The 142280-nt window shown below is 33.4% G+C and overlaps 17 protein-coding genes, 1 long non-coding RNA gene, 1 other non-coding gene and 1 pseudogene across 19 annotated transcripts in view; 13 read left to right on the top strand and 7 right to left on the bottom strand.

The window, feature by feature from the left end:
• The window catches only part of LOC11405567 (subtilisin-like protease SBT5.4), a 5733-nt gene extending 3074 nt beyond the window's left edge, over nt 1-2659 (top strand). The window contains exons 6-11 of the mRNA XM_003608776.3: nt 1-477; nt 563-660; nt 758-1021; nt 1324-1438; nt 1545-1758; nt 1947-2659. The exon at nt 1-477 is cut by the window's left edge and continues 58 nt beyond it. Coding sequence (XP_003608824.3) covers nt 1-477; nt 563-660; nt 758-1021; nt 1324-1438; nt 1545-1758; nt 1947-2497 — 1719 coding nt within the window. The 3' untranslated portion in view covers nt 2498-2659. The remainder of the gene's footprint in view (nt 478-562; nt 661-757; nt 1022-1323; nt 1439-1544; nt 1759-1946) is intronic.
• Nucleotides 2660-14128: 11469 nt separating this feature from the next.
• Nucleotides 14129-15984, top strand: LOC120579984 (basic proline-rich protein-like). Its single transcript, XM_039832799.1, has 3 exons — nt 14129-14677; nt 14778-15611; nt 15655-15984. The coding sequence occupies exons 1-3, from the start codon at nt 14129-14131 to the stop codon at nt 15982-15984; spliced, it is 1713 nt and encodes a 570-aa protein (XP_039688733.1).
• A 2724-nt stretch (nt 15985-18708) lies between these two features.
• LOC120580320 (uncharacterized) lies at nt 18709-20507 on the top strand. The gene is made up of 4 exons (XR_005646043.1): nt 18709-19005; nt 19272-19400; nt 19497-19604; nt 20290-20507. It is a non-coding gene; the product is annotated as an uncharacterized lncRNA (long non-coding RNA).
• A 700-nt stretch (nt 20508-21207) lies between these two features.
• On the top strand, nt 21208-22811 carry LOC11412025 (60S ribosomal protein L37a). The gene is made up of 5 exons (XM_003608771.4): nt 21208-21360; nt 21486-21525; nt 22155-22243; nt 22333-22415; nt 22505-22811. The coding sequence occupies exons 1-5, from the start codon at nt 21358-21360 to the stop codon at nt 22566-22568; spliced, it is 279 nt and encodes a 92-aa protein (XP_003608819.1). The 5' UTR covers nt 21208-21357; the 3' UTR covers nt 22569-22811.
• Nucleotides 22812-27273: 4462 nt separating this feature from the next.
• On the bottom strand, nt 27274-28404 carry LOC11407939 (ATP synthase delta chain, chloroplastic). Its single transcript, XM_003608770.4, has one exon. It carries the CDS (start codon nt 28172-28174, stop codon nt 27425-27427), a length of 750 nt encoding a protein of 249 aa, XP_003608818.1. The 5' UTR covers nt 28175-28404; the 3' UTR covers nt 27274-27424.
• A 1734-nt stretch (nt 28405-30138) lies between these two features.
• LOC11409501 (deoxycytidylate deaminase) lies at nt 30139-35140 on the bottom strand. Its single transcript, XM_003608768.4, has 9 exons — nt 34816-35140; nt 34669-34744; nt 33427-33466; nt 33282-33340; nt 33154-33191; nt 32974-33037; nt 32671-32724; nt 30741-30842; nt 30139-30537 (listed from the first exon to the last, which is right to left on the bottom strand). Exons 1-9 carry the CDS (start codon nt 35022-35024, stop codon nt 30481-30483), a joined length of 699 nt encoding a protein of 232 aa, XP_003608816.2. The 5' UTR covers nt 35025-35140; the 3' UTR covers nt 30139-30480.
• Nucleotides 35141-49123: 13983 nt separating this feature from the next.
• Nucleotides 49124-49957, top strand: LOC11415627 (zinc finger protein SHOOT GRAVITROPISM 5). The gene has a single exon (XM_003608765.4). The coding sequence runs from the start codon at nt 49230-49232 to the stop codon at nt 49662-49664; it is 435 nt and encodes a 144-aa protein (XP_003608813.1). The 5' UTR covers nt 49124-49229; the 3' UTR covers nt 49665-49957.
• Nucleotides 49958-53679: 3722 nt separating this feature from the next.
• LOC112421559 (uncharacterized) lies at nt 53680-53796 on the top strand (annotated as a pseudogene).
• Nucleotides 53797-60113: 6317 nt separating this feature from the next.
• LOC25493665 (glucuronoxylan 4-O-methyltransferase 2) lies at nt 60114-60620 on the bottom strand. The gene has a single exon (XM_013602233.2). The coding sequence runs from the start codon at nt 60618-60620 to the stop codon at nt 60114-60116; it is 507 nt and encodes a 168-aa protein (XP_013457687.2).
• Nucleotides 60621-62919: 2299 nt separating this feature from the next.
• Nucleotides 62920-64873, top strand: LOC25493664 (uncharacterized). The gene is made up of 3 exons (XM_013602230.3): nt 62920-63230; nt 63352-63465; nt 63656-64873. The coding sequence occupies exons 1-3, from the start codon at nt 63195-63197 to the stop codon at nt 64565-64567; spliced, it is 1062 nt and encodes a 353-aa protein (XP_013457684.1). The 5' UTR covers nt 62920-63194; the 3' UTR covers nt 64568-64873.
• A 1555-nt stretch (nt 64874-66428) lies between these two features.
• LOC25493663 (E3 ubiquitin-protein ligase At1g12760) lies at nt 66429-73489 on the bottom strand. The gene is made up of 5 exons (XM_013602229.3): nt 72612-73489; nt 71280-71399; nt 70179-70311; nt 67750-67911; nt 66429-67364 (listed from the first exon to the last, which is right to left on the bottom strand). The coding sequence occupies exons 1-5, from the start codon at nt 73136-73138 to the stop codon at nt 67191-67193; spliced, it is 1116 nt and encodes a 371-aa protein (XP_013457683.1). The 5' UTR covers nt 73139-73489; the 3' UTR covers nt 66429-67190.
• Nucleotides 73490-76750: 3261 nt separating this feature from the next.
• LOC25493662 (replication factor C subunit 2) lies at nt 76751-81209 on the top strand. Its single transcript, XM_013602228.3, has 7 exons — nt 76751-77033; nt 77117-77223; nt 77907-78008; nt 78132-78327; nt 80450-80578; nt 80658-80852; nt 80934-81209. Exons 1-7 carry the CDS (start codon nt 76872-76874, stop codon nt 81042-81044), a joined length of 1002 nt encoding a protein of 333 aa, XP_013457682.1. The 5' UTR covers nt 76751-76871; the 3' UTR covers nt 81045-81209.
• A 1530-nt stretch (nt 81210-82739) lies between these two features.
• On the bottom strand, nt 82740-82813 carry TRNAV-AAC (transfer RNA valine (anticodon AAC)). The gene has a single exon. It is a non-coding gene; the product is annotated as a tRNA-Val (tRNA).
• A 656-nt stretch (nt 82814-83469) lies between these two features.
• LOC25493660 (protein IQ-DOMAIN 14) lies at nt 83470-86965 on the bottom strand. Its single transcript, XM_013602227.3, has 4 exons — nt 86462-86965; nt 84846-85040; nt 84496-84573; nt 83470-84387 (listed from the first exon to the last, which is right to left on the bottom strand). The coding sequence occupies exons 1-4, from the start codon at nt 86765-86767 to the stop codon at nt 83683-83685; spliced, it is 1284 nt and encodes a 427-aa protein (XP_013457681.1). The 5' UTR covers nt 86768-86965; the 3' UTR covers nt 83470-83682.
• A 7427-nt stretch (nt 86966-94392) lies between these two features.
• LOC25493659 (phosphatidylinositol glycan anchor biosynthesis class U protein) lies at nt 94393-101192 on the bottom strand. Its single transcript, XM_013602226.3, has 13 exons — nt 100861-101192; nt 100661-100769; nt 100518-100550; nt 99742-99866; nt 99052-99186; nt 97973-98049; nt 97615-97880; nt 96587-96643; nt 96321-96489; nt 95865-95922; nt 95693-95778; nt 95550-95606; nt 94393-94958 (listed from the first exon to the last, which is right to left on the bottom strand). Exons 1-13 carry the CDS (start codon nt 101033-101035, stop codon nt 94863-94865), a joined length of 1443 nt encoding a protein of 480 aa, XP_013457680.1. The 5' UTR covers nt 101036-101192; the 3' UTR covers nt 94393-94862.
• A 5185-nt stretch (nt 101193-106377) lies between these two features.
• On the top strand, nt 106378-110669 carry LOC25493658 (plant UBX domain-containing protein 8). Its single transcript, XM_013602224.3, has 11 exons — nt 106378-106642; nt 107747-107817; nt 107961-108492; nt 108574-108657; nt 108770-108882; nt 108998-109205; nt 109308-109517; nt 109607-109738; nt 109879-110022; nt 110115-110171; nt 110279-110669. The coding sequence occupies exons 1-11, from the start codon at nt 106559-106561 to the stop codon at nt 110384-110386; spliced, it is 1743 nt and encodes a 580-aa protein (XP_013457678.1). The 5' UTR covers nt 106378-106558; the 3' UTR covers nt 110387-110669.
• Nucleotides 110670-114188: 3519 nt separating this feature from the next.
• Nucleotides 114189-117509, top strand: LOC25493657 (scarecrow-like protein 28). The gene is made up of 2 exons (XM_024782458.2): nt 114189-114369; nt 114508-117509. Exon 2 carries the CDS (start codon nt 115120-115122, stop codon nt 117151-117153), a length of 2034 nt encoding a protein of 677 aa, XP_024638226.1. The 5' UTR covers nt 114189-114369; nt 114508-115119; the 3' UTR covers nt 117154-117509.
• A 9878-nt stretch (nt 117510-127387) lies between these two features.
• On the top strand, nt 127388-129625 carry LOC25493656 (F-box protein PP2-A12). The gene is made up of 3 exons (XM_013602222.3): nt 127388-127904; nt 128009-128127; nt 128940-129625. Exons 1-3 carry the CDS (start codon nt 127593-127595, stop codon nt 129367-129369), a joined length of 861 nt encoding a protein of 286 aa, XP_013457676.1. The 5' UTR covers nt 127388-127592; the 3' UTR covers nt 129370-129625.
• Nucleotides 129626-133581: 3956 nt separating this feature from the next.
• On the top strand, nt 133582-137248 carry LOC25493655 (lysophospholipid acyltransferase 1). Its single transcript, XM_013602221.3, has 7 exons — nt 133582-134087; nt 134208-134428; nt 135136-135544; nt 135975-136060; nt 136365-136428; nt 136508-136617; nt 136786-137248. Exons 1-7 carry the CDS (start codon nt 133730-133732, stop codon nt 136924-136926), a joined length of 1389 nt encoding a protein of 462 aa, XP_013457675.1. The 5' UTR covers nt 133582-133729; the 3' UTR covers nt 136927-137248.
• Nucleotides 137249-138794: 1546 nt separating this feature from the next.
• LOC25493654 (BAG family molecular chaperone regulator 1) lies at nt 138795-141011 on the top strand. Its single transcript, XM_013602220.3, has 4 exons — nt 138795-139694; nt 139810-140066; nt 140142-140288; nt 140381-141011. Exons 1-4 carry the CDS (start codon nt 139460-139462, stop codon nt 140582-140584), a joined length of 843 nt encoding a protein of 280 aa, XP_013457674.1. The 5' UTR covers nt 138795-139459; the 3' UTR covers nt 140585-141011.
• The last annotated feature ends 1269 nt before the right edge of the window (nt 141012-142280 follow it).

Genomic DNA, 142280 nt, shown 5'->3' with positions numbered 1-142280 from the left:
AAAGGTCTCCACAGTGTATCATTTAATAGTGCACGTGACATTGATGGTCATGGTACACATACTTTATCAACTGCCGGAGGAAATTTTGTTGCTAATGCAAGTGTATTTGGCTATGGCAATGGAACAGCAAGTGGTGGATCGCCAAAAGCACGAGTTGTAGCCTATAAGGTTTGTTGGGATTCATGTTATGATGCAGATATTTTGGCTGGTTTTGAAGCTGCCATAAGTGATGGTGTCGACGTGCTTTCAGTGTCTTTGGGTGGTGATTTTCCTGTTGAATTTTACGATAGCAGTATTTCCATAGGGTCTTTCCATGCAGTTGCCAATAACATAATTGTTGTGGCTGCTGGAGGAAATTCAGGACCTGCTCCTAGTACTGTATCCAACTTGGAACCATGGGTGTTTACAGTTGCTGCAAGTACAATTGATAGAGAGTTCACTAGTTTTGTTACCCTTGGTGACAACAAAACACTCAAGGTATATTGATTGTCATATTTTATTTTCATTATTATTTCCCTTACTATTACAGTTACCATTTTACTGAATTAGAATATTCTATTAGGGTGCTAGCCTTTCAGAGTTGGAATTGCTGCCTAATAAGTTGTATCCATTGATAACTGGTGCTGATGTCAAATATGATAATGCATCTTCCAAAGACGCGTAAGAATACTATCTTTTTTTACTGAATTTACCCTCTTAAGAAATTTTTATCTAGTGGAAATTTTTTCCTAATTAAAATATACTAAATCATTTGTAGCCTAAATTGCGAGGGTGGAACTCTTGATCCACAAAAGGCTAAGGGGAAAATATTGGTTTGTTTTCAAGTTCCAGATGATTGTCACTTTCTTTGTAGAACTCATAAGGGTGTGGAAGCTGCTCGTGTAGGTGCTGTTGGAATTATTTTGGCTAATTCAGATAAGGATTCAGGGAGTGGAATTCAAGCTGATCCTCACGTGCTTCCATCTTCATATGTTAACTTTATAGATGGCAGTTACATTTTTAATTACATTAACCACACCAAGTAATGATTTTGTTATTTTGTTTCAAGCTTGATGAATTCTACCTAGTTTTGATTTCGGATTTGGATTGTTTGCGGTCAGAGTTCAGTGCAATCATGTAGTCATGATATCAATAGCTATTGGATCAAGATTGGACGGTACATAATTTAGGCTCAGTTTAAAATATGTATCGTCTTATATTGATCCAACCATCCACTAATATCAAGACTGCACGAGATTTCAACAACATTCATTCCAAAACCTTTGATTTCATGTTTTTCATTATTCATAGCATTTTATATTTATTCATTCATGTATTATGTAGGTCTCCTGTGGCTTACATTTCTAAAGTGACAACACAGTTGGCTACAAAGCCAGCTCCTTTTATAGCATCTTTTTCAGCAAGAGGACCAAATCTCGTTGAGCCAACAATCCTCAAGGTTTAGTCTTCTATTTTGAATATGACTATCCTATATTAGTTGATCTTATAATAACTTAATCTTATTGTATTATTGCAATTATGATTTTTGTTTTCCGTTGTTCTAGCCTGACATCACCGCACCAGGAGTCGACATAATTGCTGCTTATAGTGAAAATATATCTCCCTCGGAACAAGAATATGATAAACGCAGAACTCTTTTCAATATTATGTCAGGAACTTCAATGTCATGTCCTCATGTTGCTGGTCTTGTTGGGCTAGTAAAATCTCTTCATCCTAATTGGAGTCCTGCTGCTGTCAAGTCAGCAATCATGACAACAGGTAAAGTAGAATTTCGCACACCGATAAGATCAGTTTGTGCATTTTCTTGCACTTTCTTTACAAGTGTATATGCATTCTATGGCAATGTTATGTTTGACATAACATAATTTTGACTTCACTTCTTTTTAGCTTCAAAGTTCAAAAACGTTGAGTTTAACACAACCTAAATATATTAACGTATTTTGCAGCAACAACAGAAGACAACACTGGGGGACCTATTTTGGATTCATTTAAGGAAAAGGCAACTCCATTTGACTACGGAGCAGGACACATTCAACCTAATCGTGTGGTCGACCCTGGACTTGTATATGACCTAAATATTACTGACTATATGAACTTTTTGTGCGCTCGTGGCTACAATAGTTCCATGCTTAGGTTTTTCTATGGCAAGCCCTACACTTGTCCAAAATCCTTCAATTTGAAAGATTTCAACTATCCAGCAATCACAATTCTGGACTTTAAAGTCGGACAATCTATAAATGTTACTCGTACTCTTACAAACGTGGGGTCTCCAAGCACATATACCGCACAAATCCAAGCTCCCCCGGAATATGTAATTTATGTTGAGCCTAAGACGCTGAGCTTTAATCAAAAGGGCGAAAAGAAGGAGTTCAGAGTTACATTAACCTTCAAGCTGCAAAGTAAGGATAAGTCTGATTATGTCTTTGGAAAGTTAATTTGGACCAATGGAAAGAACTATGTTGTTGGGATACCTATTGCACTTAACAATCCACATTAGTGAGGTATTAGTTTCATAATAATACATTTGCTACCAACTATTAAAAGTGATGTATTTCTTTTTCTTCCCATTGCAATAAAGGTTTTTTTATGGTATTTGCAATGCACGAGTTCTCTCAAGATGGAAGGGAATATGCAATGTTCAGTTTTCGAATGTTTTAAGGTGGATGAAATTAAAAGTAAAAAATGAAATAAACCTGACATTTTGTGATCATAAATACTGAATTGACAATAACACCAGTTCTCGGCTACAATAATTAAGACAAGTTCTATGCAAAATCAAAGAAGTCACTGATCATCCTTTGCTAAGTTTGTTAGTTTTTAATATTTACATATTAAGCACAAGTTTTTGTTTTGTATTCATTTTAAAGGATATCATTAATTAAGATCATTCGTTTATCAAAATATTTTTGTATATTAGTATATTTTACTTTCATGTCAATCTTATGCACAAAGAAACAAGACCTTAATGGCAATCTAGCCTATTGTGTGTATTTAATGACTTACTTAGTTGACTACTAGTGTATTTAAGGTTGTTGACACTCATAGTCTCTAGTAAAAGTATTGCATTTATCCACACACAAAAAGTATTGTGTATACTAGAAACCTAAGCCTTTACCCCATGAAAAGTGTAAAGCTTAAGAAATTTACTCCATTAAATTTGCAACATAATAGTTATGTTCTTTTTTTTTTTGTTGGAAAATGTTAATTTAGAACTTTTACAACCTACATAGTATAATGAATACTCCATTGATATATTGATGGATCAAAACAAATATAGAACTTCGAAAACTTAGGTATTAAATTCTGAAAAATGACTAAATTAATTGACATTGTTTAACTTAATCAACCAAATAGTTATTTTGCAAACTCTATCTAATAAATCATCCAACTCTTACCATTTCAAAGAAAAAAAGGAAAAAAAATCATTTTGTTCTGCTCGGCAAAAATGATAGTGGATAGCTAATAAGTTATCTTATAATGGATGAGTTTACCGTGAGTAGACTTTTTAATTCAAATTCAATTCACCACAAACAACACCAAAATTCAATTTATTCACCAATTCATCCTAAAATCAACCCTAATTTCAAAATCAAACACTGCCGCCCTGCACCAGCCACTCTGTTTCTTTTCTTTTTTCTCTCTTTTATTGACCATTCATAAAACATAAAAAGCTTCTGGGTTTGAAAATTAGGTGTTGGTGATATACCGTTAGATACGATGGACCTCCTTTATCCAACAGTCTTCTTTTTAAAAGGTTTAAATTAATAAAATAGAACCAAATTGATGGCAAAAACAAAGATAAAAAACCAAATTGAAACGCTTAATAGTTAAGGGATCAAATCGAAAAAAAGAATTAAGTTAAAGGACCAAATGATATATTACGCTTCTTTTTTTTTCTGTTACATCCCAAAGGGTGTTTAAGCAATGTCCTCTTACCTATCTACAATGTATAAGCTCTTTTGGGTTGGATTTTTTTTCTTTCAAAAATACGTTCAATCTTAAATACAAATAACACATGTAACAAATAGATAAGAATGAATTTAAATATTAAAAAAAATGTAACAAACACAATATGAATATACCATGTAAGCCTTTTTATGCTAAGAAGATACCCAAACAGCAAGTAAATACCAATGTAATTCACAACAAAAACCCAGGAGAGAAAGCTAACATATCATAAGTATCACTAAAATTGCACCAAGGGTGAAACTAGCAGAAATAACTTGACAGGCTAATTAGTAAATTATGGTCCGAGTACCACTAACTGGCCTGGGTAGCTCTACTTGTTTCCACGAGTTATTACTCTGAAAGAAAGCCATGGTCTGAACGCCCAAAAGCCTAAGACATACTCATACCAGAAAATAAAAAATAAACAGGTCACGCCACCACAATGCATTTTCAATTGCCTTCCTCAACAACACGCTTATCGTCATCCTTTTCTTCATAGTCATCCTCGTCTTTTTCCTGCCAACAAGAAATATTCTAAGTCTATCAGTTCAAAAGTTTTAGCATCATTAATTTAATATGCAAATTATGCACCATTCATTTCGTTTAAAAATGCCTTTCTTGGTACAAATACCAGTCAGTCGGATTACTTGCCCAAGTGTTTTTTATTTGTTATCAAACATCTTAAACATTTGTTCACTTTATTTATTATTTTTGTATCATGAACATGATTCCAATCTATAGCTTAATGTCGTGTCTTCACCGAAATGGAATTCACATAGTGACAGTGTAAACCCAAATGTTCCATATTTTTTATATTAACATTTCCACTATGTACTAGATTGGGATTGAAAATTAAAGCTCAGTTCAGTCTCTTCAGTTCACAATTTGCTGCCAGAAGCATGTGCATGTGCTGAAAAATTATTAAATTCAGCAAGGATCCAGTATGGATAATATCACTGCACCAAACTCCTTTAACTAAAAATTATGAATTCAGCATGGGTCAAGTGGTTATCAGATCCCATACAATTGTTAAAAGCAGTAATCCCAGAACTTTTGTTAATCACCTCTATTTTGTCCAAAAAAAATGGAACTTTAATTACCTCATCATCAGCATCTTTTACATCAGGTTCCTCCTGTACATTAAAGTTAGCTACAGTTAGAAACACAATGGAAGAGAAAGAAAAAAAAAAAAAAAAAAGCCATAAATATGATAGTCGTCCTTGTAATTTGGACCAGTTTTGATTTTTGTCCCTGTAAAAAAAAAAAACTTTGAAAAATATCCCTGTAAAATTTTTTGTTTGAAAAAGGTCCCTGGCCCCACTTCCGATCTGATTTGGCATTGTTTTTACCATGTGGCAGTTGCTGACTGTGCAACTTTTGCCACGTGGCATGCCACATAATTAAAAAAAAAATATTCAAAATTCTGTTTTTAAATTAAAAAAATTTAAAAATCATAAAAAAACTGTTAAAATTAAAAAAAAGTGAAAATTCAATTTTCGAAAATTAATTCTTTTTTTAATTTGAATATTATATATTACATTTTTTTTCGAAAATACTGAAAATTATATTTTCAAAAGTTATAAATTTTGAGATTATATAATTTTTAATTTTAATTTTCAAACATTTATTTCCATATGTGAAAAAAAAAAAAAAGGAATTTCCAATTTTTTTCTTCATATTTAAAAAAATATAGGATTTTTTTATGATTTTTTTTCAGTTTTTTTAATTTTAAAAAATAATTTTTAAATATTTAATGACATGGACTGCCACGTGGCAAAAGTTGCACAGTCAGCAACTGCCACATGGCCAAAACATACCATGTCAGCAAAAAAGTGGGGCCAGGGACCTTTTTCAAACAAAAAATTTTACAGGGATGTTTTTCAATGTTTTTTTTTACAGGGACGAAAATCCAAACTGACCCAAATTACAATGATGCTTTTAAATCCAAACTCACTTTTATTGCTAAGAGGTTTAGGGTGAGTGTGAATCAAAGGATCAAGAGGATAGATGAAAATTATTATCCAAACTTATATACTCTCACTACTTTGTCTTTCCTTAGAACCCATGACCATACTCATAATTACCAATATGAATGGAGAATTATTAGAACTAATTGTTTGATTATTCTACCTAATTCGGACATTACTAATCCGGAGGTGGTGGAAAATTTGCTTTATGTTGGTACTAACCCACAGGTACAAGATGATGGTGATGATGGTGGTGATGAAGAGGAGGTAGGTGCACAACACCATGAACAAAAAGCCGGTGGAAACTATAATGATAAACGGTGGACATGGATGCAAACCAAAGTTCAAATAATATGCATCGAGCAACAAAAACAAGGTGTTGAAATGGTCGGGATAAGAAACGATGTCCTAAGGGGCAATCAAATAAATGAATAACACAATCAAATGTTCCAATACATGATGCAACACCTTCACCTCCAAGGTCCACCTTGTGGATTTCCATAAAATTGTGAGCTCTCCTCTTCCTCTACTCTTCTCTACTTCTCTTCTTCTCTTCTTCTTCTTCTTCTTCTTCTTCTTCTTCTTCTTCTCCTTCTTCTTCTTATTCTTCTTCTTTTTCTTTTTCTTATTTTGAATCATTGAGGACAATGCTTCTCCTAAGTGTGGGGGGAGCCTAATAAAGTGTCTTTAGTCGTAGTGTTTCCAAACTCCCTTGAACTTTATTCTTTTGTTTTGTTTTATTGTAAAAGGCATGGTTAAGTAGCTAATTTTTATTGAAAATATCATGGCACAAAATTTTCATTGTCTCCTCTTATTTGATTGATTCTTGTACATAAAAGCAAACTCTTGTGTTTTAAGTCTTCTTGATATACCCACATCTTGTTTTAAAGTGAATAAAATTCTCCAATAAGAAAAACACAAAGTTGCTTCCCTTGAGTAAATGTATGAATAGGTATTTTAAGGAAACACGTTTTAATCTTAGTGGTGCATTAACCTTTAAAGATTCTCAAAGTGCCAGTAGTATAAGTTAGTATAAGGGAGTTCATAAAAAGCCAAAAAGCCAAATAAATTCCAAAGATCTAATCATTGAATCTAGATTGGGGAAGGAGGTAGGCCCTCCGACTTCCTACGTGAAGATGATTGTTATCTTGAGGAAAAACTTTAAAAAAGCATCATTGAATCTAGATTGGGGAAGGAGGTAGGCCCTCCGACTTCCTACGTGAAGATGATGTTTTAAGGGATACCATTGAATCTAGATTGGGGAAGGGGGTAGGCCCTCCGACCTCCTACGTGAAGATGTTGTTCCTTAAATAAAGAACTTAAAATGTGCAAATGGCAAAGAACAAAGATTCTCAAATACTCCCATCTCTCTTATATGAATTATAGAAGGAATCTTTCTTGGTTGGTTTAGTGCTAGGATTAGACCATGTTTCCTCATAATGCCTATCTTATACAGGAGCAAGAAAAGGGTTAGACTTCACACACACACTCACTTGAAACTTGATCGTTGGGTTGAATAAAAATTACAAGAAATGCTTGAGTTTGTGATTAGTGTACATTTGAGATTTAAGCCCTTGAGGAGACATGTGCTTTAATTGAATTGTCATTTGATATAACTGTTGGTGCTACTATGTTTATGCCTTTTGCTTGAGGACAAGCAAAGATTCAAGTGTGGGGGAGTTTGATGAGTCATTTATATACTATTTTAATATGCTTTTTAGTTTAGTTTTATTTAGATTTTATATAATTTTATATTAGTATTATTTCCTTTTTAGGATAGTTTACTTTAAATTGCAATTTATTATATTTCAGGGAAGAATATTGGATGGATTGAGTCTTGGAGCAAAAGAAAGGGATTTGGAGCAAATTGGACACGAAAATACGAAGATTGGGAAACAAAATATATCTCCCACAAGTCAGAAGCCTGGCACGGCCCGTGCTAGCCTTGGCACGGCCGTGCCACCCTCCAGAAGACCTTTTGCTGCTTTTGCTTGGACTCCAAGCTATTCTATTTTGGCGCACAATCTACCGAGGAATATTCTTGGAATATACTTGCTTAGATTTTAAGTCAATTGTGTACTATAAATAGAGTAGCTAGCCATCACAAATATTCATCTTTTCTTGGAATACAATATGTGACAATTGTCTTTCTAATAAAAGTTCATTTTACTTTATTGTTATTTACTTTTATGCTTTCTCTCTTCTTCCCCTTGTCTACGATGAACATTAGTGAGTAGACTTCTCTTGTCTTGGGATTGTTGGATAAGTCTAAATGACATAATCCTAATCAAGGCAAGCTCTAAGCCTTAATCTTATGTAACCCTAATTTCTTATCTGAATTCACCGTCTTAACATGGATCAACCATTATCAAACTGTGGAAACGAAAGTGGAGGGTTTGATAATTGTTTATCCATTATTCCAAATATCAATTCATAAAACGAAAGTGGAGCTTTGATATTCGAACAAGTGAATTCAGACAAGGATTGCAAAGTCAGCGAAATAGGCTTTGCAATCTTTGAGACATATAGTTTCGATCTTCAAGGGAACTAATAACAATCAAGTCAGCGAAATAGGCTTGGTTGTTAGAGGAACCAAAATCTAATAGTAATCAAGTCAGCGAAATAGGCTTGGTTGCTAGAGGAACATAAGAGAAACTGTCTTGAGAAATTAGGTCTAACATAACATTATAAGCTTATAGTTTTGGTTTGAGAAGGACTTGTTATTTAGATGAAACCAACGATCCCAAGGCTTTTATCTTTTCTTTTATTATTTACTTTCAATCAAAAACCCAAAACTTTCTACCTTATAAAACTTTAGTCTAATCATTATCTAAAGTTAATTGAATTCATAACTCCCTGTCGGAACGATACTCTATTTTACTACTTCGGTAGGACCGTGCACTTGCGGTTTTATCTCATCAATAACTATGACTGCTCGCTTAAGCGAACGGGTAAGTGAACCAGCATGGTCAGTTCTAGAACTCGGTCGCTTAAGCGAACCGTAAGTGACCAGTAAGCGTACATTACTGGTAGCTACTAAAACTTGTTTGCTTAAGCAAACATGCCCAGTTTCAGCAACTTTTGATGTTTGTTCCGGGTCTTAGGGGGCCAATCCGAGTTTTGTAAAATGCTTCTTTCAACTTGTTTAACATCTGTTTGAACCCCTAAACCTACTGGAACATGTTTTACTCATTCAAACTTGGGATTTTCCGTTTTGGTTTGAAACTTGAAATTTTGGGAATTATCGGATTTTGTCTAATTGAACTTTTGTGAACTAAATAGGATTACAAGTTGAGCCTACAATTCCTATAGACTTAGACAAGACTTGTAATGTTGGATAAACGTCTTAATCATGTCAAACTTGAATTTCGGGTGGGAATGTGGAAAATGTGAACTTGAGTTTTCTCATACGAACTTAAGCTATTCTTTGAACTAATGCCTAATAGTTTGTAAGTGGCTTAAGCTCATGACTACATGATTGATTAAGATTAATTTGTGAGTTTTCTAACTTGAATAAGTTATAACTTTGGAAAAATTATCAATGTTGGTCGTTTACGACTTGGTACGGTTTTTGTCGGAAACAATTCTTAAGGGCCAATTACTTTACATTCATTTGTGATTAGTTGTATATGATTGAATGAAGATATTTGAGTAAATGGTAAGTATTGGATTTGATGTTTATCACAAGGTGTTGCATTTTTCATTTTACTTGGATAATGATAAATTGTGCAAGGTTGATGAACTATGTAATATAGTTAAAGTTGATTATTGGATATATGTTGATGAATTATGATATTTGGTGATGACTCTTGATTGAATAATGACATGCTGATTGTGTGGATGTAAATACTTGATAATGCAATTGTTGTTGAAATTGAACAATGTAATTGGAGGTGTACTTTTACATTGTGTTGGTGTATATAAGTTGAGTAGTTGCATTATTCGGTATTTGCTTATGTCTATGGATCATAGTCATATCGAGTCATATGTGAAATGTAAAAGGAGGTGTACTTTTACATGTTGTCGGAGGTGTACTCTTACATATGATGTGCGGTTGGCATCATGGGTAACGGACTAGACGTTGTTGTGCTTGGTACCACATGCATGTAGGTGTCGTATTTAGGCGCATTGCATATTGACATGATTCGTAATTGCTACTTGTGTATGATAATTGTTGAAACTTATGAAGCAATTGTAAATGATAATTGTTGATGATTTGTGACGAGATTGTGAATGATGATTATTGATGATAAGTGTGTTTGATGAATACATATTGTGAGAATTGGAATTATAGCAAGTATGTGTACATGGAACTTATTTACTCGTGATTAATTATGTGATACTTGAATTGAATTATTCATGCTTAATTGTTTATGTGGATTATGATTGATGTAATGCTTACCCCCAGTGGTTTTGACCGACTATCTGTCTGTATGGATGGGTAGACGTTGTGCAGGAGTAGTTGCTTGGTGAGTTGCTCGGCGGTTGCTTGGATAGCGGGAGCTATCTCCGCTGTCGTGTCTTTAGAGTAGTATAGGCTCTAATCTAGGTGTCTATTTATGCTTATGTATTTGATATCATGGCATGTATGTTTTGAAGTATATGATTTATATCCGCTGCGACTGATGAGATTTCTATGCATGCATGTTGATTTTGGATTTTGGTTCGATGACGTAGCGTCTATTTCTTGAATATATTTATTATTCGCGTGTTTTATCGCTTTAATAGAAATAGGGCGTTACATCGAGGGTGGTGTACGAGGCCGGACTGGACGGCTATGCAGGGGGGCCTTCTGAGTTCACGCTTTTACCTCACTTTGGTGGACATGTGGCATGCAGGATATGGGTCGATGCCGATGTAAGTATAATTTAATGTTTATTTTACTTCTTTTACTATTTATACAACTTATTCTAATTATTATTTTACTTATTTAATGTTAGAATTAAAATTTCTGTTAACTTATATTTAATGTTTGTTTTACTTATTATTTATTTAACAGTGTTGTTTGTTGTTTTTAGTTTTTGTATTTCAATTTCGAAGAAAACATAGGATGAAAGGTATCTCGCACGGGAAGAAATTGAGCCTTAAAAACTTGACCATGCCTAAGCCAGGGGAACAAAATGAGTGGTTTTGGTCAGAAGTGAATATGTCCGGTCTTACACCCCTCCTGACTAATGGGTACGAGAACATATCTCACAGGTTCGCTTGTGCGATAACAGAGAGATGGCATGAGGAGACCAACAGCTTCCTTCTACTTGTTGGGGAGATGACCATCACACTAGATGATGTGGCGTGTCTCCTAGGCATCCCATCATTGGGAGGCTCGTTCCTGATAAAGAGTTAACACGTGGTGAGGGGCAAGAGATGATGCAGGCGCACCTACTTTTTACAGCGGAGGCTGCCGCTAAGGAGCTGACAAGATAGGGTGCTGCTCACATCAATTTTGGTGCACTGAAGAGGTGCTACGAGGAGCTCTTCAATAGGTGTAACCAGCTGCTTGTGTCTGACACAAAGGAGGAGCAAGAGGAGCAAGCTCGAGTTAGGCTGGCCTGCATTAAGGCGTTTCTGTTGCTCTTGCTTGGCTGGACCATTTTTTTCGGCAAGAACAACAACAACATTAATTTGCTTTGGCTGCTTGTGCTGCAAGATATGGACGAGTTGGACAGTTGGTCATGGGGTGGGATGGGACTTGCTTTCCTATATGAGCAGCTATCTCTTACCTCCGACTCATCTGTGGCCTCCTGTGGTGGTAACATGACATTGCTTGTGGTAATATTTGTTTTTCTTCTTTTTTTACTTATTGAATCATAAATGTTTAGTTGTTTGTATAATTCTTGTGCTGATATAAATATTTGATTCTTTGTGTTTGCAGGGATTGACTTTGGCGCACTTCTCGAACATCATTATGAGGATTGATGATGATGACTACGACCCTACTGTTTTTCCGCTTGTGATTCAATGGAAACCTCCAGGGGATTTTATAATCCTCGACACTACAGAGCTGCCATCGATTTGTTGGACCATTCACATGTCACCTGGAGGCCGTACGAGAGACGACGACACATCACGCCCTTTCAGGACATATGTTGGTACTCCGGATGGATCATGGGCGGCAGCGACATGAAGGTCCGTCACTTGCCAGAGCGGGTTCTTAGGCAGTACGGGCATGTCCATACTATTCCCAGGGCTCCTACAGACATTGAGCTTATTGCGACAGATGACGTGGCCCAGGCCTTCACGGAGTTTGCTCTACATGTCCTCAGCCATCAGCAGAGGGGTCATCAAATTCCAAATAACCAGCTGTGGGCTCATACTAGGGGGTATATGAGATGGTTCATTAGAGTATCACATCCTATTGTGAACCCCCCTGCGGCCATTCCTGAGCAGCAGTTGTTCCTCCTCGTCGTGTCCCTCCTTACGAGGAGGTTCTTGTTGAGCAGCAGTGGGCCAGACATCCTCCCGACCCATACCAGATCATCAGCAACATCAGGGCCAGAGTGGACGGTGCAATGGGACATCCTGCTGTGTTTCATAATCCAGAGGAGGTTATGCGCTTGATGCAGGGCATACAGTCTGAGTGGAGCATGATGGAGCAGATGCCGGCTCTGTGGAGGAGGAGTAGAAGTCTACGGGATGGACCAGTATGACTTGTGTAGCTTTTTTTTTATGACATTTTGTTGGATTTGGTTGTAAACCTATTACACTTGCGCTTTTTAGCGTTGTTTTTTATGACATTATTCGTTACTTTTTTCCGTTGTTTTATTCTGATATTTTTCGTTGATTGAATGAATGTTTGAATGAATGATAAAAAATGTCTGCTTGAAGGATTGAAACATTAGGGAAAATAGAGGTTTCTGCCTCTTCTGGTTTCATGCACAGAGTGTGCTTGAGTTAACTCACGCATATGCTAATGGTTGCGTGAGTTAACTCACGTAGTGCTTTACACATGTGTTACTTAAGTAGCGCAACGTTAGTTAACTAACACATTAATTTACACTTGCGTTAGTTAGCTAACGCATGGGTATTTTGGGCAAGCCTGCAGGGCGCGAGCGAAAAGTGCAGGGAAAAGAGCAATTTTTTTTTTTTAGATTAGATTAATAAAAATAATGTTTAATCTTTTTGTTATAACTTTTGTAACGCGTGTAAATTATGACTTTCAAAATTATAAGTACAATTATTCGTGACTTTTAAATTGTCACATACCCAAAAAAAGTATGTTTATCTTTTTCAATAACAACACTCGTATAACAAATATAATATAAATTTGTTTAGGGGTATAATTCCAATTATAAAAAATTCGGTCCAAAATCTATATCCCCTTTATATAATATTGTTGGGATATTTCATATTTTAATGAGATTTATTTTTTAATTAAAATTTAAAATAATATTGTTAAAGGATAAAATAGTAAACAAAATGGTTTAAATTAAGGTAAAATAGGTAATAAAAAAGACAGCCCAAACTCATGTATTTTAGGCCTATATATATATATATATATATATATATATATATATATATATATATATATATATAGGCATAGTATAGAATATATTTATCCCTTTTTACTACTTTTTTTTTTTAATTACATCCCTAAATATTTATTTTATTTTAAGTAATTTTTTTTATATTAAATTAACTATGTATGGTTTACTATTAACATATTTTGTTTCGCATAAACAATAGAACACAAATCAATCCATTATTGGTTGCAAAACTGTCCTATCAAGTCGTTTTTCAGTGTGAGTTCAACCCCTCCATATGGTTTATAACTTGCTCTTCAAGGTAGCCACTGTCAAAGGGATTGACTCATTTTGTTAAACCACTCTACCATGGCTATGGTTGCATGCCTCAAGACCAAGATGGTATTTTCCCTTGTAGATTGTAATAGCCGATATATCCCCTTTGACGCATGCTTTTGGCAACTGGTTCAATAATAATAACTAATCTTAAAAAAAAGAAAAAGATGAATAAAACGTTTTGTGTGTGAGTGGTGTGTTGTGTAAAAAGAACGAAGAGAACCTGGTAAAAATAATGAAATGAAATTATCACGAGAACCACCGTTAGAACAAATTACTGACTGTTAATCCAAAGGTCTCCTTTATCGATCCGCGTGAAAGCTATTTCAACCAATAGAAAGGTGGCATGATTTTTAGTATAAATACACCACATTTTGAACAGTGTACTCACGCTTCCCACCAAATCCAAAATTCAAAATGAAGCGCAAGAAAGGTGAAAGCAGCGGTTCTGCTCAACGCCGCCGTGTTGGAGATCAACCTCCACCAGCCGTCGCAGATCAACTCGCTCAGCCTCTACCAGCCGTTGCAGATCAACTCGTTCAGCCTCTACCAGCCGTTGCAGATCAACTCGCTCAGCCTCTACCAGCCGTGGCAGATCAACTCGCTCAGCCTCTACCAGCCGTTGCAGATCAACTCGTTCAGCCTCCACCAGCCGTCGCAGATCAACTCGCTCAGCCTCCACCAGCCGTCGCAGATCAACTCGTTCAGCCTCCACCAGCCGTTGAAGATCAACTCGTTCAGCCTCCACCAGCCGTCGCAGATCAACTCGCTCAGCCTCCACCAGCCGTTGCAGATCAACTCGTTCAGCCTCTACCAGCCGTCGCAGATCAACTCGGTCAGCCTCTACCAGCCGTCGCAGATCAACTCGCTCAGCCTCTACCAGCCGTTGCAGAACAACTCGTTCAGCCTCTACCAGCCGTTGCAGATCAACTCGCCTCCACCAGCCGTCGCAGATCAACTCGCTCAGCCTCGACCAGCCGTCGCAGATCAACTCGCTCAGCCTCTACCAGCCGTCGCAGATCAACTCGGTCAGCCTCTACCAGCCGTCGCAGATTAACTCGCTCAGCCTCCACCAGCCGTGGCAGATCAACTCGCTCAGCCTCCACCAGCCGTCGCAGATCAACTCGCTCAGCCTCCACCAGCCGTGGCAGATCAACTCGGTCAGCCTCTACCAGCCGTCGCAGATCAACTCGCTCAGCCTCTACCAGCCGTTGCAGATCAACTCGTTCAGCCTCGACCAGCCGTTGCAGATCAACTCGCTCAGCCTCCACCAGCCGTGGCAGATCAACTCGCTCAGCCTCCACCAGCCGTCGCAGATCAACTCGCTCAGCCTCGACCAGCCGTCGCAGATCAACTCGCTCAGCCTCCACCAGCCGTCGCAGATCAACTCGGTCAGCCTCCACCAGCCGTTGTAGATCAACTCGCTCAGCCTCTACCAGCCGTTGCAGATCAACTCGCTCAGCCTCCACCAGCCGTGGCAGATCAACTCGCTCAGCCTCCACCAGCCGTCGCAGATCAACTCGTTCAGCCTCTACCAGCCGTTGCAGATCAACTCGCTCAGCCTCTACCAGCCGTGGCAGATCAACTCGCTCAGCCTCTACCAGCCGTGGCAGATCAACTCGTTCAGCCTCTACCAGCCGTTGCAGATCAACTCGTTCAGCCTCCACCAGCCGTCGCAGATCAACTCGCTCAGCCTCCACCAGCCGTCGCAGATCAACTCGTTCAGCCTCCACCAGCCGTCGCAGATCAACTCGCTCAGCCTCTACCAGCCGTTGCAGATCAACTCGCTCAGTCTCCACCAGCCGTTGCAGATCAACTCGTTCAGCCTCTACCAGCCGTCGCAAATCAACTCGGTCAGCCTCTACCAGCCGTCGCAGATCAACTCGCTCAGCCTCTACCAGCCGTTGCAGAACAACTCGTTCAGCCTCTACCAGCCGTTGCAGATCAACTCGCCTCCACCAGCCGTCGCAGATCAACTCGCTCAGCCTCCACCAGCCGTCGCAGATCAACTCGCTCAGCCTCGACCAGCCGTCGCAGATCAACTCGCTCAGCCTCTACCAGCCGTCGCAGATCAACTCGTTCAGCCTCTACCAGCCGTCGCAGATCAACTCGGTCAGCCTCTACCAGCCGTCGCAGATCAACTCGCTCAGCCTCGACCAGCCGTCGCAGATCAACTCGCTCAGCCTCGACCAGCCGTGGCAGATCAACTCGCTCAGCCTCGACCAGCCGTCGCAGATCAACTCGCTCAGCCTCGACCAGCCGTGGCAGATTAACTCGCTCAGCCTCCACCAGCCGTGGCAGATCAACTCGCTCAGCCTCGACCAGCCGTTGCAGATCAACTCGCTCAGCCTCCACCAGCCGTCGCAGATCAACTCGCTCAGCCTCCACCAGCCGTCGCAGATCAACTCGTTCAGCCTCCACCATGACAAACGGAGAAAGGCCCTTGAGTTTCAAGAGGGTGATCATGTATTTATAAGAGTGACTCCGATGACGGGTGTAGGACGTGCTTTGAAATCGAGAAAGTTGACTCCGAAGTTCATTGGTCCGTATCAGATTTCAGAGAGAATCGGAACGGTGGCATATAGAGTTGGCTTGCCACCACATCTATCGAACTTGCATGATGTGTTTCACGTGTCACAACTTCGGAAGTATGTAGCAGATCCTTCACATGTTATTCCGAGAGATGATGTACAGGTTCGGGACAATCTCACAGTTGAGACTTTGCCGTTGAGGATCGATGATCGGAAAGTAAAGGCATTGAGGGGCAAGGAAATACCCTTGGTGAGAGTCGTTTGGGGCGGAGCAACTGGTGAAAGTTTGACTTGGGAGCTGGAAAGTAAGATGAGGGACTCTTATCCTGAGTTGTTTGTTTGAGGTAAGATTTCGAGGACGAAATTCAGTAATTTGGGGAGAGTTGTAACACTCTAATTTTTATTTAATTATTTTTAATTGTGTGGTGTCATTTATGTGATTTTTGGTGATTTATGTAGTGTATATTTATTTATTATATGATTATTTTATTAAATAATTAAAGTAATATAAGAATAGGATTAATTATTATCTTGGGGGTTATGAAATAATTAACATAATTAGTAGGGAGTTAATTGCTAATTAGGGAGTGGGAGGTTACATTTTGGGAGTTGAGAAAAGGAAAGAAAAAGAGAGAAAACAGTTTTACGTGAAAACAGTCTGGTTTTGGGAGAAAAGCTAGTGCAAGGGAGAGAAGCTTAGGAATCATTGCTGCTGTATTTTTTCTGCAATTCTAAGGTAAGGGTGAGGTTTACCGCAATTATATAGATTCTGAATGTTGATTGTGTTCTAACAGGTTTATGTGAGGATTTGGGAGAAATTGGGTTTTTGTTGATTAAGGAGTTTTGGGTGTAGGAATCATAGAATTGATGGTAGAAATGGGTTCTGGGTGCATAAAACCTTTCATTTCATATCTGTAAACTAATTTGGGGAGTGATTTGAGGAAAAATGGGATTTTTGGGAAAAACCTGCATTCTGCCCGTACAGAAGTTCATCGCTCGCCTCGCGAGTAGCCATTACTCGCCATAGCGAGTGAACAACTTCATCGCTCGCCTCGCGAGTGATACAGCTCGCCATGGCGAGTAACCTTGTAAAAATCTGGATTTTGAAAAAGTTGTTATAAGCCGTATTTTGGGTAGTTTCGTGTACCTAGATGATTCTTAAGAGGACTAGAGCAAGTTTTAAGTGTAAAAGATGATTAGGGAGCTTAGAATTGAGGTTTGAGTGAGAAAAATGTCATTTTTTCCCGAGAGCACCATATTTCTGTTCGCCTCGAGTTCGCCTCCAACTCGCCATGGCGAGTACCTGTTTTTCTGAGCTCGCCATAGCGAGTAGATGAGCTCGCGAGGCGAGCTTCCCAGTATTTGGTTGGTTAATTTCTGTTGTTGTTTGGATTGTGTATTTGGTTGAATTATTGCATGGCTTGTATGCTGATATATATTTCCCTGGACGTTTTGGTTGGTTTTGATGAATGGATGCTGACTGAATGAATGTTGTATTTAATTAAATTCCCTTAAAGGTGTAAGTTGGTTGGTGAATCATATATACGTATATGTCTAGGTTGGTTGGTATGTAGATATACTCTATGGGGATTAGTTGCATTAACATAACAGTGGGAGAGCTTCGGCTCTGGAATGCTTAGTCGTTCAAAGTGGTGGAGTACTAGTTACTCAAAGTGGTGTAGTGGTGAGGACTTATGTCCTGTTGAGAATGCTTTAACCATTCGACAGCGGTGTGGGTCACGGCCCTGATTTTTGGTACCACATGCATGGGTGTTTAGAGGAGTCTTAGTGGAGTGGTGATAAGTTGTATATATTGTTGAGAGGTGTATGAATTAATATTGAGATAAGATGCGAAAATGATGTTATATAAACAATAATAATGTTGATGATTTATGATAGGGTGTTAGATTCAATTGATGTATTCTTTATCTATATTTTGTTGTGAATCTCACCCCTTCTGCTTGAAAATGTTGCCCTTCCTATGGGTAACTTGCAGGTGATCCTGAGTAGTTGGTGGTGGCTCAAGTGTCTAGGGCTCTGATACGTGGGATGGGATTTTATTGTTTAAATTCATTCTATGTATCAAATTTTGGTTAATGTTGTTGTAGCCCTATGATTGATGGAATATTTTATGTTGAGGCTTAATGCCAAGATTATTTTGGATAATGGAGTTTAATTTAAAGATTATTCCGCTGCAGTTTAATGAAGGATGTTGTTAAATAGTTTTAATCTATTTAAGAATTTATATTTTGTAGTGTGACATGCCGTTTAACGTGGAACTCTGATTTTATAATTATAATTAAATTGATTTTGGGAAACGGGGTGTTACACGTGGCAGATCAACTCGGTCATTGTTTCCAATTTGTATGAATGAATGAATGAATGACAATTATCTGTTTTAAATCCTTTATTAATGAATTGAAATAACTGTTACAGCGATTGTGATTGGGAATGAATATGGAAATGGATTTTTATGAACCCAATTTATTAACTATTAAATGGATCTGAGTAGTCAATACCATAACCCTATCTAACATTCTGAAATGGATCTGACAGTAAAAGGTACTGATATTGATTGAAATTTCAAAGGGAAAATCACTTTGGCTAACCGAGCATTTATAATTTCAAGAACCTTTCTGATGTATCTTTCCTGATTAAGTTTATATGTGTTGTTGGTATTTATTTCGAAAGAAGACGAGACCAATGAGTTCTACGAGTTGACTGATAAAGATTATTACAAACTCTTGGCTACTAAAAAGGAAGGTAAAATTGATCCTCATCCTTGTATTTGATGAATAAATGACTCTATAGACGATAGTTTAGATATAGTAGTTGTCAAGGGATGTGTCCTTTAAATATCCCCTTCATGGCATTGTTATTTAAATTATATGTATAGATAAAATTTTGAAGACTCGAAATCTAAGGTAATTAGATTTTTCTGACCATTATATATATTGACAATTTTTAAAATAAACAAAATCAGCAAAGGGTAATCTTATCTTATCATTTGATTTGATCTTGTTTTTTAGGCTGTATTTAGAGTTTGTTTTCCTGATAATCACACGTTGGAAGCTACATTTAATCCATCAGAAACTATCCAAAGTTTAGTTGATCTACTCAATAAAGTGATTGCATAACCAGAGAAGCCATTTGATTTTGTAAGCTTGTTATATCCTGTAATTTGAACTTATCTCACAAGTTGATTTTATTGCGCACTGAACTTAAACGAATCACATGCGCCTTTTATTATGCAGATACTATTACGCCCAAGAAGAAGCTAATCAAAGATGTTTCACAGGATTTCTATACTGCTGGATTTTGTCCTGGTGCCATTGTGTACTTCTCGTATGATGTTTCTAAAGGTGAGTTCCTTGTGTGAGAAGGATTATTTTCCAAAACACGTCTCGCTTTGTGAATTTACAGTTTGATTTATTATACATGTTCAGTTGTTCATGTCTATCTAGTGGGAAAATACTTTCTTATTGATGTTCATTCCTTTGTCACAACTTCTATTAGAACTATTGTTCTGTACAATGATAGCTTTAGATATGAAAAGTAAAATCACTTCTATTAAGTACCTAGACTGTGACTGTTCGAAGCAAAGTACCTTAAATAGGTTTTCAGAATTTTATTAAGCACTTCTGACTAGACATGTAACTCAGGATCTTCATACTTCCTTGACAATGCATCTGCCCCCGTTCGAAGCCCCCGACTGTATAGATGATATCAAACTCATACCCTAGCAATTTAACTAACCTATTATGTTGGCTCTGACTGTGTGGTTATTCTCTGTTCTAGCAAGTATCTTAAACTCTTCTTGTTAATGTACACTTGAAATTTCCTTTCAAGTAGACAATGCCTCTATATCTGTCGTTGTTAATTTAACTTTAGGCCTATATATTTTGAGTCAGTCCTGATATCTGTTTTTATTATATTATCGGCAAATGTTAATATATTAGTTATGTGTATTTTCTCTTACACGATGTCTGAACTCTAATTCTTTAAGCTCTTTCATTTATTAACTTGATATTAATGGAATATACATAGGTGATAGCAGCCATGATGGACCTTACCTATTAGAAGGGGTGATGTCCTTGAAGGGTTTGGATGGATGTTGCTCAATGCTAATGATCAAGGTGGTGCCTCTTGAGCTTGCAACACAACGATCACTTGCTTCCGAGAGAGACTGAGACGCATGTGACTTTTTTTTTGGTTTAATTGATCATTTAGTCTCTTAACTTAATTCTTTTTTTCGAATTGATCATTTAATTATTAAACGTTTCAATTTGGTCATTTATCTTTGTTTTCATCATCAATTTAGTCCCATTTTATTTATTTTAAACCACTTAAAAAGAATTTAGTCCCATCAAGAATTATTTCCATACCGTTAACAACAACAAAAAAAGAAGAAGAGTGAGCATAGATTTTATATACTGATTACGAGTGAGCATAGATTTTATATACTGATTGCATGCATCTTCAGGAAACATAATCCATATATTTTTAAATCACACGAAACACATAACCATATAAATCTCAACGAAACAAAAAGGAAAAGTGAAGAACAAATTTTTAGGGCTTAATCATAATTGATTTGAATGTAATGCATCAGAAAAAAAAATCAGAAATTCAGATAAAAAAAAGCTCTATAAGATGGGTTTTCAGAAAATCTTTCACACTAACATCAAACTGTAAGATGGGTTTACTAACTGGGAAAAAAGCTTTGTATCTCTTCCAATTTCACTCTAATCTCTTCCATCATCATAAGTTTATAAGCGGATGAGTTTATAATGAATAGTTTAGATAGGATCAAAATTCCATTTTTTTTAATTAGATGTCCCAAAAAAAAAAGTTGAATAAGAGAAGAAAAAACCATTTTTAGAATAGAGGACCAAGACTTAATTTTTTCTCTCTCTAAAACCGGGTACCCGACCCACCCACCTATAAAATCAAATAGAAAGGAAATTAATCGGATTTGTACCCGACCCACGAAGCTACCCGCCCATTCACCCAACGCGGATCTGTATAAAAAAGGTGAGATATCATAGAGAATTAGGGTTTCTCTGCTTGTTTCATTCCATACCATAGCTCACACCTCCTTCGATCTCTGTAAAAATGGTACTCTTTCTCTCCTTCTTCATCATCCAATCCATTTCTAAACATTTCTTTCTACTTTCAATTTTTTGTTGAATATCAAAAATATTCATTAGTTTTATGTTGAATCTGTACTTTATTTTTTGCAGACTAAGAGAACAAAGAAGGCTGGCATCGTTGGCAAATACGGTATGTCTGTAATCTGACAACTTCTCTGTGTTTTCATTACTGTCATTTGCTTGCTGTTGCTGTTATGTTCTTCTATGTTGTAAATATATGGTTTAGTTTAAGATGGAATTATTAAGATCTAAATAATTAATCGTATGAAAATTTGCCTGAAAGCTTGCTGTTTAAAATACTTAATACTTAATTTGATCCATGTAACCACCCCCACGTGAGATTAACTGTTGTTGTTGTTGTTGATGTTGTATAGTGAACGTTTGGATTGGTTTATGTTTGAGCTTATGCAAATAAATAACCTTTTCTGTAAGGTATTGTATGTAAAAACAGCTTATGAAGTTACTGTTCTCATCAGTGAGAACTTATAAATTAACATAAAAAGCTTATTTATTTGCATAAGCTAAAAAAATAAGCCAATCCAAACAGGCCCTAGGTAGTTACATTCTAGGTGGTTTAATATTTTGGGGGTAAAATTGATGTTCCTGGACTGTTACCCAATTCATGAAATGTATTTGTAGAGCACTATTCCTTTTGTTTTTTTTTACATAAAATATGTAGTGGATTTATTTCTAACTCTTCAAGGAGAAGTTTGTTGATTTCTGATAATTTAATTTGTTTATTTTCTTGTATGATATTAGGTACCCGTTATGGTGCTAGTTTGCGTAAGCAGATTAAAAAGATGGAAGTCAGTCAGCACAGTAAATTTTTCTGTGAATTTTGTGGAAAGGTAAGCCTTATGTAATATTGTATATCATCTGTCAAATATCAAATCATTTTTCAAAATGTTGAGTTCTGATGATCAATTACTTATTGCAGTATGCTGTGAAGAGAAAGGCTGTAGGAATATGGGGATGCAAGGATTGCGGTAAAGTGAAAGCAGGCGGAGCTTACACTTTGAAGTAAATATTCTTGTTCCTTTTCTCAGGGTTTTATTTATTTTTCTTTTCTGAAAGGCAGCCTCATGACGTTGTTCTCATTATTTTGACAGCACTGCAAGTGCTGTGACTGTTCGGAGCACCATCAGGAGGCTGAGGGAACAAACTGAAAGTTAAGCTACAAGCTCTTGATACTAGCTTCTTCTTTAAATTAAGTTTAGCTGATTTTTGCTGAGAACTACATTGATTGTACTCAAGTTAAACTTCTATTTTGAGTTCTATCTGAGATGATTTTAATATTAATAGTTTGCTACTCTTCATGTTAGAGCAAGTACCTTTGTTGTTTCCTTTCATTATCTGCAAACACCTAATAGATTCTTTCGATGCTTGTCAATCTAAAGATTAGTTGCCTAGTGTTTATCTTGTTTTGATGAGCTTGTTTTTATTCGTGATTCTGTTGAGGCCGTGGTACATTATAATATTTTGGCCTTTTGATTATAGAATACGCAAAGGTTTTGAAGGGTTAAAGGTAACACTTAGTACAACGATTTTGAAGGGTTAAAGTTAAGGGTGTGCATGGTTTTAGACCAAACCAAACCATATTTATGGTTTCAGTTTGGTTTCTAAACCCATTTTAATAAAAACCGGTTTTTTTGTAAATACAGTTTGGATCTAGTTTAAGACCAGTTTAAACCGGTTCAAACCCGGTTTTCAGCAGAAAGATGTTTTTTATTTTTTTAACAAGTTTTAAAACCGGTTTTTTCCTAATCTTAACCTGCGTTTCTCCCTCACCCACCATTTCATCTCTGTCACATCTTCCTTCATTGATCTTCCATGTAGGCTCAAAAATCCACTTACCATACCTGCCTTTTCCAAATCGTTCTTAGCATTACTATTGACTGATTTGTGATCTGTGAGAAGAAGATTTGCGATCTGTGAGAAGAGGAAGAAGTGATTTTCTCAATTATTGAACAAGAAAAGCCATTCGCGCATTCTGAGAAGAAGCGATTTTCTGGAAAGAGAATTGTGAAGCAGTTTTGCAGAAGATACGATGCATTCTGATTTGGAATAAACCGGTTGTAAACTAATGGTAAACTGGTTTGTGTTAAATGGACTGGGTTGGTTTTCTTATAAAGTGGGCTGGGCTTTAACAAAAGGGTTTGGATATTGATTTGGTTGTGGTTAACCAAATTATTTGCACACCCCTAGTTAAAGTATCACTGCTTAGTAGAACAATCATGGTTCTGGTTTGCTCTTTTCGCTTATATAACATGTAGCCCTGCACAATCAATTAAGGTCTAACTTGGGTGCATTAGATTAAATTTGACGTTTTTCATTTTGTATAAGGTGTACCAATTTGTTTGTCTTGAGTTAACTTTCTTTCTAACCAAATTTATATCTAGAAAAGTTTAATTGAATGGGGTCTGTTTCATGTTTACTTGATTCATTAGGAATAAGGGTGGGAGTTTTATTCCCAGGTATTTTAAGAAATGTTTTATCCGGCCCTTCTTTGGAATTTTTTTTCTATTCCCATGAATTTTTATATCAAGAATATAATTTAATAAAAACTCAGTTCTATAATTTATTTTCAGGAATTTTTCAAGGAAAATGCTTTCTTTTACGAAAACTATTAAGCACGAAACCAACTAACGCTTGGTTTTAAGCTATTTTTATCCACCGTACTCCTTGAATTCTGTCAAATAACAAATGAATATTTGTTGATTGTTCATTAAAATAGCTCATTCTTGCGTTACATGATTCGTAAGAAATAGTAGTCCTCATTTTTCAATATGGAAGCATATTTCTTTTTACAAGTCATTGACAGAACAACGGTGTAAAATTGATCCATATGCTAATAATTTGAATTTCCAACGTTTATTTTGAGTCGCAAATTTTGGCATGAGAAAAAGGTCACAACAGATTAATCTACTATGAAGGAAAAGTACACATAAGCTACAAATTGAATACTAGTTCATGTACTAGCTTTGTTTTCCTTTGAGGATTTTTTTCGTCAAAGTAAAAATTTAACAAGTTGGAAACACTGTTGGGGTTATAGACAAAAAAAACCGTGTATTTACATTGACTAAGTATAGGGTGTTTGGTTTTAAGTTTAGATACATTAGAAGTGTTTTTCAAGTGCCAGAAATAATTTCAACTCTAAATATGTTTGGAATTTTTTTTTTGGGGAAATCGATTTTGGAGACTAAACAATTCTATTTGAAACTACTATTTGTAACTTTTTTTATTTTTGAATTGATTCTTTTTTTTTTTGTCTAATTTTTTGAATTGATTCTAACATACATACATTTATAATTCAACTCACTTTTACATGAATATATCAAAAAACAAACCACTTTCGTCGGTGGACTTGGTGACTTGAAACAAGATAAAAGTAAACTGAAGCGCCCGTTGGTGGACTTGGTGACTTGAAACCAGATAAAAAGTAAACTCAAGCACCCGTTGGTGGACTTGGTGACTTGAAACAAGATAAAAAGTAAACTCAAGCGCCCGTTGGTGGATTTGGTGACTTGAAACAAGATAAAAAGCTAAAGTCAAGCGCCCGTTGGTGGACTTGGCGACTTGAAACAAGACAACAAGTAAACTCAAGCGTCCGTTGGTGGACTTGGTGACTTGAAACAAGATAAAAGTAAACTAAAGCACCCGTTGGTGGACTTGGTGACTTGAAACAAGTAAAAAGTAAACTCAAGCGCCCGTTGGTGGACTTGGTGACTTGAAACAAGATAAAAAGTAAACTCAAGCGTTCGTTGGTGGACTTGGTGACTTGAAACAAGATAAAAAGCTAAACTCAAGCGCCCGTTGGTGGACTTGGTGACGTGAAACAAGATAAAAAGTAAACTCAAGCCCCCGTTGATGGACTTGGTGTGACTTGAAACAAGATAAAAAGTTAAACCTACAACTCAATTTTAGTTAGAATAAATTTTACAGAGTCAATTTACTCCAAATCAATTCTTGTCTAATCTCAACCAATATACCGCATGAATAGAGACAATATTACGTTTTTCTGCAGCTGAAAGATTATATATCTTTCGAATGTAGAAAATATTTAGTTATGAATACATAGTAAGAAGATTGGAAAGTTAGTAATCACATAGCAATGAGGCTAACAAACTCAAAGGACATGCAGTGTGATGACTCCAGCAGGTAACCTATATCAATCTATACAATGAATGATGTGTAAGGAAGACATGAGATTGTTTGAAAGCACTTAGAGCATCAGACTTTTGCTTCAAAAAATAGATCCATGTAAAGTGTCAACAAAAATAATGTGATAGTTGTAGCTGCAAGAGGAAGTGAAGGGTAAGAGAACCCAAAGATAACAGTGAATGGCTTCAAAGGGCTGATTATAAGACTAAGCGAGGAAGGGGCATGTAATCTATGCGATTTTCCGATGAAACAAAAGGAGCATAAATGTATTTTTGCTCTTACCCCTCAGCTTCAAGATCGATCCCCATTGCAGCTTGGTTTTTTTGGTACATATGCTTGGGAAAACAAAAGAAAGAAAAAAACTTAACCCCGAGTATAAAGAACCCTAAAAAAATCACTTAAAAGAAAAGAATTGAAGTCTTCCGATAGAAAGTCTCAAATCTATCAAAATATTATTGTAGATGTTTTACTTTCATGAAAATCTTATGAGCGCATTTGCCTCTTGTTCGCAAGAATCGCAACTCATTGTCATTGAATGTTAGAACCTTTTTTTGTCGGGCCCTTCTATTGTAATTCATTCATTCTGCCCCTCAGAAAAATTGGTAACACCAAGACATTTATGATTCATCGATTGATATCAAGTGTTTAAACCGTGTTTATTTGAAGTGTACAAAAGTTACTACTATGCTTAAAGTTTATTGTAAGAGAGAAGTATAGGCACAGAGAAATAAGACACTAATGGCAATATGACCTATAGTGTGTATTTGAATTTTGATGACTTACTTTGTTGGCGACTAATGTGTTTAAGCTTGTTGACGCATATAGTTTTAAGTAAAAGTATTGCATTTAACCACACACAAAAAGTTGTGTGTATTCTAGAAACCAAAGCCTTTACCCCATGAAAATTGTAAAGCTTAAGAAATTTACTCCATTTAATTTGCAAAATAATAATTCTGTTCTTTTTTTTTTTTGGAAAATGTTAATTTAGAACTATTACAACCTTGCAACAAAAAAATAAACTTTAGTCATAGCATAATGAATACTCCATTGACATATTGATGGATCAAAACAAATATATAACTTCTACAACATTGATATTAAATGCGAATAGTTTATAAACTAGCTTATAGTAGATAAGTTAGTTAATTGAATTTATAGTATTTAGTGAAGTTAACGATTGAACTAGCATAAAATGCAAAATAACATAAAAAACGATATGTTTAATTAACATTATTTTTAAAAAAAATAAGAGATGACCGGGTAAAATAGAGAGAAAAAGTTGTAAGCTATCAGATTTAAGCAATAAGCTAATTCAATTAACTTATCAAGTAAGTTAGAAGGTAATAACAGTAAGCTATAATCTCATGAGGAAGAAAAAAATGAAACAAGTCTGTTTTTCTCATATAAGCTTATAGACTATAAGCTTAAAATCCAGCATTGGCAAACAGAGCCTTAATCTAACCATTACTAAGGGATAGTTTTCAGTTTATGCAAGAAAAAATAAAGGCAGAGATAACTTCCTAATACTACTAATAAACAAATTAACATTTTCAAATGTTAAATTTCCTCTAATGTCAATTTCGGTGGGCTGCCTCCATACAAAGTTGGCTTTAAACTAGAACCAACAAGTGGACGGTAAAATTGTACGTGTTAGATTAATCGGTCCTTGGGACGAATCTTGAATTTGAAGTACAAAAAAGAAAAGAAAAAACTAAAATTTCCAAAATTTAAAAAGCAGGGGAGCCAATATATTATTGTAAGAAGATTGTGCACAGTTGAGGATTCATTCATACATACATGAATATACTTATAACCCAAAAAAAATTACAATTTGAGTAAACCAAATTGAAACAAAGCCTGAAGAATTCTCACACAGCAAGTTTGATATCACCCAAATCAAGTTGAGAAGCAATTTCCTCAAGTTTCTTCTTAACACTCATATCAATAAACTTAGACCCAGAATTACCATACCTGACAGTAAAACCCGCCACTAAACTCGGGTCAAGATTGGTTTTAATCCTCACATTCTTCGCCCCAGTAAGTTTCTGCACCTGTTTCGCAATCTGCGCCAAATGCTGAGACTCCAATTTCACCACTGAAGTCACCACAACAAGCTCTGTGTCAGTTAAAGTATTGTAATGAAGTTCGAATTCCTTGACGATTTCGAGGATGATGTCGATTCTGTTGGCTTCGATGAGGAGGTTGAGGAAGTTTTGTGTGTGTGGTTGGAAGCTAGAGGAAGTAGCGAATTCAGCAATGAGATTGCGTTTGGTGGAGTCTTCGACAGTTGGGCTGGAGAAATAGTCGAACACCTTGGGGTCGGTGAAGAGTTCTTCGATTTTGTCGATGTCTGCAGTGGTGGCGTCGAGGGTGTTGTTGGATTTGGCTAAATCGGCTAATGCGCTGGCGTAGCTGGCGGCGGCTGGGGAGTTCATTGTGGAGCCGAGTGCGCCGCCGCCGGTGCGGCGGGGTTTGGTTTTGGAGAGTTTGAGTTTTGGGGAGGTGAAGGTGGTGCGGGATAGGATGAGGTTGAGGATGGGTTTTGGGGTGAGGGTTGTTGTGGTTTTGGGGATTGATTTGGAGTAGATTGAAGCTGTGGTGTGTTGTAGAGACGCCATTGTTGGCGTTGGTAGATGAAGAAGAAATTAGTGTGGTGTGGTTAGTGAAATGAAATGAAGAGAGTGTTTTGTTTGCGTTTCTTTGTTTTGTATTTGCTGTGATTGGTGGGAAGAAGAAGGTGTGATACTGATAGCATTGAGTGGAGAGGAACACGATGGCCTCTTATTTGAGGGATAAGATAATGGCAATCTAACGTGTGGACGTATTTGGGAGAGAAGAGGATTTGGTTTTCAAATTTCCTACTTTGTCTTTTTTTCCACAAGATCCTACTTTGTGTTATAAATAAAATAAAATAAACCAATATGAAATAAATGATCCTACTTTGTCTTTTTTTTTTTTTTTTTATATCTATATATTTTTTTTCAAAAAAATATAGATATAAAAAAAAAAAAAAAAATTAAGGTTGTTCCACTCTACACTCAAGTACACTGCGTCATATTTTGAGGTATTGTTCGTTTTTGATCATTGAAGGAGCTCTCAAGATTTTACCTTTTATAAAAGGTGTCTTGTTAGATTGATGAGTGTGGATGTTGTATATATTACTATTGACATCGACTGTCAAACAATGTGAGACTTTAAGGTGTACTAGAACTATTGTGGTGTGGCGTACTTGAGGTTGGAAAGCAATATTGATGAATTCACTAGGGGAGCAGACCCATGAACTCTCTCCCTTAACCTCGACTGAGGGGGCAACTGTTTCGATACACCTTAAAACCTTACATTGTTTGTGAATCGAAGCTAAGGGTAGTTTATATACAGCAATCACACTCCTCAATCCAACGAGATATATTTTATAAATGACAAAATCATGAGGGCTCACTCAACGACCCAAATCAGACAATATCTCAAAATATGTATTTAAAATAATTAAAATTTATATAGCTGATCGAATTTATTTTACTATTAATTATTTATGAGCATGTAACTATGTAAGGTTCTTTAATGCATTGTCATGTCATGCTCTTGGGTGAAACTAATCAATTTTTGGCCGATACTCGTATATTTTAAATATGAAGAAGTGGAGAGTTGAAGTTCAAACTCCAACCCCTATATAATATTGTCATTGTAACTATTAACTGAGTCGTGCTTACCCGACGAGACTTAATGTAATTTTTTTAAAATTAAAATGACGGGCTAATGGATTAATGTGAATAGTTGGGGGGAAAAAAACTTTCTATAACTAGCGATGAATTTCCCATATACGGGTTTTAACTACTCACATAAAATCCGTGCTATTATCTATCAAGAATGAGTCCTAACTCTTACGGAATGACATAAGGAAATTGAAAAGAGATAGATTGAGGATTTAGAGGATCGTTTCTTTTTATTTTTTGAACACTAAATGATAATTCATTCAAAGGACAGTTGTTAACTGGATTGCAATCAGGTTAAATCAAAAGTGTTTGGATATTCTTCATTCACTAAACCAACATCTAGAACCTGTTTGTCACCTTAAAAATCTTCCATACACGATCAATAACAATAAAGAGAAGAGAATTTAGTCTTTTTATCTATCCAGTTATGGGTTAAATTGGTTATTGTTGCATGCACATTTCAATTACAAGTGATCTCAATAAGGTCGAATTTGATCATCGGATTGGAAGATCAATAAAAGCGTGGAGGGGGTTGCAAAAGATGGCACTCCAACAAATACATGTGTCATTTTAACTCTGAAAGCTTGGAAGCTCATTCTACACAAAGAAACTAAACATAGACAGTTATAACAGCATGAGACTCAAACTAAAGTTTAATACCTTGTCTAGCAACTTTTAGGGAGGACGTCGGAGACTGGGAGCCAACAATGGATGGGAGAACAGAGTATGCTTTGAAATGGATGGCAAACGAGAATTGCAATCACATAGAACAGCCTATTTGGGCGGCCATAGGGAAAATCACAATCACATAGGATAGTCCAAAGTATTCTCACAATCACATAGGACCGTTTCTACTCTACCATCATATATCAGAGTAAATTCCTCTTTTCATTATATGAGAATTGCAAGATGTCTATAGTTTTGTCTTGAATATGAATCCTAGAAAAATTAGATATTACAAACTCCTAATACCATACTTGCAGAGATCCAATGCGGAGACCTTAGATGGGGGTTTAATTTAGGTTTATGGTATGATTGCACACAACATAATGAAGGGCCAAAATGTGTCATGACTCTTATCTTTGTTGCTAGTTTTGTTTGAGGAGAAAATTAAATATATTTCAAGTATTCAGAATTGTCACAGCCATCATCTTCCGTTAATTCTGATCCTTAAATATAGTTACAACAAACACTGAATACATGTTTCAAATCTAATGATCCTCATATTTCAGATGAATTTCACTCATCAGTGGTTGGTGTTTCCTGACCTGCATAATCATAACCAAGGAAAATATTTGCATCAAAGTTATATTCAAGAGCTACTACATATTGGGTAGAGACATGAAACACAAATATAAGGAACATGCAAATTGATAAGTTATTAGTATTGAATCAATATCGGAATTTGGTATACCTAAGCCAACTGAATGAAGTGAAATACACAGACAGAAAACTATGGATAGGAGGCTACCTTTACACCAGCCAATGAAAGTAGCTTGTGAGAGGCAGTATATGTAACATCTGAATTTTCTAATTTCTTCTCCACAAAATAAATAACTTCAGAAACTCCTGACTGCAAGAAAGAATTTAAATATATGATGCACTTCTTCTAAAGAATGAATAAATACCAAGTTAAAAAAGCCCCACATGCATATACAAGTGGTGGCAGTGCCAAATATATCCAATTTTTTTATCAACTAGAACAAGATTAAACATGATTATCAGATGATATACGCTCATAAATTATTGCAATTTCTATTAGCCGTCGCTAAAACCACTTAAAAATTAACATCACAAATCACAGTCAAACATTATTTTGTTTCCCTTCCACATAAGAAACCAGCTGAGTGATTTATTGTTTTTTGTCAACAGAGTAAGGAAGTCACGGTATTAGATAAATAATTCTGCCCTATACTTTACCTTGGGTTAGTAAGTTAGTTTGCTTGGTTAGCTTAGTTAGTTGTTTAGCCTAGCCCTCTGATGTATTTTTTGATCTTGGGTTAGTTGGTGTTTTAGCCTAACCCTTTCCTAGTTGTATATATATACTCTATGTTCTCTATTGATGGATTAAGGGATTTCTTTGTAATTCATATCAAGGTTTCCCTCTGTTATATGGTATCAGCCTGCGATATTCTCTTTCTCTTATCTCTTTTCTTCCATGGCAGATCCAGAAGATAGTGACGGTTCCACCATTCCCACTGTTAATCAATCTTCCGAAACAGAATCTTTGTTTTTTTGAATGGCAAATGTTAGTAGCTAGATTGGTTTTTTCACCTTCGTCCGGGTTTGAACTCAGGACCTCGAACTCCTTATCCTTTAGATCAAACCAGTTGAGCGACCCAACCCCAACCCCCACCCCCACTCCCCCCTTCCTAAACAGAATCCTCTGACTCTTGTAAAGATCCCTATTATCTTCGCCCAGGAGATAATCCTGAAGCTACTTGTTACTTCTCCTGATGACCCTTTCCGTGATGCTATCCTCATTTTTCTCACCAGCACAAGAGGTGACATATCCTTTGTTGTCCAGCAGCTCAATCAACATATGTCTAACCCTCTTAATTCTCATCATCATGCTGCAGTCCATATTTTAAGATATCTCAAGAAAAATCCTAGCCTAGGATAACTTTTCCCTGCCTCGTCTCCTTTTCATCTCAAAGCTTTCGGTGATTCCGATAGGGCTACCTGCCCTACTTCTCGAAGATCTGTCACAGGATACTGCATCTTCTTGGGTGACACTCATTTCATGGTGTTCAAAGAAGCAAGCAATTGTATCTCATTGCTCAACAGAAGCTGAATATCGTGCTCTCGCTGCCAGTCTAGGTTACAGTGTCTGACTTATTTACTTAGAGATCTTCAGGTTGCTTCCATTACTCCAGCTTTTCTGTACTGTGACGGCAAATTCACCTGTCATATTGCTGCAAATTCAACCTTTCACGAGCCTATTGAGCATATTGAAATCGGTTGTCACAATGTTCGCGAGAAACTCCAAACAAAACTCTTTCGACTAATGCACATCTCAAGCAAAGATCAATTAGCGGCTACTTTTACAAAACCTCTTGATCCTCAACATTTTCATTCTCTCCTTTCCAAATTCCAAACCAGGAATTATTGACATACACTCTCCACCTTGTGAGGGTATTAGATAAATAAGTTTGTTGTATACTTTACCTTGGGTTAGTTAGTTTGATTGGTTAGCTTAGTTAATTGTTTAGCCTAACCCTATGATTTATTTCTTGATCTTGGGTTAGTTAGTTTACTTAGTCTGTTAGGTTAGTCAGTGCTTTAGCCTATACCCTATGTTCTCTATCAATGATTAAGGGATTTCTTTGTTATTCATGTCAAGGTTTTACTCTGTTATACACATCACTATAGTATGCATCAAATTAAACGAGGCCACCAACCTGGATTATGATCTTGGCGCACTCATTGCAAGGAAACATTGTCACATACAGCCGCTGCATCGATTAAAAAAGAAAATAAGAATATCTTAGTATCAGGTGGTAAAATAAAACTTGATTTAAGAAATATATAAGAAATTTCTTCTAGGTGCTAACTGGTGTAAACAATGGCATGTTATATGTGTGCTAAAACTAATGCCATTGTCCAGGTGTGGAAGTTACAAAAGGAATGTCATAAATAAAGTATAAGGAAAATAATATCCAGAAGCTACGATATGTTAATTAGAGAGGTACAGAGGAACTCACTTGTCCAGCAGCAGAGGCATGGTTTGTGTTAAGAATAGCATTTACTTCAGCATGACAAACATAACTAGAATAGGAAGAACAGAAAAACCATTATCAAAGTCATCCTTATTAATGAAAAGACTTGAGCGAGAACATGATTAAGGTTACAACAAGAGTGAAATATGATTTGAAAACACTCACGGGTACTTGGTCTCCAAAGGATTCCCGGTCCTAGATTTCTGAAACATATAAATAGATTTATCAATCAATGAGAAATTTTAAATGATAGCAAAAGAAAAATAACTCAAACTCCTGCCTTAAACACTTACCTTGGCCCATGGTAGCTTGTCATCAGAACAACCTCTTGGAAATCCATTATAACCAATGCCTGCCACAGAAGGAAAAAAAAACAAGGCATAAAACATGTGTTTCACAAAAATAAATAGATTGGATAAGAGTACAGAATAAACTTACCGAGAATTATATCATCTTGACTCACTAAGCAAGCACCCACCTACATTATCAATAACAACGACACCAATATGCATGACCTTTAAAACCAGCATTGTAATTTATATGCACTATCACTAAAAAAAATTACAAATGCATCCAAACATATTAAATATTTGGTACAATATTTAGGTACTAAGATACTAAAGTATATTTAGAATATGATTTTGATCAGAGATATGTGTATAAATAATTACAAGTGTAGGTGCTATGGAAATTAGGGTCTGTTTGAATTGGCAAAAGCAATTGTGAGGGTGTTTAGAAGAACTTATGACATGTTTATAAGTTGTTTTTGGCTTATTTTCACACGTTCTCCAAAATAGCTTATGAAAACAACTTAGAGCTTATAAAAAAACAATTTAACTTCATTTTATCTTTTGCTGCATAAATATGTTGTGAATAAGAACAAAGATGTGGAGCAAATAACAATGACAACCAACAACAAACAGTTCAAGCAACACTAATCAACTAGCAACTTATGTGTATAGCAAATCCACATTCATAACCAAAGAACAGAGATAAGAGAGTAGAGGAACAAAAACACTAATATAATACTATTATTTCCCAGTTTGCCTTAAATTGACCTTCGTCTGCGGGGAGAATAGCTCTCCAAACCACTACGAGTGAGTCCTTACAGGGAATGTAAAGAGGTTACAAGTAATTAACTTCAACGATAAACCATAATTTCCACCCTTTTCTCAAGTCTATCTTAGTCCACAACAAGATCCTAAGAAAATCAAGAGAGAAAGCTTAAATTCTTCCTCTAATGAGATCTCACTATCCAAGGTGTTTGAAATGTTTTTCTCAAACCCTAGAACCTCACCCAAGAGCTCTCGACACTCAAAACCCTAGCCTTTGTAGGAGTCACACATTGGATAACAAATGGTTTGAACAAGTGTTTATAAATGGGGGCAATCATCACCTCACAAGCCGGTTTTGTGGCGTTGAGTTAGGCTCAAGCACAAGTTCTAAGAGCCTTTTCGTGTTCCCTCTCTCTAAGATTCCATTTTGCGAGTTGTTACAAATGCTATCAAAAAACAACTATTTATAGGTAAAATTACACTGCACAACTCGAGTCAACTTGATTTGAATTATGCATAGCCATGACTCGAATCATGCACTTTCACAAAAAAAATAGTTTATACACTTATGCTATAAGCTTCCAATTGAGCTGTTTATCCAAACAATTTTGCAATAAAATATGACCTGCCTATTAGGGTCTTTGGATCTTTCAGCAGACAAAAACGCAATAGCCATGAAATAATCATCCCAAGACAAGTATCTGCATAAAATCAAATCCGTTAAATAAATACGAGCTACAAAGTAAATAAAAGAAGTTGGAAATGGAATTACCCTTTGCGCTTGGTGGGGTCGAAAGGATCCCCAGAACTTCTAACTCGTGAAGAAGAAGAAGAAGAAGAAGAAGATACGATGCCGTTTTGTGAAGGATTGGTTTTGGATGAGTGAGTTTGAGAGCGGTAGAAGAAATGAAGAGCGATTGCGGAGGCCAAGGCGCCAAACGCAGTTGCGGTGGCCACTAGCGTAACTTCTCGAGAGTTCATGGGGTTTTCAAATCACAATTATGAATGCTTTGGGGTGAAACAGTTTCAATTGTGTTGTGGATTTGTCATGGAAGGTGAATTCAATGGAAATGGTTGAAAGCGGGAATGTGACAGTATTTAGGTCAAGTGCGCGGGAAATTTCCGAGGGATTTTTCATTTACACTTGGATTAAATAATTTAATTTAATAATATGTACATGATACAAGACTTATCTGACTTGTGCATCATAAAATTGGCTTATTTCTATTTATATTTTCTTTAATGGATGTGTTAAAGGGACTCGAGCATTTTTCTTTTGTCTCTGCTATTGTAATGTGATATATTATTGATATTAATATTTTCCTACCTTTAAAAAAAAGATATATTGATATTTTATGTCTGTGAAAAAAATAACTATGTTAGTGCATATGAAATTGACTAGTTGGAGAACTACCAACTTCTCTTTCTCAATAAGGACATCTTTCCACAAAACCTCTTCACCTTGAAGACTTGAGTCTAACGTTGTATCGAATCTCCAATATATGTTTTCCAAATAAAACAACTAAAAAATGCCTAAAGATATATGAAAGAGAATGTCCATGGTAGGCTTAGGCCTATATCTTATCCAACACTAGAAATTACTGAAAAGAAAGCACAAGAAAAATGTAAAAAAAAAAAAATCATTTAGAATTTACTCTTTTGCTTTAGAAAGTTTGATTTAAGAGGCTTTTCGCATTACATTTCACATAGAGGAATAACATTCCTATGGGGTTCAACCAATGTCACATGTCCAACATACAAAATGAAAGGTTGTATGTGATGACAAGTAACAAGGTGCATGGTGTACACATGATGTAGTATATGAGTAACACATGTCATGGTGCATACATTACAAGAGACGCGTGGTGTGTTGCATGCATTGCAAGGACACTTCGTGTTTTGTATGAAAGACAAATGACAAGTGTCTTCATGCATGTAAGACAACTTTGACTTGCTTCTCCTATAAATAGGACCATGAGCAAGCATTCACAACACACCACAGGATAAGAACAACAAAAAGCAAGAGAGAGAGAGAGTCTTGCTCAAGAGAAAACTCATCCTCACAAAGAGTTTTCTTGTGAGAGAAATAGTGAGCCAATTTGTAAGAGTGTTCCTTACAAATTGAGAGATATATTGTAGTGAGATGCACCTAAGGGTGAAGTTGTTGTATTCCCATTATCATTATAGTGGAAGTTTTAAGAGGTCCAAGGGTCCCGTGATTTTTCCTTTCTCACATTGAGAAGGTTTTCCACGCTGAAATTATGTGTCATTACGTTTATATTTTACGTTTTCGCTAGTGTCTATTTTGAGTTCACGGGGGAAGGAAATTATACACGCAACAATCCCTTCATGATAAAAAAAATAAAATAAAAACATATAGGTTTTAAAAAAATATATACAAATAGATATAACATCAACACTTTCAATTGAAAAGTACAACAAACAGATGAAATTTCAAAATTATATCTTCATTCCACTTCCACAATGAATGTCCACCAGTTATATAAAAAAAAAGTCTTAACATAAGCGACTCTTTTGATTTTCATTGTAATGTTAATTACTTTTTAATTGTATTCATTTAGTTTTTTTTTTTGGTACAATTGCATCATTTAGTTATTATCATCCATGTCAATCCCAAGTCAATATTTTTACTTTATATTTATGATGATAGGGACAAAATATATTAATATTTAACCAAAGTAATTTAATAAAAATATAATTTTTTGGGGGGAATAAAAATATAATTTTCTCTCTTTCATTCATACACTGTACACATTTATCAATCTTTTTTGAAATTATGATATATTCATCTACAAACCCGCTATTTCTTGTGCTCCGAGCTAACCATACTGCTTTATTTATTTTTTTTGATTTTTTCAAGTATGAAAATTATAAATTAAAACTATTTAATCATCAATTATAGGGTGCTAAGAAGGACAAATCTCTCTCTCTCTCTCTCAAAAAAGAAGGATTTTGATTCAAGCAGCCATCGAGTTGGGATGGAGCCAATAGGTTTAAGGCAATATTACTTTGGGAAAAGTACTAAAATGTGTTAGGTTGGACATGAAGCATGTGAAAGTTTGGGAGTTTGGATATGCCATGCCTTGCAATCTTTGCAATCTCCCTAACCCCCCATTATGATCAGCTTTAGGAGCATAAATCTCACAAGCACCATTTGAGGGAGTGATGGAGGCCACTTCAGCACAATGATTCATTTATCATGGCCTCCAACTAAGCCTTGTGTAAACATATTGTTCCTTGGGTCCCAATGTCGAGAACCCGAAAGTCCTTTACATTCAAGCAGGATCGTTTAGGTGCCCTTTGCCAGTTGTAGCATAAGAGTGTACCTTTACATATGATGATTTCAACTTTTTACAATGACGAATGGGGGGAAATGGAAATGATCCCATTATACCTGTTCTTTTTGTTTCTTTGCAAGAAACTTTCATTTTCCTTTTGTTGTATTGCTGTGAAATAAATAACTTTGGGTAGAAGTCAATGAAATAACAACAATTTTATTACAAATAAGATAAGATAAGATGAATTATATTTTGACACAAACTTATGTATTAACGATATTATTACACGGTTTTTTGTTTCTTGGTTTCTCTAGAATGTTTGGTTGAAAATTCGCTCTTCAACTTTGATGATCTAGATTCGATACTCTACCATACCAAAAATACAAAAATAATACAATTTAAATGTTTTTCTATTATTTTTTTATCTCTCTTCCAATCAAATTAACATTTAAATTGGATGTTTTTTATATTGTCTCTACACAAAGACTACTTTTTTGTGTTAAAATATTATGGCTCGATGATATTTTAACATTAAAATCCGCTATATAAAATACTAAGATTTAGAAGACTCACTTCTACTGCATCCAAACAAATTATCACCTTTTTACAAATTTTGTTTGTAAACCATTAAAATGGACTAAAAAACTTTTAAATTATTCTCTCATCCAATTATTTAGCCCCCCAGTTAACACTCCTGTTAGTAGTCCCTAAACTATAAAAAAAAAAAATACATCGATTTAGTGTCTAAATCATCATGAAAATAATTAATTAGTCCCTACACATTCAATCTTCTTTGTTAAATTCCTCTTATCTTCCATAATCCACAATCAGAATATTACACGACGACAATTCAACACGAGGTGGAAAAATTAAAGGTCCGCATGAAGGCAAATTCTACGGTACATCTACTAAATTTAGATGTATTGGTATACCAAGTCGTAAAATTAATAATAAATGAGTTGTTTTTTTGAAGAAAAATAATTATTTTCTATCATTGGCAACTATAATAATTAAATTTTATTTATCAAAAGCTTCGATGAAATAAAATTTAATTTTTACGAATTTTTATTACTTGAATATTGATTATTTTTTATAACAAAATGTAAATTTTTTAATATAATCCTTATAAACAATGAAATGATGTTTTTTCTTGTGAAATGATGTTTTCTAAAATATAAATATTGACAAATAGCTTTTTATTTCATAAAAGTGATCGTTAATTTATAAATTTTGTAAAACAAGAGTACCGGTACACTAAAATTTGTAAGGCAAACAACGTTGTTATGCTCATTACTAAACTTGTTGAAGAGATAAAATAGAACTAAGATAGATCTTTTTTATCAGAGGTTGAATCAATCATCAGAAGAAGAATTAGACCAAAAATTAGGATCAATTCCGGAAAAATAAAACTTCCATCGAAAACAAGCAAATGAAAGGCTTTCATAAAAATTCTCGTAGACTCGAGAATGAGATTTTCATTATGTACATGTCAAATCATGAATTAGTAATTGCATCGAATCTCCAAAAGAATACCAAACATTCCTCTTTATTTATTCTTAAGCAAGTCCCCAAAAGTGCTTAGTTGAGCCATCATTTCTATTTTGTCTTTCGTTTCCATAGATATATCGATTAATTCCGATTCTTTTTCTATTGATTCTTTTCCAATTATGTATGGATCCATACATAGGTCTACGTGTGTATATAGATCCTACTCATGGATTAACGAAAATGTGCAAAAGCTCTATTTGCTTCTGCCATTCTACGAGTCTCTTCCTTTTTGTGTATGGCATCGTCACTCCCTTTAGCAGCATCCACTAATTCGGAACTTAATTTGAGAGCCATATTTCGACCTGGACGTTTTCGGTATGCGCCTAATAACCAACGAATGGCAAGTGCTTTTCCTTGTGTGGATCCTATTTCAACGGGAACTTGATGAGTCGATCCGCTTACGCGTCTTGCTTTTAATGCTATACCAGGAGTTACGCCACGTATTGCTTGACGTAAAACAGATAGTGGATTTGTTTATGTCTTTTGTTGAATCCTTTTCGTAGCTCGATAGATAATTTGATAAGCCAATGATTTTTTTCCGTGTTTCATAATACAGTTAACCAACATGTGACATATAAAAGATTTGCATGGAAAAAATATGAAAAATATACTTACAGCTATTAGAGCATTTACGCTAATAATGTGTTATGATACTTTTGATTCGAGATTGGGAGCCTGTTTATTTTGACACAGGTCCTTTTAGGCTTTTTTGGTGGCTCATCCGATAGACGGGATGTTGATTTGTGGTCGAATCTGAACGTTTGTAGCAACAAATCAGTGCTTAATTGAACCCTATTGGTGGTATTGGAAAATTGAGGAGCTGTTGTTAGGGGTTTTGGCATGTTTGATGTCGCTGGGTGTTTTGATTCTCTCTTGGTGTAGCTCTCTTTGATTTGTCCAAATTCACTGCTCTTAAAACTAGTGCTCAAAGGTGTGTTATACGGTTTTGATTCAAAACAAAATTGACCGATTACTTGATTTATAACGTTGTCGATCAAATATTTATCTGTAAAATTAGGCTTGAATTCAAAAATAATAAGAAAAAAATATGTATACGTAATCATGTTTGATGTTATAAACACTTTTGGACCTACTATCTTAATGTTAAATGGTCTATAAACACTTTTTAACGAAGTTGGCTGAAAAGATGGATGACAGTGTAAATATTATATGACTTTTTTTTTTGAACAAGCATAAATACTATATGACTTGAATGACCAATTTATAACAAAAAATAATTTAAATGATCAATTGGTGACAAAAAAAAACTTAAAGGAATAATATATCATAAACATATAACTTAAAGACCACGGGAGGTATTTGATGATTATTATACTATAGTTTTATGGAGAAAGTACAATGGTCTAATGAGCAAATGATTAATGGGCATTCTCTATTTATAACAAAAATTTTACAAGTTGTTGAGATGGCCGAGTTAGTCTAAGGCGCCAGATTAAGGTTCTCGTCCGAAAGGGCGTGAATTCAAATCACACTCTCACTCTCAACAAATATAACTTTCTTATTTTAATGTTTTTCAGTATTTAGCAAAATCTGAAAGCGCTTTCCATATGAATAAAATAATGTTTCGATTTGTACCAAAAAAAATAAAATAATGTTTCGATCAAAAGGCTGTGGCTTTTTTTCCTTTTTTTTTTTTCTTCTAGGGACCAAAGGCTGTGGCTATTTATGGGGTCTTTAATAATTATATTATTTTTGTTACATTTTAATGTATTTATTCTGAATGAATAAAAAATTATTTTTGAGAGGAAAAGAGTAAAAAAAAAAATGTAAAAGATTTTGTTGTTTTATTTGTTTATTTGAGTACAAAAACATTCGTTTTATTTGTTTAAGAGCTGCTAATATAAGATGAGATATGTTTATTTTGCCATAATTAAAGTTTTGGGTTCAAACTTATGCTTCATCGTATGAAGTGTTTGTGTGCAAGAGATATATTTTTTTACCAGGTAGTCTGGTGGAGAAATTCTCTTTTTAAAGTGAACAAGTGAGGTTCTGAGGATCGAATCCCGGCCCCTGTACATACGAATATATTGTCTTTGTCATCTGAGTTAGCTTATGGGTACTCACACGAAAGAGATCTTTTTTTTTTTTTTTAAGAAGTTAAAATGGAATTTGTTTAAAACAGAGAATCCTAGCAAGCACGAGAAATGCTAGGCTAGGAGACTTAAAAAGTAACATAAAAAGGAAAAGTGTCTCGTATATATGTGGAACACCCAAACAAACATCATGCATCAAATACAAACTTCTACAAACAAACCAAAAACACACACCACTGATGACCCTCGAAGCCAATAAAAATTAAACATCAAACCAAGAAGTCATCTCTCAAAACCAAAGTCTAAACGCCTGCACAATAACATAAAAAAATCTTGTACCAAACTGTTGAAAAACCTCTTCAAAATAACCATGAAACCTACCACAAACTCATGTAACCGCACCTTAAACAAGTCACAGTGTCTAACATCCATGTATTGAAAACCTCATCAACAACAAACTCATAGAAGAAAACCCACAAAAAGCATAACCACCACTAGCCACCACAAGCATCACCACCACCACCAAAATTATCTTTAACCACCACAAAAACCACCATTAATCCTCACTAAAAACAAGCACCAGACACCACGAGCATCACCACCAAAAATCAACACCAGCCACCACAAGCATCACCGCCAAAAACCACCACAAAAGACCCAATATCAACACCATAGAAAGCACCACAAACCAACACAACCAAAAATCAACATACGAGCTCTTCAACATCATCACCACAAACAAAACTCACCGTCACATAAAAATTAGACAAAGCTGTATGAATTAACCTCCCCTTACAATATTTTTCAATTGATGGCTAGCGTGGTTCACAATAGAATCGGTACAAACACTTAAAAAACAAACATGGCGTGAACATGTTCTGAAGGTACCACGAAAACATGTAGTATATATGTGTTCAAAAAGCAAATAATTGTGCATAGTATCGGCAACAATTTTGCTACCTCAGGATTCAAATTCTATGAACCAAAAATGTCTTGATTTTCTGGTGGAAATTCTCAATCTCTTGATGGTTCCAAATTGTCCAAAATAAGCTTTCGCCATCTCCATCTCTTAGAAGCCATGTGGAATCAAACCAATATACAAAACATGGGAAGTATTCTCCAATGGTTTGCGACTAGGACCAGCTTCCAACGACAAAAAATCAGCACCATGCTCAAATGGATAGAATTAAATGGCAATGGCTTTATACCACACGAAAGAGATCTGATTACACTAAAACATATTCGCTTTGATTTTCTTGGCAATGGCTTTGTTCTTGTCTACCAATCAATGGATAAAATTAAATGTTTTATGATTTGTATTATTTAGGCTAAATTAAATCATAAGTTATTTAAGTTGTTTAATTGTAACAAATTGATCAAGTTTTTTCATACCAAGTCTTTTAAGTTAATTAATTGTAACAAGTTAATCCTTTATGTTTTTTTCGTATCACTTAGGTCATTTAAGTTATCTAACCGTAACACCTTAGGGGATTGCATATCTTAAAAATGTATGTTATTCGGTGTTTAAATGTTGAAATTAAATAACTTAAAAGGTCATAAATGATACGAAAAATATTTAAGAGACTAACTTATTACAATTAAATAATTTATTGAATGCGTTTTTGTTTCTTGATCGGTAAACTCTTGATATTTCCTATTGATGCATCGTGACTTTATCGGAAGATGTTATATAGTCTATTTGACTTATGATGTCGGGCCTTTTATATTGATGAGTTAGTACTAAGGTTATTTTATGGTTTACTAGATATTTTATTTGTAATATTTATTTTCATATTTCTTTTTGAGGGTTGTCCTATTTCTTTTCGAGGCCATGTCGGGGCTGAAAGTAAACTACCATAAGAGCTTGTTGGTTGGTGTAAATATTGATGAGTCATGGGTGCATGAGACCACCTATGTTCTGACGTATAAAATTGGTTGGTTACTGTTTATTTATCTAGGCCTTCCTATTGAGGGCGACGTCAGCCGTTTTATTTTTTGGGAGGCAGTAATTGACTGTATTAAGGTTAAACTGTCTGTTTGGAAGAGTAGAAGTATATCTTTTGGTGCTCACTTGATTCTCCTTAAATTTGTCTTCCTGTCCGCGCCCTTTCTTTTTTCACAGCTCTCTCATGTATAATATCCTCTCTTGAGTCTATTTTAATTATATTTTTTTTTGGGTGGAAGTGAGGATTGTAGGAAAATTGCTTTGGATGATTGGAATTTTATTTGCATGGGTAAGGAGTCAGGGGTTTGGGGGTGCGGCGACTGAAGGAATTTAATATTGCTCTATTAGGTAAATGTTGTTGGAGGTGTCTGGTGGATAAGGAGGGTCTGTGGTATAAGGCGTTGTCGTCTCGTTATGGCGAGGAGAAGGGGGAAGGATGGATATGCCCGGTGGAGGGAGACTGTGAAAATTCGTGAGGGGATTGGTGTCGAGGGAGGAAGTTGGTTTGAGGAGAGTATTGAGATGAAAATTAGTAATGGTTTAATTTTTTTTTTTGTTCGATTGTTGGGTGAGGGGGGTGGGGGGGGCTCCATTTAGGGAGAGGTTTAGGAGACTTTTTGATTTATTTGTTAATAAGGATATGACAATGGCGGAGATGTATTCTTTGGGTTGGGAGGAAAGAGGGGAAGCCTCGGGGTGGCGTCAGCGGTTGTTGGTGTGGGAGAAAAATTCAGTGGGGGAGTGTAGGACTCTGCTTTCTAATGTTACATTGCAAGCCATTGTTACAGATGTTTGACAGTGGCGTCCTAATGTGGGTGATGGTTATACAGTCTGTGGTGTGTATCAAATGCTCACGAGGCTGGAGATGTATAATACTAATACCGATGCAGCAGCTATCGCAGTTTGGCACAAAAATGTTCCTGTGAAGGTTTCAATTTGTGCATGGCGTCTTCTTCGCAACAGGTGGCCTACAAAGGATAATTTGGTTCGTCGCGGCGTCTTTCCGTTTGATTCTCAATTGTGTGTGACCGAATGTGGTTACAATGAATCAGTAGACCATCTCTTAATTCATTGTCCCACTTTCGGTGAGCTATGACAACATATCAAAAATTGGATTGATGTGTATTCAGTGGATCCCCAACATATAATGAATCATTTTATTTAGTTCGCTTACTCTTTGGGAGGCTTTAAACCCCACCGATCATTCTTGCAATTTATTTTTCTTTGCAGTGTTTGGGTGATATGGAACGAAAGGAATCAGGGGATGTTTTCTAACAATGCTAAAATAATTATGCAGCTTATGGAAAAAAAATCAAAATTACTTCACTACAGTGGCTAAAAGCTAAAAATGAATGATTTCCTTTTGGTTATCATATGTGGTGGCAGCAACCTCTTATCTATTTAGACATTGATTGACTGTCTTTTTTGTATATATTCAAGATACTTTGCTGTATTTTGCTTTGCTCTTCTATGCGCGCCTTGTGCCAAAGAGTAGAGCTCTCCCTTTGTGGTAATGTATCTCATTTTTGTTTGTTAAAAAATATATATTTATTTTCATAACTTACTATTATTTGCATCATCAAAACCATAGCCTTTTTGTCATTCCTCTATTCTGTTATATATATTTTTTAATAGAAAATGCTAGCATACTAATTGTTAATATATTTCTCTTTGTCAAGACTTAAACCATGAACCTCACCTCTTTTAATCCTTAAACCAATCGAACTACCTAACTCTCCTTATCATCTATATTGTTAACATATAGTTTGTTTCGATTCTCCACGAATTCTACCCATCATTATTCCGATGTTAAGTTCCCAAAAATTTGGAAATGTGCTTGCTTTGTTTTTGGTATTTGGTTCTATCGAAAAAAGAAAAACAAGGAGTTTTAGCTCGAAATTAAAATTCGGAGTTTTAACATTTGCAATTGAAATTGTATCTTGAATTTATTATTCAGCTTACTTTTAAATAAATATATTTAAATATTAAAAAATTATATTTAACTCCATTTTATTCATAATGGATGTATAAAATTATTTTATTTGATATTAATTAATTTGTTTTTTTAGAGAAATTTAATATTGATTTGTGTCAAGAGACAGCTAAACACGATGTGGATTTTATTCACACATGATACTAATTATCAGAAGGATAATGTTAATTTATGTTCTAAGGACACATGTTAAGAAACTTAAAAGAAGAAATATTTTATAAAATTTTGTGCATTCAACTCATTAAAAAATTAAAGATTAAATATAATGCATACATTCCAATGAATTATTTTTATATTTGTTTCATTAACTTGTATCTTAAGGGTACAACTTAACATCCTGCTTATCGGAATAACGAAGAAAATGTGTAAAAGGAAGGCCCCCACCCCTAAAGAGGAAGGAAATGATCTCATGAGTGTTAGTCAGTGTGGCACAATCATGGTCAGCCCCTCACTATATTATTAGGCCATTAGCCACTTTCCCACGTGCCAACCTGCCCTTAGCGTGGCCGGAGTTGCCAAATGCTTGTTTAGAAAGTGGTTCTTTTTAATTTTAATCTCTACGTACGGGACATGCATCAAGCCCTACCAAAAAGCTACGATCAAATTATAAAAAATGATAAATGCTTTTAGAGCACTGTGAGATATTTTTTGCATAAAAATTGATATAATTATTATTCAAGACAAAATTACGATAAAATAAAATTTCAAGACAAACTTTTATTTTATGCATTCTTAAACAATATCATTAAATGAAAAATAAAAATAGTATTCTTAAACAACATCATTAAGGCATTTAGAATATAACACTCATTTTCTCTTTCTCTCAAGATATACATCTATATAACAAGACAAAATTACGATATGGTAATTTTTCAAGACTAAATTTTATTTCATGCATTCTTAAACAACATCATTAAGTGAAAAAAAAAATAGTATTCTTAAACAACATCATTAAGGCATTTAGAACATAACTCTCATTTTCTCTTTCTCTCAAGATATATATCTGCATAGAGTGCATACCAAACATTTTTCATTTTTATAAACATATTATTTATCCAATGACTTAACACATAAATTAAAAAAGAAAAAGATATATTAGTATAACATGTTTATAAATATGAAATATGTTTTATTTTTGGGTCGAAATATGAAGTATGTCTTTAATTAAGTAGGCTAATATGCCAAAATGGATCTTAATTTTTAAACATGTCAGATTTGGATTTCTACAAAGATTAGTTTGACGACTCAGCCTACTCCTTCCGTTGTCAATTATAAGCAAATTTTAATTTTTTTTATTCATTCAATTAATGATATAGTATATGACAATGAAAGGAGTATATGCACCATATTTACCGGAATGTGTTACAATTACCTTGGAAAAAATCAAACATATCATTATCTCTATAAGTGCTTATTTTGATATATTTTTTTACCAAAATTATAGCTATGACATATTATTATTTTGGGTCTTGTTCTCTTGTGCCCTAAGAGCACAAGTTAAGAAATCCAAAATCACAAGTTTTCATAAAAAAGAATAAAATTTTGACTTTAAAAAGTTGAATAAAGTTGAATGCACAATTTTTAAGACAATTATTTCTATTTTAAATTCTTTAGCATATACCCTTGGGGTACATGTTAGCATTTACATATTATTTTTTACTTGCTTAGATGGCCGAGTCTCTTGTCACTGCAATCAGTTACATGTTGGTTATTACTCCATGCGTTTCAAAATGAGTGTCAATTTAGTCAATTGCACACAAATTAAGGAATATAATGAAATAATCATTAGACATAACACTTTTACTAAACTACTCATACTTTATAAGAAAAAGACAAATTTAAAGTTGTATTGAAAATTGTGTAAGAGAGAAGTTGAAGTATTTATTGAGGGTAAAGTTGGGAGAAAAAATTAAAGGTGCATTGAAAATATAAAGTTTTTGAAATAATTTTTTTTTTAGGCTTAATTGCACTTTTGGACCCCTATCTTTCCAAAAGTTGCGGTTATGGACCCCTAACTAATTTAAATACAAAACAGCCCCCTATGTTTTGATTCTTTGGTAGTTTTGGACCTCCAAGGCAAAAAAAAAAAAAAATTGACACGTGGCACTTCACTTAGGGTGCCACGTCAGCGTTGATCGAGTCAACAATGGGCTGGGGGTCCAAAACTGCCAAAGAATCAAAACATAGGGGGCTGTTTTGTATTTAAATTAGTTAGGGATCTATAACCGCAACTTTTTGAAAGATAGGGGTCCAAAAGTGCAATTAAGTCTTTTTTTTACTAAAGCGACACTCATTTTAAAACGGATGAAGTAGTTTAATTGATTTATAACTCCTCATTCAAAGTTCATATTAATTACCCTACAAGGCTACAACAAGTCTACAATGTGTTAGAGGCGGAAAATGTTAGATATCAAGAATGATTTTATCAAGAAAGATTCAAGAATGACATGACATAATAATCATTCTTAGATTTGAGTCTCATTTGTTAACCTTTCGTAAAAAAAAAACATAACACTCATCACCCCATAATTTCCGGCCAAATTGAGATTTTATTGGTTAACATTAATTTTAGGACAATTTCTTGATAAAATCTAAGGGTGATTATTCTGCCATGTCATTCTTAAATTTTTTTTGATAAAATCTTTATTGATATATAGCAATTGCTCGTTAGAGGCTTCTATTAAAAAACTCCAAATGATTTTACCAAACTTTATGTTTCGTACTTGGATAAAGATGACAATTATCAAATCTTTCTTCAATCTTTAATGATATTTGATCAATAATACAACTTTTTGAAAGAGAATTCACTTTAAATAGCTGCATGCATGTATATTTTTTTTTTCCCTTTTTTAAAAAATAAATAAATAATTGCGTGTGCATAAAAATAGGATTGTTTGGTGAAATTAATAACAACTAATACATTGGCCTAGAAATATGATTCTTCTTATTACCCTAGCTGTGAAGAATTAATCTGTTACGACCCTTAAACCTGAGATAATTTAACTTTGTTTATAGGTTTTGATTTCTCACTTCTTCACCAAGGCGCACGTGCGACTGTAATAATTATTACACACATCATGTCATCTCTGTAAAAAGAAAAGGAAAAGTCAAAATCCATTAAAATATTCAGTGAAACCAAAAAGATAGTACTACAAACTTTTCAGTATATCAATTTTCAAACACACCACACCAGTTCCTCACATCCCATCCTAATAAAACGCGATCCGTTATTTTCCCTCCTTTTTCCCTTTTCATAACGGAATTCCCACGCTTTAAACTCCTTCTCGCCACCTTTTCAACTAAATTACTCTTTCGCCCTCCTAGTACTAGCCTCATTGAAAGCACTTGCATCCCTCTTTCACATAATTGGAAATAATAAGATGATTTTAAATCTAATTATTAGCACTATCAACTTACTTCCCCTCTTTTCCTATTTATAAGAAACATTTGACTTTTTAGATTCATTGCATAAATGATATATTTGGTCTATATTCTAAACGAGATACATTAATTACACAATGAATCAAAAAAGTTAACTTTTTCTTATAAATAGGATCGGAAGAAGTACAATACTCCTCTAAAAAATTAGAGTAACTATTTTTGTTCCAAAATAAAAATTGCATTTTTTGTTAAAATTTGATAAGTTTAGGTTTTATTTGCAATTAAGAATGTGAAAAAGTCTACATCTTTAAAGTGTCTACACTATTTGCACCAAATTTATTCAATCTCTAGGTGATACTCGCTCCGTCTCATAATAACTGAGTCATTTGCAAAAAAAAAAAAAAAAAAAATGTACTAAAATAACTTAGCCATTTCACCTTTCAATACAATATTAATTACATTTTTTCCTTTATAACTTTAATTAATATTACTTTCATAATTTCCAATTCAACATACTCACTTTATGGAGAATGCACCAATACTTAAGAAGTGCACTTAAGACTATTTTTCTCTCTCATTTATTTATACATTTTTCTTAATACGTGTGAAATGAGCTTTTGGTTCAATTAATCCGAGACGGAGGGAGTGGATTATTTACTTTTGCTAGTATCATTTAAACTCAAAACTAGCATGATTTTTTTAATTTTAAAAATTACAATAAAAAACGACACCATGTTGATAAAATTACGACACATTATTAATCATACAAATTATAAATAAAAAAAAAATATTAGACCAATACGAAGGGTGAAGTAGTAATTTCGTAGATCATGGTGTTTATATATTGGTTCCCGCTACGGGGTGTTGAGTCCATAACTCGTCCTTCAATTCATTTCATTCCTTTCTTACACAATTGAAACAGCTTCCTTCTTCCAATTCTCCTTCTTCTCTTCTCTGTTCTCTCCAATGGAAAATCAACTCAACAAAGAACTCAACCTTCTCCCACCACCTCGTTCCGATTCATCCCTCCTCCGTTTCCGATCATCCTCAAAAACCGATCACAGAGCTCCATCACTTGACCTCCAGCTCTCAATCAGCGTCGGTCCGCCATCCATGCTAATACACGACGGCGTAGAGACGCTGAAATGGGAAGCGGCGGAGCAAATCCGGCTCGCCGCGATGGAAAAGGCGTACGCCGAGAGAGTTAGGGAGTTAACACGGAGGGAGATGGAAATGGCACAGTCGGAGTTCGCACGTGCGCGACAAATGTGGGAACGTGCGAGAGAAGAAGTTGAAAGAGCTGAGAGGATCAAAGAAAGAGCAACGAGACAGGTTGATTCCGCTTGTATGGAGATTACCTGTCATTCTTGTAGGCAGAGATTCAGACCAGCTTCCGTCTAAACTCTAATATTAATCTCTCGAGTCAGATAAGACTGCAATCAGTTCAAAGCTTTGTTCTCCTTTCCCTCTTTTGATTCTCTTAACATATCTTTGTTTAGGAAAAAATAACTCGATCAATATTTTAATTAATTAACAAGTTTTTTTTTTTTTTTTGGTTTGGATTGTGATGTACTGGACCCATATGGTTTGTGTGAAATAATTAGTTAATTAATTAATTGGGTGATTGAGTTAGTTACTTATAAGTGCCGTGTTGTATATGTAAACGTTTCATCTTAATTTGGTTCATTTTGATATTTTGTTTGCGGGTGTGTATTTTCTCTTTCTGGTTAATGTTATATGGATGGATCAAAATATCCAGAATGAAGATGTGGTAGTAGTACCTGATGGATCAACATGATTTGTTGTGAAATTCGAATAAACTTGTTATATTATGTATATCGAAACATGTAATCGAGATACCACTGGACATCTGGAACGTGATCAAGTGGTTAGCCGGATAATGGTAATCTGGTAGCAAGCGGTCTACCAGATAGATTCTAATATCATAAAATTTTACATTATCAATTTTTAAAGCAAAAATTATCTACAACTTATAAACACATATTCATGTTATATCATTATTGATGTCGGAGTACGGTTTTAGCTATGAATTAGGTGATCCCCTTGCCAATGGGACCTTGGTTGTATTGGGATTAAATTTGTTCCTTCATTAAAAACTAATGAGATATATATTGCTTATATTGGGTTGGGTCTAATTAATTAGAATTAGAACTAGAACGTGAGGTTGTGATCATTAACTATAGTAATTTTGTAATGTCAGAAACATGAAACATGGGATGGAAACTGATCAAGAATAATTTAACAGGATGTGGACAGTAAAGATATACGTGGTGAAAAGTTGGGGATTTCGATAACGAAAGAACAAATGAAACAGAACAAAAAACATAGTAATAGCACCAATCACACATATATATATTTAGCTGTATCCGCTTGTATTCAACTTGTTAACTTTTCCTCATTCACAAACCAAAAACCCACTACCCCTGTTTATCTAGGATATGATTTTTTTGACTTAAAAGCATCGATATCAAAACAGTGATCGAACAGTACTAGTGTCTTCGTTTTCAAAGATGTTGCAAGACTAGATTTAGCTTCATATGTCAGCAACTTTTTGTCACTATAAAAGCTTAGATTATGAGAAATAAATTACACCATTAATGTCGGCATAAATTTATAATAAGATTTATATATTTGCATTTATAAACATGTTGCCTTGAATTGAAATAACTGGAACTACAGCTAAAACGGGTGAAGGGTGTGATGATACAATAATACATAAGTCACAATTTGATTCTATTATGAAGTTAAAAAGTATCTAGTGGGCACATATCATAGACTTTGTGAAAAAGTTCATCTTAGAAACGTTAGGAAGGCATGAGGTCGCAATCATGATGACCTAAATAGATTTAGATTCCACACAAATGTGTTACACAATAATTAATTTAATTTAAATCAAGTCTAATGAAATAAATTATTCCAAGATCAACTAGCTAACACATGTGAATATGTGTATTTTTTTCTGTCTAATGACTAGAATTCAACTTTGTGTGGATAAGTGGGGTGTCCGAGATTCAAACCTCAGACTGTGCATATAAAAATGCATGTTATTGACAACTGAGTTATTATTTTCATAGGGACGTGTATTTTTTAATACTAAAGATCTTGATGTTGAGTTAAATGTGTACCGGGTACTCAATTTAACTCTATATATAATCTATTTTATTACACCTTACGAATTGGCTTACTAACTACTAGTGGTACCAACGTACAACTGCACAACTTGCTTCAAAAGAAAGCTATTTCATGTTATCCATTTAATAAACATCAATAGTATGTGCACGTTATTCATATGATATGATGTTAGTTAAATATATATTTTTCAAATGATAAAAAAGAAACATACATTCTAATCAAGAATCTAAAAATATAATATCTATATATTATTGCATAATTATATGGGGACAGCCTGAGAACTATGCATAATAGTATATATTTTGTCAAAAAACTTAAGAACTATATATAGTGATATTTTTTTTAAGAAAACACTGTTAGTGAATATAATTCTCTTTCTCTTATGATAAGTTATATAAATAAGGAGGAGTGTTATTTAAACAATCAATTTGGTTGACAACTTATGCGACAACCATAATTTATAAAGAAAAAGTAAGTATTTACACGGAAACCAAAACAATAGAGAGATAAAGTAAAAATGATGTGAATATGTGAGAGAAAATTATCACAAAATAGATGTTCAAATATCATTTCTCACAAATCAGCATCATTTAACACATCAAAATCAAAGCTTTGTATGTAGCTGACACTACAACTTGAATTATGAATTTCTCATGAAGCTTCAAAATCAGCAGAACATGATAGAGTATTATCAAAGATAACTAAATATGAACCAAAATGAGTACATGTTCTTGTCCACTAGGAAAACTAGTGTTCTTTTAGGGTCTTCCTCTATATGGATAAAAACTTGAATATCAACCACATAAAAACAATAATGTAGTATGAATCTTAACTTAGTTAAAAACATAAAACTATATCACCATCATATGCATGAATAATGATCGATAAAACCGTACTCCGACATATGACCTGCTAAAACGCAGTTAAATTGTCTTTTATATTTTATTTGGTTACAATCATAGAAATGCTAGAACAATCAATCAATTTCCGTTCAGAAAGTTGAAAGCACGATAAAGATGTAGGACATGTATATACTGATCCATCAAACTAGTCATCATGATAAAACCTTAACATTTGTCTTTTCAGTTTGTCCTCATATAATTGTCAAGTGATACTGTTTATATATTGCTGGAATTGTGGAGAATCATACATATATCTATATTATCAAATAATTTATATGATGCTTACATGCATGAACCATCATATATAGATAAAGATACATCCTTTCTAATTATTTCACAGTTGATAACTATGACAAACAAATCTTCATCGGCATTGCAGGGATATGCAGTGCACAACACACAACAGGAGAATCCGCATTGATATGTTAGAATTCTGATTCTTATGGGATCTGGTGCATTAGTAGTAGTATTGATATGATTGACGACGATTTAATAAAATCACAATGCCACAACAACTTTTATAAAAATCGTGACGACTCATCGTGATTTTGATATTTGTTAAATACAATCCATCACAAAAGATACATATTTCAATGAAAATTTAGCTTATCGTTTATAGGTTAAGGTTAGTAATTATTAGTGTATATTCGGAATTACAATAAGATTTACCGAAACAAAATTCGTAATTTTGTTGAAGTTTTAAAATGTAATTTTTGTGGGATGAATTACAATAACAACGGTCAAACTTATCGACTATGCAATGAATTAAATTGTAGCTAGAATTCAAACTTGTCAATCATCTTGGAAATGAAAGGAAAGAAAATAATGAATGTTGATCTTATCATGTGAAGATTTCAGGTTGAGGAAAGATGTTTAGAGTGACATAAAGGAGAAAAACATTTCCAAAAATGAGGGAACCATTTTCAACCTCTATCTTGGCTGGGAAGATGAAAAGGAAAAAATGGAATGGAATGATATGAAGATTGTTCAATCAAATCACTTAACCAATCAAGGAAAAAGGTGGCTAGCTTCCCAAAGTGTAGGAAAGTTCAGATCTGTAACACTAAAAAACTCTTCTAGGGTGGATGCTGAGAGCAAATGCTCATGTGTCGACCATAAATTGTCAGTAAATCGAATTATCAAAAGGCAAAAGCTGTCGGTAAATAATTTTTTATTTAGCAATAAGTAATTTGGATATTCATGTGAGATATGGTTTAGATTAATTTTGAGATAAAAAATCATTAGATTCAAAGATTAAAATACATGGTTTGGTTGGACTTGTGTTAGATGACTCCTTTAAAAAATATGGTTCAACTAAATGTGATTTAGTTTGTATCAATTTTCGTTTGACCTAAATTCTAAGATGCGATCATAGCAGTACTAAAACATCAGATCTCATCGGAACTCTGCGGTTAAACTTGCTTGGACATAAGTAGTATTAAGATGGAAGACCTCTTGAGAAATTTGTGTTGCATCTCTTTCGTTTTTTTTGTCTAAAACAAATGTAATTGTAAAAAGCAGTATTAATATGATTGTGAACCAGTTTGAGGCAACATATAACATTTTTCTTTTGAAAGATTGAGGCAACATATAACATATAATGATTGATTATGTATAATACATATAAAACAATTATTAGAATATAGTGAATAAACCATAGTTAGTTAATATGTAAATTATGGTTAGTTATTTGTTTAGGTAGTTAAGAGTTAGTTAATATTAGTAATCATGAAATTCTAAGGATAAAGGTCATAGTGATCGGCTAGAAAGAGAGCATAAGAGTATTTATCTGGGAGATACCCATAGAAACTCATAGTAGAATGAATAGATTTGATAAAAGATAACAAGATAGTACAATTGTGAGAACTATTTATAAGGGTGAGTTAGTCTAACTAACTCTTAACTACCTAAACAACCAACTAACCGTAGTTTACATATTAACTAACTATGGTTTATTCATTATACTCTAATAACAGTAAAAACATAGGTTAAATTAAACTAATTAATAAGTATTATTAAAAAAAATTAAAATAAACAAATATCAAATTAATGAAATAATTGTAAAAAAAATATTATTGTAATATTTCATTCTTATAAAAAATATATTATTAGAATTATGTATTCGATTTGTTCCAATTTTAAAAGAGGAATACAATGGACAACTTTCACAAAAGGGCATTCAATCATATTCGATTATATATGATTTATCCACTTTTTATAAACGAGTTTGCGGTTTTTGATTTGGATATGAACACCCTTACTAGATATTTCTCACAGCACACTTTCCATCATTGGACATTACAAGAATTTGATTGATGGAATTATTAAGGGTGTTCATGTCCTTACAAATAATTTATAAAGATAGAAAATTATTTTATCATTCAATAATTTAGAGATTTTATTTAGTGATTTTTAAGAAAACGCTATTTTGTTTTGTCTATCATAATAAAAAGGAAAATCACCTTTTTAAATAAAATTGTCTATTAAAAATGATTTTTAAGAGAATCTATTAAAAACAATTTCTCATTAATAATGGTGGTTGAGTTTAACAAAAGAGGTCAGACTTCCACAACGTGGTGAAATAAAGTTTAAATTTAACTATAAGAGATACCTACTTTTAATGTCTGACACGTTTCAAATAAGATAACTCTAACAAAACAGGTCTATTGAAAAACAAAAAAGTCACATTGAATGTTGTTTTTAGAGTATTTTTTTTTATTCTAACTTTTTTGAATGTGGTAAATAACATATGAATGAAAGCTTTATAGCTCTTTTTTTTTTTTTTTTTTCTAGTAGTCTAGTGGCTAGAGCTCACACAATTAAATGTGGAGAAGTGGGGTGTCCAGGATTCGAACCCCAACCTCTGCGTAAATTATGCAATGTCCATATCAATTGAGCTAAGCTCACAGGGGACAAAGCTTTATAGCTCTATCAAAAAGAAAGAAAGATATTTTATTGCATAGAATATTAAATACGTTGCATATATAGAGCCAGAGAAAGAGGGTTGGGATCTTCATTTATCAAAATAAAAGAACAGTTCCGTTTTTTTTTTCTTTTTAAATAGTCTAATGACTTAAAATTTACCTAAATTAAATAAGTGACGTGTTCATTGTTCGAACTCTAATCCATACATTACAATGCATTGTGTTAACAATTGAATTAAGTTCATAGGAATAAATAAATGAATGGTTATACTTAGAATGAAATATATATATATATACAAAAAGTCGATAATGTATTACAATAGTTTTTTAAGACCAAATTGATAATTTTTTTTTTTTGTTATTCTTTTAAAAAAGCTAAACTAGTCTATCGAAATCGACATCAAAAAAAATCAAACCTAAAACTTTGAGAGGAGCACACTCACAAAAATCCGTACTTAAACCTTTGTTTTATTTTATTATCCGGCTGAACTTTACATTATTGCAGTTTCTCTTCCCATGACATCTAAACTGGACTTTTTCAATTGTTGTTAGTCTAATGCTCAACCTTCTTGGACAAAAGTGAGGTGGCAATTAGATTCTGATTTTAAATATGATAGTAAAGTCTTCTTAGTTTGTTTCATTGGACCATGTATATTTATGTCATAGTGGTATTAATGATTGTCACAACTTACTGAACAATATATTTTATGTATCCATATCTGACATTCTTATCTTTGCCATTATGCTTAGCTTTGTGCATTTTATGCATCTACGTACCAAATAGAAATGAGCATAGGATTCTTACTGAAATAGTGTACACATGAAAATGTTATCCTAAGGTATTTGCAAATGAACTTTTAAGACATCAATCTTTGACAAGTTATCTTACTTATTCTGTTATTCAGCATCTTCCAATTCCAATTGTGAAAAGCAATTTTGATGTTGGAAAAGATTTCTGATCACCCATTTTAAATCTGTTTGGTACAGTATTTTTATGAAAAAAAATTCACTTATTTTTCATTTTATTTTAAAAATAATTACGTTTAAAACTTTTCATCATTTATTACATATATATATATATATATATATATATATATATATATATATTATTTTTTTTATCAAAAATGGAAATCTAAAAACAACTAAATTGGAAGTTGTATTTTTAATTTTATTTTTGTAGATTTTCTTGAAAAACATTTTTGATGATTGATTTTTTTTTAAAAAGTCATTTTCATCAAGATCAACAAACACAAAATGGCTGGCTTTTATCCTTTAAAAATCATACTATTAGAAATGGTGGTCGTGCCTAACACAACCAATATTGAGCTTGGTTCGTGGACATAAATGATGAGTGATCTGATAGCGGAAACCTGATAGTAGATGACCGAGCGGATTGGAGTAGGCTCTGATACCATCTTAGAACTGATGATTTGCACCTAATACAATCCCACAAAACCGGTTTGTGAGATGAGAATTATCCCTATTTATAAACACATTGTCAGACCATCTCCTATTCGATGTGGGATTCTTAACACATGCGAGAATTTTATCATAAATTGTCTTTTCATTTGTGAGAGATATTAGATTTCCTACACTCTTGCGTTGGTGCTTGGCCCTGGTGTGCTTTCTCCCCAAAGATGTTCCATGCACATGTAGTTTAAAATTCATACAACATTAATATATATTCTTTTATGCAAATGTTAGGAGAATTTGAAAATTCTCTAACCCCAGAAAAAGCTATACCATATAGCTTAAGGATTCAACGACACAAAATATCAAACCTCATGGCAGCAACATGGTTTGGTTGCTATCTCTGTCCATATTCTGTTAGCTGGTGGGTCCATACATTTCATTACATACTCTTGTAATCACAAAGCTTTTCCCCCTTCCCATACGTTTAGTGCGCAACGTGTAATGTTACATAATCAAGCTTATAAGGTTTTCTTTTTTTACTCAATCACTGAATCACAAGCTTATAAGCTGAATATTGTGAAAACAATTAATGCACACTCATTGTTTCAAATAATAAGTAAATCATAGATATCATTTTATTGGGCATGCTTATCATATCTTGGAAGCTAGGTACAGAAGTAAGAGATCAATTAATTACTATAGTATTATCTACGTTTATGAACTATTTTCTATGAGGATATATTAAAGGATCCAGCCCAATGTTGATTTATCTTATCAAATTGATTTATGTAAAAAGAAAGAGTAATCCTAATCGTGCATCATCAATTTATTTCAAATATTTTTAATAAGAGGTTTAAAACATTGTAATTTACGACGTGAGTGAGGCATGAAAATGGATATTTTATTTGTAAGTTTTACAAAGCGAGTGAGGGATAAAAAAATATAGGAGAGAAGATGAGATAAGGCAGCTCTAGCAATATTACGAGCAACCTTATTTACTTGTATGTTAAAAAACGGCACCACAAAATTGTGATTAGTTATCGATATTTTTACATGGAATCACAAGGTTTTTAAATTCATTGAAGGGAGTAGTAGTAGTGTATAGTGCATTTACTAAAGATCTAGTGTCCGTTCAAATATAACTTCATGCATACCATTGAAAATTGCCATCTTTATAGCTTCTAGCAATCCAATGGTTTCCACTTCAAGAACAATAGCGAAAATTCGCAAGTAATTTGATTTACCAAGTAAAAATTGCCCCAATGAATCTCTAAAGCACATACCATACCCTAAGGTTGAATTGTTAATGAAAATATTGGTATCCACGTCGCACTTGATCGTACCATTTGAAGGTTTCGTCCATGAGAAGTTGCTGCCCGAATTTGGTTGTGTGAATTTCACCTTTAGCAAGCAGCTCCACTCAAGACGAACATCATGGGCGCAAGAGACGATGGCAGCAGAGCAGGGGGAGGATCAATGAACTTACATTTTTGAATATTTGAAAATATAATAACTTCTCTTAAAAAAAAAGAAAATATATTAACTTTTCTATATTTTTTTGGTATAAGCTTTTCTATATATTATACTTAGAGTGTAATGAAACTTTTCTCGCATAAAATTTACACATGCATCATACAGTTTTTTCTTTTTCTTTTTCACTGGTAGCTATTCTTGACTAGACTTTCTTTTGATTCTAGATATGTTTTTTTTTTTTTTTAAGAAAGATATGATTAAAACTTAAAACCTGAATTTAGAAATTTCAAATTTAACGTTCAATTAATCTTTAAGTTATTCTACATTCAATATTAATTCATATTTAACCATCGTCAATTTCACAAAATCGATTCATTTAAAATAAATTTTACGGCTACAAAACCATATGATATTAATTTGGATTCACCTATAAAACTTTTTACACTATTACTCAAACTGAGATGCACAAGAAGAAGATACCACCTTACACTAGAACTATAACAATAATTTTTTGAGATTTACTTTTCCCATTCTATGCCTTTCCTCGCGCGCCCTATATTTTTCCAAAAATACCCTTGAAGTTTCCGGATTTTATAATCCAGAATAGTGTTTTCCTTTGTTAAAGGGTGAAAAAATGAGTTACGGATTATGTAATCCGGATAGCACCAGCACCAATTCTGAGCATGTTTGTAATATTGATAGTCATTTTAAGGACAATATTAATCTTCCTAGCTTTCATCATTGTATTTTTATGATCAAGACTCCTTTAAAAGAGACTTCTTATGAGACTCCACCCTCAAAATCCAAAATTCCAACATGTAGACCCTTTTTTTCATGGTGCTAATGCAATCCGGATTACGTAATCCGGACTGCAAAGGGGTATTTTTGAAAATTTTACAGGGCGCGCGAGAAGGCAATAGGGTGGGAAAAGTAAATTACTAATTTTTTTTTTCTTCTCTCTTATACATTGAAGTATGATATCACTGAACTGGTCACTCAAAGTGGACTGCTCTGTTGGATAAATGGGCTAGTGAAATGCATGAAATTCAGAAGCTTGCTTCTTTGACCCCCCAATTGCTCATAATTTCTGCGAAATAACCATCGGGTGTTATTTCCCGGTGCACTTTTAACCACAAAAATCGCCTAGCCGAGTGATGACCCTGTGTTGCAGGGGCCAAAATAGCAAATTTCTGGAATTTAGCAAAATTTTCAACATGAAATGTATTGCTTTGGAACATGTTTCTATTTTCAATGGAACAACTTGATCAATAGTTGCGTACAAAATAAAGAATTGCTCTTACAAATTAGTTTCGGTATTTTGTTGATAAATTATTCATGTGTTCAAGTAACGTGTGGGAACCTAACTGTAATTTTTGTGTGTATATAGAGCCTCAAAGAAACATACACGAAAGAACATAATGATGTGATTTTGCGAAAGCAACACATGAGTGACAAGTTAACTGATCGATCAGTAACTAAGGAGGGAGTGATTAACGGATTCACTGCGGTTGAAAATCTTTTGTATTCACTTGTATATAGTGCTTAAACATTTATGATCTCTAAAATGTTAAAAAAAAAATATTTTTTTATTATTAAAAAAAATGTCTATTTGTATGTGCACTTACACGCTACATTTGTCTGGTGACCAAACATAACGAGCTCCTCACACTCTACCTTGATCGGTCATTCAAAGTTCCAAGGTTTACAATTCTTGATTCATCTACAAATATTATATTATATATCATTAACTTGTCACTCATGATTATTACTATTATTATTTCATATCCTTCAATAATCCGTGATTAATTAGTACTATTTTCATCAAAGTTAGATCATGTAAGTCATTGTAATTGTATTACGCTTGTTTGTACAAAACTGTCATGACATTGAAATTGAACTATATATACTTACATAATGGCACCACCTTCAAGATGGAAATTTCTAAATTAAGCAATACTTTAATACTACTATACTTTTCTATGTACTTACACAGGGCAGAATGTAGTGGAATTTAAATGACCTCTAATTCTGAAATGCCATAATTTCCCTTTAGAATACAACAAATTCTCATCACAAAGAAACTCCCAAGAAAACCATTTTTCTATCATTCGATCTACATCATGTACAAGTACATCTGAACCATTCCCACCTCTAGCTAGAACACTAGCAGTGTAAATGGATGCCATTCTACCAGGTGACTCGGTCGAAAGGCCACTCGGTCCATCGACCACTATGACATCCCAATTCTTCTCATATACTATTGCAGGCAAATTTTTCAATGCAAGTTTACATTTTGATGTTTGAAGGTGTCTTGAGTTTGGTGTACATGCTGGATTGTTTCTTGCATGTTTGAGTAGTTTATAAGCTTCTTTTGTTGGTACATTATAGTTGAAGTTGTATATTTGAGTGTTGTTGAAGTTAGTTGTTACCTTTCTTGTTGTTGTTTTGTCGTGGTTATCGTCGAGAAAGATGGTGTTGCCTGCTTCATTCATTGATGAGAGGATAAGGAATTGTGGTTGAAAACCAAATATGAGAAGGTTGCAAGGTGATTTAAGAGCAATTAAATTTGATAAAACTTTGAATTCTTTCTCTTTGAAAGTGGTTGTAATGTTGGAGGATTCATGTGTATGTGATGCAATAATTTTGTTGTAGGTGGAAAAAGGTGTAGAAGTAGTTTTAATATTGAGACTAAGAATTCTAAAGATTGATATGGTTGAGAGGAACAAAACAAGGATAGGGATGAGTTTCTTTTTTGTGAGATTCATCCTTTTTGTTACTTTTTGATATTTGTGAAATATAGAAGGTTGATTTTCTTTTACTTGAGTTGTGTGTGGAGGTGAAAATTGAACAAGAGGACGAATATGAAGTATATCAGGGGGCATCTTGGATATTTTTTTTTCTCTTTCTTTAGTGCACCAATGTTGTTACATTATGTATTTCTTATGGTGTTGTGTGCTTTTGATGATGATAATAGATATTCTTATGTGCACCTTGTTGAGTAGAGAGGAAGGGATGTTTTTGCTTTTGTTACAAGTTTCACTTTTTTGTTACCTAAATTTTATATTGCTGGTTGAAAAATGTGTCTTTCTTGTATAGAAAGATATGTTCATATGAATCTTTTTCTTTTGGTGCTGACATGCGTCCTTAAGTTTGGTTTATTGTCAAATTTTCTCTTTTGGTTGTTTGGTCATGATGAGCAAGTTGGAAGATGCATAGCTGGTTGTTGATGAATCTCTTTCAAATTTAAGTACCATAATATATGATGACTCAATAATTTTTTGTCGTTTAATGAATTAGGCTATGATAAGCAACTATTGATCATTGGTTTATATATTGCAAATTGAATGCAATAAATGCAACATTTAGTTAACACGACCACCTAATGTCACAAGTGACTCAAGTTTGTGTGGAATGTGAGAAATTGTATCATTGTTATTATTGTTTTTTTTTTTTTTTTTAAGTAGTTTAGTGGTTAAATTCACACACATTATGTGTGAAGAAGTGGAGAATGTGGGGTTCGAACTCCGACCCCTATATAAATTATCTCTGATAGCTACCAACTGAGCTACACTTACAAGACATCGTTGTTATTATTGCTATCAAATAGAAGATGGAGAAATACTCACTTTGGACAACCTCAAATTAAAATTAAAAGTATTTGGGACAATCATAAATGCAAAAGTTAAAAGAGAAATATTTAGTCATATCATTTAATATTATTTTTAATTTTTTTTTATCATTTGTGTGTGCCCAAATAATTTTATTTGAAGTTGTGTCTATGCAAGAGTTGCTCGAAAAAGATGTTACTTATGGAGTAAAAAAAGCTCTAAGAGAACTAATCAAGTTTAATTTAAAATTTCTATTAAAAACCCTATTCAGTCCATTTCAGTTTTCAAGGGAGAGCATTGTGTTAAAGCATTTGTTGTTTTTAGATCCTTGTCCTTCTCTAAACGGCCTAATCACCTCATTAGTCCTCATAACTAACAAAGATATATTAGTGTGGAAAATAAGTTTCAGAATTAATATAGAAAGATTGTTATTATTGGTGTAGTGAGGAACACAACTAAGGAAGGGCATATCTAATTATCTATTCAATAATATACATTACTACTTCATTGGAAATAATATAGAGCTCTTTTTGGATTGTGCGCTCAACATGTAGCGTGAGAGACGGAGAATATTCTCACAAATCTTCCTTCAAATTTTCAATTATATATTATACCACTCAATTATAGTAGCACTGGTTTTTCATACCAAAAAATAAGAGTGAAACTAACTCAGATTTTTAGATAAGGTCTTGTGTTTAAGCTTTGTAGATTGAGACCTTACTAAAAGTGGTCAGTTAGATCCTCGACAGATATTAATCAACAATAAAGTCGGTCAATACTTTTTGAATGTGATCTCTGAAATCTGAATTAGTTTACTTTTAAATTTAATTTCATTGTGCATATGCATGCAGTTTTTACCAAACAAATTATGTTCAGGTTTTTTTCAATGTCTAGCAGACAAAAGTGCAACAAAGTGTTTTTCAAACAGCTTTTCTAGTGATTAAGAAAAATTGAAATAATTAACTCTAATCTAATACTAAGCAAAAAGATTCAGTCACACAGTTACCTTGAAACAAGACATGTAGCCATGTACGTGTTGTGTTGACTTTCCACCAATACTAAACTAAGAAATGGTCATTTTCCATCTAAAATATAAAAAATATGGTGATGCCGTTGGCAATGGAAAGTTTCACCTCAAAACTCTTCTTCTAACGTGTTCTTTAAACTTATCTATACATAAATTAATTGAAAGAGTTAGAAATAGAAACCAAGTTTATATATTCTATTTTTTTAGTCTGAAAACCAATAATAGATACAAATCTTTAACTCTAGATAATAATGTGCAAACCATGGTTAAGTCCATAGGATCTTTATCAATCACTTAATCTATGGTTAAGGCATAAAAGACCTGTGATTTTCTTTGGCATCTTTCTGCTTGAGATTTTCCAAAGTGTTAAACACTAAAAAACCAATATCTTTAATTTCTTTAAGTGGTGAAGATTGAAGACAAATATTAACATGGGAAAAAACGGAGAGGGTCTTGGAGGATCTGAGGTAAGGAAATCATAATTCAAAGCAATATTAGCCTATTCAATTCATGTTTGTTTCTACTTGCTAGTTCTATTTGAATTTTCATCTGCTAATTCTTGAATCATTGTAAACTATATTATGTTAGGCAATATATCAGGAAACGGTAGAAGATGAAGTTAAGGCCACTAAGAAAGTTCCTGTTGGTCCTATACACAAATTAATAGCAGAGAATACCAAGTCAAACAGTTTGGTCATGAAGGTAATTTCTAAACTCAGTTTTCCTGAAAGTGGAATAGAGTTTGGCAAAATCATAGTGGCAGTGTTATTTTCGTAGCGTTTGTCAAAATCGTTGTAGTCCACTTATCTATCAATCCAAACATGCACGTAATGTTACACTTACACGTTCCGTTTTGAAACTAACAATAAACTTATAATTGCTACCTAAACAGAAGCCAAATGTGGTGATTCCTGCTCATATCATAGCTGAAGCAATATCAACTATCCGCGACATTGACCTAAGATGGTCAGGTCCAATCACACAGAAAGAAATGGAATATGTAGAGGAATATGTCCTAGCAAAGTATCCTGAATATGCAAATCTAATTGAAGGAGATGGAAGTGGTATAGACATGTCAAGTTTTATCATCAATGAGGAGCCTTCGGAATTACCAATGTCAGATGATAGAAGAAAGTCACCAAGATCGCCTTCTTTTGGAAGCAACCTTCCTGAGATGGATAGAACACAGTTAGAGCCATCAAGACTACTTGATATTCTCAACAAAAAATCCTCCTTTCCTGGAAGTTTCATCTCGATACCGGAAATTCAAGCTCAAAATAAGGTTTTGAAACATTGTGGTTTGCCTGATGATGAGTATTTGGTTCTTTTCACTCCAAGTTACAAGGATGCTATGATGTTGGTGGGAGAAAGTTATCCTTTTGTTAAGGGAAATTACTACATGACTATTCTTGGTGAACAACAAGAGGATTATATCAAAGAATTTGCTTCTTTTAAGGAATCCAGGGTTCTCATAGCACCTAAGACATGGCTTGATTTGAGGATTAGAGGGTCTCAGTTAAGTCAAAATTTTAGGAGGAAATGTAAGATTAGTCCAAAAGGGCTATTTGCTTATGTGGCAGATGTGAATGGGACAATGCATTGGGTTTCTGAGGCTCATAGGAACTATTGGCATGTTTTGCTTGATGCATCTGCAATGGTTGTGGGAAAGGATAGGCTACATGTTGGACTTCATAGGCCTGATTTCTTAGTATGTTGTCTTGATAACACAAATTCCAATCCTTCAAAAATCACTTGTCTCTTGGTTAGAAAGAAAAGTTTTGACACCTCAAACGGTTCATCTTAGGTTAATGGATGAATGAGAATAGTACTTGTTTCATATTGTTGGACAATATTTGAACTACATAGTAATTGGTATCATGAACTCCCCAAAAAAGAAAAAACAGTGAATTTTCGATGTGTATTTGTTGTAGATTGAATAAATGCTTTAACATATATATGTAGAGAAAAACCACCGATTATTGGCTTAAATGCATTTGTATTCTTGATCATTTGGTTGGTTTATATTGTAAGTTACTCATGTTACGATTTTGGGATGGTTCTATGGCCAAACCAATTTTCCATAACAATTTGTTTTGAAGTTCTACATTGATATGATCTCTATTAAGAAAGTATTCACTGCATAGTATTAGTAGCTCCTTGATTAAAACCTGATTTAATTATAGGGATATTTATCATCTTTTTGAAATATATTAATCTTGACCATACGGTCTTGTGGACGTGCTGATGCGCATGTGTGTGTTGTAAATCCCAATATACCGAATTCGATTCCAACTCATGAAAAGAATATTAATTTTGGTGATGTCATTGAAGACGTAGTCTAGTGAAGTCAATATGATGACAAAGTAGTATAATATAGGAGGTCTAGGGTTTGATGTTTGTTGTTAACAAATTATTCTCCCTAACAAATCAACAACATTTGCATATAAAAAAAATGTTAACCTTAGAGATGCAAAGACCTGGTAGGGGAAGGAAATAAGTGGCTTGATGGAAGATCATAATTCAGCAAAATTAGTATAACCATGTTTTAGGATCTTTCATCAATAGTGCCAATTGAGAGAGTAACAAACACCTTGACTTCAATTAATCTTTTTTTATGGTCTATTATGCTTGGCCATCCCAAATCCTTAGATTCCAAGAACTTGAAGTTTGTCTTATAGTCTCTTACCTACCAAGCAACAAAATCCAAGTGGTTGTGTGCGTCCGAATCTTTTGCTGAGGAGTGTTGTCACGTTTATCTTTGTTAGCATTCTGATTAAAATAGTGGATGAGTATTAAATAGCAAATCACCATTCCTAATCAACTTATTTTTGCTGTCATATTAATTTTCTAAATTTAAGAGACAAACAAACATATAATTTGACCTCTTATACTCGAATTGTATCACCTTAATCAACAAAACAATAAAGTAAAATAAAATAAATTATGAAACAAGAATGCAATTAGAGGTATGGTTTGCATAATCTGTATTTAATTTTAACAGGGGTCTATTTTTTTGTCAGAAGTAAACGTTGATATTAAGGTTATCAACATGAACTGTAACGAAAGTGGTTGAATGATTCACCCCATATGATAAGTATAAACCGCTTGTGAAAGTGGTTGAATGATCACCCCGTGTAATAAGTATAAACCCCTTGTGATAAGTGACGCTTCCATTTATTTCTGATTATCATTCTCTCCATTTTGAGTCGTTTATTGTTTTAACATAGATTAAAAAATGCAATAAAATTGTGAAAAGGCATCACATTTTACTACACTAACCTTATTAATTATTGGACCACAAAACCAGTTGATATGAATAAAAATGTCCTACCTTTGATCGGAACATCCTCTAAAATTCATGCAAGATACTTGAAAGAACGGTCACCAATTGCAAAGTATTGTTCGTGGGTTTCAACTCACCTACCTCAAGATCACACAAAGCATTTTCAAAACTCATTTCACCCATCTCACATGGAATAGAAAAACTTCCATGATCTTTGAGTTCAGGAAGAAATATCACGATTTAAAAAGTCAATGTGATAAATCTAAACTAAGTTTGCTTGCATTTGTCGATTCAATAAAATAAAAAATAAAAAAACTGCAAGAAACAATTCTTAAATCATGAAATAGATAGAGGAGTGAAATTTAAAAGAATAAATAAGAACTAAACTTCAATGAGAACTATTTTTAGACAACTGAGAAATTCAACGGCTCGGCGCACAATCACTTATTGGTGTCCCATGTAACATTCAAAAAAAATTTAGAATATGAAAGCATAAACCTTTGGATCTTGCCCAAAATCTACATACATGAGACATTGAAACCTTAATAGGATTCCATTTGGAACATGCAGAACTCCAGTCATGTGTCAACATCTGACATAAGCAAAATCAAAATTTGAAATTCTGAACTGTCATGTGATTAAGCAAAACCTTAGCTGTTATTTGTCAACTTTCAAGCCCACAAATATCCAGTTCTTCCATGGATTCAGCTTCTAACACTGATTATTTTGATTTTAATGGCAACCTTAAAAAACTAGTAGCCAAACCAGTAACAAAGATATCCTTGATTTTAATACAAGAGGCTACAACAGGAAACGAGGCAGGTTGGATTGACCATGCTCGAGCCGTATACTGAGATACAATACAAAGTATACCTCTCAAGAACAATAATGGTGAAGGCGATAAAAATATTAACTGCCCCAAGAAAACTATTGCCGGTGTACAATGACCAGATATACACAACCACTTAAAAGCCACCATAACAAAGAATAGTATAACTATCACTATGAGATAAACACACAGCTGCAGCAACAACAACCAAGAGACCTGTACTGAAGTATATATTAACACGCTGGGCCTATTATACTGTCAACCAAGAGCATGCAAATTCCCCAGCAGGGCTGCTAGAAACTTCTCTGGCATTCTCTACACTTCCTCTTGACCATGGCTGCTACTTTTCAAGATGTTATACTTGCAGAGGGGGCAAGTAGCATTGATGTGCAGCCATTTGTCCACACAGGTACAGTGAAAATGGTGACCACAAGGAAGTTGTCTTAGTTCAGCCCCGTCATCATAGGCAGAAAGGCAGATGCAACACTCCTACAGTTTACCGCACATAAATAAATTAAAATATAAAACCAGATTAATTTTTTCAAATGATTATCATATAACTATTATTCTCGTGTGCATCATTATGTCAAATTCCTCCCAATGTGAAGTGCAATGGCTGCAGTGAACAAAGACTCAGAAAAAAGGATGGAAGTAAAATAAAACCAAAATATATACATAATTCTCCAGATGAATAATGTGCTCAAAACATGACTATGTTATTATAGGTTAAAATGAAGCCAGTTTTTGGAGCATCAAGTGGATTTCCCTTCACAGAATATTGAAATGATAATTAGTGCTGGAGAGCAAAAGGACCACTGTCCACTGAAACAAGAGAAAATGTTTTAAATGCACATAATAAAAATTTACAACATACCGCATCCTCATCGGCAAGCACGTGTTCAATTGGGGAATCAGCTTGACATTCAATCATTATTCCTCCAACAGGTCCTTGTGTATTATCAGCAAGCTTCTCGTTGCTTTTTCTTTGGAATTTGAATTTTGACAACTGCTCAATGTCTTCTTTTGTTGCCCCTTCCTGCTTTTCGCCAACCACCATAAAAGGAGAGACATTAAGCCAAGGAACAGTACAGATAATATATTACAACAAACATCTCACAATTAAATACTCTTAAGTTATAAGGCATTGTGAGCATGTCCACTCATAATTAGAATTTAGAAATACATTCACAATCTACCAAGTTGTGGGATAGAAAATCATATCAAAGTTTGTTTTTTCTAGAAGATCCTAGAAGTTAACAATGTTGACCTGAATGAGGCATACAAATATCAGAAAAATGAACTTTTTCTCATACCACAACAACTATAGATAGCTCATAGTCATAACCTTAACCTTACCTTCAACCCTGAAAACTCTAATGTACACAAGCTCGTAAATAGTCTTTGTCTCCAAGGTATTCCCAATAAATCAACCTTAAGGCTTTGTTTGTGAGTTTGGAGGGGAAGGGAAGGAAGGGCTTTGGGGGGTGAGAAATATAGGGAAAAATTGATAAATCTTTCACAATTTTTGAAAGAGTGTTTTTTTAGAGTGATAAATTAATACATATGATTGATATTTTTAATTTTAAGAATATTATAACGACATAAATTAAATTTGAAGAATTCATATAAACCATCCCAAACCTCCCAAAACCCTCCTCCAATACAATTTTTTAGTTCCCCCAAATGAGGAGGGTTTTATATTTTGAAGAAAAATAAAACCCCCAAAGCCCCTCTCAGTGTCCTCTATTTCTTCCACTTACTCCATTTTTTTCCAAACCTTCCCCTCGCTTCCCCTCCAAACTCGCAAACAAAGCAAAGTTACCTTTTAATCGCACAGCTGTGCATTCCACCTTCCATTTCATATCATCCATGTAAACGTTTCAAAATTAGTTACACCTTATAAGGAAGTCATTTTTGCATTACAAGTATAACAGGTTAGATCAGAATCCATCCCAAACTTTAAGTATTAATCATCAATTCACACCCAAGAAACTGCCATTCAAAAACCACACATGGCTGTAGCTGTTGTTATTCACTCAATATTTAATTTGTTTATTTCATGGTAGCAAAACACTGCCTCTTAATGTCACTGACATGTATTGTTCAAAAAAAAAAAATGTCACTGACATGTATTGTTCAAAAAAAAAAAATGTCACTGACATATACGACACAATAGTTTAATCTTGGACCTTCCCAATCATTTGATTCAGAAGTTGTACTGTCGGCATTTTATATTCTAAGGGTGTGTTTGGGAGTTTGTAGAGGAGGGGAGGACTTTCGGTGGAGGAGAGGAGAGGGAAAGAGAGAGAAATCTTTCACATTTTTAATTTGGGTTTTTGGTAGTGTTTGGTAGAGAATGATAAATGAATGCTCATGATTAACATATTTTTAATTTTGAGAGAGTATTATAACAACTTAGATTGGATTTGAAAATTTTATCTAAGCCATCCAAAACCCTCCTCTAATACAAGTTCCCCCATTTTGGGGGGTGTATTATGAAGAAAAATATACTCCCCAAAGCCCTCTCCTCCCAAAGTCTTCCATCTCTTCCCTTTCCTCCTTCCTTTGTTCCAAAGCCCTCCCATCTTCCTAAACTCCCAAACAGGGTATAAGGCTCCACTTAGGAGTTTGGAAGGGAGGGAATGGCTTTCAGGGAGGGAAAGAAAGAGAAATCTCTCACCTTATTATTTAAGAGTGATTTTGTAGAGAATGATGAGAATACTTATATTTATAATATCTTTAATTTTGAGAGTATTATAACTACATGAGAAGGATGTTAAGAATTTTTCTAAACAGTCCAAAATCCTCCTCCAACACATTTTTTGAGTTCCCCCAAAATAGAGGGATTTTGTATAATGAAGAAAAATGAACTCTCCATTCAATTTGTGGGTCTATCATTCCTTACTTTTTACTTTCCTCCTTCCTTTTTCCAAAGCCCTTCCTTCCTAGACTCCCAAAAAGACCCTAAAGGAGCCTAATAAAGTCTCAACACGACAAGCAACAAAAATATAGATTTATTATTTCAAATGTTCAGTTTTGTCAGGTCAAGACAACCCAACCAACTACCAAAAATGGATGCTATAAATGAAATACAGATCTCTTGAAATTCCAGTAATTCTAGTTTCCTCCTTCCATTTCATTTAGCCTTGATGATTCAAAAACAAATAATATATTGAGCCGTAAGTTCTACCAAATTCAATCAACTTCCGGCAAATGCCGCTGAATAAAATCAAATTGAAAGAAACTAAACAGATTCAGCTCTCATGGAAACTCAAACAAGAAGAAGTAATGAATGTGACTTGCCTGGTCTGCAACTGCATACAGAAGCGCAATGATACATGGAAGGCAACAGCAAACAGCAATACCAATGATGCATGCCAGCGCAATACAGAAAACGACAAAGAAAACATCAAAACCCAAGAAGACAATACATAACCTGTAAAGAAAGTGTATTTTGTCAACAGTAGTAAACTACTATAAAAGCAGATTTCCCAAACAGAAAATATATACAGAAAACGTTGCATATGAGAACTCTTATTTATTGTGACAACACTAGAAAATGTTTCATACGAGAACTCTTATTTATTGTGAGAACACTTTCAATAATAACTGCAATTAGATTTAATGATTCAGATAAGTCCCTCAAAACTAAAAGGCACATGACCTTCTCTTTTCCCCTACTGTCACATCTCAGCCCCCTCTTCTTCCAACAGTGGCATTGCAGCCTTCATCCAGTGAAAGTTAGAAATGGAAAGTGAAAACATCAAAATCAAAAATACTTTACATATATAACTACTGGTGTTACGGAAAGTAACCCCTTCCAGCCAAATTGAAATATTAACGTGAGCAGGTTCTAACCACATGAAGATTTATTTAGATCAAATTATACAAGCCAAATAAAAGAAACTGAAAATATCTGCAACTGTTTGGTGGTTGACGATTGCATAATTCATCAAATGAAGATGAAGGAGCATAGACATCTGGAAACTTGTGACCCAATTTCAATTCTCGACGACCGTGACTTCCAAAACCAGTATCTAAAAAATCCCCCAAAATCCTCTTTTTCCACCACCAGCTTTCCCATCTTCAAGGCCTCTATATCCCTCACAGTTTCCTATGACGCCAAGAGGGCTCAAAACCCAACAAGATCGATAACATGACGAGCAGAAAGGGCCAGAGGTAAACAATCGGGGGAAAACAAATAAGAGAAAGGAGTCACGTGTCTTTTTATACTGAAGGTTTTATCTGAATTGTTGAGATCAACCCCACAACTATTATTGAAAGTTCTCAATTCCCACAGTAAATAAGAGTTATCGCTAAATATGTTCCCGTATATAGTTGAATGTGTGAGTGTGTGCGCGCGTGCTTGTGTGTGTGTGTGTGAGAGAGAGAGAGAGAGCAAACCAGTAAAGGTTAGGAGAATCATGAATCAAATCTTGACCATCAGCTGATACCCAATAGAATCCAATGACCCACCAAATAAAAGAAAACATTGTGTTGGCTGATTCCAAATGCTTTGCCATACTACGAGGAACAAAAGGAGATAAGACAAACATAAAATTTACATAATCTACAGAAATGATTAGCCATTGTAAACCAATAATTGATTGCACTAATTTCACCATAATATTGAACATATTGTGGTATTGTTTTAACCCTCAAACCACAACTCTGTTCCCATGCAAATTAAGAAAGTATCCCATTAATGAAGGTTAGGAGGTTAATTCATTACAGACAAAATCTATTAAGAAAATGGAATAAGTTATTAATTGTAAATAAATGCGTGTACTCAGTCCTCTTACCAGTGTTGTCAATTGTCATCCGCAGATGGTGGAAAATAGCGGTTTGTTCAAATTCCGCTACGCAACAAAGCTCTAGTGCCGCTATAACTACTGTTTGACAATATTTTGTACTAGTACTAAATAGTGTGTTGCATAATGACAACAATTTGTTCAAATTCCACTACACTACAGTGCCGCTATTTAACAACACTGCATCACACTAATTGTGATTCAAAAATCAAAAGTAGGATAAATCCATAGGTACATAAACTTCCATGGTTACACCATGTTTTGAGAGATCGTATAAGAACAAAGCTCTATTGTATGATAATTCAGGTAACTATCACATGACAGCCTCCACCATCTATTTTCACAATCAAAGTTACCACATCATATTCATTTTTTTCTTCTTAAAAACATTATTTTCATACTCTCACTGCACTTTGAGACAGATTTCAGATACGTTACTATTAGAAATAATCTTGTAGGTTTTAAACTGAAATATCCCCTCAGCTACTGAGAAGCTAAAATTTCCATGAAGGTTTTTTGAACTCTGGATTAAAGGTGTCCCGGAGTTTTCAATTAGAAACTTAGCATAGCTACTTAAGTAATGGGATTTGGAAACTAGGGCACATGGACACTCAACAATTTCACATGCCCATCCCTGACACATTTTCACCGAAAGCCAGAATATAATGAAACATCAATCACCTCGATATATTTTCATGAAAGCATAATGCTCAGGTGCAAGTCCAACCCCAACCCCAGTTCATGTTACGATCAACTTATTCTAGTATAGTGTTAGATACTAAAAAAAATAACTCTCGTTGTTCATGGGATGTCAACTGAATAATAAGAGTTTGACCTCGTAATCTCGTATAATAGAGTTCAAATTTTCACATAAACAGTTGTAAAATAATCATTAATATCATTCGTTCGTGGTTCAAAAACTCACCTTGTAGAACCATCATCCCCATACTGTGCCAAATTCACATACTGTCCAGAACTATCCATCGAATCAAAGCTCAAATCCCCACTACCACCACCTCCAACCACATTACCACCATTGCCATTCACCTCTCCCCGCATCCGCACCCGTCTCCGATACTCAAAACAAACACACACAACATGAAGAACACACTGCAACGCATAACCTAAAATCCACAACCTAAGCGGTGAACTCGGCGATTCATTCCGACTCAAAATCAACACAGTAACCGCCGCAATAATAAACACGAAATTCCACAGAATATCAAGAATCACCACCGGCTTCGAATAAGCCCAATCACTTTGCCGTTCTTCCAATTGCTCAGCCGCGGTTTCTCTCACCATCATCGACGGCTCACGCATCAACCTCCGTCCACTCGCTTGCCGTAGAAACCGCGCCGCTTGCCGGAGACTCGGCGCACGGAGAACTCTCCGTCCAGAGTTTGATTCGTCCGATGAATTTCCAATTAACGGCGTTGGATCCGTCGTCGCCATGTTTGAATTCTTCTCACTGTTTAGAGAGAAAAAATTAGGTTAAATTCTGATAATTTATTTTTGTGCGGATTTGGTCTTGTTTTGTCTGTGAAATTGAATAGAGAAAAATTGAAATGGATAGTGTGTGAAACTGAAAACTGAAATTATGACGATGATGATTATGTTTTTTGGATTTGGACGTAAGAGACGGTGTCGTTTTACTAGTTTTTTGGTCACTTGAACGCGCACCGCGTGTTTATTTTTCTCCCGCTTAAACTAAAAGGGTCTAATACGTTGCGCTGATTTTCTTCCTTTTGTTTTAACTGAACACAAGAAGCATCGGTGGCGTTTTTTCACGAAGCTTGGAAGTTTCAAGACATTGATAGAAGTCGCTGATGTCGGCTGGTGAATTTAATGGATGTTGTGCAATTTTTATTGTTTGTGAAAAGATCACGTTCTTGCTTGTTGCTAAAAAATTAGCTTAAATTTGTTGAGAAGTCTTGTTAACATGTGAGTTTAAGACCAATCATGGAGTTAGCATAAATTTTTAAGAGTGAAACAAGTGTACTACTATCTCTGCTCTTTTTAATTATCACATTTTGACATTTTACATATACTAAGATAATCAATAATTGTTATTACTTTTGATGCAATAAGTTATACTTTTACCATAATGATCTTATTCATTTAATATCTTATTTCATATATTTATAATGTTGCATTGAACTTTGAAAGTGACAGTTAAATAGAGAAAAAAAAATCTTCAAAAGAGACGCTTAAAAAGGAACGGAAGGAGTACATAATTTTAAAACTTTTTTTTTTTTTTGAAAGAACGTAATTTTAAAACTATATTAAGGTTTTTTTATAGCTTACCTTAAAGAATTGCACGTAATTTATCAAACGACTAAGGGAAAAAAAATGAATAAATCTTAAATAAGAGTAAAAATTAGCTTGTGGTATCACTTGGGTCTTGGAAACTGGTTTTTATTCACAAGCTTTAGTAGCGGAACTCTTTTAATTTTTTTGTACTTTCTTAGATATCACGAGTATAATTTATTTATTTGTATTTTTTTAATAATAGTACATGATAAATACTTAATCTAATCTACTCGAGTTAGTATGATAGTATTGACTTGGGATCTGAGAGTGTGTTCTTCCTCAAAGTCTCAGGTTCGATTATCTCCAATGCTAATTTGGTTGGACTAATTTAGCTTCTGAAAAAAAAAAAAAAACTTAATCTCTTCAATTAAACGTTTTTAAAAATATTAATATATGGATCTCACAAATAACTTTACATCATCGTATTTCAACGTTAGAAGATTATTTTAATAGTTAAAACAAGTGAGGGAGAAAGAAAAAAGATAACATAGAACTTGTACTTCATTTCCTCCCCAATTGAAATACCTATCAGGTAGTAAGGGTCGTGAAGCTGAGTCTTCTTCGTTGATGATGGTCTAAATCATCAACAGTTGCATGCAGGTAGGAAGGAGACTTCAAAATCCAATATCTAAATGTTTGAAACCAATATAACAACCATTAAAATGCACCCTAATTGTTGTTCTTCAGGTTTTTTGGCTCATACCCAAGGAGAAAGATAAGAAATTTACATGAGCGTTGATTGACATTGATGTCAGGTGTGATGCAAGATTATGTCGATGGTTGAATAGCTTCCTACCAACATGAAAATTGCACCTTAAGTTCAGTTTGGTTTTTGGCATGTAAATGATTTTAAAGCGGTTTGGTTCTAAGTGAAGTGTACCTTCAAGGTGACGTATGATAATTTTTTTTAAATTATGACTGTCGATGAAAACAATATGAAAATTCTTTAAGCGGTTTAGCTTCAAGCGATTATACCCGTTATGGTGAAGTCTTGCGTTGAGATTGTTGGTTGAACTATGATTGTCATTGACAACAAGGAAAGTAAATGTACCGTTTTTTTATCAAGATGGAAATTGTTGGTTGAAAATAAGCACGTTGAAAAAGTTTTGTGTTGTCTTGTATTGTAAAGGATTAATCAAGGTGGAGATTGTTGGTTGAAAATATATACATATTGAAAAAGTCTGACATTATCTTGTATTGTAAAGGAAGAAGACGACTAAGACATATTTGGACTTTAATTTTTTATTACAAGATGCATCAGTAAAAAATATTTTAAACTTGTATGTGGCATTTTATTTTCTTTTATTCTTTTGTCTTAGATTGTTTTGAGATATACTTGAGTATTCACTTTCCGTATGTGGGTGTACCAGAGTCATGCTGTAGTTTAAGAATGGCTATGTGTTGTAAGAATTTACATAGCGCTATTCTTGGTCATCATTATACAACAATTACGAATTTTTGTCCAGTTTTAGAGTTGCAAACGATATGTTTTTGTGTTCCAATAAAATTCATCTATTTTTCTCTATATGTCACCCATTTCGTTCGAAACTTGAACAAGTTAGTATGTCACCCATTTTATTCGAAACTTGAACAGGTCGGAGAAGCAGACCGTCATAACTTGACCTTGGTTAAGTGGTTCCCATTTTCATCGATTTGAAGATATAAATTTGAAACAAATCGTTATTCATCTCTAATTATTTTTTTTAATAAGTTATTCATCTCTAATCGGAATCTAACAAGGGACATACAAGTGATTTTCATGATATTTTCCAACACACTTTTATTTTATTTTATTAACCCTTCAATTTTGAAGGGAAAAGCCTCGAATAAGAATTGTTTCATAATAAAATCAAACTTAAATTCTCTGAACAACTATTTATTTATTTTTGGATTAATTAAATTTTTGGTCCCTATAAATATCTGCAGTTTTGTTTTTGGTCTTTATAAAAATAAATTACACTTTTTAGTCCCTACAAATTTTTCCGTTAGTATTTTTAGTTCCTGTTAAATTAAAATTTGTTTAATTATGCTTAAAATTTTAAATTTTTTAATGATTTTTTACATACTTGTCTAAAACATTATAAAAGGTTCCGGAACAATAAATTAGCTCAAAATTTTATTTTTAGTCCAAATTTTCGTTAGTTTTATCTTGAATTTTTGGCATTTTAAAAAAATTATATTTAATTCATTACATGTTAAAAAATTCTAATTTTTTATAAAAGAGATTATTATAATGTTCTTAACATGTCAGTTAATAATCATTTAAAAATATAAAAGTTTAAGTATAATTAAACAAATTTCAATTTAACAGATACCAACACATACTTTTAGTCCTTGTAAAATTAAAATTTGCTTAATCGTGCTTAAACTTTTAAATTTGTAACATATTTTTCAAATACTTACTTAGAATATTATACAAAGTTCCTCCGCAAAAAAGTAACTTAAAATTTTTTAGATAAATTCATATTTAATTCATTACATGTTAAAAAACTAATTTTTTTTTACAAAAGAGTGTCTTACGATGTTATGAAAATGTATGTAAAAAATCTTTCAAAAATTTAGAAGTTTAAGCATAATTAAACAAATTTTAATTTAAGAGGAACGAAAAACACTAATAGAAAATTTTGTAGGGACTAAAAAGTGTGATTTATTTTTATAAGGACTAAAAACAAAACTGCAGATATTTATAGGGATCAAAAACTTAATTAACCCTTTATTTTTAATTAAAAAAAAAAGAAAGAAAAGAACAGTACCCCAAAAAAACTTTCCCACCTTAGAACTTAGAAACTCCCTCCAAGTTTGAAGCCAGTTCGCCATATAGGGTTTCGTTGGGGTTTCACTGTTCGCATTCACCCTCACAATCACAATCACAATCATGGCATCTTCATCATCCTCAAGCAACACCGCCAGTTACGACGTGCCGTGGGTTGAAAAGTACCGACCCAGCAAAGTCGTCGACATCGTCGGCAATGAAGACGCCGTCTCCCGTCTCCAAGTCATCGCTCGTGACGGCAACATGCCCAACCTCATTTTATCAGTAAATCACTATCTCCCACTCTTCAATTTATCATTCTCAATTACGTTTTCACTGTGCCCTAATTTCCCATTTTAATTTTTTAGGGTCCTCCTGGAACTGGTAAAACCACTAGTATTCTCGCCCTGGCGCACGAGCTTCTCGGTCCCAACTACAGAGAAGCTGTTCTCGAACTCAATGCATCAGATGATAGGTTCCTCTTTTCTTCATTTTTTGTTTATTTTTTTTTTCCTTGAAATAATTTTATGACTTTGTTTGGATAAACAATTTAATTTGCATCTAAATATGGAAACTATTTCCATAACAAAAACGTTAAATTGTTTTCGTATAAGTTATAAGCTGTTTTAGGCCCAGTTTGTTTAAACAGCTTAATTTGCAGCTTATTACATAAGCACTTATCATGATAAGTGTTTATGTATAAGCTATTTCCATAACAAAAGATAAAATAATGTTAAGTGGTTAGTTATAAGTTGTTTTCATAAGCTATTTTGGTGAGCTTATGAAATATAAGCTGCAAAACAGCTTGTGAACATGTCATAAGGTGTTTTCATAAGTTCTTGAAAACAGTATCACAAGTGTTCACGCCAGTAGATAAGCTCAAATAAGCCAATCTGAATAGACCCTTAACAAGCTAACTTGGAGATATTGTGAAAATAAGCTGAAAATAGGTTATGAACATAAGCTGTTTTCATAAGTTCTCGCAAACAGTTTCAAAAGTGATTATGACAGTAGTTAAGCACAAATAAACCAATTCAAACAGATCCTAAGTGTTTAACCAAGCTATTCACCTTTTTTTCTTCTTTTTTCTATTGAGGAATAGATGTTGTGAGGAACAAAAGAAAGTAACACCTTTTTTCCTTCTTCTTTTTTCTATAGAGGAATAGATGTTGTGAGGAACAAAATCAAGATGTTTGCTCAAAAGAAAGTAACACTTCCTCCAGGCCGACACAAAGTTGTTATACTTGATGAAGCTGACAGGTCTGTATTGAATTTTTGTTTTAATTTTTTGTGGTGATTTAATTGAATTAATGCTATTACTTTGCTTATTTTTATTTTAATTGGCTTTTACTGTTGTCAATTTCGTTGTTTGATTCAAATCAGCATGACATCTGGAGCACAACAAGCTTTGAGAAGGACAATGGAGATATATTCTAATTCTACTCGTTTCGCGCTTGCTTGCAATACATCTTCTAAGATTATTGAGCCGATTCAGAGTAGGTGTGCCATTGTGCGATTTTCGCGATTGTCTGATCAAGAGATACTCGGTCGTCTTATGGTTGTAGTTCAAGCTGAGAAGGTACCTCAACTTTCTATTCCGTGTTGAATTATGGAGTATTCATGTCTGTGTTGTATTATAAAGTATTCGTGTTTGTTTGAGGAATATATGCATAAACATCATTCTTAATTATTTTATCATCCGTCTCTGTTGAAAATGTGTTGTGTTGTGTCTAACATATTAAGTGTTTTATTCTTTGTCTTTGTTGGGAATGTTACAGTTAATTGCATGACCCGTTTATTGTAAGACTCTAGATCTATGAAGCACGGAAACTCCTCGGATTAGGCGTGTCCTGGTGCCGGACACGTGTCCGACACCGACACTTGTAATTACACTGAATTATGTGATTTTTTTTTCAAATTATCAGCTGTGTCGGCGTGTCCGTGTTGTGTCCAATGTCCGTGTCCGTATCCGTGCTTCATAGCTCTAGATTGATATTTAACTCAATAATTCCTATTATCTCAGTCTTTTATTATTCATGCTTTAACACCCAAAGGGGTTGCTCTTAATTGGAAGAAAAATCATCTGTAATTTTTATTCCTGGCGTCTCAAAATTTGATACTGCCTCTTAGCCTTCATAATATAACTAGTGACTCAAAAGTTATCATCTTCCCTTTTCACTGTCACACACAATATAATTAGTGATATAGAGACAGTAAAGACAGTTTTGCATAATATAGAAATCATAGAATTTCTGCATGCTATATACCGTTTGATACTTTTGAATAATTGGTTAGAATTACTTTTGTCAAGCATATATCAGTTAGTTAGTTTTCAACTGTGTTAATAGCTTTAGGTACGGTACACATTATGTTACACTAGTATAGTGCCTCATCTAGAATTTTTGGATATTCATCGCTACTGTTATATTGTCATCTTATTGTTTGTATTAATACCTTTATGTTTAATTTTTTCCTATTTTCTGTTTAGAACTATAGCAATATTTGCTGCATTATATGTCTATTATATAGAAGGGCGCTCGAGAAGTGTGACAACTTAGCAGTTCTGTTGCTTTCTTGGAAGTGTAAAACAAAATCTTTTTCTTTTTTTATCCCGAAAAATATTTTTCTATTAAGCAATATAAAGGATAAAGGACTTAAGAGATGCCATTAGTTGGACTTTGGCTTGTTCCACATATTAGGAAGATATGTGATATATTGATCTGATAATTATTGAATTGAAGGTGACACTGGATATCTATAGTTTTCCCATGGCCATAAATCAGTCGGTTTTATGACCTATGAAGGATTTAGGATGTTTGACCTCCTGTACTTTACTTTAAGCCATATGATCCTTGTGGTCTGTTTGCTTGTAAAGTTCAAGCTGACTAGCTATTTAGACAAATGTTTTGTAGCATTTGACCAGTTCCTTTTTCATCCTTGTAAGCTAAATTATGTGACCGGCCTCCTTAGTCGTGTTACTACGACGTGATCCAAAAGTATGATGTCTCCCAGTTTGTTATCTAGTTTTGCATGTAATAATTTATAGTAACTAACATGAAAATAAATTAAGTGTAGAAGAGATGAGAATGTTATGTTTGATGTATGGTAACACTAGACGGGATAGGATTATAAATAGCAACCTTAGAGAGAGAGTTAGGGTTGCACCTATAGTAGAAAAGATGGTGGAAACCAGGCTTAGGTGGTTTGGACATGTAGAGAGAAGACTTATGGATTCTGTGGTAAGGGGGGTAAATTAGATGGAGGGGAGTCAAATCACTAGAGGTAGAGGAATATCTAGAAAAACTGCAAGAGAAACTATTAAGAAAGATCTAGCGATTAATGAGTTGGATAGAAATATGGTATTTGATAGAACATTATGGCGTCGTGTAATTCATGTAGCCAACCCCGCTTAGTGGGATAAGGCATGCTTGTTGTTGTAACGAAATTTCGTAAGGTGTTTGTTAGGCGTGTATGCATTCCATGTTTTCCTTTTTTTATTCTTTTTAAGGGAAACCTGATATATGATGCTCCCACCATGTTGGCTTCCTTTATCATAAAACTTTTTTTTAAGGTTCTTGCCATCGTCAATGCAAACTGGTTGCGAACATCCTTATGGGTATAGAAGGAACTCCTTTAGTTGCTATCTGTTTGGCTTCAATAGTATTGAGGAAATGTGTGATTAAATCGTGTTATGGTTGAAGGTTCCCTATGTTCCTGAAGGACTTGAGGCCATCATTTTCACTGCTGATGGTGATATGAGGCAGGGATTGAACAACTTGCAAGCAACATTCAGTGGGTTCCAGTTTGTTAACCAAGCAAATGTTTTTAAGGTTAGAACCAATTATTATTTGTAAATTACATTTGTCACAGTTTACAAATGATTTTGTTAAAATTGTTGTTTGGTTTTAGGTTTGTGACCAGCCGCATCCACTGCATGTGAAGAATATGGTGCGCAATGTGATTGAAGGGAATTTCGATGAGGCTTGTTCTGGGCTCAAGCAATTGTATGACTTGGGATATTCCCCCACAGATATCATCACCACACTTTTTCGTATCATAAAAAGTTATGATATGGCAGAGTACTTGAAACTGGAATTCATGAAGGTAAATGAATATCTGGTTGCCAAATTTGCATTAGTGTTTTGACGAAAGTATGGGACTCACAAGACTTTCTTCAAATTGCAGGAAACTGGATTTGCTCATATGAGGATTTGCGACGGAGTTGGTTCTTATCTTCAGATGTGCGGTCTGTTGGCTAAGTTTGCTCTTGTTCGCGACACTGCTAACGCTGCATGAGTAGGTCCTAAGTGCAACTGATACACATCATTAGTTTTTCCGGCTTTATGGTAGTGAGAATGCTGTACTGATGAAACATGTAGATTTTAAATCCTGATTTCCATATGTTGACTGATACATTAATGCTTCAACTTATATAAATATGTTATGTTTAGCTTGGTTCAATATCACTGTTCGTATATTATTTGGGATAGCGTTCTAATTTATAAGGAATCAAATATCACTTCATAAGACTTCCACTTCTAACGACCAATACATGATGAGAGAGTAACATTTTGGGAGATGTGTTATATTTATATTCATCACTAACTCAACTCTAAAGTTGAAGGCCATTCTTTTCATCCTATTTAGAACAAGTCTGTTTAAGACGAGCTCAGGTTGATCTGAAGGACAATGGAAATAAGACTATTAACGCTGTTAAAAAAAATGAGACTATTAAGTGATCATTAAGTTATTACTGCAAGATAAAAGTTAAAGAATGATATTTTTTCTTAGTATTTTATCAAGTACTCACACTCAGAACATGATTTTTTCGATAATAATTTACTACAATACTACTTAAACTAACAGTTTCTTAAATATCAATGATCTCCGACAACGGCGCCAACATGTGTTTAGAAAGGGCAACTGTTGCACGGATTTCTTAGTCGAACTCAGACGCTCTTCAAGACTAGATGCGACCTTTTGGCAAACACCTCCATCAGGCTAGAGATTGTGTTAAGTTTGATGTCTCATACCGAGCCATATTTCTAATACTCTTTTTTTCCTTTGTCAAATTTTTTTAAGAAAGCTAAACCTGCCCATCCAAATTAGCATTGGGGAAATTTTTCCTTTGTCATTCTACAAAAAAAAATGTATAATTTTTCTTTTTAACGATGCATATAAATTATTCATATACAATATATATATATGCTATTTTAATTTCTTTACAAAAAAGACTATTCTAATTAACAAAGTTTGAACACCTCCATCAAAGCTGGAGATTGTGTTAAGCCTGATGTCCCAGAGTCATATTCCTAATGCCCTTTTTTCCTTTGTTATTTTTTTTTTTTTTTTAAGAAAGTTAAACTTGCCCACCAAATTAGCATCGGGGATAATATTTTCTTTTTAACAATGCATATAAATTATTTATATACAATATATATACTATTTTAATTTCTCTACAAAAAAAATATTTGTTTTGATTCTTTAAGCAATTTACCTTCTTCCTCTACATTTATCAAATTAGAATTGTGAACAGGGAGAAACAAAATAGGAGTCGTGCTAAAAAGTGGTATAAAGGGCATTGTTTATAAAATCTAAAATTGGATTTTTTTTTGTATGTTTATATATTAGTCAAAATGATAAATACATCTATTTTGACTTTTAAACAATATCCTACTGACACTTAATAACAATTTTCCATAAAATATTTATAATAAAAAAAATAAGTTTCTTTTTTACCTACGTATATATTTTGCTTCACAAGGCAAGTGTTAGACGTACCATCAATTTTATGGAGTTCTTATGATACTTTGTTATTTATTCATTAATGTCCAAGGACCTTGCTAGCATTTTCTATAATAAGATTTACCTATAATAAATAAAGCTTCTTCTCCTTTTACCTTCACTAGGCATGTTTTAGCGAACTTACTGAAACGCACAAAAAATGACATTACTTGATGATTTTTGTATGAAAAAAAATAAAAAAATATTTGGCTTCGCCCGGGTTCGAACCGGAGACCTTCAGTGTGTTAGACTGACGTGATAACCAACTACACCACGAAACCTTGATGTCTTGTTGACCGCTTTCTTAAAAGTCATTCTAGTTTTCATTTACAAATACACAAACATTAACTTAGCTACTTACACACGCATATATCTTTGAAAAAGGTAAACGAAATATCCTTGCGGACCTAAACCTTTTCACATCACATGTAAAACTAAAAACATAATTGGTTGATAAACAATTGAACTAAAAATTAATAACAAAGAATTTCTCTAGATTAGCCAAGCTAACAAAAATTAATAGTGGCCATGTAAATTTCTTGGCTTAGGAGGTCTCTACAATGAACAAAGAATTGGAGTATTTGTTAGATGCACACTCACAGAAGGAAACTGTTGCTAAATCAATATGGTCACAATCACAAGTCACATGTGGTAGTGATGTTTCACCTCAAACACCTTCATTTCTTAAGATTCTCTGAATCCCTCTCATTCTTTTTTAGTTTACGTGTTTTCTTTGTTTTGGGATTCTAGTCCCATCTTTTTTCTTACAAAAATGGAAAATCGTGCTATGCAACAAACTAACAAAAGCCTGTGAAGAATATTCACTTACAAGCAGTGCATCCAAATACAAGTAAAAATAAAGATACCTACCTAAAAAACTAGATATATATCTATAAAAACATGCTAGGAATAGGAAATAACTCACTGACAAAAATGCTAGAGAAACTAAAGTAATTTCAGCTCTTGGCATTATATAGTATAATATAGTTAAGAATATTCTAATGCTGCCATAAAGATGAAGTTTCACAACCCAACAAAGTACAATCAGTTAGTTAGCAAGATAAATGTTAAGGCTTCAACAACACTCAAATAAAGCTACAATAATAAACTAGTAATACCCTTTTAACAGAAATTAACATTATCATTATCATCAATATCTATACCCTACAGGCATTCCAAGCTTATCCAAACGACCAGAACCAGGATAGCCTTTGCTAGTGAAGCTTGCTTGCAATGCAGATGTTCTCTGTGCGGCCAATCTTGCCATGTCGTGTCCATTTAGTGAGTACCTATTTGACGAACTTGATTTCTCATATTGAGGCCTTTGTTTTGGTGCACTCAGAGATCTAACTTTGGCCTTTGCCGACTCTGTATAAGCCATGTAACTTGGGTAATCAGAGTAGCCTCTAATGTAGCTTCTTGGGCCATCACTTCTTGTAGGAGTAAAAGGACTTCTGTTGTAACCATCATCTTTTGAAGTTGCAGATGATAAAAGTTGAGGACTATTGTTTGCGGTGCAAAACGAGTTCTCTTCAACTTCGTTAAGTTTTAGTGGGTTGTAATAAGATTGAACCTCACAAGATACACTTTGACCAAATTGATGAGATTTTGATTCCTTTGTAGGGGTCAAATTCTGACTATAATAATAATCAGGATCACTTGTGGAGTGAAAGATGTTTCTGCGTTTTGTGTTGATGTGTTGTTTTCCCGAATCAATTTCGACAATCCTATCACTTTTTTCGTCACTCCTGCTATATGTTCTTATCAGTGATCTTACTCTATTCCATGATTGTTCGTCTAACTGATTTTCTGATATGTTGCCGCCGTTTGAGAGACAAGATTTGGAACCATTTCTCTGCAATGAAATATAATGGCATCCATAAGTAGACAAATAATTTGATAATACACTGAATGCACACTTTTTGGGTAAAAATTAACAAATGGCATTGTTACGAGAAAATACCTTGAGTCCAGGTGAATGCTCAGATTTCATGCTCCTAGATCTAACAGGGCTTTCAGATTTTTCTGGTGTTGCTGGACCCTGTATACGACCATTTGTAAAAACTATATGATTAGATCAAGAACATGATGTTGGCAGTATTGGCATTTTGATCAACAAATTTAAAAGATATTCAAGCATGAATGTGATAATATTAGTTAACAAGATGAATCAATCTTCACATTTGCAAACCAAAACAAATACACAAATCAAGATAAAAAATTGGCTTCATATTCCTACATCAACTATGCAGTTAAAAGCTACTTTGATGAATCACAGAAAAAAGAGGAAGAGCAATTCATAATTACACTTACATAGAGGTGGAGAGTAGATGATTTTGCATTCAAATGTGAGGTTTGCATGGTGCGTGCTGCATTAAATCGTGCCTGTGCCCGTAAAAGTGATTGCATTCTTTTGAGCCACTCTGCTGTTCGTTTCCTCTCAATATGACCTCTCACCAGTGCCTGGAGTTTCACCAGCCCTTTTAATGCTCGTAGTGCCTTCCTTGCCTAACAATTTCAATATTTAAAAGTAAATGAGCAGTATCAGTATCTCAAAAATAGTAAGGTTAAGTTCAAAGTAATTGCAGGTAATTAATTGAAGCAATGGTTATTAAGCCATAGCGCTCAGAGCCACACTACAATCTGTAAACAACAAAGCAAATAAAAGACTGCAGATATTGGTATAACAGAATCTTGTACAAGAAACATGTTAGGGATTAAATTTTCAACTAGGGGTTTTAGTACAATATCAGAATCAGAATGATAGGACAGTCAAATGACTTAGTTGCCAAATTATTTCATATCTGCAAAATGAAAGTGTAGAAAAGAGCCAAGTGAAAATTACTAAACGCCAAATGAAATATGAAAGACACTCTGCTGTAAAAGAGAGCAGGGGGGTTAATTTTTTTTAACTGTTTCAGTAATTAAAATTACATGACAATAATATATCATCTCATTCATCTAAAAATCCTTTTATTTTATTTTATTTTTTAAAAAAAGGAGAACTTGATTGGCAAGTATAAGCTAAGAAAACAAAAGTACAAATACTAGGTGACCCACGAAATCAAAACTTGAGCAAACATCAGAACATAATCACAAAAGAATAAAGTCTACATCAAGGACATTGGAAGTGTAATAATGTTGGCTCCACCAGAAATTGCAAATCAAAACACCCCTAGACTTTTTTATTAGTCTTTAGAAAAATCATAACAAGGCCACCCACCCACCCTCATTCACCTACGCCAACATAAAAGTCTCTTCACTTCACACATACTACTAAATTTATATTCCCTGTAGATTCAGGGGCTGGTGGTGGTCCATTGTCCCCACAACCAAAAGGCCAAAGTTGAATGTCATTATTTAACTACAAAAAGGACGGAGAATTTTTTATGGGCCATGGTGGTGGCCTATCAAACATTCAATAACACCTACCATCGTTGACAAATTATCATACAAATTCCACATTTATTAATACAACTAAAATATTTCCACATTATTTGACACCAAATAGAAGAGATTTCACTCAACTTCTAGGTTTTTTTAACTATAGTTCTGTAAATTTTACATGGAACGAATTAATGGCTAGCACAGTAGATGCTAAGATGGATACTTTCATACCATCATTGATCCATTAAATGTGACAAGGATGCAAAGAAAGGAAACATCATAAATGACACGTTTTGTACCAAAAACATTATTCAGGGTAACCATAGCAATACGACATTAAAAAATAGAATTAGAAGTAATCAACTTCTACCAAACCATATTTTTTTATATATATAAAATTAAAATCAAATAAAGAATTAATAATTTAGGGATTAGTAGAAAGATAAAAATAAGCATTCACACTAACACACACGTGTATAGAAAAGAAGAAAACAAAACTTAGAATTGAAGGAATTATGGGAATGAAATTAATGGATACGAACCAAACTTCCACGAAAAGCGGCTTGGATCTTAACAGCAGCCCATTGTTCTCGTATCCTGACGATGCCATTACTGCTGTAATTAAATCTGACAACCTCGGCAGCGGCCACGGCGATGGCCTGTCTGTTGTTTTGGACATGTTCTGTCGGAAACGTGACGTGGCTGCTATGTTGTTGTTCTTCTCTATATGATTTTACAAAACTCCATCTACGTTTCTCCTTAGGTGGTTTTTGATCAGAAGAAGAAGAACCATGTTCGGTTTTTTTGAGACCAAGAAGGCCACGAAACCACCTTGATGCTTTTCCCATTGATATTGATATGTAGTAGAAAGGTGTAAAAATAGGATTAGGAAGAGTGAATGAGAAGAATGGGAAGGAAAGAGAGTGAGATGATTGAGAAGATGAGGGGCTTTGTTTGGTTTGGAGTGAGTGAAGTGAGGAGAGGAAAGAGTGTCTTGTTTTTGAATGTCAAGGCAAATCAACTTTATTAACACACTTTCCAATCATCTCTAGTACCTAGTAGCTTTTAACTGCAATCATCAAATTCTATCTATAGTCTTTACTTTTGGACCGTCAGGCCAAATCAAACTTTTACTAACTCATTTTCAAGTTTACTCACCGGTTATTTAATGGCAGTTTAACACATTAAAGCACACCATAAATAAATCTACTTTTTTAATTCTAATTATAGTTTTTATTGATGGTAAAAATATAAACTTAAAACTAATTTGAGATACTTCTTTTCATTATTTAAAATTTTAAATGGCTTAACGAGTCTTTCACTTTTATTCTAGATAACATGTATTTGTATTTGAATTTAATTCAATATTTAAATTGAGAAACATCTTCAATCTTACACTTTTGTTTTAGATAACATGAATTTCTGTTTAAACTTGATTCAATATTGATAAATATTTTAGTTTATTAGATATTTGGTCCATAGTTTGATCTTTAATCGTTGCATATGAGAAAATATATATTGGAATATGTCATGTCCTTATATGAATTTGAGTTACCTAAAGATATAAATATTTGCAGTTACATACTAGGGATAAATTGAGTTAAGAAACATTGTACTCGAACTCTACTTTAGGAAAACAAATAAAACATAATGTTAAATCAGTCTCTCTCTTCTTCATTCTATCTTAATTGAGTATGTGAACCTCACAACACAGTCCCAAATTTACCCAAAGTAATTTAGAAGATTGACATATAACCACACAATTAATCTAATGATGATTCATTTCATAAGATGCATTTTAAGAACTCAGTTGCAACCACTAATGTCCTTCAAACCATCTTGACAACCCAACTCAATCACACATTCACTTTAGACCTTTTAACCACAACTCCGTTAAAACAAGAGACCAAAATTGTTGATTAAAACATAAGGGATCAATAAATAAATAAAAAAGTTAAAATAAAGAGACCAAAACTACAAATAAACGAGAAAAAAAAAATGGTTTATCCCTTCTTTTGCTTCTCTAACCATGCTGTCTAATTTTGAGTCAAGGAGTTTTTCATTGTTTAGCTTGGTTTTCTTTATTTTTGTGTTGGACTAGGTCTTTTTGATTGTGAAAAATTTACATGATGTTAAAATAACACAATTATTCATAATACCCTATATAATGTTATCATTTTTGCATATTATCCATCAAACTCTGTTGAAAAGTTGTTTTTTTTCTTTTTCTGAAAGATCTGTTGAAAAGTTGTTACTTGGCCGATTTAATGTTTATGTGACAAATCTACATCAAATTATAATTAATAATTGTTTAAGCGAAAATATCTTTGTTCAAAAAAATTAATTGTTTAAGCAAAAATAAATTTTTAAAAATACAAAAACCTAAAGTTAAATTCAAATTAAATTATTCAAACCATTTAAATTTGTAGTTCCCAAATCTAGAAATTAATATTGAGTTTGTAGGGTTGTAGGGCTCACAAACAATGAAACTATTGACCAATTCAACCCCACGCAGCAAAACTATATGACCATTGACCCACCTACTAATTGTCTATCCCGTACAACATGATTTTTAATACTGAAGTGGTTGATAAGTGATTTTCTTCCATCTCACACAAACACAATGAAGGTCTAATTTGCAAATCAATGTGGGTCACCAACAGAATCGAAAAGGGAAACGGGAAGGAACAGAGTTGCCTGCATATGAACCTTCGAAGTCCCGATACCTCAAAATGGATGATGTACCTGTCCGATATTTTCCGATACGTATCAGGAGAATATCCGAAGATTAAATTTTATTTTAAAAAAATAATAATTATCCGATACTTCCTGATACGTATCAGGTGAGTATCCGATAATTATCTTGCACTGATATCTGCTCCGATACTTCACAATTAATGTTAACTAAAATAACTGAACTCTTCAGTACTTATGTGTTCTTTTTTTTTTTTGGATATAATGCTTCTTTTTTGAATCGATGTAGTATAACACTAACAATGTTCCTTTTGGATAGAGTATAACACTGATGATGCTTTTTTTTGGATATATTGTGTATGTAATTGACTAATCATCACTCTCTTAATCGTCAATATTATTTATATTTATGTTGATGTGATACGTGTCTATGACTGTTTCCTTTTGTTTGTTAATATATTTGCATATTAAAAAAATGGTTATAATTATATTGTATATTTAATTATATAATTTTTTTTTATTAACGTATCTCAGCCGTATCGTATCTTAATTTTTGAAATTTTTCCGTATCGACGTATCGGTGCAGTATCGTATCTATATCGTATCTTGTATCCGGGCTTCACAGATATCTAACAAATGGAGCTGGTGTATCATAATCACACACACATGAAAAACAAGCATGGACATAGTTGAATTAATTGTAAACAAATGATCTCACCGCAAACATAATACTCCCTCCGTCCCAAATTATATGTCACTTTAGAAAAAATATTTGTCCCAAATTGTATGTCACTTTAGAATACCAATGAAACATTAATGTTACTTTTCCTATTATATCTTTAACTATTTATTACTCTTTCTTTTTTCAATTCTTTCATTTATCTTTCCCATATAATTTATTAAGGATAATTTTGTAAAACAATCCATAATATCTCTTTCCCACACAATATTAATTACATTTCTTAATATGTGTGAAATGCCCAAAACGTCATACAATTTGGGATGGAGGGAGTAATACTACATCCGTTCGTTTTTAATTGTCATTTTTTGATATTTTACACAAACCAAGACAATCAATAAATGTTACTACTTTTGGTACAGTAATTTATACTTGTACTAAAATAGCCTTTTTCATTTAATATTTTGTTTCATAAATTTCTCTCTCCGCATTAAATAATTAAGGGTAATATTGATAAAACAAAATTTAATGTTGCATTGAACTTTGAAAGTGACAATTAAATTGAAATAAAAAATTTCTCTAAAAATGACAATTATAAATGAACGGATGGGGTATCAAATAATTTGGAGATTGAGAATGATGAGAAGCTCGCGATCCCAGCAAAGTAAAGCAAAGGAACGAATCACAGGCGGAAAATGACGGATTGAAACTCACATAGGGAGGGACCATTCCTTACGGCTACTAATTCACATGCATTTATGCTTGTCTCATTCCTTTTCCATTTTTGACATATATATTCTCTAATTCCTACTAATAAAAAATAAAAAATGTTTTTGCTTACACAAAACTCCTAATCACCATCTCTATATGACGTCAAAATTAACATTTAAGACCTCAAACTAAAGGAAATGACGAATAAGGAACCATAGATAAACTACAAATAAGATAAAGAAACAAATATGTAATTTGGATTATTTTTATAACATGTATTTTTTTTGTTTCCTTTCATAATTCATAGTGTTTATACATATGTTTTTAAACTACATTAATAGTATATCACAATTTTAATACTATATAAGAGACATTCGCTGCCTTGTCAAAAAAAGACATTGTTTACCGGTAGCAAGTAAGAAAATAGTACTTATTTCCGGATTCTAAAATGCCATATCATATCGTTAAAAAAATGTCATATTGTAATCCATTTAACCTATCTCTTGATCTTCTCTCTTAAGATCTTTTACTTTTTTTACTCTTTATCTTTTCTCTAAAATTTAGAAAATAATAGATACAACTTGGTGAAGTATGGATAAAATTAGAAATTGACATGGCCTTAACTCAAAGATAACACACAAATCCGAAGGGAAAAAATGTCATATTTTAGTAGCTTTATAGACCAATGGTTAGAGTGGTACCAAACTAGTAAATGGTACGTAACAAGTAAAAATACTGAGCCCATATACTAGCATACTAGTAGTAGTACAGTACTGGTAGATCACGTGACCCATGGGTTGATGTATGATGCCGACAATTGACAGAACGAAGGTAGAAAAGAAAGAAGAAGAAGCACGCACGCATCATTGTTTTAACCTTCTGATTAAATCTGCCATAGTATCTTTGCCTCCTATTGTCTTACGTTTCTCCTGCCTTCAACATGGCTTTGTTTTGTACTAGTAAATGTCAAAAAGAAAGTACCGTGGAGAGTGGTCCTTAAATAGATTGTAAAACGAATATTTGGTGGATTACTACAAAGCCAACAATTGAATGGTCTTTCACTCCACTTCTTTAAATAGACTAGTGTCTCAAAGCATATGCAATCGGAGGCTTAGCTTCATAACCTTGATAACAAAAGTTTTATTAAACGATTTAAGCATTTCAAAACAAATATTTAATCTTTAATAAAAGTTAAATATTTTGATTTTCAATACATTGAATATACATATTTTCATTAATACTTACCACTTATAATTTTTAAAAAGTGTCTCAAAAACACTTGCTAACATTTTTCTTTTATTAAACTCTATAAGATCGGGGGTCATATCAGGGAAGGGTCTAAGAATACATCTTGACTAACTAAATAGCAACCGAAATAATAATCGATTTTTAATATTTTATATTTTAGCGGCTGAACTTTCTATCGCTAAACGAAATAAAGACCGATTTTTATACTAACGATTGAATTTTCAGTCATTATCTCTATCGTTAAACATATTAGCGACCGATTTTCATACTTTAACGATTAAAAATTCGATCACTTTTTAAAATTCATGTGTGGCTATAGCCGCACATAGCCATGAGATAGATCCGCCCATGGATCATACACTTTGTTAGTATTATTGGAGGCAAGGAGAAAATGCTCGAAGTCTAGTATAAAATGTGGATCTCATTCTTAAACTTCTTCGATGTCACAACCTTTAACCTTTAGCTTATATCTTAGAGGACTAAAAATATTGAAATGTAACAGTAGTAAGTTATTAACATGTGATCTATTTTCTGTAAAAAAAACATGCGATATATCTGTTTTCATAAAATAATTGATACATAATTTTTTTTTAACAAACAGACGGTATATTTCTACTAAAAAAGATTATACACAATTATTAATTAGATTCGCGTGATAAAAAAATTTGAGGTACTGCATTTGAGAGATAAAGTGTTGGGTTATGCTAACAAGTGCCCTAAAATATTTGTTAAGGAAACCAAAGATAATATGTTTATACTAGATTTAACAATTTTTTAATTTTAAAAAGTTAAATTCATCATTCTTCACCATTTCCTAAAACAATATTTCTATTTTTATCATCTTAATCAATGTTTCGAAGATACTCTTCAGCATTTTCCTAAAATATTTAGTCATTATAAAACTATAAATAAGTGATGTAATCGGTGTCCGTTAATGGGTTGTGCTAACAAACCAACCACACAACTCAATTTTGAGACATAAATTTTAGATTTTTGGTGATTCAACATTTTTTTATTAGGGTTTAATTTGTAAGATTAGAACAAACTTTCCAAAGTGTATAAACAATCCTAGCTGTATACACGTGAGATCCTATCCAAAAATAGCATTTTCCATTGTAGTTGCTAAAACTAGAAATTACCTTTATACTACATCAACTTAATTTATTCTATAATTTACTAAATAGGAAATAAAAATTTACCTTTTTTTCCCTTCTATTTTCACTTCTAACCAACAACTTTTCCCTTACAACCACCTCACTATTCTTTTCTTCATTACCCTTCTTTTCTTACACTTTTTACTTCAATCCAGACATACACGTAGGCTTTCTTTGAGAGAGGGAGATTTAGAAGGCTAAATCTATATTTTAATGTATATACGATATTATCACAAAGTTATAAAATATTATATAATACCTCGATCATATTGAAATTATTTTTAAAATATTTTATATTATTTACCACACGAGAATATTATCTTCTCCTTGAACCAAAAAAATAAATAAATTATCTTCTCCTTAGACGCATATAAAAATAACTTCAAATAATTTTTGCAAGGACGATTCAGTGAGACATTTGATATGCATGAGTTTGAGCTTAACTTAGAATTTGTCATTTCTCTACATTTAAGATGCAAGTTTATCCATTACATTATTTGATAAAGAAACTTCAGCTAAGAGAAAAACACATGTGCCATCTATGCTTGAAAAAAAAATTGTGTAGACTTTTCAACGAGTAAATGAGCATTTTGATTCTTAGGTTAAAGAACGCCAATATTTGTCTTGAAACAGAAAGAAACTGTTCAAAACAATACACATGTCTATCTTATAAAATAGATTATATTGATGAAGGGATAATTTCACGACGTTTTTTAATTGACTAAATTTCCATTTTATAAATATGATTGAATTACACAGGAATTATAATTTGGAAGAACAAAATGGTGCTTGACTCAACTAGAATGCTGGCCTACTTATTTGAGCATTTAACTGAGTCTGTGATACAACACAAATTATACAACCACGTCGTATGATAATCTTACACGGTCTCGTATGGCGGAGCATGTCCAACATGTGTAATACCAAAACGTTATCGTGTTCTTATCTCATCACAGATCACACTGGTGTGGTGTTTTATAATGTTCTGTTGTAAATGTTACACTTCAAAGAAAAAATCGCACAATCTCAATTTTCACGTTTAAGTTATTGTATTGCTTTTAATTTATCTATTAGCACAAGAACGTCCTCCTTATTGACCGTGGAAGTTGGCAATGCAGTGTGAAAGCAATAAATTAGTCTTAAGACACAACGCAAGAGGGAGTTTTTAAGTAGTAGGGTAGGGACGATTCTTTCATACATTTTGAACAACGTTTTTTGGGTCAAAGATTCATTCACATATAACTGAGATTGTTCAATAGACATACGGACTCAGAGACAGGACACTAATTTGAAATCCAATGTCCCCTCTACATCAAAAAGAGATATGAAATGCATTGTACATGCCAGAGTCAGTGAAGTCGGTGATGAGTGAGGACAGAGGTCCCACACCTTGATGAACCTCGGAATCAACACAATCAGGCATTCTTCCAAAATTAAAACAGACTCAAGAACAGTGAATGTAACATAACAACTTGATTTTGGCGGGAGCATCAAACGCAACAAAAAAAGTTTGTACATAAGCAAATTCAAACTCAACCGTCAAACCCATTGCTAGATTATTTTTTTTGGGTAGATTGAGCATGTGCTTAGAACAATGGCGCGTTTTGCCAGTATGAAACCACAACAGCGTCAAAGCTTTACTTTTGTAGCTTCTCTATTTTCACAGTGAAAATGCCTCAGGACACGGAAAAACAATTTGCAATGCGGTTCCAAACACATGCTAACCCATTACATGCTACGAACTCTGAAGAGGGTCGGCCCATTAATTTTGATTTGCAGGCGAGGCTTAAAGCAAAATTTAATATATGAGACATTTTTAGTCTGCATATGATGGCTTTTTGTTTATAAAATCTAATGAAATATTGTTTTCTATTGGGAGGTCCAAAGCCATGACTTCGTCACCATGAAAAACTACATTTCAACACGTTATCATTTCATTTACCTGGTTTAATTTGATAAACTGCTGGTGTTTTTTTGGCAAAAGCAATTAGAATATTCATTCATCTAATAAAAGCCATAAGCTATAACCAAAGAAGAGTTTACAAATTCAAAGAGTCCACCTAAAACAACCTGGTAGCAATACAAAAAAATAAAAATAAATAAACACTTGCTGTACTAGGATTTGAAGAACAAAGCCACCGAAACTTCTTAAATGGCACATCAAAGAGTTCTAAAGTCTAACTAACTAAGAAATTAATCACTATTGTTTATCCTTATAACAAGTTATACTTTTTTTACTAGCAATCAGCATTCTGCCTGCGAAGCCTTGCGTTCAAATACTAAACATTTGCATCCAAGGAAATACACATCATTGATAAAAGGAGTTTAAGGACAGCCCAGTATTCCTATCGTGGAATCAATATATTTTTCGTGTTTTGGACCAAAATCAAGATCAAGTGAACTCCGGGACACCAAAGAAACTTTGGATGCATTGAAATCATACTCCAAAAAATGCTCTCAAGATTTGACATTTTGAAGCTTTGCAGTAGTTAGCTTCGTAATCATTCTATCATGATTAAGCATGGCGCTAACACTTTCTACCACCAGAATGATCTGCCCACACGAGAAGAAACTTAAGTTTACAGAATGACAATGTACTGAATCATTTAAATTTAACAACTTGTCAGCTCCAAACCAATTGATTCAAATTCTTAAGACAAGCATTTTACAAAAGCAATGAAATGTTCCACTAGAGAGGTTAACTGCGATGCTTGATTTCTAACTTGTCAAACTAGGAGCCTGTTAATTAATTGAATGAAATTTTCCACTAGAGGGTTTGATTCCTGCCAATATTTTCCAACCCTTTTCCTTGCACCTCCCTTCCCCCACTCATGGCCCCACTAGAGGTGCGTCCCTCAATCGTGCCCAGAAAGGAGGAACCTCAGTATTCGCCCAAACCAAAAGGTTCATGAACTTACTTTACTATTCAACTCTCAGTATAGCAAATATACAAGGTCAGGTAAAAAATTTCATCTACGTTCACACTTGCTTAGCATTATCTTAAAACTTACAAGATTCAAGTGAAGTGTGAGGTAGATTTAGTGACCAGGGCCTTCAATTTAAAAAGAGCAGGAGAGAAAAAAGAGACAGCAACAATATTAACACAAGAAGAGGACCTGATATCAATGAGAAGAGATAAAGTACCTGCAAGCAAGCATAACCAATTGCAGTAGCAAAGTAAAAGTTTGCATTCCCAGTACCCTGCCAATTTCATTAGAAGTTCAGGAAATGAGGAGAGCAAAATAATTAATCTATTTGAAAATTTAGAACAACCCAAAGCTCCATACCCTCCATATCCATAGGTTGTGCATCACAGGGCTAAGAAGTGAAACTCCAACATAACCAGAAAACAGGAAGAATGAAAACTGCATATCTAGAAATCAAGAAAGTTGATTATTCAATAAGAGATTAATTATTAATTATACTCAACATAAAAGAACAGTAAGAATGAAAATTTACCTTTGAGTTCATAAGCAAATAACCCCAGTAAACCCAGGTACAGAGCAGAATCACCAACCTAGTTAAAACGGAATACAAATATAACATGGATCAATAAGATTGCATCAGGATGCAAATTCACAATATGCCTGGTTACTAATAAGTTATAGACAGATAGGGTATAGTTGACAAATTTCAGCAATATTCAATCTTCTTTCCAAATTGTAGATCCACATTTTCAACTAAGTTCTAATTCTGTATGAGCATGTGCAAAGTGTGTATATGTTTTTATTTGTGCACTTTTCGGGACAAAGAATCTTTACAATATTAAGGTTTGAATATTTAAAAGGATAATAGCATATTTCATTCTAAATAAGAAGAATATATTCAGCAACACCCACTGAAATCTTCATGCATAAATTTGAAGAGCTAATTCCAATCAAGGTAAGAGTAAAATTACAGGAGAAATAAACTTACAGAAGGATAAGACTTCAACATGGAGGAAAGCACAATGTATACAAAAGCTAGAAAGCATGGCCGGTGATTAAGACGTAAGGCTAATGGCAATATCATCAATAGAATATTCCCATGGAATACTATAAGGAAGAAACTTCTGAAGAAGTCAAAAACTTCTGCGAAGAAGTACCTGTATGCAAAAATCATGAGACATTAATAAGTGTAAAAGTTTTTAGCATTAATTAAAACAGTCCAGTCTAAGTAGTACTAGTTCCTGCAGAACATACCAAAAAACTCCAATGTTCGGAGACAGATCTTGTATCGTAAGAATGAAGCCATAGGTACTGCATAAACAAGCTGGATTTATTAACAAGATGTTGAGAAACTAGCAATTCTTGAAAAGAAATAGTTTTGAAAGAATTGACAGTCTTCATTAATAATATTTAAATAGAAAATAATAGGAAAAAAGAACGTTTCAAAATAAAAATCAATGTTTTTCAACAGAGCATAATACAAAAAGTCATCAAATAAAATTCAGCCAGAATCACAAGTTACTTCTTTAAAATTAACATTGAAAAACATGCATAAATACTTTTGAACTTGGGTGATAGAAGAAAAACCCACACATAGTATAAACTATATAACCATTTACATGTGAGTAATATGGGAAATGAATGATTTGATTTCCAAAACTACATTTAATTTTTTACTTCACAGTCATTTTCAACTTTCAAGCACTGCATGAACAAGCATTGCGGGCAATGTATATACAAAAACTTCTAGGTGGCTCCATACATATGCACAGTAGTTACAATGTCAATAACTCGGTACTTATTATCAAAAAATAAATAAATCAGTACTTCTGCAATTACTTTGGAGTGACTTTTAACGGTATACAATTGTCTTCACATGATATTCCATACACTCTTGTTTAGTTATTGAAAAAGCTCCACCAGAAGCAACGTAGTTGCTGAAGGAAAGCCATTGGAATTGCTAGAAGGTTACAGATTCAAGTTGTGAAATTAGCCTCTAGCAAATGCAAGGTAAGGATGGATGCCTATAATAGACCCATTATGAGTTCAACCTTTTCTTAAATCCCATCATCACAGGAATTATATAGCATCTAGTTGCATTATAAGCAATGATCTTAATGGTCTACAGAGCATTAAGTTCTAGCAGCTACTATAACAACAAGCCTTCATACTGACCAATAAGAAGTATACGGACACATTATGCAAACAAATATCCAGATACGTTTTGTCACTTGCAAAATTGTCATCAGAAAAGAATAATGGTCATAGGATTTAAACAAAACCTTTTGAACATCTCCTGTAGACCACTGTGCTGTTGGACATAGATGCCACAAAGGACTAAAACATAGGATGACCACAGCAAAGCCCAGAATAAAAAAAGCACAACTGGCCTCCATGAGAATACATTCAGCATCCTTTTCTCGTTTACCAATTCATCTTCTAAACAACTCCTATCGCCTGAGGCGGAATCGTCAACTTCAAGATTTGTCCTTTGCCGGAATAATTTCCTAGGAGGAGCGTCAGGACCATAACCAAATAACAATATTACCTGTAACATAAGATAATAGATACGGATAGAAAAAAATGATAAACAAGGATTATGTTGCAAATGCTATTAAATGGGTTTGGGCAACAACATACCGGGATAATAAGGATTGCTGGGTACAGGGACAAATGAGTAGCCATGACCCATCCAAAAGCAGCCAACGGAGCTAGTCCTGTTGGACATCAGTACAGTTTTAACATTAAATGAAGTAGTAGATGAAGATCGAAAACCAGATAATACAAGGCAGACATTATGTTCTATTGATGCATTTCAATCTTTTATGATTTATCCAATCCCCAAACTTTAATTTCTTTATGTTCTAACAAGCATTTTGAAAATCTGATCTGCTTGCTGACTATTAGCAATTAGCAACAATTTTACTCAAGTGGATATCAGCTTGATGAACACTAGTCAATTCAATAGTAATGATTACAAAATTAAATAGTGCTTTTGAAGCAGAGGAATAAATTTAAGAAATCAAGTTAAAAAGATGGAACATAGATGTAAGGTTTCAGTATGTCAGATAAACCAGTGGAGTTCTCCTAAGACTTAGTCAACTAACTTAACGGAAAATGGGGTACTGGACATCAAATTTGAATCCGATAGAATGCTTTTATATCAAATATACACAAGAAACAATGGACTGATAATAAAACAGCAAAAACAGTTTTGTTAATTGAATTTGCCTTGTGTACTTTGTCTCAGTACATTTCTCATGTACATGGGTTCGGAAGGCATTAGTAAACTCTAGTCCTCTTTTATTGGTTTTATCTCAAAAACTTCATCACATTTGTTTTTATCCAAAAGCAAACCTAAGATCATAAATATTACCAGGTAACTAAAAATAATAGAAACAATAACCAATAGAAAATTTTGTTTATTAAACTCTAGTTGTACAAAAGAAATCCTTCAACTAAAAACGAGATTCCTGCCATTACTTCTCGTAATCTCATTAGAACTTCTCCAGGGAGCAAAAGACTAACTTCTGTTTTCAGAACTCACGGGCATTGTGCAGTATTTTTATTTTTTTCAATATAAGGGGGCACACAATACTTACTAGAAAATAACCAATAAATACCAATGCGACTTCAAGAAGCAGGTCATTACTAGTCAGTCAAATAAATGAAATATCTAAAACTCAGAAACTAAAAAGCATAGATTGTTAGCAGCTTACGCGCGCATGCTCCATAAAGGGTCACGACAACCATCAAGTTCTCGATTGCAGAAGTGGACAGACCAACACATGCAACAATTGTAAAAGGATTCCACAAGTATAGAAGAGCAGCAAAGTCCCCTGAAGGAAGGATATCTGAAAACAACGAAAATATTAACAAAAAGGATGTACATGAATTTGCATAGAGCTTGCAAAAGATCCATAGCCTGACAAGGAACTTTAAACATTAAATTATATGATTACAATCATAGCTTACCCTGCATAACAATAGTTGCAAATATCATGATTTCTTATCAGAAACTTGATAGAATACTCTTTCTGGAAATAGTGCTAGTTAACCGAATCTACTTTTTTGTGATCCAAACACCACATAGACATAGACATGTAACCATATTCACAAGTTTCAATGCCATTGATAAAAGTATGGACTACTCATTTTTTTTATTAATAATAAAACATACTCAGTATCTGATTCTTAAAACTAGATAATGACCAATTAGATGTTTCATAACACTACCTAGCAACAATCATGCAAGTACTGTGTGTGTGTGTATCTGTATATATAAAAGAACCTCAATACATATTTCACATTTATCACTTAAACACAATAAACAAAACAAGAGAAGCACGCCCAACCGTAACATTTGAAATTTGAAAGAAAGAATCAAACTTGTAGTTTATGCTAACAACCTGAATCCTCTGATAAGTGATGAAGGCCAATGGATTGTAAACTTGAACTGTATGCCGCCTGAAGTTTTTTACCAGCAGCACAGATGAGCATTGCAGTGACAACATCTGCTATCACAAAAACCAAACTATATCCAGAAATGAGTTGATATTTGTTGCTTAATCAAGTACACTAAACACATCAAGAGAATAACAAGGGAAAAAGAACCAATAAACAAGTTCTGTCAGAAAGAAAGAAAAAAAAAGAATAAAGACCAAGATCAGCATCAATGCCATTCAGGAAGATCGATCACATGGAAAGATCATTTAGCAACAGAGTACACAACAACCAATCCTTGCTCCACTAAGTGGGGTCGGCTGCATGAATCAAACGAAGACATAATGTTCAATCATATCTCTTTCAGCTCATTAATCTCTAGAACTTTCTCGATAGTTTCTTTACAGTTTTTCTAGGTTTTCCTTTGACCCTAGTGATTTGACTACTCTGTATCTGATCTACTCTCACTACAAAATCTACAAGTCTTCTCTCTACATGGCCAAATCACCAAAATCCTTTGCTTCCACCATCTTTTTTATGATTGGTCCCCAATTCTTTCTCTAATATTGACTGTTGTCATTTCTAATCCTATCTTGTCTAGTCTTCCCACACATTTAGCAGCGTAAATGAGCATTTGCAAATCACTCATTTACAAAGATATATATATAATTAACAAGCAACAAAGATCATAACAATTACAGTTCATAAGATTACGAAATAAAAAACTTTGACAGTTAGTTACCTGCATAAAAGATGATCAGGCTGTCCTTCAATTCTGCATCACCAAAAAAGTTTTTGAATGTCATTACACCATACAAAAATCATGCTAAATTTTAATTGCATCTAGAAGTAAAAAATAAATAAAAAAACTAATAGAATTTATACCTTTTAACTGTGAGTGGACCGAGAAGTGTTAACAACAAAGGGGAACCATGGTACATTGAACCAGCATATGGTGACATTGATGATTGCTTCAACCAGTAACCCTCAGCAACTGCGAAAAAAGAAGAATTGAATTGAATTGAAGTGAAGAAAAGGAGCGTGTGGTAGAAGTTAAGAAGATGAGAAAGGAAAAACATGATTACGGCGACGAATGCTAGTGAGAGGGGTGGAGACTTCGGGGCGAGAAGAGAGGTTGAGGTTTTTGGGAAAGTAGATGATAATTAGTCGAAGAATAACGGAACCGATTACCCAACTCCAGAAACATTGTATCTTCTTCTGATTCTTCTTCTTCACCGGAGTTTCAGTTTTCGTTGACATTTACACGGTTGGTAGATCGGAACTTCTAAACTAAGCAAACCCCTTCGCCGGCGATACTGTGTATTTCTGAGGAGGAAGACGAGACTGGACTGCCACTCGGGAAACGACTTCAATTGCTGTCGTTTTATTTATTTATTTAGGTTCTGTTTGGCAATGCCAAATTTGGAGGATTATGGCTTATAAACTCTTTCTTTTTTTTTTTTTTTTACAGCTTATAAACTCACATGACAAAAAAAATAAAAAAAAATTGAGGTTTTTTGTATATAAAAAAAAAGACTTTGAGCTTTGCTTGGTAAAAAATAGTGAATGTAGCTTATAAATTATTAGTTTGTAAAAAATAGATCTTATAACGGATGAACTAGTTATTGAATTTGTAGTGTTTAGTAAATTAACGGTTGAACTAATTTATAAATATGAAATGACATGAAAATAAAATATTTAATTTTTCAATGAAGATTCCAAGGTTTTTTTTTTCTTTTTTGAGAAAAGCAAGGGTTAAATTGTGAGAAAGTGATAATGATTAGACGAGTATTTTATAATCAAAAGAGCTTATAAGATGTGAATTATAAACTATAAGCTAAAAAAACATGTCATACTAAACAAACCCTTGATAATAGTTTTTTACCACATGCTTATAACTTATTTTTATTAGCTTACTGTAATTTAAACCTTATATAGCTTATCATTTTTTTCTCAGTTTTACACATGTAATATTACTTGAAAAATTTAAATACTAATTAAACATATCTTTTTTATGTTATTATAAGTTAGTTTAACCGTTAATTTATTAAATACTATGAGTTTTTTTTGACAAGATACCCGTTTGGATTAGCTTATTTTAGAGCTTATACAAAACAGCTTATGCAAATAAATACGTTTTTAAGTATTATTTATAAGTTTTTAAGGTAGTTTATGAAAAAATAGTTTATGAAGATATGATTTTCGTTAGTGAAAACTTATAAATTAAAATAAAAACTTATTTATTTACATAAGCTATTTTTCATAAGCTCAAACCAAACGGGACCTAAACACTACTCCCTCCGTCTCACAATAATTGTTTCATTAACATTTTTCTTTTTCTCAAAATAATTGTCACTTTAGAATACAAATGCAACATTTATTATTATTTTCCATTATTATACACTTATTTATTGAATTTCATTCGACTTAACTACTCCACTTACTACAATTAATAAAAATATTTTAGTAAATGATATTAATTTTACCATTGAAATCAACACAGTTAATCATTTCTTTAATAATCATGCACAAAACTTAAACGACTATAATTTAGAAAAGGATGAAGGATATGTTATTTGTTATAAGTTCATCCAGTATGAGTTAGTTTATCAGTTACCATTAATTTTTTATAGTCAAACATAGTATTGTTTACTTTTGAATCGGTCTCTCGATTGCAAACAATTTAGATTGGTCAACTCAGGACTTGGTTTAATGACTTTAAACTAGCTTGGAAACCCGTGCCAAGTACGGGCTAGAATTCCAACTATTATTATTATTATTTTTATATAAAATCTAATTAAACGACAAATTCATTATTTTATTTACAATATATCAATAAAACGCATAGTTATCGTATTTTCAAATGCATATTATATACAAATATCAACGTGTATATAGTTATTTGGATTTTCGCATCGTTAAACAGGAATGGTTTAACGGTTGTAACGTCGAAATGTTAGTATTTAATGCCGGAATATTTTACACGGATGACTAAAATTAATAACGGAGACATGAGTCTTGTTTTTTTTTTCTTTTCAAAGATTTACCTAAATTGATAGAAAAGTATATTATAGAAAATTGATAAAAGTATATTATAGAAAATTGATATTTTGGTCCAAAATTAGAATGAAACACATCTGTTCTCTTTTACCTACTTTTTCTAATAAATTTACCTAAAATGATGCATTTTTGTAGGGTTTGAATGAAATAAATAAATTTAAACAATTACTTGTTTTTTCCGGGCGAGAGGATGCCTCAAGGCTTAATGAGCAATGTACTTACAAATCATCTATTAAATAGGTCCTTATGTGCATCAGGAGTTGAATCCGTGGGTGAAAAAAATGACCATTTCCATTTAGTACCAAATTGAAAAGGTATTAATAAGAATTAATTGCATTTATTTTTGGTCATATTGTATCGTCGTTGTTAGGAATTTCGCTAAGGACAATTTTAGAAATGGAAATTGTGTGACATTTGTTTTGTGGAAATCAGATATCCTCCGTGCGCGTAACCGTGGAGACTAATCTTTCGAGTCTTGTGAGACCTAAATGTGTGACAAAAGTTAACATTGTTGCTTGCCCAAGGACCTGATTAAGCTAGAAGAGACTCGTGTCATCTCATCTAAACGCTCTTGGATGATTGTGTGACATTTTCGTTTACTTTTTTTTTAATTGCAATCATTTATGTTTACTTTAACAATATTAAAATGAATCAATTACATTATATTTCATTTAAGTTCCATTAAAGCAATTAAGATCAAACCAATATTTTTTTTTTTTGTAGAGATCAAACCAATATTAAAATGGATCATTATATCGTGTTTTGTTTTGTAATATTTGACCAAGCGGTTCTATGAGGAAAATTGATGCATACTCCAAGGAATATATGCTAATATATATATGTCAGACATAATTTGGCAATTGACGGTTAATAGTTTCTAAATTTATTTTTTTGTATAAAAAAGAAGTTTCTATTTTTTTGATTCGTAACAATTTATGTTTAAATATCTTTTAGAATAATTATTGCTTGGAGTATAATTATTCCCAATTAAATTATAAAAATGTAAAATGAATAAATGCTTTTAGGAGAAATAAATTAATATTATATTATTGACGAAATCAATTTCATTTTGATAGCATCCACCGAGTCACATCGTTGTATATTGGCAAATAAAATCACTCTAATTTAGGTACCTATGAATTATATGTCTAAGAAATGAATTGATTATATACAAAATGATTACAAACGTATATACACATCAAAACATGAATAAATTAAACAAAAGATCATAGATACGAAAATAATTGATCTTAGTGTTACAATGGCAACCAAAAGGAAATAACACAATAAATCAAAATCTTTTATGGAATAAGTACAGATGGGAAGCAGACACAAACAAAACAAAATCTTACAAAAATATTCAAACAGGACTAACTAACAATCTAAAGGAAAAATTTCAATAGAATATGAAACCGAACATAACATATATTTTAGATGAAAAAAAACCCAACAAATGGACATTTTCCACAAAAAAAAAAATAATTACATTATCTAATTTTCTCTTGGGTAGATCTATGATGTCCATGCCATAAACCGTTAGAACTTGAAATTATCATAGGGCGAATATGTGAATTTGGACAAAATACATGGATATCCACAACATTTAGTGGATTGATATCATAAATTGAATCAATTTTTGAAATTAGAGTGATGAAAAAAAATATGCTAAGAAGAAAAGTGTTTCAATAAAATATAAGAGAGATTTTAGAGAAGAATTTCAAAATTGAATTCTGAATGACGTGAAAATGTTGAGACCCGCAAACAATATTTATAGAAAAAAAGAAGCAAGTAAATTGCATTAATTTTGCCCTTAATTTAGTAATGATATTAAATAGCAAAAACAATTTGAATAAAAAAACATGAAATGCATTGAATCAGAACAACATTAAATGTTCCTTAGAATTCTAGGATGACACGTGTACTTTTAAAAAAAAATAGCGCAAATATATATAATAAAGATTCACGAGCAACTTTTGCTTGCTCACAAATCTAAATTAAAAATAAAGAACTTGGTATACATATTAAAATACATATTATTTGATTTGATTATTTAAAAATTAGTATAATTCATTTCATTTCCCCTGCTTATAGGTGTGCTTAAATTCATTTTATCTGTAACAAAAAGAAATCTATTTTATTCAGACATCTGAGCAAACAAATATTTCTTTGAATTTAAATGTTTCAAATTCGAACCCCGTTATGTTTTAGAGGGAGCTTATGTAAATCTTTTGTAAGTGTTTTTTTAAATTTATTTATTTTCTTAGACTAAAACATTATCCCCTACTTTACTTTGAAGCCAAACCTTCTTAGTTATGCCGCAAGAAAACAAACAATGAAGATAATCCCCACTTTAAAAAATGCACTTGGATAACATTAATTAACTGATTTCACATGTATTTCAAATTTAACACAACGAACTAATCACATAAACTCTTAACTCAACAGTCAATTGTGTAATATATACTTTATACACACTAAAATTATATTATACCAAAGAGATTTTTTTGGGGTAAATTGATAAATTCTCCCACAATTTTAAAAACTAACTTTACAAAAATACTGGGAAATAAAAGATATGCAATGTCCGTGTAAATCAATTTTACACTGACATCTAATGAATTTTCAATGGAATAAAGTGCAAGTTGTTTCATATTTTTTTGCTAAAGTACTAGCACCAAGGAAAGACAAATACATACATAAAACTAATTAATGTAATATATTTTATTCGATTATTTTACTTTCAGACTTGCATTCCACTCGCTTAGTGTGATTTGATTTGATTGCTACTTCTGATATTTCCTAATAAAAGTTTATGCAGATAGACTCTATATTCCAATTAATGATAGGATCTTTATCAGACAAATTATCGATGATGGATTTGGCAATATAGTTAATTATTTCTATTTCAAACCAAGCTTCATTAATGTGCTAACATCGTAACTAATGTCTCTGAACCACGCATCCGTTTCACACATAATCTCTCCTTCAATTATCATAGTCCGCTTTTTTATTGTTAACTAAATTCTATTTCTATAAAAATAACTCACTTACAACATATTTTAAGTAACATTTTAAAGTTGCATTGACATTTTAATTTCTTATAACATGTTGAGTAACACTTCTCTCTATGTCTTACTCCACATTAACCTTTTTATCCAAGCAAGAAAATAACACATTTATTGAGAAAATATAGAGTAAAATACTAAACTTGACCTTCTTTGTAATTTTCCTAAAGATAAATAAAAGTTTTAATAAACCGATAAATCACACAAAAATTAACGATAAAAGTTAATAGACAGACTTTACTTACCTTATAGTTAAACTTTAAATTATAAAGGCTTTACTAATTCAAGGGTAAGAAGAATCATTTATTTTTGGTGGAAGTGTAAAGTTGGTTGTTTGGAAGTATCTAAGTATGCTTGTTGAACAAGTTGACGTATAAGATTAGAATTGTAGTGGTATTTTTTCACCATATCTAATTAACCTAAAGTAAAGGGGTAATTTGAACATAAAAAAACAAGCTTATATAAGAATCATGTACTATTAACCCTCAAAAACAACAGAAACTACTATCATTCTTCTAAACTCTACGGCGTACGGACCCACTTGAACGTGATTTGATATTTTTCAGTTCGGTTTTATATATACCCAAAACAAAACCAAATCCTCTTTGTTTCATCATCATCAAAACAAACCAAAAATTCGATTGCGATTTCGATTTCCATGGCGACACCTAATCAAGAGACGATTGACACATTCATCAGCATCACCGGCGTTTCTCAGCCAATTGCACTGCAAAAGCTTCAGGTACCTTTTCCTTTTTCACCTTTCTGATTACAAATTCTTATTACTCTTTAGGTTTTGATTATATTGATGTAAAAAAGCGATTGAATTTTCAATTATGGTTTATTTCATCAATAGGGTTTTGTGTTAAGTTGTTTTTAGTTTTTTTTTTTTTTTTTTTTTAAAATAAAAATTGTATTTTTCTCTCTGGAATTATATTCGTTGAATGATCAATGAGGCTCGATTTGTATATAATTTTTCTATTATTTTTTAAAGTAAAATTTATATACTTAGTTAGATTAAATTTATTAAAATGTGTTGGTTAGATTGTTTAGTAGTTGTTGGTGTCACTATAATCAGTTCTATGATGTTGGATGAATCTGAGAGAATGAGCATAAAATAATTTGGGATCTTGTTGACTAAAGCTAGAGGAAAATAAGATTCCTAGATTTAATCTTGCTTTGTTATTGCTGATTTGAAAATTTGGCCTTGTTTTTAAATTATCTATTTTCACCATTACAATTTTCTTCTTTTTTTGCAATATGTCTTTGAATAAAAACAACTTATGCAAGTAGTTATCTCGGATGATTTAGGCCCTGTTTGGATTGGCTTATTTTTTAGCTTATGCAAAACAACTTATGCAAATAAATAAGCTTTATATGTATTATTCATAAGCTTGTCGAGTAGTTTATGAAAAAACAACTTATGAAGATACAGTTTTCGTAGTGACAACTTATGAATTAACATAAAAGCTTATTTATTTGCATAAATCTATTTTTCATAAGCTTAAAAATACGCCAATCCAAACATGCCATTAGTTTCTTATATGGTTGATCAGGTACTTGTACGTTAGCTTGAGATCTTACTCTTGCTTCTTATGATTGAAGTTATAGACAAATAATTTGTCCTCTTATGCTAGTTTGCTTCTAACTACTCTAAACCGATATTGTTTACTTTCTCAGAAAACTAGTATATAGGATAAGTTCTCTTTAATGGTGTTGGACTACTCTACACCGATACTGTTTACTTTCTCATAAAACTAGTGTATAGAATAAGTTCTCTTTAATGGTGTTTGAGGTTGCTTATATATATCCTCTGCATTTGCAAACATTTTTTTTTTCATGGCAGGAGCATGGTGGTAGTCTTAATGAAGCCGTTAATGCATATTTCAGCGAAGGAGACAGAAATTTGATGGCCAGGTATGCCTTTTTTCATGCATTAGAAGCAAGTGATCATTTAGAAATGTACCTTGTCACTATGGTGTTACATTGTATTATTAATATTTTCAATCTACCCATTCATCTTTGTTTTTCTGATATTGATGGCCGGCCTCTCATGACAGCTCTGCCACCGTTCCCCAAGGAGATTTCATGGATATAGATGATCAACATGATGAAATTCTTAGACCTCCATCTCTTTTATCTTTTGCAAGAAATCTTGATCCATTTTCTCTTATTGATCCTACAATTGGGAGAAGTATACTTGATACTCATCTTGGTGCAACAAACCAGGCGCCGTTTGTCACTCATCCAAGAGAGGTAAGGCAAATTCCGATAGAGGATAAGGATGGTAGTCAATCAACTCCTCAAGCTGGCCATATTCCAATAGTTGAAGATGTTACTGGAACTGTTCATGCCCAAGGTCCAGATATACATGGGAGTGTCATAGTACTTGATGACGATGATGATGACAATACTCTGCCTGCTCCGACTCATTCTTCACCTGACAGTAGTGCGAGACCTAGTGCTCCCACATTGGAGAATTTACCAGATAGCAGCAATGACATAGAAGAAGAAATGATTCGTGCAGCCATTGAGGCATCCAGACGAGAGGCTGAGGAAAATTACAGCAATCATGAACTTGACAGACAAATTGTATGCCTATTTCTTAATTGTTTTTTCCGGGTTCCTCTAATCTTATATGTTGTATTAATTTGTATTTCCCACATGGTGCAGGACGTGAGTGAATCTGGGCCTAACCCAAGGCAATCACTTTTAGAGGATCCTGAGCTTGCTCATGCAGTTTCATTGTCCTTGAAGGTACACCTTTAAGTTGTTATAACCAGAACAGCCCAGTGCTGTAACTTTGACTTTATTTTTTTTATATTGGAAATTTGGAGCCTGAATTGCTTCTGACATGAAATAAATCCAGACAGCAGAGCAAGAAAAAGCACGGCGTGTACAAGAAGGTGACGTTGGAGCACCTACAGCAGGGCCATCTAAGGCACAAGGAGTTGAATTAGGGGAAGTGTCTTCAAATGGAAGGTAAATTATTTTTTGTCCTGCTTGTTGTCCACCTGTGGCTACTGCAATGAACTCAGCAGTAGCATTTTTCTTAATACATGACATGGTACTGTGGTAGTAATTATGGTCATTGTAGATTGCAGGCAGGAGAAGATGAGGATGAAGAAGATGAAGATGTAGAGGAGATGCCTTTGGTTAGGAACAGGTCTACTAGACATGTGTCACTTAGCTCCACAGGGTCAGGCAAAGATGCTGAATTAATCGAGTCTAGCACACCGGCAGGCACAACAGTTCCTGAAAGCAGCAGTCCTCCGCATAATGACAATTCCTTCCCGTCTGATGAAGTATAGTCCTTCACTTTATGAATTTTCAGAACGGGATAAAACTCTATTTACTTGTCATGTCATCTGAACTTGTACTTGCATCCTAATTTTCAATATTTACAGTGGGGTGGCATGTCTTCAGTGGAACATGATGAAGCAGTAATGCTTGAGGCTGCAATGTTCGGTGGAATCCCGGAAGGAAGTGGTTATCGCCGTGCTTATGCACCACATGAGTTCATGCAGAATAGGGGTTTCCATCCTCGGCCCGCACCTCTTGCATATCGCCCTCCTTCACCATCATTGGAGGCTCAGCGCTTGATAAGGGAACAGCAGGTGTCACTTATTTCTTACATAGGTTAAAGTTATAGGTTTTATGAGATGGTCTAATTGTGGCTATTGCTGTCTATGTTTATTTGACTCAGGATGATGAGTACCTTGCATCGTTAGAAGCAGACAGAGAAAAAGAATTGAAGGCCATCGCGGAAGCCGAGGCTGCTCGCGAAGAGGAAAAACGGAGAGCAGAAGAATCTCAAAGAAAGTTGCAGGAAGAGCAGGTAACAATAGATCTGTAACTAATTGCATGGTTTTTTCATTGCAATTAGTTATATCGGACATCAAACCCATACTTTACTATGGATAGAAATCAAATTCCCATTTCGGTGTTGCTTACTCCTGCATTTTCATAAACTGTCAGGAATTGGAAGCACAGTTAGCTGCCAAAGAAGTTTCTCTACCACCAGAACCATCCTCGGATGATGACAATGCTGTGAATCTGATGGTAAAAATGCCAGATGGCAGCCGTCGTGGGCGCCGATTCCTAAGATCTCATAAGCTCCAGGTAAGATGCCTGTAATAAAATATGCTGCTAGTGTGTTCCTCCTTTATTTCGGTGCATACATGCTAAACTAGTCTTATCCTGGAAATTTTCAGTCTCTTTTCGACTTCATAGATATTGGTAGACAGGTCAAACCAAGCAGTTACAGACTGGTGAGAAATCCCAACTTTCAGCCTATCATTCTTATCTGAAAATTTAGATCCTAATTATTCAGAAAAATGATGATTTTTTTTGTTTCTGTTGGTTATTGTTGGGGCAGGTGAGACCATATCCTAGGCGTGCCTTTGGTGTTGAGGAAAGTGCTGTGACATTGGACGAACTTGGCTTAACCAATAAGCAAGAAGCTTTGTTTTTGGAGTTAGTCTGATCCCTTATGAAAAAAAGCTAGAAGATAAACTATTGAACTCTTTAGTTAGTTTATTAAAATATGAACTAATACACAAAAGAACGTTGCATTTTAATCTGGTTTTGTGCTATATGATGTTATTTATGAATTTAAAGATCTACAAGGAGCGTGTGCTTTTACTTACTTATCATGGAAATATTCGTGGATGCTTTGTTGTAGGTTATACGGTATTCAGCAGTATCTGCATATGATTAGAATAATTCATGATTAATAAAATTGTAACCATCTCTTCTTCTTCCAACAATTTAAATCCAATTTAGTTACTGCTAGTGTTTTATTGATATTTTTATTAACCAAGTGAAAAAAAACTCTGAAGTTTTACTCATTTTTAACACTCAATTTATATCTTCAAAAATGAGAAGTGAACAAGTGAGAAACGACTTAAAATCTAGTTTTTACACTCAATTTTTTACAGTCTATACTAAGATGTATTTACTCAACCAATTTCCTTAAAATCTGTTTTTCTTGAATGATATTCAAGGACCCAATACACCACTACAAGTGCAAAATGTGAAACAGATAAGGGAAATGCGCTTCCCGTGCCAAATAGACCCCTTATTCTGACTGATTAAAACATAAAATGGTTTTCTACTTTAAAAGTGGTGGGGGTAAAGTACGCTAAAAGTCACGTCGGTTTTATGAAAGAGTACAAGAGAAACTTAACTACCAGCAGGATTTTACTCAAACTTAGTTCAAGTACCTGTACATAAACTCAATTCAAATACATTTAGAGGTTTAAGTACGTTGCACAAACTCAGTTTAAGTACATTTACATATGCTATTTCTTTTTAACATCAAAATCTTTAAATATTAAGAGAAGTACAAATAGTACTTAACCTACAAGTCGAGAAATGTACAAGGGGTACTTGTCCCACGATTAAACACCATACATCAAACATTAAGACAAAGAAGGTCCCCATTTTTTCCTTGCAAGAAACCATCTCCATGATATTACTTTGATGACTTCCATTATTTCCTCCACCCCCAAATGTTTTGAAGAAAAAATAATTTTGTTGCGTGTTAAATAAGCGTCATAACTCGTAAGCATCAATCAAATATGTATTTTTTTTTTTACATATTATTGAGAATAACTTTTACAATTATAAAACAAACACTTCATAACAGTTAAATATTTTGAAAAGTATAACCAGAAAATTAGACGTGTAACTAGCAAAAGTCGTGTTATAAACATCAATTATCACTGGGAATAATTTTTACAATCATAAAACAAACACTTCATAACTGTTAGATTTTCTTTTCCAAAAAAAAAAAAAACTGTTAGATTTTATACCGTAAGAAAAACGGCTAGATTTAATAAACAATTTTAAATGATTGTAATTAAAAAAAAACAAATCTCTACTACTTAATTATTTATAAATAATCAACCATAACAACAAAATAAAATAAAAAAACAGGTGTATATTTTTAACGGTGTATATCTTGGATTACATCCTCTAATCTCAAGGAAAAAGTATCTTAGTATACATTAACAAAAATATTGTTAGGACATTTTAAAAATAAAAATAAAAAAATAAACATTGTTAGGACACGATCCACATCAAGACCATATGTATAATCACTTTTCTCTCTCCTCGATTCCAACATCACACGAATTTTATTTTTCCGACCCTCTTTTAAAAAAAAAAAATCCATGTTTGACCCTATCAACACTTACTTTTTTTGTCCGTTTTTTTTGTTCTTTTCCCCATTCCCATCATTTGAAACGGCGGGAATGAACCGCTCTCTGACACATGTCAAATCCTGACTGGCCATGCAGGTTTGACTTTTTTTTAATTTTTTTTCCATTACCGCCATTTGAAATGGCAGGACTGAATTTTTATTTTTTTTTATTTTTTTGGGCAACATTTGTTTATTTAAAACACAAATAATAATGATAAATAAAAACATAGTAATTTATTTGAACACATAATACATAACGTTATTAACTACCGGTTATTTATACTCAGACAATTTCTCCTAATATGACCGGTATGCCGACACAACCCACACTGTCTCGGTGTCGGAGTCCTCTCTACCACCTCCTCGTCCATTTCAGTCCTTATGCGAGTACTATTGGGTTGACCTTTCTTTAATCTTCGCATTTTTGTATCATCTGTGGCTTTCTAGAGAAGTATTATTGTCAAACCCAAGGCAATCATGTGCAAAAATTTTACCAGAATTGACGCGTGACTATCCTGCAACGCCAGAAACTTATACGGTGCCAGATGAAAATATGTGGTCAAATACACCTCCACCCTATAACCAATTCATGACACCTCCACCCACTAACTTTGACCAAAGCTTTAACCCATCCACCAACTACAACTATAACCAAACTTACCAATCACCGCCACAACCCACAAACCAAATCTTACATAACACCCCAATTCCATATCCAAGCTATTCTCAACAAAGTCATCACGGAGAAAGCTCCCGAACATCAAACTATTCATTTGATGACTTCAATCCAACTCAGTACACCACACAAACCAGTTACCCAGACCAATCACAATACTCCTCGTTCAACCTACCAACCCCTCCACACATTGTAAACTATCCCCAAACAAGCTACGCACCTCAATGGCCAAATTCACAAACTAATACCATAGAAAGTTTGGCAGCAGGGTTTAATGACGATGACTTCGTTAATGAAATCTGGACCAACTCAGCTTCACAAGTGCAAAATGAAGTCACTATGGAAACTAATGATGATGTTGAAATTCCTGACGAGGATGTGGAACAGGAAGAGCATGAGGAAGAGCAAGAGCAAAACCAACGACCCGTACGAAATAAAAAAGATAAATTATGTGCTACGAGAATGGGGAAAAGGACAAAAAAAGAAAGTGGGTCATTTTGGTGAATAATTTTGATAGGGGGTCACACATGGATTTTTTTTAAAAGAGGGTCAGAGAAAAAAAAAAGTCACATCACACACATTTGAGTTGTATTTTATATGATGTTTAATACTCACTCCGTTTTAAAATGAGCGTCGTTTTAGTCAATTGCACACAGATTAAAGAATAAAATAAAATAGTCAAATGTCATAGCAATTTTACCAAATTATCTTAATCAACTATTGGTTTGTTTTTCATTAAAGAAAAAATAATACTTTGAAAGTAATGTAACATAATATTAATTGAAGGGTACAATTGAAAAGAAAAAAATTATTGCATTTAAAAACTGAAAATGACATTTATTGAAAAACAATTTTTTTTTTTGCTAAAACGACACTCGAAACAGAGGAGTATAATTCTAACTTTTGTGTCTCTAAATGACACACCTTATAGTCTAATTATAAGATGCTACGCTAGTTTATAATGACTAATAGACATCTATATCAATTTTTTTTAGATATCGTTTTTAAAAGTTATTTAAAAAGTCTTTTAGACCAACTAAATTGATTTTAGATCTAATATAGTAAGCAAACAAAATCGATCAAATCCAACCATGCACATTGACCCAATAGATATCTTCTTCTCTAGAACATGCAAATGCAACCATGAATGATGATGACAAAAAACACACTATCCTGGAAATTGTACCCCAGAAAAAATAAACCAACTCTATAGCAAAAGTAACGGTCATGTGTAAACGGATATTAGGGGACAATAAAATAGACGTGGCACGTGACAAGCATCAGTTTCATTTTCATGATATACATTTATCCGTACAACAACTCCTCATACTCCAACGGTAATATTTGACCGACATTCATCAACGGTCATATATTTCCCTCACTCACCTGTTCACCGTTAGATCTTCATCAAAGGCCCCACAACCAATCTTCCTTTTACAAAACCATGCCGTCATCTTAATTTTCATGTTGGTAATTCAACCCACTCGTAGGGCCATAAAAAAAAGATCAACAAATAGTTTTCTACTATCATCATGATGGAGACATGAACAACAACAACAACATCTTCAACAACAACAACAACAACAACGTAAGATATTAGTGTGTTTTTTTTTTTGGTAAAAGGTTGTATTTTTGCATGGTAGCTTCTTCAAGGGTTGGTTGCAATTGCAAATGCAAAATGATGAAGTTGTTCAAAGTTGCTAATGTGGGTTTCAATATTTCTCAGGACTTGTTCATCAGCCACAAATTCCAAGGTGTATGTTTCTATTTCTCTTCCCTTTTTCTCCTTGAATTTGTCAAAACCACACACTATTTTCAAATGAACTTTGTTTGAGTTTTCTGGAATCCGATGATCTTTTTTTGTTTGTGCTAGGTAATGTTGTTTTGATTTGTTAATCTTTCAAAATATTCTTTCATTCTTTTATGCATATAATAACTATATATTCTTTTTGTTATTATTAATACAACAAATTCATTATAATTATAGAACTAGCACTCACAATCACAATCACAGATTCAATTCATATAGGAACACATTGTTTGAATTTGTAAAGAAAAAAAAAAGTAAAGTTTGATTGGATTTTATACATTCATCGGATTCCTTTTTTTATAATCAGAATTTGAAAGGATTTTTTCACACACACACTTAGATTCTGACACTGCATTTCTCTTCTCTTTTGTAACATACACATGCAAATTGAGTTTTAGGGGAAAAAACCGAAAACAAAACAAAATTTCTTCCACATTTGATCACTAAATTGAGAGAAAAGGGAAGAGAAAAAAAGAAGCAGAAGCATTGGGGTGAGAGAGGAAACAAAGGTGACAAAAACCATAGACGATGTTGGCTGGTTGTTCTAGCTCGACATTGTTGTCACCAACTCACAGGTTAAGGAGTGAAGCATCAGCACAGTTTCAAGCTTGTCATTTTCAGCTACCATCAATGAGCACACAGAGATTGGACTTACCTTGCAGCTTCCCTCGGAAAGATGGTTCTTCGCGTTCGCAGCAGCCATTGAGGCCGGTGGGGATATCAGTGGAGAAGCCTGAAGTCAAGAACAACAGCAGCAGTACTTGTTCTCTGCAGCAGAACATTCGGTTACCGCCTTTAGCAACAACTGCTCAGTCATTGGGAGAAATCAAGGATGAGGAGTTTTGGGAGAAGGGTGGGAGGAGCTTGAAGAGGCTTGCAGAACATGGATCTTTGGATGAGTCTTTTGCAAATAGAGCTAAGAGGAAAAAGGGGAATGGTGGTGATGAGAATTTTGATGAATTTGAAAGGGAAAGTTTCAGTTTGGCACAATTTGGAGCTGGAAACTTTTGGTCTGTTCACAGTTTTGGAGGGTTTAATAGCCCTTCACTTCCTTTCTCTTTGAATTGTTCTGGAGATGAGGAAAGGGTTTGTTTTGCTCCTGCTGAAGTGATTTCTGCACCTTTGCCTTTGTCTAACAATCCTTGGCTTGAATCTGCTGTAACAAAGATCACCAATTTCGGTGAGGGTAGCCACCAACATCAACACCATCATCATGTCAATGAAGGTTCAGTCTCTAATGGTTCATCGGAGAGTCAGAGTTTGAGCTTGAGGTTGAATGAGAATGCATCAGAACATGAAGAGGGTAATGGTTCAGGGAATCCTTATCAGCATGAAGGTACTGAAGTGGAGACAGGAGAAGAGGACGAAGAAGAGGAGCATCGTGGTTTTGAGCTTTTGAGCTTGCTTACTGGTTGTGTCGATGCCATTGGGTCAAGGAATGTGGCTGCAGTCAACCATTTCATTGCAAAATTGGGTGATCTTGCATCTCCAAGAGGAACTTCGATAAGCCGAATTTGTGCTTATTTTACAGAAGCCTTAGCCATCAGAGTCACTAGGCTTTGGCCTCATGTTTTTCAAATCAGTGCCACTTCTCGCGATTTTGACAGGGTGGTGGATGATGATGAAACTGTCACTGCATTGAGGCTTCTAAACCAGGTTACCCCAATTCCCAAGTTTCTTCATTTCACATCGAATGAGATGTTGTTGAGGGCTTTTGAAGGGAAAGAAAGGGTTCACGTTATTGACTTCGACATAAAGCAAGGACTACAATGGCCTAGCTTCTTCCAAAGTTTAGCATCAAGAACTAATCCTCCAAGCCACGTTCGAATCACAGGCGTGGGGGAATCGAAGCAAGAGCTGAATGAAACTGGAGACAGGCTTGCTGGTTTCGCTGAGGCATTGAACCTTCCCTTTGATTTTCATCCAGTGGTGGACAGGCTTGAAGACGTGAGGCTTTGGATGCTTCATGTGAAGGAACATGAAACTGTGGCTGTGAACTGTGTTTTGCAGCTTCACAAGACACTTCATGATGGTAGTGGAGGAGCATTGAGAGACTTTTTGGGCCTCATTCGTAGCACCAATCCTACAATTGTTGTTATGGCAGAGCAAGAAGCGGAACACAATGAGGCAAGGTTGGACTCAAGAGTATGCAATTCATTGAAATATTACTCAGCGCTGTTTGATTCGATTGATCACAGTGGCCTTCCATTAGAGAGTCCGATGAGGATCAAGATAGAGGAGATGTTAGCTAGGGAGATAAGGAACATCGTTGCTTGCGAAGGAAGGGACAGGTTGGAGAGGCACCAGAGTTTTGGGAATTGGAGAAAGATGATAGTGGAGCATGGAGGGTTCAGATGCATGGGAGTCACTGATAGGGAACTGATTCAGAGCCAGTTTCTGTTGAAAATGTATTCTTGTGATAATTACAGTGTTCAGAAGCAGGAGCAGGAAGGAGCAACAGCACTTACTTTGGGTTGGCTTGATCAACCTCTCTACACAGTATCTTCTTGGACACCGATTGACGTTGCTGGAAGCTCATCCTCTTTTTCTCAGCCAGCTTGAATTCATTCATTGCCACAGATTTTCTTTACTTCATACATTGTTTCAGAGTCAGATACATACAGAAACAGCAAAAAGGGTAGGAGTCAGCAAGGGAATTCTTTGTTGGTAGAAAAATTGTCATTATTATTCTTTCATTCTTTATTGCAGATAAGATTTACTAGTTCAAAGGGTAGTTAGTGCAATTTATTTGTATTAATACATCAATATTTTCTGTTCTTAATTTTATAGTCAAGTCAAGATTTCCAGATATACATTTGAAGTCAAATTCTGCTTCACTATTTCATTTTTTATGTATTCATTATCAAGTCGTTGTACTATTTGAAGGTGAAATGAAATTCATTACAATTCATTCTAAAGTCCTTGTAAGTTGAAGGTGAAATGAAATTCTTTGCAATTCATTATTCACGTTCACTTTTAACATTATTCATTATTCATTCCCTTGTACTATAGTTGAAGGTGAAATGAAATTCTTTGGAATTCATTTTTCATGTTTACTCTAACTTTAACATGTCTATTTCTCACCTTGCAATAACGATGCAAGCGAAAATAATCAGTGCTTCTGTAGAACATTTCACCTCAAAACTAATAACAAATCGAGATGAGCAGCGGACACAGGAGCTATGAAACTAATTCAGGATTTAACAACCAGGTGGAAGAAGAATTTTGTTGCAGCGGAAATGAAGTAACTGTCACTAATACAATCTTAACATGATTGTTTGTTTCTTGTAATACAAATAACAATATGAAGCTAATCCTAAAGGTGTACCTCGACTTTAAAGAAGCTAAAACCGTATTTCACATCTCATGTCTTTGCTGCCCACAAGCTTCATTTCATATCTCAAAGGCAGTCCTATCATGGACCTTTGCTTCATTAGCCTATTTACAGATTTGTTCCTTCAATTTGTCATCAAATTTAGGAGACGGTGCAGCATAAACCTTCTACATATTGTACAACACTACAACTAGTTGATGCTCATACCAAAGTAATCAATCATACATCTTTTTAATCAATAATTACTTGCTGGGGTGTTATATATAAATTCTGGTTGATTTTAATCAATTATTTCAATATAATAATTAATGCAGTTAGATGTTAGTTTCAGTTCTGTTTCCATCTCAGTGTAGTGACAATTGTTGTTGGTGCAGCTATTCTTGTTACAATATGTATAATTGGAATACCATATGTATCGTAGGTGTTGTTTTTTTACAATTGCATAACTAATTTTAGGGTCCATTTACTTCCCATATTTGTTGTTTACATTTTAACTTCAATTAATAAATATAAAATAAGGAAAATATTAAGGGTACAAGATAAAGATCTTAAAATAAAATTTAAAAATAAATATTGCATTGAAAATATAAAAAAATATAAGTTTTGAAATTTTTAAGGTTATAAATATACAATTTCCAAGATTAAATTTCTACATTTAGTTTCTTATCGTGTGTCCTTAGACACAAGTTAACAAGACCTATAAAATAATATAAATTCAATATTTGGTTTTACAATTTTTACTTCAACAATTCCTATGATACTGCAGCTAAATTCAGACTTTGTTTTTTGGATTGACCGCTAAATCATCCAGATTTTTAGTTTTATAAATATATCAAAATTATGCAAAAAGTTTATTTTTGTATTAATACTATTATTAGTAAGTAAGTAACTATTTTCTTAAATGACTTCCTTGGCGTTACTAGTACATTTGTACTCCATCATTAGCCGTTGGTGTATGCATCGATAATCAATAATAATTATTACAGGCAGGAAATGTAACACTTGGGTGGGTTTGTTCAATTTCGCACCTTTCTTTTGTTTTTGTTTTTTTGTCACCACTCATTGCACGATGAGAGAAAATATTCTTGTTCTGATAAGACGCAAAGAATTAATATCAGGGTGCAAGTTGGCGGCGAGGTTATCATTGGACACCATTTTCAGATTTTTTTTGTTAAATCTTGAGAGGTGATAGCTGAAAAGATACTTGATTTGAAGTGAATCTTTGATATCACGATGATTAAACTTTAGAAAATTAGAGTGTACATCCTTTTTTTTTTTTATACGTCAATAAATAAAATGGTAAATGTCGTTGAAACAAAACGTACACAAATATGAAGTCATGGTTCTAACTCAATAAAGCAAATATGAATTTTAGTTGATTTTTTTGGTATTATATTATCTTAATAATGCATTTTGTTGTGAATTCGGACAAAATCACACTAATGAATAATAAAGATGTGTGAAGCAAAGGAAGTGGTAATCAATAGATAAAGTGACTCCAAGCAACAACAACAAAACAAACAAACCTAGATCTAAATGTAGAGCAACACCACAAGCATAATCAAAGCAATAAAGATAAGCAATGAAAGAAAGGAACAAACACACCAAGATTGTTGACCCAATTCAGTCCAATATGACATAATATGGGGGAGAGAGAGCAACCCTCCAATCCACTAAGATGAAAATGTTACAATGAGTTACAAGAAATTAGCTTATAAGCTTACAAAAGAACAAGACCTAATTTCTACCCATTTTGTGTCACCCGCACTCTCAATGAATCCTAAGAGAAAACACAAAAGGAAGTTTTTTTATCCTTCCAATGGTGAAATCTCACTACCCAAGGTGTTTAGAATGTTTCCCAACCGAAGAGAACCTCACTACAAAGACACTCAACCTAAAGTTACCTCCTTTGTAATCCAAGTTTCTCTCACTAAAAGCTCTCCTTCAAAATCTGCAAAGAAACACTTATATAGTAGACAGACGAAATCGCGCCGCGCCTGTCAGAATCACGCCGCGCCTGTCAGAATCGCGCCACGCCAGTACTAAATCGTGCCGCGATTTGCCTTCAACATAAACCATCCATTCTGCCAAGAAGATCGCGTCACAGCTCCCAAAATCACGCCACGATTTTGACCTTTACAGAATCAGAAATTTGAAGTCAATTTCAACACATTTGTTTATTTAAATTTTAACACATTTTGTTTATTTAAATTTCAACACATTTTGTGTTTTTTTTTTAACAGAAAGTTAACAGAGGGACCAATACCAATATTTTTACAAAGTGCAGGGATCAATTCCAAACAAAAAAAGTGTAGGGACCAATGCCAAAATCTGATGAAAGTGCAAGGACTAAAGGCATATTTAAACCTAATATTAATAAAGCATTTTTGTTAACAAAGAATATCAATGAAGCATTGATATTTCTCTATTACATCCCAAAATATTTATAACTCTCTCTTTTTGGTTCTTTAATGTTTTTTTTTTCATGCCATTAATAGATGACAATTTGATAAAGTAATAGTACCTCCGTTTCTAATTATAAGACTCTTTTGAGAAATTTTTTTATCCTTTTTTATAAGATCCATTTGCTATTTTCAACTACATTAATTAGTATTTCTTTACTTACCTATCCTTATTTATACATCTTTTTTTTTCTTTTTTTTTCAATCAACAATAAGTAGCATATTGAAACCATAAACTAACTCTCTCTTAAAGGATAAAATTGTAAAAACAATAGTAACTACAAACAAATTTAATACTATAACACCCCGTTTCCCAAAATCAATTAATTAATAAATAAACATGCATCAGAGTAATTCCCAAACGGGCATATCACACTACATTTTCAAATTTTCTTAAATAGAATATAAAATCTATTTAATAAGCATCCTTCAAAATCATCATTAATTTTGCAGCGGAAATTTGCATCAAAACAACAACAACAACTATTTAAATCTCCATAATTAAATATTGGCATAAAAGCATTATCAACATAAATTCAACAACCATAGGGCTACATCAGTAATATTAAAAAATTGATACATAGGAATGAAAAACAATAAGAAAATCTCATCCCGTACGTATCAGAGCCCTAGACACTTGAGCCACCACTCCTACTAATCTTCAAATACCTGCAAGTTACCCATACGAAGGGCAACATTTCCAAGCAGAAGGGGTGAGATTTCTCAAACAATAATAATAAGCATAAAATTCATCAATTACAATTAACAACATAGACATCATCATATACACTCAATAATAATTCTCCTTAACATCCCCTTAGTGCTCATGAATAGAAGACAACTTAACATAACCCTCATCAAGTACATTTAACAACTTGTAGGTAACCTCGTGTAATATCATAACAACCTCGCATTCAACACTATAGAAGATCATCATAACCTCGTCATACTCATCAACATAAACAAAGTAAGAGTACACCACCTCTTATAGACAACAACAAAGTAAGAGTACACCACCTCTTAGAAAAACGATAAAGTAAGAGTACACCACCTCTTATAAAACGACAAGTAAGAGTACACCACCTCTTATAGAACAACGACATAAGAGTACACCACCTCTTATAAACAACGACGTAAGAGTACACTACCTCTTAGAAAACACCTGAACATAAACAATCACCAACAACAGCTTCAACTACGACTTCAACAACTTAAACAACATTAACAACTTAAGACTCTAATTCTTTGGAAAGACAACTTACAACTTTAATGACATTGATGACAACAGCGGCAACGACAACAACAACGACTTTGCATCATAATATCATAATTCATTAATTACACTTCATCAATTCTATTCCATTCTAAATCAATTATACTTCAAAATAAACAAGACTTTACTTTTAGGACTAGTCACAAATACACAAAATAACATATCTATGAATCACACATCTTTAACTAGCACATCTTTAAATAACACGTCTTTAAATCACACATCTTCAAATAACACATATTTATATAACACATCTTTAAATCATACATCTTCAAATAGTACATATTTATATAACACATTTATACACATCATCAAATAATTCATCATCTAAAGTAAACGGAAGAATTTTGAAATCAAAGTTTAAAATGGAGAAAATCTCATTTGTTATTCATTGAATTCTAAAAGCTTGTCAATTAACATATGATTAATAGCATCCATTTTCTAAATCCAAGTTATGATATCACCGTTAGAAACATTTTCAAAGTAAACCCAGTGATATGTTTTAAAGGTCTTTATCACTATTCTAAATATAATAAAATCATATGAAACCATAATGCACAAAGTAATGTCACCGAAAGCGAGAATAATTAACATGTTTTAAGGATCTTTAGAACTCTCTCATAACATATTTCATAAATCAATATTAAATGTGTAAACCGATTTTGGCAGATTGACATATAAAAGAAAAAAAATAGAAAACAGAAACATGCTTTCACAAATATCATGCATCTCATATATCAAGATCAGAAACATGAAACGATAACATTTAAAGCTTTTACCGATCGTATATAATTCTATCAAAACAACTATATTAACGTACGAGCATGATGTATAAAAATTCACATATAAACATCACAGTTCCGTTAACGAAAATCAAACATATAACTATAGCAACATAAAAGAACACGAAATCAGCGAAAAAGTCATCAAAAGAATTTAGAAAAACAACGAAAATCAACAACCATTAATTACCCATATGAGTACACAACCCTAACCCCAAATGATAAATCCAATTTCAGAATTATAGACTTAAGATCACTGAATGATAGTCTCACCCTTACCTTAATTTTGCAGAAAGAAATGCACAGCAAAATCAGTTCTTGGCTCTACTTGCTCTTCTCTCCCTTTTCTCCCAAAAGTATGTTTTCACATAAACTGCTTATGACTTCTCTTTTCCTAACTTCCCATTACTTAACTCCCCTTATTTTCATTTAACTCCCCCTTAATTCTATTAAATCCTAATTAATTCCCCAAAATTCAAAATAATACTAATTTCTCTATTAATCTAATTATTATTAAAATAAACTATATAATAAAATATAACACACCACATAATAATATAAAATCATATATAAAAAGACTTTAAATCGACCAATAATAATTAAATAAAATTGGGGCGTTACAAATACAAATATCAACTTTCTTAATTCTCGTGATTTTGGTAAAAGGATCTTGTATATAAGGACAGAGGTAGTATATTATATACTATAATTTTTTTTATTCGTGTGCAATTATTACAAAGACATAAATGTTGCGACTGGGCGTTTTATTTTTTTATTTTACATTTACGATGATAACCAATATTAATAAGATGGAGAATGTTAATCAGTGCCTAAAGGTTAAGCATCCAAAACAAGAAAGTTTTCATGAAAAAATAGGGATGTCAATGGGTATCCATGGATACGGATAGTATGATATCCATTCCCGCTCCGTTGGATAAATATGACACCCGTGCCCGTATCCATATCCGCGCGGGTATCTCTATACGGGTAATCCACATGTATTTTGATACCATGAATATTCGCAAGTACCCATGAATTTTTTAATTAATTTTTTTTTGTAAAAAGAAAAATACATTTTTAATTAAACTTCAACTTTTAAAGATCCGTTAATAACATATCTCATTCAAATTTCATAATCCATATACCATAATCCAACAAAAATCATGATTCTTACGTAACCCATACAAATTCTTGATATAAAATAAAAGGATAAAACATTCAACATCCAAAAAAACATAAAAACCTCCAAATAAAAGGTAGAAATGACTAAAATCCAAATAAACATAAAAAAATTTATATGCATTCCAAGCTATTATATATATATGCATGTATATTTTAGTAATTTATTTAATTTATTAATGGGTACGGATATACGCGGGCACGGGTAACATCAAATCCGTGTCCGTTTATTATACTCGTGGTTATCCGTTTAGCTACCTATGACGGATTTTATCCACGGATATCCGTGGTTACGGATTTTTTTGTCACACCTATGAAAAAATTGTGTAATCATTACTTTATCAAAAGTAACATTTTATATTTTCAAAACAAATTTTATATTCATAGATTCTTTAACTATTGCCCTAAGGACACTAGTTAGCAAGACCCTAATAAGATTAATTTAATCATTACTCTTATTTGGTTTTTTATTTCGAAATTATGTTTTAATACTTAATTGGAGAAACAGTTGTTTTTTGTTTTTATTGTAAAAAAAAAAAAAACTTTTTTGTTTTTGCTTTTTTTACAAAAAGGATCTTTTCTTACAACGTAGTTGTTGGATTGGAGGACTTATTGCAATTCTTTTATTATTCTTTATATACGAGACATATTTAATTTGGGATTCTTGATGTTATTTGCTTATCTATAGTCTTTTGTACTATAATTTTTTGAATAAATTCTTTGTATACGTATAGTCTATAATTTATTTTGAAAAATCAATTATTTTTAGGCTTTAGTTGTTTAAATTGAACGCAGAGAAATGGCCACGGTGTTGTAGAGAATTCTTTTTTATTGAATGTTCTAGAGTTGTTGGTTATATAAAATTTGCAAGTCGTAGCTATCAGCCTTTTGAGTTGTAATGAAATTGTGGAGTTGGAGGTTGGTGCGGATCAAATGCGCGACGAGGATGACAATAATTTTTTTTTTTGTGGTAGTCGATGTTTGAATCTCGGATCTTGCATATATTATGTATTATTTTTACCAACTTATTTAAGCTTACGAGGACAATAATTTGAAAAAGGGAGAAAAAATATTATTATGTATATCAATTTAATATTATTAATTTTTTTGGGTGAGCTCCAATTTAATGTTTTTTTCTTCATAAAGAAGGTTCAGCTCTATTAATTTATTGGCCAGAAATTTGAACCTCCTAGCAGCTAGCATCACAACAACAAGAGAATGTAAATGAAGGAAAGCCTAACCAACAACCGTTATAGCAAGTAAAATGGACATCTACATAAACAAGTGAGCATATCTATTTGTCTTTCTAAGAAAGAAGCATGTATAGCTAGTGTCTTAATTTCATTGAGCAGCTGAATTATAGGGGTATATGTTGTCATGACCATATTGAAAAGAGAGAAAGAGTTGGTTTCAAATATCTTCAAGTTTATGGTAAAATTATCTCAAACATGTTGATTGAGCGAATTAACCATCACTACTTGTTACTAAATTGGTGAGAAATTGAAAAGAGAATTGAGTGTGGTTGAGAGCATGGACAAAATGAAAGTCGGAAAGATATGTTACTTTATTAATTGCAATATGAATGTATGACTATTTTGTTATTTAAGGATAAGTAATAATTTAAGTTTTATCGAGTCTTTTACCGAGTTGAAAATAATAATCTATGTAAGGACAATTAACTTACTAGTATTTTATAAATTGAAACGATTTGATGCACAACGCTAGTAGGAGGGGGCAGACACCCAAAACACCCTATTTTTAGGGGCACCGATATATTTGGTCTGAGAAGAATTAGATTTGTGACTTTAAGGAGAAGCATATTTTAAAGTGTTAAAGTTAACACCGCTAAACCAACCCAATTATATTCAACTTATTTTTGTCAAATTGAATTTCAAATGACTCTTTTTTGAGTAAATAGTCAATTTCCCCCCTAAAATTGTAAGTTTCATCAATTACTCCCCTAAAATTAACAAAACTTCAATTACCCTCCTGAAATTTCACAACGTTAGTCAATTTACCCCCTCCGTCAAATTTTTCTGTTAGTGAACATGACGTTTTGCAAATACCCCCCTTAAATTTTGCACTTATGTGCAAAATGCCCCCCAAACTTAAAAGTTTATATTATTTTTTTCTTAAAAACAAACAATTAATAGTTAAATATTAAAGCTAACTATTAATTTTGGAGTTTGGAAAAACTACATACATATATACATCAAAATAGGGAAAAATGTGTATTTTTAAAGTGACAATAATGATTATTTCTAATAGACAAATTATTATTTTTAGAGGTTTATAACCAAATTAATAATCAGATTTAAATTTATATTTTCTCCTTCACCATCTTAGTCTTTTAACTCCTCCAACTCCTTCAACAATTTGCTCAAACCATTTAAACTACACAACCCCCAATATTAATCCACAAATCATCTCGTTATTGTCACTTTAAAAAATACATATTTTCCCCCATTTTGGAGCCTATTTTGATGTATATATGCATGTAGTTTTTCCAAATTCCAAAATTAATAGTTAGTTTTAATATTTAACTATTAATTATGGTGGCCCCTAATATAGACCTCTTTTTAAAGGGTCCAAACATGCACCTCTACAACTTAACTGGCTATAGCCTGTTTCAAATTGTTTGACCTTTTTTTCTCTTCTTTTCATTCTGCTCATTTTCATCTGCTTCGTCTCCATGCAGTATGTCAACTTCGAAATAATCCCCAGCCAAGTATCCTTATTGATTTTGATAAACTTGTTTTTTTTTTAATAACTATTAATTAATTAATAAATAATATACAACACGTTATACATTAATTCAGTGTCTCCGACCTTCAAGAAAATTGAAGAAAAGAAAAGAAAAAATAGTTTCTCCATCGTTGTCCATTCCGTTACGATCACCGGACTTACTCTCAGAAAAGAAATACAGTGCAATATATATTTGTCCTTTTGATCTCTGTTGAGAACTTCTTAAGTCAGATCTGGTAAAAAGTCCTGAGTTCTTGAATCAAACATGTTGTAGACTGTTTCATATCAGAAGAAAAACAAGCAAATTTATTTCACTTTCCGTCAAGCTTTAAATTTGGAAAGAGTAAAGTGATGAATGCAGTGAAAATAGTGCTACTTGGTAAGTAGCGAATATCGTTGTAAGAACTGGTTTCTCATAACTGCAAATAATACAGCTTTCAGATCTCTAACTTAGCAAATTAAAAATCTATGTGCGTTAGGAAAATGATAAAGGCATAGTGAGTAGTGACCATGGATATACAAGCACCAACCAATAAAAGAGGCATTTCTTGTACCAAGAAAAGGGTCAATATTTTTTTGTTTTAACTTTATTATCATACCAACCAGTTTATTACCGGGTTTAGTAGGTAGAACTAACAGGTCCATTGTTGGACCTCTTTCTAGAGGGTGCATATCAGGGGCTCCCATTAATTATTTGTTTTTAAGAAAAAAATAATATAAATTTTTAAGTTTGGGGGTCATTTTGCACATAAGTGCAAAACTTCAGCGGGGTTTTTGCAAAACGTCATTTTCACCAACAGAAAAATTTGACGGAAGGGGTAAATTGACTAACTTGTGAAATTTCAGAGGGGTAATTGAAGTTTTGTTAATTTCATGGAGATAATTGATGAAACTTACAATTTCATGGGGAAATTGACTATTTACTCACTATTTTTTTACTACTTTCTCACACGTTTTTTTATGAGCACAAACATAATATCATGATACCTATATTATGGTTATAGCTTTCCGTCCAACAAAACAAAACATAACATGTCTCACGTCATATCCCGCTGTCACGTTCGCTTTCGGAGGAATCAAACAAACAAGAATTTAGAAAAGTAAACACACAGACAAAAATAGTGTTTAAACTTTAAACTGTTTCTCATTCATTCCACATATATACAAACTACAAACAACAGAAGAAGAAGAATCCCAAGTTCTTGAATTGAGCTGAGTTAAGGTTAATGGGTATCTTATTCTCAATTTCATCCCAATCATCATCATCACCAAATCCAAGTTTAGGAGAATTACCAGAAAGTTGCATAGCTGTTATAATGGAATACATGGATCCTCCTCAGATTTGTAAATTAGCTTCTCTCAACCGTGCTTTTCATGGTGCTTCTTTGGCTGATTTTGTTTGGGAATCCAAACTTCCCTCTAATTATCATGTCATCATTCAAAAAATCTTTGATGGTTCTTCTTTTCCTTCTCATTTAGGGAAAAGAGGGATTTATTCAAGACTTTGTTCCCTCAATACTTTTGATGAAGGCACCAAGGTAATAAATTAACATAAAAATCGACGCTTTTACTTGTTAATGTGAAGAGAAAAGAAGAAAAGGTTTTTTTTTTTTTTTGATTAGTTTTTGTGTTATTACTGTAGAAAGTTTGGTTGGATAGAAGCATGGGTAAGGTGTGTTTGTCTGTATCGGCTAAAGGGTTGTCAATAACTGGGATTGATGATCGGAGATATTGGAACCATGTTCCCACTGAAGAATCAAGGTAAGATGTATTCTTCATTTTTTTTTTTTCTTTTTCATTTTTTTGTTAAATGTGTGAACTATGAACTATGAAGTTAAAAGGGGATAACTGAAAAAGTAACAATTATGTAATGCTACTTTTCATGTTCTAGTGTATTTTGGTCTTGGAAATTCTGTTACTGATTTTAGGTTGTGCTATGAAGAAAATTGATTTTGATTGAATTAATTTGGTCGAAAGTGGGTTGAATGTGAAGTGATTTATTTTTGCATGCATTTACGGACAAAATGAATTTTATCCATCTATGTTTGGAGAGTTTGGATCACAATTGCTTTTGTGTGTGTGTGCCACTTTTAATAAATTTAAGTATTTGATTCTTTGTTAACTCGAAAGCTAGAAATGATAGCTTTTAGGAAGAATTGATTTTGGGCCTAGAATCATTTTTGAAGTTGGTAGCCAAACATAACATATTTGCGGTCAAACACTTTTGACTAACCAAAAGTGATTCCAAGAGGTCCAAAGGTGGAACCATTTTTTCCCCATGTTTAGGAGTCTTTGTACTGCACTGTGTTCTGAGTTTACCTACCAAGTGAAACTTGTTGCTTTTTGTATTGTCTTGTGATGTTGTGAAGAGAAAACATGTAGGTTGCACTTGATTTTCTTTTATTATTCTGGTTGATGAAAGAATAAGCATTGCGATCCCAATTGTGACAGCTAGTACCATGATCGCGACGCCATGTTTTGTCTTTTTAATTCCAAAATTAGCAAGTCTAATGTTGCATTAGTTTGAAAATAATGTTCTGGAGTAATGCCAATGTTATCTTTATCATTTGCAGATTCAGTAGTGTTGCGTATCTCCAACAAATCTGGTGGTTTGAAGTGGATGGCGAAGTTGAGTTCCCATTTCCAGCTGGAACATATAGCTTATTCTTCAGAATACATTTAGGGAAACCCTCCAAGAGATTTGGAAGAAGGGTTTGCAACACAGAACATGTTCATGGTTGGGATGTAAAGCCTGTTAGATTCCAGCTATGGACTTCAGATGATCAATATGATTCATCGCAATGTTTTTTGAAAGGTCCAGGTAAATGGCGCTATTACCATGCCGGTGATTTTGTGGTTGAAGATAGTAATGTATCAACAAAAGTAAAATTTTCTATGACTCAAATTGATTGCACACATACTAAAGGTGGTCTCTGTTTAGATTCTGTGTTTGTGTATCCTAGTGAATTTAGAAAGGTTAAAGAATTTTTGAACTACTCTTAACCTTAAAGGTAAAAATACATTATATTACTAGTTTTTTTTATTCAAAAAGAAAAAGAAAAAAAAAAGAATCGAGTTTTCAATAGGGTACTTTTAGGTTTTGAATTTTGTAGAATCCAAGGGGAGATGTATATATGTTTATTTAATTATTTGATGATTTGTTTAATTAGTATGGAATGTTCTATCATAATCTTGTATGGTGAAGAATATTGTATACTTGTGGCTGATGAAACAAATCATTTCTCTATTTGACGACAAAGAACTTTGATATGGAATCGAATAAAGTGGACTATTTTTTTAAGGAATTGGAATCTCTCTCAACAATAAAGATTAGAAAGCCAAAAATATTAAAATAAAAACTTGTGTGCAAACAAAAACATTTCCGAACAAAATAATTGTTTTTGAGAGGCCAAGTAAAATTTTATTAAATAAAAAATGGCATAAGATATACCAAATATACATCAAATACAGTTTGCAATAGAGCAACGATCCCACATTACATTTCCATTTCCCTACAACTTGATACTTTACACTTTCAAAGATTTTCCCACAAATCAAGGATCTATCCAAAAAAGAGAGTTTCATCTCTATTTCCTATTTCTCTAGATAATTTTTCAGAGACGAACAATATCTTCCTTCTCTATTTGTTTCACCATCTTTGCTCGTCATGACTTTAACTCATATGCTGCTTTTTCCAGTTCGAATTATCTACTACCATTTGTCTAATAATGCTATTAAAAGCATTTAAGTTCCTAATACCCAATGAACCAAATTGATTTTCCTAGATTTAACTGTAAATTTCTTTTAAAAAGATATTCAAGCTTTGATATAATATCTAATGGGGCCTTGGGAGAAATAAAGAAAATAGACATGTCACACATAATTGACTAATTTTAAGAGGACAATTGGATCATCATCATCAATCGATAAGCGTCTTTTATTCCATTTTGAACATGAAAATTGATTTTTATGAACAATATTCACTATATCAGTTCTCTGAGTCTGAACAACAAAATGTAATGGTGTCCAGCCATCCTAAGACATAGCAAATGAATTTTGATCTCAAACAGTGGTCCACAAAATAATAAGAGGTAGATAAGCCAAGTATGGGAACAATTGATCATACATTGTCTTGAAGATTTATATCCACATTCTACAACAAGAGTACTTTAATTGTTCGGACATACGTTGTTTGTACAACATAGTGCATTAAGGTGGCCCCATAATAATTAATTTTCATGCTCCGCGGTAGTTAATTACCATTAAATATTTTTTTTTAAGTTGTATATGTTGACCGTTGAAAAAACGAACAGTAGTTTATTGTAGTTGAAGGTAAAATTGTAATTTCCATATATATTTTTTAGCAAATTTTAACGTGGGAACAACAACTTTCAACCATTTAGATCCACTTCCTGAACCTTCCATCCCGCACCTTGGTCCTTTTTAGCCTTACAAAATTCATGTGTGTGTATGGAGGTTATTTCAGGGTAAGTTACCAACAAGATAATAATTGAGAAAATGAGAGGTAATCCGTAATTGTACTATATATTTGGATTATCTCATTTTTTTTCTTTGCTCAATTAGAAACTTGTAATCACCTTTTTTTTTTCTTTTCCTCTTGCCCCTTTGTCTATAATAATATAATAATGTTTGGGTTGGATGAATATTTTTCGGATTTCACATATGGTGAAGTTAAGAGCATTCGGGATCTTTCAATTCACGAATGTTCCCTCTGGCCCCCATATGGTGAGACAGGAGTTTTATAATTTTACAACGTTGTTTTCTGTATATCAATTTTCATGATAAAAACCTATAAGTTCTTTAAACATTATTACAAGGTAATTGAAAATTGACATTATTCAAAAAAATATCACCGATGTTTTTTTCCGTTGATATCAGCTATATATTTTGAGAAATTTGCTGTTTATATTTTGAGAAAGTTTTCGAAATATTTACAAACAACATTGTTATTTTTATTTTAGATGATGTATTTAATATAGTTCATTTGATTTTTATAATATTTTTGCACTATTTTAATAATGCCACCAAAAGACAACTCAAAGTGGATTAGAAGAATTCAATCTAATCCTCCTAAGCATAACTAGATAATGCACAATAAATGCAAGTTCGAACCCGACCACCATACAAAAAAAAAAAAAAAACCAATCAAACTGCGTAAATATATGTAGACATGCGGCACATGCCGCCTATTGGTTTAATTGGTCCTTAAATGGATACCCTCGAATTCCTATTGGCTATTGCTACGTAGAGTGAGAATGGGTCCATTTTTTATTTTATATTTTTTTTGAGATTATTTAGTTTACTTTTCCTTCACCTTCATTTAGAGCTGTCAAAATGGATCGGGCCGTATGAGCCGGACCGTTTGATCCGATTAGTTATAGGGTCTGAGCCTTAAATATTGAGCCTGAATTTTAATAGGATTTTTTAGCTCGGCCTTAAAAAGCCCAACACCCATTAGGGCTAGCTCGAACGAGCCGCGGGTAGCCCGCATAACAAAAAAATCATATAAATTATATATATTTTCAAATAATTCTTTACTTAGTTGATTATAAAAGTAAAAATTCAATGAATTAACACAAATATAAATGTAATATAAAATTATATTCGTTATTTATAATTTTAAAGATCGAATATATAAATTTCTATAACCATAAGTATCTAATTTATTTAAAATTGATTTCCTCGCCGTTTTAGTGTACGACGTTTGTAGGAAAATGTTGACAATTTATTTTTATGCTAGGCATTATTTATAAAAAAAAACAATTATAGGAGTATTTTATAATACTTTTTTTATAAAAAAATGTAATTTTTAATACGGGCCGGCCCATTTTGCCCGCGGTCCATGTAGGGCCGGGCTCGGGTAGTATATTTCAAGTCCGTTTTTCAATCGGGTTTTTTGGCCCGGCCCGGTAGGGCGAGGCCGCCCGTTTTGACAGCTCTACCTTCATTGCTAAAGTTTACATAAAAAAAAGTTTATATCGTCAGCACATTGCAACTAATCATGTGTAAATTTTAAAAGACCATAACAAAATTTCAAATTAAAAACCTTGTTTTCCTTTCTTCTTCCTCTTCTTCATTGTCTTCAACCTCACTTTCTAATTAGAACAACACAGGTAGATCAACCTCTAATTAATCCTAAAACTAATCGATGGTCTTCAGTGCGGTGATTAGACCGTCCTTCAACACAGAAGCAGGTCCTTGTACCATTAACTCCCTGCAACAAATGACAACAAGCTAAATGATCCTTTCGAGCCCCGCAGTTTAAGTCAAACATAGTGAATGACAAATCTAAATTACCGTATGAATCGTCTGCCAACACATAAGCCATTCAAGATCCATCAACTCCCTGCAAAACAATAATAAGCTATAATCAAATTTTCAAGCCAAATTGATAGTATATTCCATTATATATATATATTTTTTTTTGAGAGATAGTAACCAATATGTCCAAATTCAATCACGATTACTGGTTTGGCTTATTATTGAAAATTTCAAGCCAAATTGATAGTATATTCCATTATATATATTTTTTTGAGAGATATTCCATTATATGTTGGGTATATATAATGATATTGATATACTTTTGGTCGGACTTTATTTTAATCTCTTCTACTATGACCAATTTTATCTAAAAATCAAAGATTAACACAAAAGAGATTAAAAGTATTATTTAGAGTTTACGTTTTATTGTTTTTTTTAGTAAAATAATCTTCTATAGTTTTTTGATGTTTACCGTCTAAACCTTTTACGATAAAAAGTTAAACTTTGTTATAAACAAAATTTAAAGTTTGTCTTCGTGAGCTTAACTCAGTTGACAGAGACAACATATATGTGTAAGGTTTGACATTCGAACCCGACCACCACAAAAAAAAAATTAAAATTTCTTGTCAAAAAAATTTAAAGTTAAAATAATATTTACGAGTACTTTTCTCAGAGGAATATTTATGAGTATATACCTAAAATGGAGAATTTCACAAAAAAAAATGGAAAATTAAATTATTATTTTTTGCTTCGGAAAATTAGTTGTTTGTTTTTTAACAAAAATAACCTAACAATTGACGGAGTTTCCGAAGAACACAAAGGATATGAAAAAACTGAAACATGTGACGATAAGTGTGTCAGTAAGTTAAGCGAGTTGCCCACGTTAATTGGATGACACAATCTTTGAATGTTAGAAACAACAAACTGTGACTGTGATGGCCGGTAAGGGTAATCACGTCATTTCACAAACACAATCCTTGAATCTCAACAATTAATTAAGACGCTGAAACTTCGAACCTTCTTCTCCAAAACTCTTATATCTCAATTCTCACACCAACAACACAACACAACACAACGAGTCATGGAGCTTCAACTAGATTCCATGGCCGCTTCAATCGGAGTTTCGGTCGCCGTTCTCCGTTTCCTTCTCTGCTTCGTCGCCACCATTCCCTTAAGCTTCTTTTGGCGTTTTGTTCCTGGTCGTCTCCCTAAACACTTCTACTCCGCCGCCGTTGGTGTTTTTCTCTCTTATCTTTCGTTTGGATTCTCTTCTAATCTTCATTTTCTTGTTCCTATGGTTCTTGGTTATGCTTCTATGGTAATTTATCGTCAGAGATGTGGTATCATCACTTTCTTTCTTGGATTTGGTTATCTCATTGGTTGTCATGTTTATTACATGAGTGGTGATGCTTGGAAAGAAGGTGGCATCGATGCAACTGGTAATCGCTACTCTGAGCCTGAGACTGATTCATCTTTTTTAAATTATGATTTTTTTTTTATATTTTATTATTGAGGGTTTTTGTTAATTATGGTGTGTGATTGGATTTTGGTGATTTTAGGGGCTTTAATGGTTTTGACATTGAAGGTTATATCATGTGCAATTAATTATAATGATGGAATATTGAAAGAGGAAGGTTTGCGTGATGCACAGAAGAAAAACCGTTTGGTTAAATTGCCTTCTGTTATTGAGTATGTTGGTTTTTGTCTTTGTTGTGGAAGTCACTTTGCTGGTCCTGTTTTTGAAATGAAGGATTATCTTGATTGGACTGAAGGACAAGGGGTATGTTATGTTAATGTTAATCTGGTTTTTGTTTGTTAATTAAGAATTAATGCTTAGTTCAATTCTCATTGAGTAACTGAATGCATGCACAATTTAATTTATGCTGATAAGTGAGGAATAACTTAGTTAGTGTTGTCAAATAACCGAATGCATGCCCAATTCTCATGTGCGTTTGATTCGCAAAACGATAAGTACCAGACAAGATAGAACATAACACTATAGTATAGACAAGACAAAATTGTACTGGAGAAAGATGGAAGGATAATATTTGTTACATGGGAAAATAAAATGGGTATTTTGGTATTTTTGATAGTCTGTGCTCTAGACTAAAAGTTATCCCATGGTTAAGTGAGGGACAAGAATTCATGTTTTCGTTGAATCCCTTGCTACCTGTTTTGTCCCATGATCAGTTTCTAAATCAAACATGGTACAGAAAAAGTTGTCCAGTCCAGTCCTTTGTTTTATAGCAAATCAAATGCACTTGAGTTTTTATTAGTGTTGTCAAATGATTAAATTCCCCTATGCAACAGTGCTATAGCGGCTACTTTAGCTGTTACTTGAAAACATTTTGTGCTAAAACATATCACAGAACAATAATGATTTGTTTAAATTCCGCTATGCTATGCCATAACGATATTTTGCCTCTATTGCTGCTATTTAACAACACTGATTTTTATTATTGTTATTGTTGATGTTGTGATTTGTAGATTTGGAGTTTTGGTGCAAAAGGACCAAAACCATCACCATATGGTGCTACAATTCGAGCTCTACTTCAAGCTGGTTTTTGTATGGGATTGTACTTAAACCTCGTGCCTTATTTTCCTCTGACTAAGTTTACCGAGCCTTCATATCATGAATGGTGCTTCTGGAAAAAGTTGGGTTACCAGTATATGTCTGGCTTAACAGCACGTTGGAAATATTATTTCATTTGGTCGATTTCAGAAGCTTCTATTATCATCTCCGGCTTGGGTTTCAGTGGCTGGACTGATTCCTCTCCACCAAAGCCGCGTTGGGACAGAGCTAAAAATGTGGATATATTAGGTGTTGAGTTTGCAAAGAGTGCAGTTGTAATTCCAGCTGTGTGGAATATTCAAGTCAGCACCTGGCTTCGCCATTGTGAGTTTCAGTTCTTTCCTTGCACGGTTTTTTAGCATATATATATTTTCCAACTTTACGCATGAAACTTAAACAGGGTGCAGACTTGATGGTTTTCAAGTTCTGGTAATAGTATGGCTAGATTAGTTTTTCATGTTGGTACCTGTTTGGTTCTTGAATTATTTTTGTATAAATGATTTATTGGACCATGTTAAAATAATCTTACTTCTTCAGCTATAACATCTGTTTTGCTGACAGTAGATTATAGCATCATCAAGCCACCAGCAGTTGATCTTCATTGTTTTTAATTGTTAATCTTTTGTTCCTACCTTTTAAACTGGGCTAGATGCAAAATTGAAATTTGTTGATGATTGCTGTATTACTTTTCATTCATAAGGTTAGACAATGAAATATGAAGTAACAATGTTTGCTATTGTCTATGTTTTGGTAGATGTTTATGATAGACTTATCCAGAGTGGGAAGAAGCCAGGGTTTCTTCAGTTGCTTGCCACACAGACCGTTAGTGCTATTTGGCATGTGAGTAAAATTTATCTGCATTTTAAGTTGATCGCTATTTTATTCTTCTTTTTATTTCTACTATATTTGGTTTATGCATGATTATTGCTTCAACCTTATTCGCTATCTTAGCGAATGCATTTCTAGTTTCTTCGGAAAACTAAAAAAGGAACGGATAGTCATTTCAATCATCACTCTTGTGATGGTCAATCTTTGATATACATCTGTTACCTTCATCTGTTACCACGAAACAACTTTGCCAAGCTGCTATTTTGGGCTGCTGAAAAGAAAATTTCATATTAACATTTTGACATTTTTATTTCAGGGGTTGTATCCTGGATACATTATATTCTTTGTTCAGTCAGCATTGATGATTGCTGGTTCCAGAGGTATAACTATTGAATTAGGCTTATTTGCATTTCTTTCTTCAGTTAATTAACTTGCGCTGTGGTTTTTCTTTTCAAACAGTCATTTACAGATGGCAGCAAGGTGTGCCTCCAACAGTTAAAAATGCCCTGGTGTTCGCTAATTTTGCTTACACACTTCTGGTTCTAAGTTATTCCTGTGTTGGCTTCATGGTTAGTTCTCTCTCTCTCTCTCTCTATATATATATATATATATATATATATATATATATATATATATATGCCACACACACAAATGTCCATTTTGTATGGTCAGATTTACAAGAATCCAGAGATTTTTTGAAAAGTTTTCTATCTTCTTTGTGTGCTGTGTTTGAATAGGTATTAAGTCTGCATGAAACTCTTGCCTCATATGGAAGCGTGTATTTTATTGGAACCGTTCTACCTATTGTTATCATCCTTCTTGGTAAAGTGATCAAGCCTGGAAGGCCTGCCAGATCGAAAGCTCGAAAGGAAGAGTGAGGTAAACAGTGCAGTTATTCTCTTTGGAGTTTTTCAAATCAAATTAGGATAGTGGGAAAGGCTGGCTGGATCTTCAGTTTCCACGGGTTCAGCTCTGGTTTTAAATGAATTGTAACAGCTCCTTTAGTCTTGAAAATGGTTCGGCAGTTTTATATTATTGGCTTTAGCATTGAATTGTATTTTTGTGGTTAGAAACATCAATGTTGACGGGTTGATAAAAGTGATTATTGAAGAAATGTTGGGAACAAGTTTTTCTGTGATTTTAGTGCTCTTTTGGCTCTTGATTCCAAACAATTAATGCAAACAAGTCTATTTTTTCAAATTCTATCTATAGACAAAAAATCAGGAACTCTGATGTATGATGACAAAGTTAATTTTTACTGTTCTAACCCTAAATGGTGCATGCTTTGGTAGTGAGAAAGTAAGGGTAATGTCACTGATAAATTTTTGGATAGAAACTGCCCGTCATATATGCCTATCCATGAATTTCAAATGCTTAATTAATTCTTAATAATGTCAGTTGGTAGTGCTTCCCTAAGAAATTCTCGATGTTATTTGCATGATTGTGTTGTTTTAGAATGTCTTCAAAATCTCATCTGTCTTAAGAGTGGAGTAGATAGATTACCATGTCCGTTGAGCTAATACTACATACAAGGCCCCTAATTGCCCATTCCAATGTGTTTTGAGGCCATAGTGTCTGTTGGTTTTCATTTTTTAGGTATAATAAATCGGGTATTCCTTGGGTGTAACTTCAAAGACTAATTTCTCGAGCTAGAAATATGGTTTTTTGAACACAAATTTGTAGAAAACCAAAAGAAAATATTGAAATAATTGTTCTCAACTTCCATTATCGTTTTAATGTTTATGGCGCATCAGAGGTTATATCCGATATCGTTCTTGTACCTATTTTGGAGTTCTTGTTCTTATCACTTCATCAAAAGATATTATTATTCTTAAGATGCTCCTGATGCAAACAATTGAACTGTAAGTGTGCTGGACTTATTTATGAATGGTGATAGGATTCCAAAGCTAACATTTAAGTTTATTTGTTTGTTTGTAGCTATTGGCAAATTTCAAAATATACAAAACCTGTCAAATCATATATTTCTGAAGTTAAAATCTTTTTATCAATCAACAACTGGCTTGACATTTCAGCCCAAATTTTGATGATACCACCTAATTACAATGGCATTTATTTCAAGGGTATTGTACGTTGTTCACTAATTAGAGATTCTGATTACCTAGTACAGTACTACTCCACTAATTGATTACGAACAATCTCAATCTTTATGTAAATGCTTGTCACGTAGCCCCTGCAACAAGACATAATTTTTTGATTCTTGTTTAGTACGGTATTCAAGTTTTTTTGTTTTTTTTTTTAATTATAGTAACCTGAGTATATGAATATGTTATTGTTGAATATGACTCGTATATAGACACCGAAGAAAGGTAGGGGCGGAGCCTCCATCCTTACGTTTGGCCCAAACACGTCTCAGGTCCAATTGTGTTTGTTGTGGGGGGCGATTGGGAGTGTGGGAGGCGGTAGCCTTTGTAATATGAATCATAGTACTACATATAATGTTTGTAACACTGAAACCCTAATCATCACATAAATAAAAGAGAACTATACCTGCTCTCTAGTCGAAGAGATAAATATCATTGGTCGAACCACGTGAACAAAGATCGATTGTGTTTATTATCTTTTATTTTTCATTTTTTTTATCTTCTGTTATCTGTTGCTTTTTAACATTTACCCTGAGCAAAGTACTAGACAATACCCACCTTGCTCTAGATTTTGATGCATATTTTTGTCTGCTATATCTTTTTCTCTTTGAATTTCCCCTACCCTCAGCTATTACATTTTCTGTCTTTCCAATGTAGCAAACTGCAATCCTCTCCTTTTACCCCTATTCTATTTTATCTCTCTTTCTTACCCTCTATGTTACTTATGCCATGACAACTGTATAATTAATCTATCTTTAATACATCCATTCATATTAAAAAAACAGAAAAACAATATAGCAAAATTATGAGGTCTTTCTCTTCACATTAATTTCTTCTACCTCCTTTTAAAAATTTAGAAAACAATAGGACACAATAAATTAGACAGAGACTTTCTATCAATCAAGGTGAAAAGAAAACCTCCCTCCCTCACTCCCATTTTTGCTCTTTACGTTCTTTTCTTCTCTTCAAATTCTGACTCTTCCATTCATATTCTCCTTTTTCTCTTTTTTCATATACTATTAATTTTTCTTTTCTCTTATCTTCACTCTTATGTTTTTTTCACTTTCACCGACAGCTAGGTTGTTTTCACCAAAACACCACCAACTCCAAACATCTAAATTATACCAATCTTACTCTCTTGGTCTTTGTCTTTGTCTTTCCATTCCTTTTCATTCTTCTATTTCACTTTGTCTAGAAGAATAAGCTTTTGAACAAGTCAAGGTTGTTCTTTCTTCTTCCCTGGTTTTCCTCCATTCAAAGGAAAGCAATTTCTTAGATACCCTTTTAGCTCTATCAAACAAAACTTGCAATGCAGTCAAAGGTTACAAAAAGGTCAACGATCAACATGTTCTCAAGGGACAAAAAAAGTGACACCAATGTTCATGTCAATCCAAATGTAGCTGAATGGGAATTAAGACCAGGTGGAATGCTAGTACAAAAACGTAATTCAGATGTGAATAATAATTTTTCATCCATCATCAAAGTCAAAGTGAAGTATGGCTCATCTTATCACCAAATTCATATCAGTTCTCATGCAAGTTTTGGTACATACATTCACCTTTAGAATTTCCTTTATACTTTGCATATTTTAATTTTAATTGATTATATAAATTGATTGATGATTATTATTATTGGATTATTATGGTTTTTGGGGTGCAGGTGAATTGAAGAAAATGTTGACAGAATCAACAGGATTGCATGTTCAAGATCAGAAGTTGATTTTCAAGAAAAAAGAGAGAGATTCAAAGTCATATCTTGATATTGAGAGAGTCAAAGATGGATCAAAGTTGATTTTAATTGAGGACATTGAAAGTAGAGAAAGAAGGATATTGGAGAAATTAAGAATTGCAAAGAAGGAAAAGGCTTCAAAATCGTTAATTGAAATAACCTTAGAGGTTGACAAACTTGCCAAAAAGGTACACAATAATAATGTGCATTTTTTTCTATATTGTTACACTCTTTTATTTATTTAATTCAATGAAATTTGGTAGGTTTCAACTTTGGAGGGTAATGTTTCCAAAGGTGAAGTTATTTCAGAGTTGGATGTAGAGAGTTTAACAGAAAATTTGATGAGAGTATTGATTACATTGGATGAAATTTATGGTGAGGGTGAACTGAAATTGCAGAGAAAAGAACAGGTAACCAACTCTTTGTTTTCATAACTGGCAGTCTCTATTAAATTAATTGATTTTTTTAAGTTATGAAGAAAAAAAATATAATTAATGTGTAGGTTAGAAGAGTTCAGAAGCACATTGAGACTCTTGATATGTTAAAGATGTCAAAGCCAAATGAAGGTAACAATAACATAACAAAGGAGAGTAAGGTTGATTGTGATGTTCCAAAGCAGCATTTGCAAGAGAAGCAACAAGAACAACAACCTTTGAAACATTCTGAGTCAGTTGTAGTAACAACCAAATGGGAAACTTTTGATTAAGATTGCATTAAGTTACTTAAAATGTTTTTTATTTTATTTCCTAAGGTAGTTGTTAGATGGGATGCTTAGTTCAGCTCTATTTAATTCAATGGAGAAAATTTAATAGATTTTATTGATAAGCAGAAAATTTAATAGATTAATCCGTGTTATATATGTGTGAGTGGTTTTATTGTCTGTCGGTGTGATTGCTTAGCTGTGAGAGTTTAATTTAATTTTTTTGACTTTTGGAGTAGGGACCATGCAATGCAATCAATGTAGAGATAATAGGGTAGAGAAGGGTATATTAATATTGAGATAAATGATGTGTGCTGCTAGGTTGGACTATTCCTTTTAGTGGCCACAAACTTTAACTAATTCTTTGTATTTTCCTCAACTTCTGCCAAAGCCAAACCGATGAAAATGGGATACTGATAGTGCTATTCAGTAAGTAATCACTATTCAGAGCTAGCATCTATTATTGTCTGACAATTTTGTCCTTTGGGAATTGAGAATGGAGACAATGATCATTTGAGACATGTATGTAACTCTTTGGTGTTAGGCAGAGAACCACGCCGGGAGGAGGAGGAGCTCATGAAATGATGAAGGACATTTCTTCACAACCTCCAATATTAATCTCTTAGGCCATATACATACATAAAATATATACATCATTTAAATATTGTATTAAATGGTTTAGGGTTTAGCCCTTAATTAAAAAGAAAAATTCAATATTCACTTCTATTTTTTTCCATTTATTTGATTGTGTCTAAGTACTTAAAATTTAAGTTTGTGATCACACAAGTCTTGCTTAATTGGAGAGATCCAACTAAATGTTTTAAGTTCATTTGAAACCCAATGAAACTCCCAAATGACCACAATTACACTCCCTTGGTCATGACTCCAATGGAATTATCCAACAGAGAAACACCTAAGCCTTAAACACGAACATCATTAACAAGTGTTTAAAATTTAAAGGGACACTCTAGGATACATTAAGAATCAAACTTAAAATTTCTTATTTGAAATACTTCAACCTCTTCAACTCTACATTAGTTTACTGCCAAATTAAATAGACTAATTTTGCGCAGTTGAGAAAAAATTGCGATTTTGCGTGTTTCGGTGAAAAAAAAATAAAAAAAATCGAGGCTTATTTTGAATGTTATAGAACTTTGCAGATCCTCTATATGTATTTTTATAGAGGATTATGCAAAGTTCTGTAACATTCCGACTAAGTCTCAATTTATTTTGATTTTTCGACTGAAACGTGCAAAATCGCAATTTTTCCCAACTGCGCGTTCGAAAAAGTGACCCACAGGATGGATTTTTTCACGCATGTTAAGGACATTAAAACAAAATCTCTCATAATAAATTTGAATTTTCCGACAAGGGACGAATTAAATATGAATTTTTAAACGCCTAAAACTCAAGAAACCAAAACATCGACCTAAAGATCGAATTTTGAATTTTTTTTTTTGCAGACACCTCTATAAAAATACATATATTCCTAAGCTCTGAATTTAATATATTTTTTTTTATTATATATGCATGATTAATGAGTTCAAAGTAAAGTGTACCCGACAAAAAGTGGATATGCATAGAGAAGACTATTGATTGCGATGCAAATGTTATTAAAAGCGTGTTGGTTGCAGAAGGATACTCCCTCCGTTCCTATATCTAAGCACCATTTTATTAGAGGCAAATTGTGCTTATATATAAG

Source organism: Medicago truncatula, chromosome 4, assembly GCF_003473485.1.
Source record: "Medicago truncatula cultivar Jemalong A17 chromosome 4, MtrunA17r5.0-ANR, whole genome shotgun sequence".
Taxonomy (NCBI): Eukaryota; Viridiplantae; Streptophyta; class Magnoliopsida; order Fabales; family Fabaceae; genus Medicago; species Medicago truncatula.
This window is presented reverse-complemented; position numbering and strand designations above follow the sequence as displayed.

Bases quoted from the DNA above. Each gene is read 5' to 3' on its own strand.
- LOC25493664 (XM_013602230.3), top strand. From the start codon at position 63,195: ATGGGAAAAAACGGAGAGGGTCTTGGAGGATCTGAG. The intron at 63,231-63,351 runs GTAAGGAAATCA...ATATTATGTTAG, and splicing joins AGGGTCTTGGAGGATCTGAG to GCAATATATCAGGAAACGGT. The intron at 63,466-63,655 runs GTAATTTCTAAA...CTACCTAAACAG, and splicing joins CAAACAGTTTGGTCATGAAG to AAGCCAAATGTGGTGATTCC.
- LOC11415627 (XM_003608765.4), top strand. From the start codon at position 49,230: ATGGAAAATCAACTCAACAAAGAACTCAACCTTCTCCCACCACCTCGT.
- LOC25493663 (XM_013602229.3), bottom strand. From the start codon at position 73,138: ATGGCGACGACGGATCCAACGCCGTTAATTGGAAATTCATCGGACGAA. The intron at 70,312-71,279 runs GTTTGCTCTCTC...CTTTCTTTACAG, and splicing joins GATTCTCCTAACCTTTACTG to GTTATGTATTGTCTTCTTGG. The intron at 67,912-70,178 runs GCAAGTCACATT...GGCGAAAAGCAG, and splicing joins TGTATGCAGTTGCAGACCAG to GAAGGGGCAACAAAAGAAGA.
- LOC25493658 (XM_013602224.3), top strand. From the start codon at position 106,559: ATGGCGACACCTAATCAAGAGACGATTGACACATTCATCAGCATCACC. The intron at 108,883-108,997 runs GTAAATTATTTT...TGGTCATTGTAG, and splicing joins GAAGTGTCTTCAAATGGAAG to ATTGCAGGCAGGAGAAGATG. The intron at 110,172-110,278 runs GTGAGAAATCCC...TTGTTGGGGCAG, and splicing joins AACCAAGCAGTTACAGACTG to GTGAGACCATATCCTAGGCG.
- LOC25493660 (XM_013602227.3), bottom strand. From the start codon at position 86,767: ATGGGAAAAGCATCAAGGTGGTTTCGTGGCCTTCTTGGTCTCAAAAAA. The intron at 85,041-86,461 runs GTTCGTATCCAT...TGAAATTGTTAG, and splicing joins CCGCTTTTCGTGGAAGTTTG to GCAAGGAAGGCACTACGAGC. The intron at 84,388-84,495 runs GTATTTTCTCGT...ATTTCATTGCAG, and splicing joins AGCATTCACCTGGACTCAAG to AGAAATGGTTCCAAATCTTG.
- LOC11407939 (XM_003608770.4), bottom strand. From the start codon at position 28,174: ATGGCGTCTCTACAACACACCACAGCTTCAATCTACTCCAAATCAATC.
- LOC120579984 (XM_039832799.1), top strand. From the start codon at position 14,129: ATGAAGCGCAAGAAAGGTGAAAGCAGCGGTTCTGCTCAACGCCGCCGT. The intron at 14,678-14,777 runs GCCTCGACCAGC...TAACTCGCTCAG, and splicing joins GTCGCAGATCAACTCGCTCA to CCTCCACCAGCCGTGGCAGA. The intron at 15,612-15,654 runs GCCGTTGCAGAA...CAGCCGTTGCAG, and splicing joins AACTCGCTCAGCCTCTACCA to ATCAACTCGCCTCCACCAGC.
- LOC25493662 (XM_013602228.3), top strand. From the start codon at position 76,872: ATGGCATCTTCATCATCCTCAAGCAACACCGCCAGTTACGACGTGCCG. The intron at 77,034-77,116 runs GTAAATCACTAT...TTAATTTTTTAG, and splicing joins TGCCCAACCTCATTTTATCA to GGTCCTCCTGGAACTGGTAA. The intron at 80,579-80,657 runs GTTAGAACCAAT...GTTTGGTTTTAG, and splicing joins ACCAAGCAAATGTTTTTAAG to GTTTGTGACCAGCCGCATCC.
- LOC25493665 (XM_013602233.2), bottom strand. From the start codon at position 60,620: ATGAATGAAGCAGGCAACACCATCTTTCTCGACGATAACCACGACAAA.
- LOC25493657 (XM_024782458.2), top strand. From the start codon at position 115,120: ATGTTGGCTGGTTGTTCTAGCTCGACATTGTTGTCACCAACTCACAGG.
- LOC25493659 (XM_013602226.3), bottom strand. From the start codon at position 101,035: ATGTCAACGAAAACTGAAACTCCGGTGAAGAAGAAGAATCAGAAGAAG. The intron at 99,187-99,741 runs GTTGTTAGCATA...CGTTGTTTTCAG, and splicing joins TCACTTATCAGAGGATTCAG to ATATCCTTCCTTCAGGGGAC. The intron at 96,490-96,586 runs GTATGTTCTGCA...TTTTGCATACAG, and splicing joins CCGAACATTGGAGTTTTTTG to GTACTTCTTCGCAGAAGTTT.
- LOC25493656 (XM_013602222.3), top strand. From the start codon at position 127,593: ATGGGTATCTTATTCTCAATTTCATCCCAATCATCATCATCACCAAAT. The intron at 127,905-128,008 runs GTAATAAATTAA...TTATTACTGTAG, and splicing joins CTTTTGATGAAGGCACCAAG to AAAGTTTGGTTGGATAGAAG. The intron at 128,128-128,939 runs GTAAGATGTATT...TATCATTTGCAG, and splicing joins GTTCCCACTGAAGAATCAAG to ATTCAGTAGTGTTGCGTATC.
- LOC11409501 (XM_003608768.4), bottom strand. From the start codon at position 35,024: ATGAACTCTCGAGAAGTTACGCTAGTGGCCACCGCAACTGCGTTTGGC. The intron at 32,725-32,973 runs GTGAGTTCCTCT...TAATCGATGCAG, and splicing joins ATGCCTCTGCTGCTGGACAA to CGGCTGTATGTGACAATGTT. The intron at 30,538-30,740 runs GTAGCCTCCTAT...ATGATTATGCAG, and splicing joins TTTCATTGGCTGGTGTAAAG to GTCAGGAAACACCAACCACT.
- LOC25493655 (XM_013602221.3), top strand. From the start codon at position 133,730: ATGGAGCTTCAACTAGATTCCATGGCCGCTTCAATCGGAGTTTCGGTC. The intron at 135,545-135,974 runs GTGAGTTTCAGT...ATGTTTTGGTAG, and splicing joins CAGCACCTGGCTTCGCCATT to ATGTTTATGATAGACTTATC. The intron at 136,061-136,364 runs GTGAGTAAAATT...TTTTTATTTCAG, and splicing joins CCGTTAGTGCTATTTGGCAT to GGGTTGTATCCTGGATACAT.
- LOC25493654 (XM_013602220.3), top strand. From the start codon at position 139,460: ATGCAGTCAAAGGTTACAAAAAGGTCAACGATCAACATGTTCTCAAGG. The intron at 139,695-139,809 runs GTACATACATTC...TTTGGGGTGCAG, and splicing joins CAGTTCTCATGCAAGTTTTG to GTGAATTGAAGAAAATGTTG. The intron at 140,289-140,380 runs GTAACCAACTCT...ATTAATGTGTAG, and splicing joins AATTGCAGAGAAAAGAACAG to GTTAGAAGAGTTCAGAAGCA.
- LOC11412025 (XM_003608771.4), top strand. The intron at 21,526-22,154 runs GTATGTCTGTAA...GTATGATATTAG, and splicing joins TGGCATCGTTGGCAAATACG to GTACCCGTTATGGTGCTAGT. The intron at 22,244-22,332 runs GTAAGCCTTATG...TACTTATTGCAG, and splicing joins TCTGTGAATTTTGTGGAAAG to TATGCTGTGAAGAGAAAGGC.